At 36.4% G+C, this 107911-nt stretch overlaps 1 protein-coding gene across 7 annotated transcripts; it reads left to right on the forward strand.

The window, feature by feature from the left end:
- Positions 1-1994: 1994 nt before the first annotated feature.
- Positions 1995-107203, forward strand: ADAM29 (ADAM metallopeptidase domain 29). Of its 7 annotated transcripts, none has more exons than XM_054554736.1 (4): positions 2008-2107; positions 5984-6113; positions 14649-14838; positions 63575-66355. In XM_054554736.1, the coding sequence occupies exon 4, from the start codon at positions 63755-63757 to the stop codon at positions 66344-66346; it is 2592 nt and encodes an 863-aa protein (XP_054410711.1). In that variant the 5' UTR covers positions 2008-2107; positions 5984-6113; positions 14649-14838; positions 63575-63754; the 3' UTR covers positions 66347-66355. The 7 variants fall into 7 exon arrangements, 3 of the variants coding, with proteins under 3 accessions (XP_054410710.1, XP_054410711.1, XP_054410712.1); XR_008524880.1 differs by lacking the exon at positions 63575-66355 and adding an exon at positions 106907-107203 and having other exon boundaries at positions 2011-2107; XR_008524881.1 differs by lacking the exon at positions 63575-66355 and adding an exon at positions 42060-42360 and having other exon boundaries at positions 2011-2107.
- The last annotated feature ends 708 nt before the right edge of the window (positions 107204-107911 follow it).

Raw genomic sequence — 107911 nt, forward strand, 5'->3', positions numbered from 1 at the left:
TAAAGGCAGAAAGAACTTTACGTAAGCACTTTATTTTAGCTGGTAATTTTGATCTCACAGGGTAAATTTAGCCATTCTGGAACTACAACTCCTAAAGTTGTACAAGTAAGTAAACAAAATGTGATAGTTCACTACATGGAATGGAATGGGAACCAAATTCTTTATATTGAAAAAGGAAATTACAAATGAGCAAGTGGGAGAGGCTAAAATGACCCCTGTGGTGATGAGTTAGAATTGGAAATAAAAGATTGAGTTCTTGCTTATTTTAATATGCATAAATATAAGTAAATACAGAAATACATATAAACATTTGTGCATACGTACATGTAACTTTCTCTCTCTTTCCAGAAAAAGTAAACAAGCAATGACAGTTCTATAGCAATGAGCACCACTGTTGCTTATATCATGGATTCTAAATATGATTCTGCAATCATATTTAGAGAAATGACTGATTTCTTTGGTCATATTTGGAGAAATGACCGATCCTAGGGCCAGGGCAGGAAAAATACAAATGATTCTGGAACATCCTGTGGTGCTAGAAAGCAAGCAAGGGCTGATAAATAAATAAACATATAGATAAATACCTACGGCATATCAAAATGATCCAAGAGTTAGCCTGAAACCTCAAAAATCTCCTAAAGGCAACCCTGGAACAACTTGTGTAACAAAATAAACAATGTTATTACTGAATTACACCCATTAGATAAAATAAACACATGCCCATACTGATATAAGTAATCAAATAAATTAATCAATGAAGAAAGGAAAAAGCTTCTTTACAAATGGTGAATGTAGAAGAATGGCAGAAATAACAAGTCAACAGGTCTGAAAATACCTCCCCTAAATATTTATTAAGTATTATGGTAGTTTAAACATATGCCTGTAAATTCTTTGATACTCCTCTCTCCATGGTGGAGCCTGAGGGTAGGCTAGACTTATTAAGAAGCTTCTAATGAATAGAGCAGGAAAAGAGACAAAATGCAGCTTTCCAGTGGAGAAATCTGGCAGTCGCTAACTTAACCATGGTGTCAAAGTAAGCCATCTCCAATAATAAATCATGTTGATATCAAGTTTCTTTGACATATTAGAAAAAAGCTTTAAGTGGTATTCTTCACAAAATCTATACCTCAGTTGCGTTATGAGAACCACAGAAACCCACATCAAGGGCCATTCCACAAAATACCTTCTTCCAAAGTATATCGGTAATGAACAACAAGGGAAAACTGACAAACTGTCACAAACTGGAGGAAACTAAGGAGATAAGATGACTTAGTAATGTGATAACCTGGACTGGATCCTAGAAATGAAAAAAAATTAGTGGAAAATACAGGGAAATCCTAATGAAGTCTGTAACTTATTCCATAGTATTAAACAGATGGTAATTTTTTACTTTTAATAAATGTATGATGGTTATTCAAGATGTTAACATTAGGGGAAGCTAGATGAAGCATATATGAAAACTCTACAATCTTTGCAACTCTTCTTTAAAGATTTAATTATTAAAAAATTAAAAATAAAAAAACAGCTGCAACAATGGTCTATATGTTGAGAATTTCTAAAGATGCTGTTTACTTTGGAATTCAAGTAAAAACATTATAGTTGTTAAACCCTAGATTACTCTTGAAAAAGACAGTTTTATACACTTTAAACTGAAAGAGTATAGGAAAAATAATTTCACTCTTACAGCTAGGAAACAAAAGGGAACAAATACAAATAGGAGTAATTAATGAAATTTCTGCAAGGGGAATAAAGCACTCAATGTCCCTTCATTGCATAAAGGCAACATTCTCTAAATGTTAAAAAAAAACTCAACATTTTGATTGATAGGCCCTGTGACATCTGTCATACATCTTGACATTGTTACCCAACTTCTCCCTGGGACTGAATAACTATCAGGTGCCGGGTACCTCTAATAACCCTCAAACACTTTGCATGCCCCGGCGCATAACTGTCACCCTCAGACTCTTAATTGAGAAACATTCTTTCCTCCTTTGTGACATCACATCCACTAACCAAATGGGGTGGTGTGAGTATCTCTTGTAAAATAAAATTTCTCCTGATGGCCTCTTCCTGCACATTTCCTGAGGACGCCCTCGATCACAAGCAGGTTATAGCTATCTAAACCTTGACTTACCTGTACTCTTTACACAAATTGAAGGTCAAAGAAGTAGTCATACTTCTGGGCATAGATTAAACTGATTTTGTAATACTATTTAAGCTGAACCTATCAGTTTCAGACTAAACCCTCCAAATATCTGCCCAAACTTGCCCCATACCCTCTAAAACCAAGGCCTAACAAAGCACTAAAATCAATAGATGAAAACCTAATTGAGAAATGAATAATGAAACTTTGTACTATTCCTTGTAGTACTTCTCTAAATTTAAAAAAAAAGAAAAAGAAAAAAAAAACACAGGGCAGTGATATAAATTTGTTCAGAATCTCAGGAGTATAAATTGAATAATGATCTCCCACTTCTCCGTAGCAACAAATTCAAATATTATTTTATCTTTGGCGCATAATGAAATTGCATATTTTACAGCTGTAAATCTGTTTTCTGTTCCTTTAGCATCTGTTTAATTTAGAGTCATCTGTTTGCTTTCTTCTGAAAAATTCGATAACGTACACTGGTAATTATGACTTAGGGCTTATTGAGACATTGTCTTAATTTTTAAAAGTCTTTAACCAGGGCCTCAAGGAACTTACATTTCCCTATATTCTACCATACTTTGTGGTATTCTAAAGTTTAGCTGAGCTCTAGGACTGACTCCATCCATCTAATTACTTGTTTTATCTCTAATAGTCTATAAACTTTCTGATGGGAACTAAAATTTTTTCTCAAAGTAAAGTGTATCATCTGAAGCATAATATAACCCAAGGAGGTAAATTTCTCTTTTCTGAAAGATCATAACCATTCAGAATTTTTCTAGTTAGTAACCAGGAGATTTTAGAGACGATTCTTTGGGTCTCACTCACTATAGTCAACAATGGGTTTCCAAATGTATTCATTTTCTATGGCTAGATATTAAATTAGCACAGAGTTAGGTGCATAAACAACACACATTTATCACATCACAGTTTCTGTGGATGAGGAGTTTGGGTAAGGCTTAACTAGGTCCTTTGTTCAGGGTCTCACAAGCCGAAATCAAGGTATTAGCCACGTTGCAGTTCTCTTCTGGAGCTCAAAGTTCTCTTCCAAGCTCATTAATGTTGTTGGTAGAATTTAGTTACTTGTGGTTGTAGCATTGAGGTCCTCTCCTTTTAGAGTCTCTCCCTCTTTACTGGCAGCTTTCAATACAGCTGTTTCTCTTTAAGGCTAGTTAGAGATTCTTTTGCTTTTATGGCTTTCACCTGATTAAGTCAGTGCCCATCCAGAATAATGTCCCTTTTGAATCAAAGTCAACTAATTAGAGATCTCAGTTACAGCGGCAAAACCCTTTCACCTTTGCTGTGTTACATAATCCAATCACTCAAGTGACATTTATCATATTCAAAGATCCTACTTATATTCAAGGGAGAGGACTATACAAGAACATGCACATTTGGGCATTTTAGGAGTCATTTTCTTATTCTGTATGCCACGTTGACTTTCAGAAATTGACACAATACTGTATCACTTGACCAAATCTTTGTTAACCAAATCTCTTTATCTGAGAATTTATGCATATATAGGCATTTCATGCTTTAAAAATTAGCCCTTCAACAACCTCTCATTATGAGCCTGCATCATCATGAATCATGTTACCTATTCATACATAAAAGATCCGAACAAGTCAAATATCTCTTCCATCTCAACAAACCAGTATCACGCAACTATTTTTCTACTAACCCAATTTCAAAATCCTACTTTCCTGAGCTGAAAGCGGAAGTTGAAACTTGATGGAAGCTTCTACTAACAGTTTTACTTTCTACCTTAAACTTAATGGTTCCCTATTTTGCCAGTCTTTGCTGCCCTTTAAAAATATGCAATATTTCCTAACAAAGTAGGCTTACTTTCTAAAATTGAATTACTTTCTTCTTTCCATGTTTCTGTTCATCACTGTAATACTTTAAATACTATTAATCTTCTTCCATTAGAAGAGGGAAGCTCATGGCCCCCTAACCACTGCTTGCTAAATATCTAGTAGATTTATTAAAACACCCTAATAAATTGATTAAAGCATGCCCAGAAATCCAGATTTAATCTTGATTTCTTTGTAGGTCATATCCTAAGAATGAAATCAGAAAATATCAGGCAGAATACACTGGAACAAATTTTAACTCACCATTTTGACCCCTTTCCAGAGATGAAAATATTCTTAGATAACAGAATTGTTTCCATTCCCATAGCTTGCTGGATGAATAAAGGGAAGAAGGTTTATATATGCTAATAGTAGAAATGTTTTGGGATAGTTCATGATTTCAAAAAGCTTCAGAGAAAATAAAGATGCTTAATGTAAGTATCTTTGCAGTAAGATAATGTAATTATCTTACATCATCCGTAATTTAGAATGGTTAGCAGATTAAAGGTATTTTAATAACTCTAATGGTTCCTAAGAAGTTGACTATTATCAAGGTGGATATCAGTTCAAAAAGGGACATCATCAAAGCAAAAGAAAATGTCGATTGATCATTACACCAACGGGTAGTTCTCACCAAGATCTCTAACCCACAACACTCAGAGGCCACATCTTTGAAGAATTTCAAAGAGAATATTATACTATGCCAGTCTTTGGTTCCACAGTAAGAAAAATAGCATAATAAGCACAATGGAATTGTCACCAGAAAGTATAAACAAGATGAGTATAAACAAAATTTATTAACAACATGTAAACAAACACGTTTTTAAAAACTGGTATTTATGAAAACAGCCAATCAACGCAAATGTTACATACAATTTTTCAACAAGAGAAATAAAAGCTATAATATGAAAATCACCTCTGGCCCACTTAGAGTGGCTTCTGGTGGCCCCAAGTGAAATCTTTTTAAAAAGGTATGTGACATTACGCACACATGTAGGACAAACTGGCCTCTGTACTCAACGAACATTAGCGAGAAAATGAATTTCATTTCCTGTTGCTGGACTACTCTTGATGCATGGTGCCAAAGAATTATAATATTATCTGACAAACCCATAAGGGCATTTTGGCCAAAACCAGATCATTGAATGGTCCCCAACAACCAATTTCCAGATGGACGCACAAAAGCCCGCTGCCTATTATCCAAAAAGTGAACAGGGATATGTTACCATGTTAAACTGATACCCACCTTAAGGATAGTGGCTAACAATGTCAACTCGCATATATTTTGATCCGTCAGTTTCCCGTCTCAGTAAAAGATTAATATGCTTTCTTTGTATGTTTTACATAAATTGAATCATTTTTAAAAGCTTTACTAAATATGTAATATATGGAAGGTGTATTATTAACTGCTACAGGAAATACCTGTGGGAATAAGTTGCGTGTGTGTGCACATGTGTACACACATACATATGTGGTTAAATTTTAAAATTTCTTCCAAGCTATAGGTACATTTTCAAATGATTTTTATGTTTGTATGTAGTTCAAAATGTGGAATGATAAGATAAAGAAATGATACTTTAGGAAGCCAGACTTATCAGGTAATATAACAATTTAATGTTCAAACTCAATTGAAATCACTCTATTGAGTCTCCAACTACTAAATTAGTTAATGATTCTTTTTAACCTTTGGGATCTTGGTTTGATGGAAGTGAACATAAGTATTAAAATTCCTTAAATATTTCCAATATGAAGACATATTTAAATCATATATAAAATTCAAATAAAGGTCTGTCACCAGGAACATTAATAAGCATAATGTAACTGTCACCATAAAGTCTTAATAAACAAGTTGTAAACAAAATACAATTTTTAAAAACTGTTTTGATGACAATAGCTTATCAACTTGAATGTTACATACACTCTTTCAACAAGAGAAAAAAAAGCTGAACAAACTGAAATCAATGAATTTTCTTGGACCCATTAGAGAACTGAAGTCATAGAGCAAATCATCATCCTGAAATCTGGAGACAGGCAAATATAGAGGGTCATAACTGGAGTCTGCATATTTGGAGCAGAAGTTTCTGAAGCCATAAACTGGTGGTAACATTTATAAGGTAATTCTTCTGAACTGCTGAAGCTTTTTGATGAGGCTGAGTTTCAATCAGCACAAGGATAAGAAACTGAGAGGTGCCATTTATGGCGGCTTCCATACTTTTGTGGGTTTTTACTTCTAGGAACCCCACCAACTTATCATTGTGAAGAGGTAAGAGAGAAACCCTCATGGCTGTGACAGTGGGTAGAGAAAGTTACCATTTGAAATATTTGAAACCATTTTTATTTTATTTTTATAAAATAAATATTTTTATCTTAAAAAATATTGATTCTGTTAGTTATTTTATCCCCCCACTATCACATTCTTGTGACAATCACGTCTTTTAAATCTGTAAGCAATGTTATCTTTTAATATAATCTTTGAAATATAATCTTTGAAATCTCACAAAAACTTATATTTTATAATTCACCCTGAATAGCAAAGCCAAAAGAATAACCCACTATTTCTTATACTCAAATATGTTACAGATCAACCCAAAAGAAAAAAGAAACAAAACCAAAACCAAAAAAACACATATGCTTAGTGAGGAGCTAAAGTTACTCAAGCTCTCCAAATAAAACATACAAATTATTAGCATTAATTAATTATTATTTTTTTTTTTGAGATGGAGTCTTGCTCTGTTGCCTAGGCTGGAGTGCAGTGGTGCGATCTCGGCTCACTGCAACCTCCGCCTCCCGAGTTCAAGTGATTCTCCTGGCTCAGCCTTCCCTTGTAACTGGGATTACAGGTCTGTGCCACCACACCTGGCTAACTTTTGTATTTTTAGTACAGACGGGATTTCACCATGTTGGCCAGGCTGATCGCCAACTCCTGACATCCTGATCCACCCACCTCGGACTCCCAAAGTGCTGGGATTACAGTCATGAGCCACTGTGCTCGGACTAATTTAATATAATTATAACTTAAATGGCCACTTTGTCATTGACGATGATTGCTTGAGCACAGGGTGAGTGCCCCATAAGCTGTTGGGAGCTGTTTCTTCAGATCAATGTCTCCTCTCTGCATTGCCAGCTCCTACCTGTGCATCCCCCCCTATACACTGTGCATGATATATGTATATATCTTTAAAAAATATTTTCCACCACACATACTTCCTTTCATTAATCAGATAACAGGGAAGAACAACAACAAAATCTGGACAAGCCAATCACTCTCTCTTTGGGATATGATTTTTTTCCTTGTGCACGAAGTATTCAGCAACAACATAAGAAAGGGAAAAGAAGAACCATTTCTTGTGTATACTCCCTAAACACACAAGCCTAGTCCACTGGGTCGGACATAACTGTATTTATATGCCTACCTCCAGGCATGGTCTCTTGATGTTTCACTACTACTGGTTTCTGTGTCTAAGTTCTCACACTCTGCTTGACAAGTTCTTCTTCAAGGGGATAACAGGCTAGAACTGCAGCTCTGCAAGAAGTCATTCTTCCCAAGGCCACTTCTTCTCATCTTCTCTGTCTTCACGAGTTCTTTGAGCTCAATCTTCTGTGAGAAGAAGGCAATTTTCTTCATTTTCAGGATAGAAGATACTGTTAAGAGAATGAACAGAGTAGTCACAGACTGAGGGAAATATGCAAAATACAAAATAAATGACTTTGTTGTAAATCATACTTAACACTCAACAATAATAGTACAGACAACTCAATTAAAAAATGAGCGAAAGATCTGACAGACATGTCATCAAAGAACGTATACAGATGACAAATAAGCATAGGAAAATTTTATCAAGATATTTGTCATTAGGAAATTGCAAATTAAGACAAGATGCTACACACTTGTTAAAGAGGTTAAAATTTAAAAAATTGGAGAATACCAGTTATCTGGTAAGGATGCAGTGCAACAGGAACTCTCGTTCATTGCTAGTTTTGGAAGACTGCTTGGGAGTTTCTTACAAAGTTAGACATAGTCTTACCTCAACATCCAGAAATTATACTCTTGGATATTAATGCAACTGATTTGAAAACTTATGTCTACACAAAAACCTGCATGTCGATGTATATAGCAGCTTTATTCATAATTATCAGAAAGTGTAAGTCACAAGATGGCCTTCAGTATGCTAATGAATAAACAAACTACGACATATCAATACAATGGATACTGTTTAGTGATAAAGAGAAATGAACCATTAAGCAATGAAAAGACATGGATGAACCTTAAGTGCATAATTGTAGGTGAAAAAAGCCAGTCTGAAAAGCCTACATGGTATATCATTTCAGTTATATGAGATTTTAGAAAGGCAGTAAAAAGACCATTAAAAGCCTATTGTATGTTAGGAGTCTGGAGAAGCATAATTCTCCACTTCTTCCATGTGGGCTATGCAAGGTGACACCCTTTCAAAGGCTACAGTGTGGAAAACGGGAAGAGTAACTTTACATTAGAGAAATGGACAAATACTACCTAAGCCTGATGATGAAGGCCAGCATTAACTGTCACAAGGAATGTCGATAGCAGTTGCCTTGATATAATAAGAGGCACTTTAGCTTTGTGGCCTTCCAAATATGTATAAATTAGTCTAACCATTAAAAAAACCCCAAAAATCATCAAACGCTAATTGAGGGACATCCTACAAAATACCCTCCCAGTACTCCTCAAGATTGTCAAAGTCATTAAAAACAAGGAAAGGGCAAAACTGCCATAGCCAAAGAAGCTGAAAAAGACATGACTAATTGTAATGTGGTGTCCTGGATGGGACCTTGGAACCACAAACAGACATTAGGAAAAAATTAAGGAAATCTGACAAAAGGCATGGATTTAATAACGAGGTGTTAATATTGGTTCTTTCATTGTGAAACATGTATTATATAATGTAAGATGTTTCTAATAGGAGAAACTGGGTATGGAGATATATGGAAACTGTGCTATCTTTGCATTTTTTTCGGTAAATTAAAAGGGTTTTAAAAAACAAAGTTTATATTAAAAATATTTAAAATGTCATGACCATCTGCCTCTTCTGTCATATAGCCACACCTCCATGGCTAAGACATATAGGAGTAATTAAATGGTTCTTTTATTAAAGAAAGGAAGAAAGGAAATATCTCACAGTGTGATAGAGGAAGTCACTTTAAACTATGCACTTTTCCCTTTCAGAACCGTCCAATTCAAATGTTCTCTGACAGAATTTGTTTACATTATTAATTCTGAGAGTCTTGATAACTCTTATACTTGAGCCAAAATTAAAATGCCAGGAGAAGTATCCATTTCAAAGGAAAAAGGAAGTGGCTACCCACGTCGTTACGTAAAGACTTGTGCTCCTGAGAAAGAAGTGAACCAGACAGAAGATAAAATGCTAGATGAAAATTGATGATAATAATTGCTTGAGAAGGCTTAGAAAATAACTAGAAAATCACAGTGGGTACTTTCTGTTTTCCTTGCTTGCTGAAAGACAAATAGAAACAAAGTATCAGGTACAGATGCTTCTGATATGGGATCACACAATAACAACACTGCTTCAGACACACTCTAATGAAAGTCAGCTTTCTTTCAAATCATTTTTTTTAAAAATTATATCCTTTATTTCCTATTTGGTGTAAAAAAAGGAGTATGGATCTTTATACAGATAGAGTGAAGTGGAGATTTGCAAAACCATTGAAGTATTTTAAAGACTGTAAAATAATCATAATAACAATTATGTATTGAATAAGAATGGTAGTCACTGCCCTAAATATTTAACCTGGTTTATCGTATTTAACTTCCCAAACCACTGTATGAGGTAGACATTACTATTATCATTCCCATTTTACAAAAGAAAAAGCCATATCGATGATGCTTCAGATTGATGCTCAGATCACTTCTCTGCCTTCCGATCATAAGTACACAAGTTTACTTAGCCTAAAGAAACTTCTCCTAGTTGTCAATATGATTAAATTATATGAATATTATTTAATTTTCTCAAATTCTGAAAATAAGATATATTTAACTATGAAGATTTAATAAGGCAAAAGTATAAGGACAGATGAGTTACGTTTTCCATTAAAATACCAGTTTTTAAACTCAGAGTGTTGACACTCTAAAACAGTATTAAAAACAACATTTGGGAGGCTGACCGGGGAGGATTGCTTGAAGCTAGGAGTTCGAGACCAGCTTGGGTAGCATAGTAAGACTCCATCTTAACAAATACATTAAAAACCATTAGCGAGTGTCATGGTGCAAGCCTATAATCCCTGCTACTCAGGAGGCTGAGCTATGATCACACCACTTCTCTCTGGCCTAGGTGACAGAGCAAGACCATGTCCAAAAAAAAAAAAAAAAAAAGGAAACATAACAACAAAAGATAATACTGTTTCCCCAGTTTCAATTTCTATTATGTAAAAATCCTCATTTGCAGTTTTACAGTGCTATCTATATGGCTATCACCTTTTGATTAAATAGTTCTATTGTCTTTATGAACCCTCTCTGACTTGTATTTGGCATATATTGAGAACTCTTAAAATTCAGTAAAATATACAAAAAACAATACAAAATATAATATACAAAAACAGTACAAACTAGGCAAAATATTTCAGCAGACATTCCACCGAAGAATGTACATAAATGTCAAATATGCTTATCGAAGATACTCAGTATCATTAGTCATTAGTGAAATGCAAATTAAACTCAACTGGATACCACAACAAATCTCTTAGAGTGGCTAAAAATACTCAAAATACCAAGTGCTAGCAAGAACGCAGACAAACTGGAACATTCAAACACAGGTGTTAGGAAATAGTACAGCCCATTTGAACTATTTGACAGTTCCTTATACACTCACTATCAACCCAGCCACTCTACTTTTAGGTGTTTGCCCAACTAAAAACTTATGTTTATGCAAAAACCTGCATATCAATATTTATAGTAGCTTACACCTGTTGGCGCAAAAGTAATTGTGTTTTTTTTAAATGGCATTAATTTTAATGGTAAAAACTGCAATTACTTTTGCACCAAACTAATATAAAGCAATTTGGGGAGAATTGGCACCTTTACTATGTTGAATGTTCTATCAGTATTTGATTTAAAAAAATTTCCCTTATTAACATTTTGTAGTTTTCACCATGTCAATTCTGTACATGTTTTGTTATATTACTATCTAAGTAGTAAATTTTCTTTGGAATGATTGCAAATGGTAGTTGAGTTTTAATTTCAATTTCTAAATATTCCTTGTTTGCATACAAATTGTGATTAAGTTTTGTTTGTTGATCTTGTAACCTGCAGCCTTGGTGAACTCACTTACTGGTTCTAGAAGTATTTTATAATATATTTCTTGGGCTAGTCTACACACCCCTTGTTATGGCGAAGTCCCCCTTGCTGGTTGGTGCACAGGTACCTGGGTATTCCTGGATGTGGGAGTGGGGTTTCAGGATGAGCCTGGTGAGAGATTGCTTCTACTGGCCCCTCTATGTTTACTGGGTCTTGATTGATTCCTCTTGCTGGTGGAATCCTGCTTGGTATTATTGGAGGGACATGCACTTGATCCAAGGGAGGCTTAATCCTTTCTGAGCCACCTTCTTTTGCTAGATTATGGGCTGGGAAACACTAGGCCTGTGTGGTCTTCTGTTCGGTGGGGGAATATAAGACAAGCTGCCATTATAATTTGGCTTTCCTCCAGTCCTAGGATTCCAAATCAGTTTGTCTTCCTCTTCCCTGCTTAAAACGTTTCCCCTAAGGGTATACAAAAACCTTCATTTTCTGGATATTACCTGTAAGGGATAATTGGAAGGACAGCCGAGTTCAGGCAGGCTGATTTATTGTCAGTCCTGCTGGGCTACCTCCTGATAAAAGCAGAGGAGGCAGCCCTGCTTACAGACTATTGCAGGGCTTTATAGGGCGAGGAACAGGGTCAGGGTGGGGGAGCTGAGATAGGTGTGCAGGTGTCTTGACCGCATCCTGGAGATGTTTTCTGCGAGATTTGTTATGCGAGGTGAACAGACATGTTAACCGCATCATGTAACTGGACAGTTACTGGAGAAGTCAGTGAAGGGGGGTTTGTCTTTAGCCCTAGGGGAGCTGTGTGGATGTCACCAAGGACTGCATGGTAAGACCCATAGGAAGGGAGGGGGAACAGTCTGGTTGGGGTGACCCTAACATTACCTATCTCTACAAATTCCCTGTCATGTGCTCTAACAACAACAACAAAAAAAAAAAAAGACAACAGCCAGAGTTGACAGGCAAAGACAATTGCAGAGGGAGGCAAGACTATTGCAATAGGGGAGAGACACAAAATTTAACTCCCCTGAAACAAAAGAGGGGACAGTTTTTAATGACAAAGTACTAGAGAACTTTGCAGGGAGGTTGGTAAACATGATTCGGCCATCTGTGTTTGCTAATACGTGCTTATCTAAGTTAAGCTCCTACATTTCTATAGAGACTGGATAAAGGCACTCCATCTTTCTTGGTGAATATTTTCAAAAGGATGACTCTCAGGACCTGGAGAAAGACATTCCTAGTCTGTAAAACTTGCAAGAGAAGATTTACATCTCTAAGCTGCAGAGAAAGAATTTACAATTTTAACTTTTCTAAAGTAACTGCTCTAAGAAACGAGAGATCAAGGGCCTAGAGTCAGGAAGAAACTTGTCTAAACTTTAGTCAAGTTTAGGGGGATTTCTAAGGCTGCCTTGGTCAGTGCCAGATTACTTTAAATTTCCGGAATGCCATCTGCTAATTTGCACTTTCTTGTTTTTGCACATGTTGGTTTCTCGGTAAAATATCCTCTCCTCTTTGTTTTCCTGACAGTTTCCTTATTTTGTTTCAATAATCTGCTCAATCTTTACCTCTTCTGTGAAGTACACTCCTGGTTACTCCATATCAGTTGATAAGGCACATTTTGTACCACCTTTTTGAAGCATAAAGTTGACTTTCTTTAGAAAGCATATTCTGATGCTTTCAAAAAGACCCAGCCACCTCTTTCTGATCACTTTGTAAAACATAAAATGTCTTTTTGTTGCAGGACTTTTCATTAGTTCAGCTCAAGATGAGGTCCTTATCACACAGCTACGAATATTTAGGCTAGCGGACGATTTGAGGAGTGAGAAAAATGGAAAAAGGGGGAAACATAGACTCTCCACAAAGCCAGAGTCCCTGCTGGTGCGCTTCTCGCCTCGCAGTTTGAATCCCAGGTTCCACACAGGAAGAGGAGGGGCTAAGCTCCTCCCTGCTGCAAAACCCACAGGAACTTCCTGAGTTTCCACCCCAGTGCCCGGGAAAGCTGGAGTATTTCTGGGGAGTCCTTCCCACCTGTCTGCCTCATTTTTGTATAGGATTTACATAATTTCATTGTTTATACATCTTTCCTTCACTCTGTCTCTCACATATCTCTCTCTCCCCCTTTTTTTTTTTTTGGTTGAGACAGAGTCTCACCCTGTTGCCCAGGCTGGAGTGCAGTGGCTCGATCTCAGCTCACTGCAATCTCTGTCTCCTGGGTTCAAGCAATTCTTCTGTCTCACCCTCCCAAGGAACTGAAATTACAGGCACATGCTACCACATCTGGCTATTTTTTTTTTGTTTGTTTGTTTGTTTTTGAGACGGAGTCTCGCTCTGTCACCCAGGCTGGAGTGCAGTGGCCCGATCTCTGCTCACTGCAACCTCCGCCTCCCGGGTTCACGCCATTCTCCTGCCTCAGCCTCCCAAGTAGCTGGGACTACAGGCGCCTGCCACCATGCCTGGCTCATTTTTTTGTATTTTTAGTAGAGACGGGGTTTCACCGTGTTAGCCAGGATGGTCTCGATCTCCTGACCTCAAGTAATCTGCCCACTTCGGCCTCCCAAAGTGCTGGGATTATAGGCGTGAGCCACCGCTCCCAGCCTCTCTCATATATATCTATATATGAAACTCTGTCCCTACTCATGATATAAAGCTTGAAGCTAAATAAGCACTCAAAAATACTTTAAATTGAACAATTAAAGCAATTTTCACATTGTGTTAAAATTTTAATAATGTCTCTTCATTCTTGTCTCTGAATAACTTGAGTTCATTCATCTAATGGAAAAGGCCCTAGCACCTTGTCTGGCAGCTGCTTACTGATTATTTAATGAACAAATAGATGAGTAATAATAATTTATAAAGCAAAATTATTTTTCCAAAAAGGTAGCAATTTTGTATCAAAACTTGGAATGTCATATTAAAGTCTTTAAAAATTAAATTTACATAAGAGTTAAAAGCCTCAGTTTTTATGTTTAAAAGGTAACTATGTCTTTTTTCCTTCAACTATTAATTTTGTTTTTCACAAATGGCCAACTCTTTTTTTGAAATGACTCCTTTTCTCCTAGAATCAGAAATTGTACTTTGAAAATGTACTCTAGATTTAACAATTCAAATAGCTCACTAACACTGACAATTTTGATGTAAAAGAATGATTTTCTACTGGGAAATTTTATATTTGTGCATTTAAACTTCTCTTGACTATTTTTCCATGTACTTCAGAAAGCAATGAATTTTTTTTCAGCCTTCCACTTTTGTGTGTAGTTATCAAGTTTTAGCTAATCAAACTGCTGACTTTAAGCTTTATCTGTCTAATTTCCTCTTCCAATCTTCTTCAGCAGTTCACAGTCTTCATTTCTCATTTCAGGTAGAGTACAAAACATGTTCTCCCTGCAGTCTCACGAATTGTGAACAAAAACTGAAGTGAAAACTCCCAGTGCATAACTCGTCAATACTCCTGTGATCGTATAACCATCAGCAAGGAAACAAATTTGATTGAGCCCCCATCCAGTCCTCTTTGCGTGGAATCAGACCTCTTTCGCAGTGGAAAGGAGCAGGTAAAACAAATAAGCAGAGGCACAAAATCATCACCAAACCAGACTCACTGAAATGCTAACACTGGCATGTGCGCAGACATTTTCTATCCTAGACTTACTTCTAAACAGCAATGCCGACAAGCGTGAAAGGTGAAAAAATGTGGATAAATACATGTTTGGTTTATTGAACTAGGTCTTATCACATCCAAATTAAAAACAAAAGGCACATCTCAATTTCAAAATAACGTTCTGAATTTTAATTCTCAGATTCATTGAATTTCTTTTTGATTAAAAATTCAAACTCTCCTATCGAATATATCCTTGAGATAAATGTCTCCCAAACTGAGCACCAGATTCTCCCTTTTTCTTGTAGCCACATGAATCTATATATTTTCCCTACCAGAGTCTCCAAATATATTGTTGACAGAAACATAACTTTCTATTAACAAAAATTGTTTATGCATATCTACTAATTTCTTACATTGTATTTCCACCAACCAAATATAACCAAGATCACACACATATTCAATGTTACACCGAGAATACCTTAAAAGCTAATATTTTAAACTTTGTAATTAATTCTGTTTGTCTATATTTTCATTTAAAAAAAATCTCTCTGGTTAGTACCTACCATAATTTATACCCAGTCTCTCTCTGTCTCTGTCACACACACACACACACGCACACATACACACAGTGAGAGGGAGAGTGGGAGAGACTGTTTTGAATGTTTTGGTTAATTAACTATAATGTATTTTTCTCATTTGTATTTTATTTAAATTTTCATATTTACTTTCATTGAAATGAAATATTTTTCCACATTTATTTTTATTGAAATGACAATATATGAGGCCAGGCATGGTGGCTAACACCTGTAATACCAGCACTTTGGGAGGGCAAGGCAGGTAGATCACTTGAGGTCAGGAGTTCGAGACCAGCCTGATTAACATGGTGAAAACCATCTCTACTAAATATACAAAATTAGCTAGGTGTGATGGCACATACCTCTAATCCCAGCTACTCAAGAGGCTGAGGCAGGAGAATCATTTGAACCTGGGAGGCGGAGGTTGCAGTGAGCCAAGATCATGCCATTGTACTCCAGCCTGGGTGACAAGAGTGAAACTCTGTCTCAAAAAAGAAGAAGAAGAAAAAAAAAGGAATGACAATATATGAAGTTTTCCTGAATGGGGAGAAAGTATAATCAGAGAGTAAAGATGTAACAATTCTTGGTTTATAACTTCCAATATTAGGATCTAGCGGTAAGCTACTTCAGTCTATTTGGGCTGCTGTAACCAAGTCTGTATCCTCACATGGTAGAAAGGAAGGCCTCACAAGCTCCCTCAGGCCTCTTTTACAAAGACATTAATCCCATTCATGGGGCCACAGCCCATAGGACCCAATCACTCCCAAAGGTCACACCTCTTAATATTATCACATTGGGGTTTAAGTTTCAACATATGAATTTTGGGGGACACATACATTCAGACCATAGCATAAGCCAAGTAAGGATTTTGAATGATCTTTTAGGAAGCAGGACTATTTTTTCCCATCCTTCTTTTCCCCTTTGTCCAAACTAAATGAAAATTTTGCAGTGAAAAAAGGGGAAAGTCTGAGGAGGAAACCAAAGGGCTAGACACTAATGAGATCTGGGAAAGCAGTTCTTTCATCTCAAAATTAGCCACAGTATGGAACGATGAAAAGAAAGGATGTCAGGAATCAACGAATAGATAAGACTTATTGTGTGTTCATACCTGATCATCTAGGAAACCTAAAAATCTCCCCAAATCTCCTAGGGCCAAGAATGGATTTGGAACATCCTCACAGATAGGTCCCATGTGATTTGGTCAGATAAGAGGAGCAATCTCACATTTCCTTAACTGGCAGAGAGTGGAAGTTAAGGAACAGAAAGCAAATGGCTCTGAGGATGTTTTGTAATTGTGATTAGAAGAATCTAGAGAATAAATTAGATTGGACCATGAAGCTAGTGAGCAGAAGGGGGTCTGGGATAACAAGAAACTCTCTGCCTGAAAGGGTGGAGAATAGGATCCCAGCAGAGGACAGAGCACATCCACAGGCTGGGACTTTGCTCCTTCCTCACTATATATAGTGGTCATACAAACTTTTAGAAAAGAAAATTCTAGAGAGAAGTGAAAGAGAAGCTTCTTGAGCTCCCTAAATGTAAATTTGAGGTGACAAAAGAATACTGAAATAATTGAGTTTAACTTGAATTGCTTATGACTATCTAACATGAGGTGGAAAAGGAGCTTTTGTGATATGTTAAATCATAGAAAAGTCAAGAAGTTACATGCCTACCAAACTCTATTTAAAAAAAAAAAAAAAACTTTTAGGTGCAGGGGTACACGAGCAGGTTTGCTGTGCAGGTAAACACATGTCACAGGAGTTTGTTTTACAGAATATTTCATCGCCCAGGTATTAAGCCTAGTACCCAGTAGATATTTCTCCTAATCCTCTCCCTCCTCCTTTCCTCCATCCTTAAGGAGGCCCCAATGTCTATTGTTCCCTCTTTGTGTCCATATGTTCTCATCCTTAAGCTCCAACTTATAATTGAGAACATGCGGTATTTGGTTTTCTGTTTTTATGTTAGTTTGCTAAGGATGATGGCCTCCAGCTCCACCCATGCTCCTGCAAAAGACATTATCTCTTTCTTTTTTATGCCTGCACAGTATTCCATGGTGCACATGTACCACATTTTCTTTATCCAGTTTACCATTGATGGCATTTAGGTTAATTCTGTGTCTCTACTATTGTGAATAGCGCTGCAATGAACATAGGTGTGCTGTGTCTTTATAGGAGAATGATTTATATTCCTCTGGGGTATACCCAGTAATGTGATTGCTAGGTTGAACGGTGCTTCTGTTTTTAGCTCTTTGAGGAGTTGCCACATTGCTTTCCACAATAGTTGAACTAATTTACATTCCCACCAACAGTGTTCCCTTTTCTCTGCAACATCACCAGCGTCTGTTTTTTTTTGACTTTTTAATAATAGCCATTCTGACTGATGTGAGACGGTATCTCATTGTGTTTTTGATTTGCATTTCTCTAATGATCAGTCATATTGAGCTTTTTTTCATATGCCAAGTCTATTTTTAAATATCATTAGTGAATTAATTATGAAGTTTATTACCTTATATTTCTCTTTGATATACCAGCATTATTATGATATAATGCATATATCATAAAGTTTGTAGTTTCTCATTTTCTGATAATTTCAGTATCAGAAATCTCAAACAAAGCATTTTAATTTTAATCTCTATTTCTGCCATATTTACCATTTTATTTCTTTGTATTTTTATTTCTATTTTTTAATGCATAATCTTATAGTTCAAAACACTTGGGTTTTTCTAGTGTCGATTGCAATCATAATCTTAACTGATACAAATTTTAACGCTGATATTGCAGTTTAATTTTCTATAACCAAAACTCTTCTTTTTCAATTCATCTTATTATTTTTTCACTATGAGCCACATATCTGTTGTGATATTTATAAGTAATATATCAGAGCTTCATCCGCAGAGATTCTGACTCAGGTCTGGGGTTTCCCATCTTCTGCAGGAGATGCTGATGCACAGATGGAATTGAAAACCGCTGTTGTAGTTAACTTTTCAGGGTCTGTCAGTCTTTTGTCTAGTGAGTCTGTTCATCTGAAATGGGTACTTCAATTTGTCCCACAGCTAACTTTTCTGATATTATAATTAGATGCAAAAAGATGGGTTAAAAGAGATAGAAACAATTCTCTAGTCCCTTAGAAAGCTGTGAACTAAAGCAAAATTAATACTTTTAGTTCATATTACATTACTTGAATGGATAGAGAGAAAGAAAAATGGATACACAGATGATAGATAGATACATAATCAATAGAGATAAAGACATAGTACATATTGTTGTAACTGTGTTCATATATTAGAGGCATCAAAGCTATGAGGAGCGTGAGCTGCCAGTGCTATAAATTTTTTACCGAAATACCCTAGTTTTACAATTGAGGAGCCCTTGTTTGGAAAACCAGTCAACCTCCTTAGATAAGATCTCTCTGTTGTCAGTTCTCAAATAAAATAAAGTTATATAACAATAGAAGGGTCTACATATAATACACGATATGTCATTAGAAATGCATTGAATGCTTATCAAATTTCAAGGTACCTTCCCATGTGAAATTCAGAATTTATTGTTAGATTAAAATATGTAAATAAGAAAAACAACATAAACTCAATAAGCCCATGTATACACAGGACACTTTTGGGACACTATGAGGTTTGGGACCACAGGGAACCATTCTTGGAGATCTTCATCAAGTTAAAATGTTCTATCTTAAAGTAAACCTACTACCCCATTCATAGTGAATGTCTAGTAAGACTTTTTTGTTTGTTTATTTTGTTGTTTTTTGTTTTGCCTTTTGCTGCTTTCTGATACAGTTGAGGCTTAGGTATTTAGGAAGCAATATAAAAATTATCCATATTTACGAAATAGGCAAGTTAATCTGGTTGACTTAATCTATTTAGAAGTTTTGATTCAACAGATTCCCAGTGCTGCAGTCCTACCATTTACTCTTTCCTTCAAATACTTAACACAGTATTTCACTTCATTATTCATTTAGCAATTATTGGAAAGGCTGTGTGCCTCTGTAAATAGAAAGATGTAGACTTCTGAGTCAGCAATTTGGGGTTTGCTCCTGGATTACATGAATTGCTTATTTATGTGAAGGCTTAGTTTATTCATTTGAAAAATGGGCACTTCTCTGACAAGTTTGCTTATGAGAATTATGTTTGCACTGGTAGAAACATAAAAAGTATGCCTCAAATATTAACTAAATAGAGTGACCATACAATTTACTGTCCAATCTGGATACTTTTGAGAACAAAAGGAAGTCAATTTTAATAAGTACACTGGGACAACGGTTACAAATCACAACAGCCCAGGGCAAAATTGGGATTCAGGTCAATCTAATAAATAATGGCATTGTAGACCCTCAATAACAGCAATTCAGTCTCTTTCACTGTATCCCTCTGAGAGTAGATAGTTGAAATCCAGCAATCAACTTTCATTGTGGAAATTCTGTCTCTATAATATTAATGTAATTTCGACTTGAATTCCCAAATAAAAGCAAAAAGTGAAAGAAGTTTTTGAGCAGTTTTCTTTAACATGTAGAACAAAGAAAAGTGACTAAATAAGATTTTGAAATGTCAAAAAATATTATTTTTAATTTATCTTAATTTTTACTTAACGAAGATAAATTTGTTACTTATTTGACATTTTTTTGAAACAACATTTTATGAAGTTTACTACTTTAGCAGAATATACCATTTCCTAAATTTACTTCGTTTATGTTCTATTACCACTGTAAACTTCCCCCCTCACTCCTCCCCTGCCCTGGCAACTCATTATAACTTTAAAACGTTATTTTATTTTATTGACAAAACATTGCAGTAAAAAACTACCTATGTATTTGTTCTAAGTTGCTCCCACTTGTATTTGAATGGCAAGGATAAGATAAAGCCTCCTAAACGGTACTATTTTTTTTCATTGTTATTCCACATTACAACTAAAATTTACCTTCTATTGAAGCATAAAGTTCATGTCATGTCACCAAAAAGACATGGGCATGATATCCTTATATATTTTTTTCAACTATGCTCATATCACTAAGTGCTATCCTAGGAGGAAAAAATGATTTGGAGAGTGATCTTGTTCAGTTTAAAAGAGCATTTTTATGCCAATATAGAACAATGAGAATTTATCATCTATGATAATATTTTAAATATAATGAGTTCCTCTCATTCCAGAAGAATGTGACTTTCCTGAACAACAGGAGCAAGAATCAATGCCAGATTCTCTCCTCTAAAAATAATCAATTTGTTACTACAGGTAAATTAATTTCACTGTTTTTCACTTCTTAGTACAAGGGGGTTTTAATTTCTATTATAAAAAAACACATTTTAAATAGATGTCATGCCGTACACATTGGTACTTACTTGTTGCATTATGTACAGAACCAGTAAAATCTTTTTTTTCTGAGAACCAGTAAAATCTTTACTCACAATTTGCAAATAATTTCCATAGAGCCTTCTTCCTCAATGAAAGAGGTCACTAATTCCTTCACTTCACATCCTAAAGCTAGAATGAACTGTGTCAAGCCGTTAGCCATCTAGGCCACCAAAGAGAGTTATGGAAATGATGATGTATTCATTTATAAACACTCCTAGCTATTTTTGCAGCTATCATCAATTTTCCATTCTATTTTTAAAAATCATATTACTTTGATATATTTCTAAAGATTCTTACTGTTGAATCCTAAGTTATTTTACTCTTTTTTAGTTGTCAAAGTTCAAAAACATCTGACTTTTATATTGTGAAAAATAACCTTTTATAAACCTAAACATCTGTAGTCAAACCAGGCCATCTCTCCCATTTTATCAGGTGATTTCTCAACCAGAATTTCTATACCAAAAACTACAGTATTCTTTAAGGTTTTCAAACAGATCATATTTCCTTTCCTCTGAATGTCTTCGTACATGCTGCTACCTCATTTCTTTACGTACCCTATTCACCTGGCTAGTTCCTAAGCATTTCAAATTTCAGAATATTTTTTTTTTTCTCAGAAAGCATTTTCTGAGCCTCGGATTGAAGCAGTTCCTATTCCTTATCCAAATCACATTTTATACTTTTTCATATAAGAAGGATCTCAGAATAGCAACTAATTAGTGCCTGCCACACCACTTGAATAAGGTATTAAAACATTATGACAAATTGCAATGTTAAAAGCCAGGAGTAAAAGAAGCAAGTGATACAGGTTAGGGCAAGTTTTTCAGAAATTAATGATATTTCATTGTTCGTAGTCCAACAAAAGTGTGGTGGCAGCTGCATGGTCTTGTGCAATAATAGATATTAGAGATGATGAAAGATTTTCATGACTGCAGCTGAAGAATATGAGGAAATATTCTGACTAGCTATATCTGAAAAGACACTGGGGACAATGATTATTTGAAGGATCTCTAAATATAAATGAACATTTCAGCATGTGGATATGGCCACAAGGAAAATTCAAAGTGGAGATAACAAATAAGAAGGAAGATTTAAATATTAAAAAACCAAGAAATTTTGGGGCGGGGCAAGAAGTCTACTAGGTAGAATGAATTATGTGGAAGATATGAAACTAAAGAATTTGGGGAAGTTAACTAAGGATGGAACAGAGAGAAATGGAATGGGAATGTGAAAATACTGTTCCTAAGTCCAGTAATGCCACCCTAAACCAAAATATTAGAGAAGTAGATGAGCAATTAAGAAGACTTGAGAGTGAAGGGATGCATGGTGGATTTCTTAAGGTTTTATTTGTAATATCATTTTTATGAAGGAGGAGGAAAAACTTCTGTATAGACAGAAGTGCTCTACGTTTCTCTCCTTTTTTAAATATTCAGACTTTGCTTAGGTTTCATAAAATAATGTTTTCATAAAATGTACAGCAAAACAAAGATAAACGTATACTACTCAGATGACCTTGTTTTAAGACATGCTTGTACCAAATATGAATTACAAGATGATCATGAGATCATCTGAATACCTTGACTGGGGCTCAGGATAAGAAAACAGGGGATTGTTGGTATAATGTTTTATTAGGGCTGCCATTACAATCACCAGAAACTGGTGGCTTAAAACAACAGAATTTCATTCTCCCAAAATGTTGGAGTTGAAGAGTCCAAAATCCAGGTGTCGGCAGGGAAAAGCTCCCTCTGAAGAGACTCTGGGGCAGAATTCTTCCTTGAATCTTTGAGTTTTTGGTGGCTCAAGGAATTCCTTGGCTTGTGGCAGCATTACTGCAGTCTTTGTCTCCATCATTATGTGGGTCTCCACATGGCCTTCTCTGTGACTGTGTCTTCTCGCCTTCTCCTTTCTGATAAAGGCACTTGTCATTAGATTTAGGGCACACCATAATCCAGGAAGATCTCATATCAAGGTCCTCAACTTATTTATCAGCAAAGAGTCTTTCTTCCAAATAAGAGTACATTCACAGGTTCCTGGGGTTAGGACATGGGACATATCTTTTTGGGAGCCACCATCCAATCCACCACAGATAGTAGCACTTCTTTTTTTGATCATAGTACTTATAAATATATACTTTCTTTTCCACTTCCTTTTCTAACAGCCCACCTCAAAACACTGTCTAATTCATGAAGTACTGATGTTGGCTAAGAAGAGACTTTAATTACCTCCTTCAGAAATCATCTAGAATAAGGAATAGTCAAAGTTTTATTATTATGGTTTGAATATTCTGAAAATAGGACAGAAAAATGAATCATCAAACAACTGGATATTTTCCCCTTTAATATTTCAAGTATAGATTTCCCTCCAAGCCAGCATTTGCAAATAAATGCCATTTTTATTTTTAAACAAGTCAGAAAATATTTTATCACATACCTTTGAATGAAAATAATAAAATAAATGGGTTTTGGCAATTGTTCATTAGAATTGAGAGATGTAAAATAATTTATAATATTTCATTTTGAGTTACGTTCATCAATTGTTCACATTTCCTAAAATCAGGACATCATGGAAAAAATAAAGTTTACCTACAAAAGCTTGAAAGGCAGATCAGATTTCACGAGGATGGATTATCCAAATAAAAGACACAATACATATTTAGATGGAAAGAAACAAACAAGCCTGAGGCTACCAAGTTTATAGTTAACTGGTGGAAAAATAGCCATTTTCTCACATGATTATCAGAAACACAAGACTGATCACAAGTCAGTGTTGCAAATTTTATGAATACAATCTTTCCTTTTTCTCCCTCTCTTCCTTCTATCCTCCCTCCTTTCCTCTCTCCTTCCTTCCTTTCCTCCCTACTTCCCTACCTTGCTCCCTCTTTTCTTTCTTCCTTCCCCCCTTCTTTCCCTTTTATTGAGGGGTCAGAAACATATATAAAGGGTAGATTTTACATAGTTACGGGTATATTTCAAGGTACACTGTTTTTGCTATTGTTTTTAATATCTCAGGGTAAAGTGGTTAGTTTTCTTCCAGGGCTGTGGGAAGTGAAGTAAGTGCATGATCACACCTCATGGTGGCAGAACAAGATATTAGTTTTGCTTTCTCAGTACCTCCTCTGGTCAAAGACTTGTTCACATCAGCTTATTTAGCTACTTTTAGATTTGGTATCATTAACATGAAGGTTTGCTTATTTAGAGTTATTTACGCAGATATAATGAGATATTAATAGACAAAACCACAATGTTACCATGATGACAGCCATATGATATTAAAACTTGAGGGTTAACATATGCCTGTAGGGTCCATAAAGTCCTTAATGTTATAATTAAAACTACTAGTGTGAGTCAGAATTATTTTTACAGCCTTTATCTGCTTTTTTATAAAGATCAGAAAAAAGAGCCATACAAAGTATTTTTCTCAGATTTCTTTGAAGCCTCTCTGACTTTTTTCATACTAGGATCTTCTATTTTGCCAACATTCCTTGCCTGTTTAAAAGTGATATTAATTATTTAGTGACATTAATTACATATTCTAGAAGCACTTAATAGACATCACTTCACATGTGAAGTGGGATCTTTTTGCCTAAAACAGGGCTTATAAGACCTATTTAAGTAATATTTGACTTTAAATGTGACATTTTCAGCATGGTCATGATTATACATTCCATTTATCCAAGCAAAGCCAAATAAACAAAGACAAATCTATTGACCTATGAAAATGATTATGCATTCATAACTAGTAAAGGGAATCAGTCAAGCCTTTTAGCATGGTGTATAACCATTGTTTTAAGTGGTATCATACTCAAGAATGATAAATATATACCATTAGTTAGAAAATCATCATTAAGTTTTTATGAATAAATTTCTATGTTTTAATCTGCAGTACAAACTTTCATATGGTTATTATTATTTTTATATGGTTATTATTATTATTTTATATGGTTATTATTATAAATTCAGAGGGTCAATTGAGATAAGATTCTATTTACCATGAATTTAATTTCCATTTGTACAAATACAGCCTGTTAAATTAAGGATTATAGATGGTATAAGAAAAAAGAAATTTCAAATTATTTAATTTCATTCTGGTCTACCTAATAATTCTTGTTATCTTGGTCTTGGGGTAAAGGTAGCAGTGTTTTTAAAAACTGACCTGCTTCTGGATTAAAAGAATCATGGAAATCCTGATGCAATCACCTGATGTGTCTGATAAATGTCAGGTTATTGTGGTGATGTTGCCTAATACAGTGAAGCCTGTCCCCATGGGTTGGTTCCCTATATCAAATTTAAAAATACTGTATTAATCTGTTTTTACACTGCTATACAGAAGTATGTGAGACTGGCTAATTTATAAAGAAACAGGTTTAATTGACTCACAGCTTCACATAGCTGGGGAGGCCTCAGGAAACTTACAATGATGATGGAAGGGGAAGCAAGGCACGTCTCACATAGCAGCAGGGAGCAGGGAGAGTGCCACACTTTTAACCATCAGACCTCCTGAGAACTCACTCGCTGTCATGGGAACAGCATGGGAGAAGTTCACCCTCATGATCAAATCACCACCAGGTCCCTCTCCTGACAAATAAGGATTGCAATTTGAGATGAGACTGGGGGGAGACAGAGCCAAACCATATCACTCTACCCCTGGCCCCTCACAAATCTCATGTCCTTCTTACATTTCAAAACCAATTATACCTTCCCAACAGTCCCTGAAAGTCTGCACTCATTCCAGCGTAACTCAAAAGTCCAAGTTCAAATACTCACCTGTGACCAAAAAAAAGTCCCTTTTGCATATGAGCCTGCAAAGTAAAAAAGTTAGTTACTTTCAAGATACAAAGGGGGTAAAGGAATTGGGTATATTTCTCCATTCCGAAAGGGAGAAATTGGCCAAAACAAAGAGGCTACAGGCCCCATGCAATTCCAAAACCCATAAGGGCAGTCATTAAATCTTAAACCTTTGAAATGATCTCCTTTGACTTCATGTCTCACATCAAGGGCATGCTGATGCAAGGGGTGGGATCCCATGGCCTTGGGAAGATCCACCCCTGTGGCTCTGTAGGGTAGAGTCCCCACGACTGCTTTCATGAGCTGGCATTGAGTGCCTGCAGCTTTTCCAAGCACATGGTGAAAGCTGTTGGGAGATCTACCATTCTGGGGTCTGGAGGATGGTGGCCCTCTTCTTACTGCTTCGCTAGGCATTGCTCCAGTGGGGACTCTTTGTGGGGGCTCCAACCCCACATGTCCCCTGTGCACTGCCTTAATAGAGATTCTCCATGCAGGCTTCACTCCTGCAGCAGACTTCTGCCTGGACATCGGGGTATTTCCATACATCATTTGAAATCTACGCAGAGGCTCCTAAAGTTCAACTCTTGTCTTCTGCACACCCACAGGCCCAATACCACATAGAAGCTGCCAAGGCTTAGGGCTCGTCCCCTCTGAAGCAATGGTCAGAGCTGTATCTTGACCCCTTTTAGCCACAGCTGGAGCTGGAGTGGCTGGGATGCAGGGTACCATCTCCTGAGGTTTCACAGAGCAGTTGGGCCCTGAGTCTGGCCCACACAACCATTTTTCCCTCCTAGGCTTCCAGGACTGTGATGGGAGGGGCTGCTGTGAGGATCTCTGAAATGCCCTGGAGACATTTCCCCCATTGCCTTGGCTATTAACATTCAGCTTCTCTTTGCTTATGCAAATTTCTGCAGTGAGCGGCTTGAATTTCTCCCCAGAAAATGGGTTTTTCTTTCTACCAAATGGTCCGGCTGCAAATTTTCCAAACTTTTACACTCTGCTTCCCTTTTAAAAATATGTTCCAATTTCAGACCATCTCTTTATGAGTGCATGACTTTGCACTTTCAGAAAAAGCCAGGTCACATCTTGAGTACTTTGCTGCTTAGAAATTTCTTCTGTCAGATACTTTAAACCATCTCTCTCAAGTTCAAAGTTCCACAGATCTCTAGGCCGGAGGAAAAATGTTGCCAGTCGCTTTGCTAAAGTATAGCAAGAGTGACCTTTGCTCCAGCTCCCAATCAATTCCTCACCTCCATCTGAAACCACCTCAGCTGGGACTTCATTGTCCATACCACTATTAGCATGTTGATCAAACGCATTCAGCAAGTATTTTGGAAGTTCCAAACTTTCCCACATCTTCCTGTCTTTTTCTAAGACCTCCAAACTCTTCTAACCTCTCCCCATTACCCAGTTCCAAAGTCACTTTCACATTTTCAAGTATCTTTATATCAGCACCTCACTTCTAGTACCAATTCTCTGTATTGGTCCATTTTCACACTGCTACAAAGAACTACCTGAGACTGAGTAATTTATTTTTAAAAGAGGCTTAACCGATTTATAGTTCCACATAGCTTTGGAGGCTTCAGGAAAATGACAACTGTGGTGGAAGGCAAAGGGGAAGCAAGTAACATCTTACATAGCAGCAGGAAAGAGAGTGAGCAAGGGAGGATCATCACTCAACCATCAGGTCTCGTGAGAACCCACTATCATGAGAACAGTATGGGGGAAATCCACCCCCATGATCCAACCACCTTCCACCAGGTCCCTCCCCTGACACATGGGGATTACAATTCAAGATGTGGTTTGGGTGGGGACACAAGAGTCAAACCATATTAAGGACCTTCTATGGTCCTGAATTGGTATGTTATTCTTTTGATATTTTACCAGAAGAGTCAACTTCTGATCTTTGACTTGTAGCATGAGCCTTACCACAAATGTACAGAAAAAAAAAAAGAAGTCATTCAGTGGTTATAAAACCGAATAGTTTTATTATAATAATCCACACTGATTTTATGAGAAACTATTCAATGATTACATTAAAAGTAAGCATGTCAATTTATTGTCCGTAATTGCCCCCATCTTTGTACAAGAACACGAAGGTGCTTTTACTTATACTGAAAGGTATACCACTGAAACACACTTACATAGTAATGTTTTATTGTCTATAAATAATTATAAATACAATTATAAATTATATATTGTTAAATATAAAATTATAATTAACTTAGTTATAAATAATGCGGAATCAAAAAGTAATAGCAAAACTTTGAAAGATTTTGAAATATAAAATACCACATAGAAATCATGAGATACAGCTAAAGTTGAACTTAGAATGAAATGTGTATAATGGCATACATTAGAAAAAAAAGAAATCACCCATCTCAAGAAGTAAACACATTCATTTCAAGAAATAAAAACTAAGAACAAAAATCTGCATTGGAAGAAAGGAAAGATAGTTTAAAAAAATTAAATTGTTTTTGTAAACTAATAAAATCAGCACTCTGCCATCTCGCTCCCCAAGCTGTTGATGTCCTTTCATTTCTTTCCATGCATGGGTGGAATATTATTTTTTTCTTTTTGTTTTATTTTCATTTCATATTCAAAACATGGTTAGGAAATGTCAGCATTCTGATCTTCTTATTTCTATTTTTTTTAATTAAACTTTTCTTTAGCTTCAGGGATCCACATGTAAGTTTGTTGCATAGGCAAACTGTGTGTTATGGGGGTTTGATGTACCGATTATTTTGTCACCCAGGTAGTAAGCATACTACCTTATAGGTAGTTTTTCAATCCTTATCCTTCTCCCACCTTCCACCCTCAAGTAGGCCCTCATGTCTGTTGTTCTATCCTTTGTCTCCATGTGTACTCAATGTTTAGCTCCCACTTATAAGTGAGAACATGCAGTATTTGGTTTTCTGTTTCTGTGTTAATTTGCTAAGGATAATAGCTTCCAGCTCTGCCTATGTGATCTCAAAGGACATAATCTCATTCTTTTTAATGGCTGCATAGTATTTCATGGTGTATATGTACCACATTTTCTTTATCCAGTCTGTCATTGATGGGTACTTGAGTTGATTCTTTCCTATTGTGAGCAGTGCTGTGATGAACATACATGTACATGTGTTTTTATGGTGGAACAATTTATATTCCTATGAGTATATACCCAATAGGATTGCTGGATTAAGTGGTAGTTTTGCAAAACTGCTTTCCGCAATGCCAGAATTAATTTACAATCCTATGAAATGTGTATAAGCATCCCCTTTTCTTTACAACCTTACCAGCATCTGTTATTATTATTATTTTACTTTTTAATAATAGCCATTCTGAACATAGTATCTCATTGTGGTTTTGATTTGCATTTTTCTAATTAGTATTGTTGAACTGTGTTTCATATGCTTGTTTATCCACATGTACGTTTTCTTTTGAAAGGTGTCTGCTCATGTCATTTGAACACTTTTAAATGGGTTGTTTGTTTTTACTTGCTAATTTGCTTAATTTTCATATAGATTCTGGATATTAGAGCTTTGTCAGATGCATAGTTTGCAAATATTTTCTCCCCTTCTGTAGGTTGTCTTAAAAATTTACTTTGTTCATAGTTTCTTTTGCTGTGCAGAAGTCTTTTGTTTACATAGGTCCCAGCTGTCAATTTTTGTTGCAATTGCTTTTGGCATCTTCATCATGAAACCTTTGTCCATTCTTATGTCTAGAATTGTGTTTTCTAGGTTATCTTCCAGGGTTTTTGTAGTTTTAGGTTTTACATTTAAGTATTTAGTCTATCTTGAGTTGATTTTTGTATATGGTGTAAGGAAGGGGACCAGTTTCAATATTATGCATATGACTAGCCAGAATTCCAGCACCATTTATTGAATAGGGAGTTATTTACCTAATGCTTGTTTTTGCCAGCTTTGTTGAAGATCAGTTGGTTCTACATGTTTGGCTTTATTTCTGAGCGCTCTGTTCCATTTCTTTAATCTATGTGTCTGTTTTTGCACCAGTACCATGCCATTTTGGTTACTGTAGTCTTGTAGTATATTTGGAAGTCAGATAATATGATGCCTCAGCTTTGTTCTTTTTGCTTAGAATTGCCTTGACTATTTGAGCCTTTTTCGATTCCATATGAATTTTTCAAAACTTTTTTTCTAATTATGTAAAGAATGTCATTGGTAATTTGATTGGAATAGCACTGAATCTGAACATTGCTTTGGGTAGTATGACCATTTTAAGAATATTGATTCTTTCTCTCCATGAGCACAGAAAGTTTTTCCATCTGTTCGTGTCATTTTTTACTTCTTTCAGCAGTGTTATGTAATTCTTATGGAAGAAATCTTTTACCTCCCTCATTAGCTGTATTACTAGGTATTTTATACTTTATACTTTTTGTGGCTATTATGAATGGGATTATGTTCTTGATTTGGCTCTCAGCTAGGACACTGTTGTTGTATAGAAATGCTGTAGATTTTTGTACTCTGTTTTGTATCCTGAAACTTTGCTGAAGTACTGTATTAGATCTAGGAGCTTTGGGGCAGAGACTATGAGGCTTTCTAGTTATAGAATTATATTTTCTGTAAAGTGAGATAATTTCACTTCCTTTTTTCCTATTTAGATGCCCTTTATTTCTTTCACTTGCCTGATTGCTCTAGCTAGGACTTCCAGTACCTTGTTGAATGAAATTGGTGAGAGAGGGTATCCTTGTCTTTTTCTCATTTTCAAGGGGAATGCTTCCAGGTTTTTACCATTCACTGTGATACTGGCTATGGGTTTCTAAAGATGGCTCTTAGTATTTTGTTGAGGATTTTTGCATCTATGTTTATCAAGGATATTGGCCTGAAGTTTTCTTTTTTTGTGGTATATCTTCCAGGTTTTGGTATCAGGAAGATGCTGGCCTCATAGAATGAGTTAGGGTGGAGTCCCTCCTTAATTTTTTGGAATAGTTTCATTAGAAATGGTACCAGCTCTTCATTATACATCTGGTAGAATTTGTCTATAATTCTTTCTGGTCCTGAGCTTTTTCTGGTTGGTAGGCTTTTTATTACTGATTCAATTTTGGAACTCATTATTGGTCTGTTCAGGGATTCCATTTCTTCTTGGTTCAGTCTTGGGATGTTGAACGTTTTCAGCAGTTTATCCATTTCTTCTAGGTTTTCTAGCTTGTGTTCATAGAGATGTTTTTAACAGTCTCTGAGGGTTTTTTGTATTTCTATGGGGTCAATGGTAATCTCCTTTTTGTCATTTCTCATTGGGCTTATTTGGATCTTTCTCTCTCTCTCTCTTTTATTTATCTAGCAGTCTATTAATCTTATTTATTTTTTCAAAAAGCCAACTCCTGCTGGATTTGTATCTTTTTATGGTTTTATGAATGTGTCAGTTTCACTCAGTTCAGCTCTGATTATTATTTCTTGTCTTCTGCTAGCTTTGGGGTTGGTTTGCTATTATTTTCCTAGTTCCTCTAGATAACATGTTCGTTGTTAATTTGAGATCTTTCTAACTTTTAGGTGTGCATGTAGCACTAAAAACTTTTCCCTTAACACTGCTTTAGCTGTGTCCAGAGATTCTGGTATGTTGTATCATAGTTTTCATTAGTTTCAAGTAATTTCTTAATTCCTGCCTTAATTTCATTGTTTACCCAAAAGCCATTCAGAAACAGGTTGTTTAAATCCCTCGTAATTGTATGGTTTTGAGCAATCTTCTTACTATTGATTTCTATTTTTATTGTGTTGTGATACGAGAGTATAGTTGGTATGATTTAGTTGTTTAATTTTCTGAGAATTATTTTATGGCTGATTGTATGGTCGATATTAGAGTGTGTGCCATGTGCAGATGAGAATAATGTACACCGTGTTGTACTTGGGTAGAGGTTTCTCTAGATGTCTGTTCGGTCCATTTGGTCACGTGCCAAGATCATGTCCTGAATAACTTTGTTAGTTTTCTGCTGCTATGGTCTGTTTAATACTGTCAATTGGAGGTGAAGTTTCCCACTGTTATTGTGTAGTTGTCTAAGCCTCTTCATAGTTTTGTCTGACAGAGCTAATTTGGAGAACTAGTCTTTGAACTCTGGGATTCTTTTCTCAGTTTATCTATCTTGCTATTAATACATATGACTATATTATGACATTCTTGAAGTGAGTTTTCCAGCTGTATCAGATCAGTTTAGTTATCTCTTAAGATGGACGTTTCATCTTTTACCTCCTGTATAGTTTGTTTGTTTTCCTTAGATTCCTTGTCTTGGGCTTGCACTTTCTCCTAAATCTTGATGATCCATCTACCTTCTGAATTCTCTGTCATTTCAGCCATTTCAGCTTGGTTAAGAACCATTGCTGGGAAACTACTGCAATCATCTGAAGGTAAGAAGACAATCTGGCTTTTTGAGTTGACAGAGTTCTCATGCTGGTTCTTTCTTATCTGTCTGGGCTGATGATCCTTCCATCTTTGAAGCTGCTGGCCTTTGGATGGGGTATTTTGCTTTTATCTTCTTTGTTGCTCTTGGGAGTCTGATTGTGGCAGAAGGTGAGTTCAGTCCACTGACTTCACTTCCGGAGGATTTTGGGAGTCCAAAGCTCAGCTCGGCACTCCTGGGATGGGTGCTCTAACTCTGGTCAGCTGGTACTGAGCCCCCCAGCTCGTTTTTTGGTTCCTTGAGATTATGAACCTGGTGTGCTGGAAGGGCTGAGGTTTTCCTGGTACACTAGCCACAACACTCCAATTTCCAGGGGCTGCCAACCAAAGTGCTTTTTTGGGACAGAGGCAGTGGGATCTGTGCTTGCTTACATGTGCCAGCAGCTGCAGCAGCATGGTGGGGTGCATGCATGTTGGCTGGGCAAGGGCATCTAGAGGGGGTAGGGTTGTCAGCCTCTCTACTAGCACTTGTGCTGATGGTGGCAGTGGTGATGGGGGCACTGGCAGAGCTGAGGTTGTTGGCACCTGTGCACAAGTTTGTACCAGCAGTGGTAATGGCACTGTGGGGGTGAGTTTCCTGGCATCTGTGCATGAGTTCACATCGGCGGTGGCAAAGCAGCATCACAAGGAGAGGGTGGCTGAGTGAGCTTGTGCTGGCAAAGTGGTAAGGGGGCCATGAGTGAGTGCATGCTGGAAAAGCTGCATGGGGAGTCTTCAGCGAGGGGAAACTGGGTGGGCTGGTGTGCATTGGTAAGAGTTAGTCTGCTGGAGCTTTCCAACAGTCAGGCATGGTCTTCTGGAAAAGGAGCTATAATGTGAGCCCCCAGGAACTGCCCTGGTTGGGCAACCGAGGCTGCACTGCAAGTGGATGTGGTCAGGCTGGGGCCCCAGGAGATGCCAGTAGATGGAGGGGCCCTCATCCCATGGGCATGACTGCTCTGCTCTGTCCAGGTCCTATAGTCACCCTGAGGCTAAAGTCTCCTAGAGTTCCTAGAGGAGCATGGCAAGCTTTGGGGGATGAGCATCACTGGCCATGCTCCACTGAAGCCATTCCCATGCCAAATCCTCTGAACTACACAGGCTAGAGCCCTGCCATGTCATTTCTCTAAGCAGCTCTTTCTGCCAGCTCAAGTGTCTGTGGGGGTCCGGAGGTTGTCTTCTGCTAGGATTCCAGAGGTCCATTGTAAGTGTAGGTCACTCCTCACCTGTGTGAATTACCCCTTCGCCAGGAGTCACTGGGGGCCAGGAATGAGTCTTGGTGCTTATCCACCCTGTGCAGGGTTCTCAGCTTTCTCCCCATTCAGCCCAGCATTTGTGTCCTCCCCCTGTCCACTCTCAATTCCTTCCCTCTGAAGATCTACTTGTAGGATGCCAGTCTGCCCCATATCACAGTCCCTTGGTGGGAGATGTTCCTCCTGGCTGCAGCTAGTCAGCCATCTTGAATCCCTTCCTATTTCTGTTTCTGAACCACCATTATCCTTGCACCTCACGTAAAAATCCATCCATCCGCATTTAAAATAATTGAATTAAAGCTATTAATCCTTTTCCCCTCACTTTCCTGTCCTTTTCCCTCAATTTCTCATCTTTATTATGGTCCTTTATATCACTCCCCATATTTGTTAAAATCCTTGTCTATGGATTATTAACATTTCCTATATATAAACCCCAAATTTTTCTTGAGAGTTTAAAAAAACACAGAATAACTGTGGATGACTTAACCAATAACCTATCTTGGATCTATTCAACTTCAGAACTTAAAAACTTCAGTATCTAATTCTGTAGCCTTTAATAAGTAACAAATAAGCAAACAAATAAAATAAGTAAAAGTATTGATTTTATCAGGATTCTCTTTTCAAACCTCTTCCTTTCTTTACATATCCCTCCATTGATTTCCCCACTCCATGCCCGTGATTTAAATATCACTTATATGTTCATGTCTCTCAAGCCCATTCTTTATAGGTAAGAACCAGAATAGAATGTTTCACAACTTAGTGGAAGTCTCCAGTATGATAAACTCATAGGACTTCCAACTAAAGCATTCAACACTAATCTTTTCATCTCCCTGGCAAGGTTCCCTTCAGACCTGGAATCCTATATATTGTTAGTGGCATAACTAACAACCTGGTCTCCCAGTATAAGCCTAGGAACTTTTGCATTCTCTGACTTCTCTATTGGACATAAGTAAATTCATTTTTACCCTATATTGACTATCCTTTCTCTTTTCCATTCTCCTAACTATTGCTATATTTAACTTCTAATGTGAATTTCTGAAAAAACTTCCGTACACATTGCTTACAAGCAATGATTTAAAGTGTATAACTTAAAAGACTATAAACATAGATTTCATAAGCTATAAAAAGTCCTTCTAGAATTATAAATCATACACACACGCATGTGTATATATACATACTTGATGTGGTTTATCTCTGTTCCCACCCAAATCTGATGCTGAATTGCGATCTTCAGTGTTGAAGGAGGGGCCTGGTAGGAAGTGAGTAGATACATCGTGGGGGCAGATGTCCCTCTTCTGTTCATGTGATAGAGTTCTCATGAGATCTGATTGTTGGAAAGTGTGTAGCACTTCCCCCTTCTCTCTCTCTTTGTCTCTCTCTCCTGCCCCCCCATGGTAAGACATGCTTGCTTCCCCTTTGCCTTCCACCATGATTGTAAGTAAGTTTCCTGAGGCCTCCCAGCCATGCTTCCTCTATAGCATGAAGAACTGTGAGTTGATTAAACTTCTTTTCTTCATAATTTACCCAGTCTCAGGTAGTTCTTTATAGTAGTGTGAAAATGGAGTAATACAATACTCCACACAAAAACATATGTACCTGTGGTGGTAAATGCTTTACAGATTTCTTTAGAGTTTTGAAAAATGCCTGATACCCAAAATGTTTCTATCCACTGGCCAATGTCTCCACTCAAGTCATTTTGTATGAACACATGGGCTGTCTTGACTCTCATCTATTTCATAGACAGTATCTCCTACCATTCCTTGCTTCAAAACATATGCCAGTTCTAAATAACATTGATTATTTTTCTTTAAAGATAATTATTATTATTTCACACTTCTTTCCATTTGAGCATTTTGTTATCTCTCCCTTAGAAATAAACTTCTCTGGTTATTTAACTAGGAAATTCCTATGTATATTTCAAAACAAAGAATAAATATGTTCTTTCTCAGGAAGCCTTTTGTATAATGGTTTATTTGTTTGAAATGATGTTTTACAACTTGAGGTGAGTTGTACATTATTCCTATTTAGGTATGAAATTGTATTTGCAGTTACGTTTCAAATCTATCTTCAATAGTATGTGTTAATGTCATTTACTTTATATATCAAGAATGCAGGATAATGCCTGGCACACAGTAAGCTTTGAATGAGCAGAGAAAATGGATGATTAGCTGAGGGGTTCCGAAACAGGCAGTATCATATTGTTGAGTGGCCCTGTGCTCTCAACCATCAGCAGTGATTTCAGTGGTGTTCATGCCTTTTGAGTAGCCTTTTCCCTGCTTATAGAATCCCAGAAGTCTGACAGTCTTTCTTCATTTCATCCCACATTTGTCCCCTTTATTTCAAGGGGATTGGGGAGATGTTGGTTAAAGGATGCAAAATTTCAGATAGATAAGAGCAATTAGTTCAAGAAATCTATTGTGCATCACGGTGACTATAATTAACAACAATATATTGTATACTTGAAAATTTCCAAGAGAGTAGATTTTAAGTGTTTTTACCACACAAATATGATAAGTATGTGAGGTAATGCATATGCTAATTAGCTTGATTTAGCCATTCCATGATATATACATGTATCAAAACATCATATTGTATAACCAAAATATATGCATTTTAATTTATTAATTAAAAAGAAAACAACCTTGTTGACTTTTTTTGGAACGTCAAGGGAATCAACATTTGACATGAGGGCTCTCCGCAGATTCTTCCTGGATAACTTTATCTCTACTCCTAGCTTCTGCGATGATGGCTGTTGTGATCCACAAGTCACACATGTCTCTCCCCTCATGAAGGTCAAAATTTAGTATTACAGTGCAACAACCACACGCGCACACACACACACTCACCTTAATTACAGCAGTTTAAAATGGATGACTGAGATCTTCCCAAAAGTAAAGAGAATATCAGTACATACTAACACATGAGAATATGTTTGAAACAGCACTATTGGTCAGGACCAAAAGATTTCAGATATCCAGTTAATATATTTTTTAAAGAACACCTTTAGAATTATATTACAACCAGATCTTCCACAGGAATAGTCTAAATGGGCAATGGAAACTATACTTCACTCAGAGATTCAGAAAATTTTAGAGAGAAAAAACGTGGGAGGTGAGATGAAAATGATGAAAGTATGTAAACTGAGTATCTGTACATGGGTTTCTGGTATTCTGTCATTCACCTCTAGTGTGAATGGGAAATAAAAGCTTCAGATTAGAACTAAGGAGCAGTGTGCAAAGACTGTCTGCAGATGGAGTCAGGACAACTACCCTGGGCATAGTACCCGTGGGCATAGTACCCGTGGGCAAAATATTAATATAATCTTAATATAATCTGAGTGACAAGCAGAACATTTTCTGGTTCTGTTAAACATATGATTCAAAAACTTCACTTGAATGCTATTTTAAGGAGGGAAAACTAGTTTCAGTGCTAAATTTGTAACAGTAATTGAAAATAACTGAACAATTTTATCGTTAAGAATGCTAGGCCGGGTGTGGTGGCTCACGCCTGTAATCCCAGCACTTTGGGAGGCCAAGGCAGGTGGATCACAAGGTCAGGAGATCGAGACCATCCTGGCTAACACGGTGAAATCCCGTCTCTATTAAAAATACAAAAAATTAGCCGGACGTGGTGGCCGGTGCCTGTAGTCCCAGCTACTGGGGAGGCCGAGGCAGGAGAATGGCATGAACCCAGGCAGTGGGGCTTGCAGTGAGCTGAGATTGAGCCACTGCACTCCAGCCTGGGCAACAGAGTGAGACTCTATCTAAAAAAAAAAAAAAAAAAAAGAATGCTAATTATGTTAATTGATATCTTAGTGAATAGATGTTTACTCTTACTTATTTTTCAATAAATTATTCTTTACTATAATATACTGTTTTCTTTAATACTCACTGGGTTCATTGAACAAAAGGGCCTGGAATAAAATAAGCAAAAATAGCAGATATTTGTTCAATTTTCACATCCTACAGATTTAAAAAGATTTTCTAACAGCACACAGCATGAAACTCACATAATAAAAAGACACAAAACTGGCCCAGATATACAGCATTCAAAGGACAAAACTTTAGACCTATCCCCTACTACATTATTGTTTTGGAAGATTACTTCTAATATATTTTAAAACCCACAATACAAATATTTATTTTAATAAAGTTTATATGCAGGAAAAATTGGTACATTATGACCCATGCTTTTTTTTGTTATTATTTTTTTCTGAGATGGGGTCTTGCTCTGTTGCCCAGGCTGGAGTGCCATGGTGTGGTCTCGGCTGACTGCAACCTCCACTCCCAGGTTCAAGCTATTCTCCTCCCTCAGCCTCCTGAGTAGCTGGGTCTATAGGCATGCACCACCATGCCCAGCTAATTTTATTGTATGTTTAGTAGAGACGGGGTTTCACCATGGTTTTCAGGCCAGACTTGAACTTCTGACCTCCAGTGATCCTCCTGTCTCGGCATCCCAAAGTGTTGGGATTACAGGCGTGAGCCACCATGCCTGGACCCCATCTTTATTATATCACGTCATTTCAGCTGTCATTTCCGTTCTGCCATTATATAACTTTCCCTCATTTTCAAAATCCACCTTAAAATATAAAATTCTCGCCATGGATTTCAAAATATGCCCCCAATTTACCCTTAAATGCATTATTTGAAATACCTCTGTATTTATCCTGAGATGATCATTGTTTCTTCATTTCTATTAGATCTTGCCATTCCCTAAATTCTTATCATCAGTCCCTTTCCCTCTCATTTCCTGTATTGTCTCAAATCCCATATCTTTGCCATTTATATTTTGAAGATGTCAAATGATTTTTATCTTCAAACCGGACACATGTTCAAATCCAATAATTTTATTTTTGACACTGTGGTCTCTCTCTACTGAAGTTTTCCAGGTATACTTTGTTCTCATTAAGGCTAAAATTAGTTCTTATTTTTTTCTCAATATTTCTCCAATCTTTCAATATTCTATTCCAGCAAATGACCACCGAATCTGTTTAATTACCCATAAGCCAGAAACATGGGCTTATACATATTTACAATTCCTTTTGCCTTCATGTTGAAACAGTTATTGAAATTGTAAGGATTCATGTTCCCTTTATTTTATCAAGCTTGTTCTGCCTTTCATTTAACACCTGAGTCACTGCATTAGCCTTTTACACACATCTCTGTTCCAGGCTTAGTATCCCCCAATCTGTTCTTTACTACGGCTAGAATCATACATTGTAAAAGTATAAATCTGCTCATGTAACCTTTCTCCCCTTAAAATCCCTCAACTTTTCCTCATAGGCTTTAAAATAAAATGTAAACCTTCTAACAAACACAAGCCACATTCTGGCTTTATATTTTCCCACTTCTTTACAAACACAAACATAGAGTCAGTGCAGAATGTGGAAGCATGAATGTGGCACATTTTCGTATCTCTCTTTGATTTTCTACACCACGCTATCTCTGCATGGCTCAACCTTCCTTCTATTTCTCCCTCACCCATCAAACCAATCAGCATATAATGGTGGCCCTCCAAGTGCCAAGCCCATTGAGGCACCATGGTTCTTGTGATTCACTTCTACACATACTTTAAGACACAAGTCACCTTTACATCTTCTGAAGTTCTCTATAACTCTCTCTGATAAAGTTTATTTTCATGATGGTATGTTTCCTATTTTGATGCTGAATTGTGGCTTGTTGATGGTCGGGCAGTCTGTGAATCTTAATAAATTCTCTCGGCATCCAAAAATATTCCAAAGTCAATACAATCTACATAAAACGAGCAAAATGACTAGGGAAATGCAGCTTAAAACGAGTCTCCTAGCCCCCCACCACCACCTCTTTCCAACCTAGGTTTCTCCTATATAGAAAATCTGGGCCAGGCCCAGCACCTTGGTGAGAGGATTGTTTAAGGTCAAGAGGTCAAGACCAGCATGGGCAACATAGTGAAACCCCATCTTTACAAAAAAAAAAAAATTAGCTGGGACATGCAAGTGTAGTTCAAGCTACTCAGGAGGCTGAGGCAGGAGGATCCCTTGAGCTCAGGAGACTGAGGCTTCAGTGAGCTATGACCATGCCACTGTATTCCAGCCTGAGTGACAGAGAGAGACCCTGAATTTAAACAAATAGTAACAAAGTAAAATAAAATACATAATTTAGGGAAAAAATCGGGAGGCACCACATCACTAATAACATTGCATTTCGATTGTTAGTTTACTTTTTAGACCCATTATCACTTGTGTTCTTAAAAGACACGGATCGTGGAGCTCTTTTCTATCTCTAGAATATAGTTCACTATCTGACCTATAGTTAATACTATATTTTGCATTTACTAAGTTCTTCAGGCATCTGTAAGCTTCTTGACTACAGTGACCATATATGTCTATATATGACAATAAATATAAAGTTGTGTGAAAATTGAAGAACATCTAGTCCAATACCCTAATTATATGAGAGAGAAGTTCTGTAATTTGCACAAAACAACAACAACAAAAACACCCAAAAGCCCCCACAAAAATCTCTGTGGATTTGGATTATAAAATTTAAAAATACTTCTTGGGCCAGGCGCGGTGGCTCACGCCTGTAATCCCAACACTTTGGGAGGTCGAGGTGAGCAGATCACGAGGTCAGGAGATCAAGACCATCCTGGCTAACACGGTGAAACCCCGTCTCTACTAAAAATACAAAAAATTAGCCAGGCGTGGTGGCAGGCGCCTGTAATCCCAGCTACTCGGGAGGCTGAGGCAGGAGAATGGTGTGAACCCTGGAGGCAGAGCTTGCAGTGAGCCGAGATCGCGCCACCGCACTCCAGCCTGGGCAACAGAACGAGACTCCGTCAAAAAAAAAAAATTCTTATACACACTTTTTACATGTAGAAGAGTGTTTTAATTTGGAGAACAGGCACAAAACTGCTGTGAATTCATTTTTATCTGAGTAACCACATGTAGAATAGACACCGGATTTTAAAAAATCTGTATATTAAAAAGTTTTAAAATATAATACCTAATTTAAAAAAAATTTCCAAAAAATGCATTTTCTGAACATCATACACTAACTTATCATGAGTAAAATTAGAAATACACTAGACATTTTCTTATTGGTAAACCTTATCTATGTCTGAATTTCATGTAATCAAATCAAAAGTTATTAGTACATAACATGTTTAAAGCACAGTCTACTTATTCAGTTTCTTTAACATACATATGTCCTTCTAGAATACACATAGTTAATTAGACTTTTTCTTTTCTGCACTCCCTGTTATACTTCTAAATTCACACGCTTGGCATTACTGGAGTGATTACTAAGTGCCAGGCACTGTGCTTCACATTTTGCATATACTATTGGTCTTATTTCAATTTTTACTGGCCGGCGAAAGCACTGGGAGTGCTATGGACTGAATTATTGTGTCCCCCTAAATTCATATGTTTTAGCCCTAATTCTCCATATGACGGTATTTAGAGGTGGGATCTTTAGAAGGCAAATAGAATTAAATAAAGTCACAGATGTGATACCCCCACCATGGAATTCATGCCCTTATAATGAAATGAAGAAACCAGGGGTCACTTTATCTGCCATGTGACCAGACAATGAATGGGAAACTGTCTGCAAACTAAGAAGAGGGTCCCCACCAGGATCCATATCTATTTGTGCTTTTGCTTTCTCTCTGTGCCATGTGAGGACACAGCAAGAAAGGGGCCATCTATAAACCAGCAAGAGAGAACTCACCAGAACCCAACCATGCTGATATCCTGATCTTGGACTTTCTATTTACACAGCTAGGAGAAGTATGTTTTTGTTGTTAACCAATCCATTCAATGGTATTTTGTTATGGCAGCCCAAGATGACTAATATAGCTGTTTAAAATTACTTTGGTTGAAGATTAAAATTAATTTGGGAAAATAACACTCCAGTATCAAGAGAAACAAATTTCCCCATTAAAAATAATTTGGGAAAATAACACTCCAGTATCAAGAGAAACAAATTTCCCCATTTACAAATAAAATTGTAAAAACTCTTACTGGAGTATAACACACATACAGATATGTTCATATATGTGTTCAACTGAATACATTTTCACAAACTGAATACATTTTCACCAACTGAATACATTTTCACAAATGGAATATATCATGGTAGCCAGTACTCCCATCAAGGAACTGAACTTTACCAGAATCCTAGAAGTCTCTGTCCCTCATTCTAGTTACTACTCAACTATGAGTAACCACTTTCCTGACATTTAACAGCATAGATAGTTGTGTCTAGTTTGTATTTTATGTAAATATAATCTTACAGTATGCACTCTTTTGTGTCTGGCTTCTTTCGATATTTAATGTATTATTCTACATAGTAGCAAATGATTTTCATTTTTGTATAGTATTAATTACATTTTGTGACTATACCACAGTTTATTGTTATTAATTCTACCATTGATGGACGTTTAAGCAATTTTCTTTTGTGGCGTTATTAAGAATAGTGCAGCTCTGAGCATATTAGTACACTGGTGAACATATATGCTTATTTCTGTTGGATATATATCTAGGAATGCAACTGATTATTCATGCTTTTACTTAGCTTTATTAGATATTGCCAGTTTTCCAAAGTGAATGTAGCAATTAAAGAAGAATCAAGCTTTTATGAAAATTTTAAAATTATAAATTTAAAAACGTGTACTTTATAGCTCACCGGTATCTACAAGAAAATGGAGCTCATTTGAAGAATATAATGGTGAAATTTCAGATATTCTGTAACAATTAAATACATAATCATAGGCATTTTTCTCATTTGTGTAGGGTTAAATTAGTAAAGTTCTGCATGTCAGAATGTCAGAACTTCTGTTTTTTTTTTTTTTTTTTCAGACGGAGTCTCACTCTGTTGCCCAGATTGGAGTGCAGTGGTGTGATCTCGGCTCACCGCAACCTCTGCCTCCTGGGTTCAAGCGATTGATTCTCTTGCCTCACCCTCCCAAGTAGCTGGGATTACAGGCATGCACCACCACACTCAGCTAATTTTTGTATTTTTAATACACAGGGTTTCACCATGTTCACCAGGGTGGTCTCAATCTCCTGACCTCATGATCCACTGCTTTGGCCTCCCAAAGTGCTGGGATTACAGGTGTGAGCCACCGTGCCTGGCCAGGATTTCTTTTAGAAACAGGTGTTTATCCTTGACAATTCAATCCAAATGTCAAACGTAAATTATCCAGTAAACCTGACACTGTTTTGTACTGGCGGCTTAGATTGCTATGTTTGTTCATTGTTTGGAAAAGCACACTGTACATTTGGATAACTATTTTCTTTCACTAGGATGTTAGAAAGTGGTCCTTAGTTCAGAGAATAACTGTCAAGGCAAGTTGTAGAGTCTGTCATTGAAAACATTTACTTAGGACATGCTGAAAACACATAATATTAAAACAAATACCCATTTATTGTATATCATTATGGATATGTTACATACTTAATGTGTCCACACAAAATATTAAATAACTGGGTGGGGGGAAGATGCTATTAGTAGGCCCAATTTAAATTTAAAAAAATTCCTTCAGAGAAGAAAGTTTATTGAAAAAGATCAATGGTTAAAAAAGAAAAGTTAAAGAACCAGTGCTCATAGTAGGTAGAAGAAAGTATTGCAATATAAGAGCAGTTATCCCTAAGAATAACACATACATACATACATACATGTATGTCCAATTGACTCTGAACTCAGAGTATACTAATTTGTAGAACAAGTTGAAACCTCAGGCAGTCAGAAGGGTAAGTAATTAAGATTGGATCTGTAGTGGCTGTAAAAACTGAGATGATCATCCATCTCAGGTAGGTTACGTATTTATATTTATGAATGAATGAATGGGCTTGGATTGAATGTAATCATTTTGCTCCTATGTCTGTTTATTTTTAAATGCTCTATTTCTAGTATATTCTGAAATTTTCCTCTTATTTGAAAACTTAAAGTAAAAATAAGTCATTTTTATAATCACTTAATATATGACAGTAGCATTTTCTGTTTCATTCGTGTATGTTTTAGATTTCTATCATAAAGAAGATTTTAAACGAAAAAATAAAAGGCAGCAAATAAAACTAATAAAATGTTAGTATTAGTATTAAATGCATTTTTTTCAAAATGTAATATCAGGGATATCTTAAATAACATAGCTATGTTGTCTTGCTTATCTGGCAAACAACTGCTGTTGTAAACATGAATCCAAGAACAAGGTATGAAATCGTATGACATATTTTTGAGCTGAATGTGTCAAATATCTGGCTCATTGAATCATGAATTGTCTGATCAGGAAAGGAGAAGAAAAGAACCCCTACTCCTGACCTAGAATAATTCATATCCTGTGGTATTAGGAAGATTTAAAAAAGAAGAAGAAGACATGGATAAAAAAAAAACAAAAACCACTAGACTCTTTTAATATTTGAATATAAGAGGATACTCTGACACACAGTTATTATATAGCTGGAAAGAGGATTTTGGGAGGTCAATATTGTAGCTTTCATCAGCTTATTATTGCTATCAACAAACAACTGTTCTGCTTTATCGTGATGTTTAAGGATTCTTAAATTATTAGGGGCAATAAAGACAAGCAAACATAAAGCTAAACAGAAAAATAAATACTCAAAATTTCAGCTGTATAAGATCTCAACATTTGTTATGCATTGTAAATTGTCCTATTGGTAATTACACTTATTTTAAGATCCCAGATCAATTTTATTCTGCATGTACTTTATGAAAAGAGAAAAGATCAAATATGTATATTAAGTATAAAGTTGCAAAAGCTAAAGGTTAAACTGAGTTCATTATAAGCCTTTACTAACCCTTTATTTTCTACCCTTCCATATACAATTTCCTTGGAAATTACCAAAAGGAGGAAGCTTTGACTTCAGGAATTCTTTATTCTACCATAATCTTTATTGGTTTCCTTGCTTCAATTTTCAAATCTGCAATTGAAATTAGATATAATTGCCTAGCTGAACTTCAGTAAGATGCATTTTGATTATGATACCCTCTGCTTAGAAACATTATGTTCTTTCCTATTGTGCTCAGGACAGACTATATGTTTTAGACTAGGTGTTAAGACACATAATAATCTAGCCTCATGCTATATGGCCAGTTACCTCTAAAATAGCCTTAGCATTCTCTTCATTATCCCTTTGGTACTTGAAGTCATATCTCTTAATGAGACACTTTCTTCCATCTCCTCCTCATTGATATTTGGTATCTCATTCCTTAAAATGTGTTCCATCTGTCAACTTAAGCCCATACCTTTCCCATTCCATGAAATTCTTTGCAGCTACATCGATTGATTGTTCCTTCCTCAACATCTATACAAATTCCATTCAATAATCAATTTAATTTCATTAATGTATACATACTTGTGTTTCAGTGTAATTTTTTAGTAAATATTCATTCAAAATTTCTAGAGATAATTTTATTCATTGTGGCTGTGGTATATAAGCCCTAACTATGAAAAATGTTCATATCTATATCTTCAAATACCTGTTTTAAAAAAAGTGTGTGTGTGTGTGTGTGTGTGTATGTGTGAGAGAGAGAGAGAGAGAGAAAAAATAGAGAGAATAATGAATAAGAGCTATAGAATCACTCCCCTTATACTATGGCTTTGTGCTCAGTATAGTCAGTGCTTTGTATATAATCATTGCGGTGGTAATAGTAGTTTTGTCAACAGAAAACACTTATTTTTTCTGGCCATTGTACTGAGCATGCTTCATGTGTTAACTCTGAATTCTCCTACTGTCCCTGTAAACACAGATGGAAACTCTGCTGCATACAGGTCCTATGTAATTAGCCTAGGATATCAGGCCGTAGATGACATACTTATCACAGTATGCACTCTCCATAAATAGTTGATTTTATTAATTACTTAGTTAAGCTTATATAAGCAAGTTTTTCAGGAAATAAACTGTATGATTCCTAAAAGTCATTGTTCCATACATGTAACATAATACTTTGTAAATCAGCATAGTCAAATATGAAAGACTGATCCACTTTTCAGTGTTGGCTGAAGTTATTTTTGCCTTTCTTTGTGTGCATCCAAACATGCAAGCCATTTTCTTTTATAAATCAATAACAATGAAACATACAGGTAACAATTGCTTCATATATGACAGTTAAATTAGCACCTGATTAGTTGCATTTATGCGATAGGAAAGGCAAGGACCCTCTCAACATCTGGACAAACAGTTTGATGAAAGAACTTTCCTCAGTTCAGTTCTGTGTATTCTTTTGTGTTATGAATATCTTCAAAATATAGGTTAATCAACATTTATTGAGTACTCACTCTGTAATGAGATTAATACTAAGGATTATATTATTGCCAATGATATTGTTTTATTTCACTGCCTCCTGTTACTCTTATCTGGGTACCTTAGCTTTTATCTCTTCATCCACTGACCTGTACCCAGTTGGATAAAATATCACACAATTTTTAATGGCCAAATTGATTCCTCCTTCTGCTTTAAGATGTGGTTTTCATCTGCCCTAAAACTTACCATTTCAGGGACAAACTGTTAATAACTTAGTTGTTGCACCAGTTTCTGTGTATCTAGGAATAAGAAATAAAGCAACCCTAATAAGTTCCTACTCTGGGTCTGCTCTCTGCTTTATCTAAACTGAAACTCAGAGAAAAGAATACCTACACTGAAGATTCAGGCAGCTAATTAATATTTTTAATAGATAGAAGGCTGTTTGGGTACCCACAACACTTACTTTCTTACACTCCTTTTGAGTTATTTTTGGAATTTTTCAGTCTATGTATTATAATTAATATAAATCTATCTTTCTAAAAATATAAGTATAATTAGATCAGAATGAATTTAAATTGACAAGATTTAAAATGTGAGATATTTGTTTCTGTATAATATTTTGAAAAGACATTTGGTGATGATGCCTGGATCTGATTTTATGAGCTTTTGATCTTACAAGATTCACTGCTCATGGATCACAGCTTTGCCAGTATTCTGAGTATTTGGAGATTTTATAGTTATCTTTCTGTTTTAGTTTAATTGTATTGTAGTATGAGAAAATATTTTGTATGATTTATATTCTTTTAAATTTGTTAAGCTAGATCCAGGATGTGATCTACCTTAGTAAATATTCCATGTAAGCTTAAATATGTGTTTTGCTGTTTTTAAATAGAGTGCTCTATAAATGTCAATTTGATAAAATTGATCAATACTGCTCTTCATTTCAACCATATCCTTGTTGATTTTTTGCCTGCTCCATGTCAATTATTGATGAGGGGGGTGGGGAATTATCCAACTATAATAGCAAATTTGTCTCTTTCTCTTTTCAGTTCTATCAGGTTTTCCCTCAAATATTTTGATATTGTGTTGTTAGGTACATACCAGTTAGGGTTGTGTTCTTCTTGGAGAATTGACCTTTTTTATCATTATGTAGTTACCTTTTTTATCCCTGACAATTTCCCCTTTCCTGACATCTTCTTGTCTGAAATATACTTTGGCTTTCTTTCGATTAATGATAGTATACTATCTTCCTTCATCCTTTTAATTTGTCATAATCTTTACATTTAAAATGAATTTCTTGCAGACAGCATATAGCTGGGGCTTGCTTGTAATTTATCTAGGCTAATAATTATTGCTATTTTACCAATGTCATTAGACATATTTAAAGTGATTACTCATATATTTATGTTAAAATGAAATATATTTGTAACTGTTTTCTTTCATTACGTTTGTTCTTTGTTACTAGTCTCTACCTCTTGTTCTACCTTTTTTGTTTTAATTATTTTATATTATTCCATTTTATTTGGCACAGTAGTTACACTTCGTTTTTACATATCTGTAGGTGAACTAGGTTTTATAATATGCATTGTTAAATAAAGTTAGTTCAGCTCCAAATAACACTATATTTTATTTGTAGCATCGGTACCTTGTAACACAGTGTTCCACATTCTCCCTACTGTTGCTTCTGATGTTGCTGTCATCATTATTTTACTTACTTATATTCTTGAATTACCTAAATGTATTGTTATTACTATTGCTTTAAATAATTAACCGTTAGATCAATTAAAAATAAGACAAATAAAATATTTCACTTTATTCTTTTTTTGATGCCCCTTTAAAAATGTAGATTCAAGATTCTGACTTATATCATTCTTCTTCTTCCAGAAAAACTTTTTTTTTAACGTTTCCTGTATGACAGTTCTGCTGTCAGTGTCATTAGTTTTGGTTTGAGAATATTACTTCTCCTTTATTTTTGAAGAATTATTTTTCTGGATATAGAATTCTAAGTTGGCAGGGATTTTTTTTTTCTCCCTCAGTACATTAGAGATTTGATAATCTTGTTTTCATTATTTTAGGGGAGAAGTCAGCTGTAATTCTAAACCTAATTCTTCTGTAAGTAAGGTGCCCCTTACCAGCTTCTTTCAAGACCTTTTTTTTTTGTTTTGTTTTACTGCAATTGAAATAAAATATTCCTACTGTGGTTTGTGTGTATGAGAAAGACTGTGTGTGTGTGTGTGTGTGTGTGTTTGTGTGTGTCTGAATGTAATATTTACCCTGCTTGGTGTTTTCTGAGCTTCTTGGTTTGTGGATTAGTAGCTGTTATTAATTTTGTAAAGTTCATGGCCATTTTAGTTCTCGTTTATTTTTTTCTCTAATGTTTTCTTATAAATTTTTAATATTTCTCCACAGTTCCTGAATATTTTGTTTTTAAAATCTTTTTTCTTCTCTTTGTACTTCAATCGGTAAATTTCTATCTTCAAGATTGCCCCTAGCTTCGTTTATTATTTCCTGAATAGTGTTGAGTCTACTGATAAGTTCATTAAACACATTCATTTCTGTTACTTTAAGAAAGTTTTCTGCATTTTATTTTTTACTTTTTCTTAATGTATCCATGTCAATGTGTCCTGAAGTAGTTGGTGTAAGATTCAGTTTATACATTTCTTATGAGATTTTACAGAATTCAGTGTGAAAACTACCTGGGGCTGAGTTTTCTTTGTAACAATGATTTTTACAATGAATCCAATAAAAGACTACTCACATTTTGTTTTTTCTTTTGTGAGTTTGATGATGTGTTATCATTTCACCTAAGTATTCATAAAGGTATTATGAAGTTGTTTATAATATTTTCTTATTAACATTCAAGTGTCTATATGATTTATAGTGATAATCCTTCTATCCTTGATATTGATAATTTTTTGTTCACTTAGTGTTTTCTTGAATAATATACCTAGGCTACTATCAATTTTCCTGGTGTTGGAAATAATAAACTTTGGTCTGTTAATTTTTTTCATCACTTTTTAGTATGAAATATTTACTAATTTTCTTTGTGATTCTTCCTATCATTATGGATTATTTAGAAGTTGTTTAATCTCCAAATTTTAAGTATCATATCTTATTACTTATGACAAATTTAATTTAATTATTATCAAAATATATTCACTGTATAATTTCATTTTTTTAAAAAGTATTTAGATTTGTTTGATTTTTTATGAGGACTTTGTGTATGTATCATCTGCATTGAGTTTTCTGTATTTTTTAGGTATATTGTTCTATAATTCTCAATTAAATCATTCTGGATGAGAAGGGACCTAAGAATATCTACATCTTTAGTAGTTTTTTCTCTAATTGCTCTGTCAAATGCTTTGTGAGAAGTGCTAAAATTTCCACGCTTGCTGTTTTGGGCTGCCTCTTTGATTCTATCAATATCTTTCTCGTGCATTTTGAAGCTCTGTTATTAAGTGTAAACATATTTGTTAAACAAGGTTTACAGGAGGGCATTGTTTTGCACTAACTTCCTGAACTAGGTCCCATCAAACCAGACCAAACCAAAATACTATAACTTATACTATGTGCAAGGAAGTAGGTAGATCCCCAAATAGACCAGCTTTCCCTGAAGACAGGAGATTCATAGCAACCAGTCAAAAAGAACCTAGTCTACCTGAGTCAGTGTGATAAGAAATGTCTCCTTTGCTTCAACCTTACAAGAAAAGTGACCTGTAGTAACTTTATGTTAACCAATCTGCTTTTTAAAATTGTTCTGCCTTCTAGCTCCTCCCTTACAAAAACCAACCATTCTGGCATGGCCTGTGGAATATTCATTCTATTTTATAAAATGAGGTGTTTCCTGATTCCAGAATTAAAAATAAAAAATGTATATCTTTATGTTAAATTTGTTGTAATTTTGTCTTTTGACACATTTATGATGGTTATTTTTTATAAACTTCTCATTATATTGCTAGAAAATATCCCTTTTTACATATAGTAATACATTTTACTCTGAAGCTCATCTTATTTGATATTATGATATATTTATCTATAATAAATATTATACATTACATAGTTGATATATTATTGATAATACTAAATATGAGAGTTCTCTCATATTTCACCTTTAGGCAGTGAAACTTTATGCTGCAGGTTTAGTTAATGACTCGTTATAAGGAAGTAAGAAGTAAGTCTAAAATTATAACGACCCACATTAGTTACAATGACTATCTTGTGATTCTAATGCTTTTAGTAATCATTTCGTGCTCATTAGTACAAATGAGAAAGATTCCATACCAAGCTAAAAATTTAAAAACTAAGTTTTAGTTTAAAAGAAATATTTAAAAATCATTTTTCATTATTACCACATTAGATACATTCCAAATTTAAAACAAACATACCTAAGAAGAAAAGATCTAAACCATTTCATAATAAGAAATAAAACAAAAATTAGAAAAACATTTTTTATCACTGGCTTTCAAATAAGTTATATGCTAACAGCAATTCTCTCTTGTTTTAATTATCATGATGAATTTGGGGTTACTGTATTACCATACAGCCTATCCAGTCAGAGCACACACTTTGCTTAAACCTTATCAACTCTATAAAGATTTCACTGGCTTCTTCATCTTTCCTTCGGACACTTTCTGTCTTTAAAAATTATGGTGACCTTCTCCAATTAAGAATTATATAGTGTTCTGTATTTTTTCTTTCTATTAACTATTATATTTTAGGTGGTGCCATTTTTATAGAAACATTCATAGCAAGTAGTATGTATGTTGTAATAGAAAGACAAGGAAATAAAATAAAAATAATTAATAATTTGATACGTAAACTTTTAAAGTAAATACTGATTAACTTCATGTGTAAAATTTGCATAAACTTTTAAAGTAAATACTGATTATTAACTTCATATGTAAAGTTTGCATCTGAAATTATCAACTCATGTTTTCTATAGCTATCATGTTAAAAAGATTTACAGTTAGAGGGGCCTGGCGCAGTGTCTCACGCCTGTAATCCCAGCACTTTGGGATGCCGGGGTGGGCAGATCATGAGGTCAGGAGATCGAGACCATCCTGGCTAACACGGTGAAACCCCGTCTCTACTAAAAATACAAAAAAATTAGCCGGGCGTGGTGGAGGGCGCCTGTAGTCCCGGCTACTCGGGAGGCTGAGGCAGGAGAATGGCGTGAACCCGGGAGGCAGAGCTTGCAGTGAGCCGAGATCGCGCCACTGCACTCCAGCCTGGGCGACAGAGCAAGACTCCGTCACACACAAAAAAAGAAGATTTACAGTTAGAAAGTAGGAGTACTTTCAGGATATTGTGCATCAGAGTGACTATAATTAATGACAATATATTGTATTCTTGGAAAATGCTAGAGTGGATTTTAAGTGTTTTTACCACAAAAATGATAACTATGTTAGGTTATAGATTTGTTAAATAGCTAGATTTAACCATCCCACAATGTATATATACTTCAAAACATCATGCTGTACACAGTAAATACATACAATTGCATATGTCAATGAAAAAAATAAATTTGAAAGAAAAGGAAAAACTTTGAATTACTTGATTCAACATGTTTGTATTAATCATGATTTCCTAGTATAGTGAAGAGCAATTTAGTGTTGATAATTGAATCAAGCATGAATTATCAATGACATAATATGAAAAATTATTAGAATGCTCTACAAATGAAAAAATGAAGCTGTTACCACCTGAATCCACTGAAAAGCTTTACCATCTCAAAAAGTAAGACAATTAGTGTTTTGTGCCTCCTCATGAAATTCAGTATGAAGTACATGGGACAATCTATGAGATAGTCTCATTAAAATACTTGGCCTGAATCTAATCAAAATTCTAGAATTAACATTTACGTGGGAATTTACATGGGAAATAATTTCCATTTACATGGGAAAACACATAATAAAGGAAAAAATATAAATGCAACTAAAAAATAGACAGACATATTAGGATATGGTACATTCAAATGGACCGCTAACAGGGTGAGGGGGACAAATCTAGACTGTAAGAAACTTAAGAGACACATCGAATACAAATGCAATAGGTGGTCTTTATGGATCCTGATTCACGTAAACAAATGGTGTAATTTTTACGATATCAGACAAATTTGATTCTTGATTAGGTGCAAATTTATATAAAGGAAACACTTGATAATTTTGCTTGAAAAATACTGGCTTTACCTTTAAGTAAGACTGTGTCCTCTGTTCAGAGATTCAGTGGTAAAATGACATGTGGAATTTTCTTTAAAGGCCTTAGCAAAAAAAAGATGAAGGGATGCATATAAACCACATGTAGCAAAATCCTGATAAGTTGGGAAATGAAGAGATTCACTGTACTTTCCTCACTACTTTAAATATATATTTTAAGTTTTGTTAACATTTTGTAAAGTATAATATTTTCACTGACAGAAACAGAATGAAAAACTTGAAGGACAAATAGTAAAGGTTTTTTATTTTTATTTTTTTTCTGAGATGGAATCTTGCTCCATCACCCAGGCTGGAGTGCAGTAGCACGATCTCGGCTCACTGCAACCTCTGCCTCCCAGGTTCAAGTGATTCTTCTGCCTCAGCCTTTGAGTAGCTGGGATTACAGGTGCCCACCATGGTGCCCAGCTAAGTTTTGCATTTTTAGTAGAGACAGGGTTTCCTGGCTGGTCTCGAATTCCTGACCTCATGATCTGCCTGCCTCAGCCTCCCAAAGTGCTGGGATTACAGGCGTGAGTCACTGTGCCTGGCCTAGTAAATGTTAATTTAAACATAGTTTGATCTTATTTATACTTCCTCTTAAGCTATCTTTTGTGACTCAATTAATGGGTCATTTGTTGATTAAATACAGTATCATCTAGCATAATAAAATGTTTTTTTCTATAAATTATGTATGTTTTGAAGGCCCAGCCCCCCAGTACTTGAGAATGTGACTGCATTCGGAGATAGGTTCTATAAACAGGTGATTAAGATTAAATGAAGTAATTAGGGTGGGCTCGAATCCAATTTGAGCAGCGTCCTTATAAGAAGAGAAAATTAGTACACACAAGAGGCATCAAAGATTATATGTACAGAGAAAAAATCATGTAAGGCCCCAGTCAGAAGACAGCCATCTACAAGCCAAGTGGGAAGGTTCCAAGATAAACCAAACCTGACAACATTTTGATCTCAGACTTCTGGATACCATAACTGAGAAAATAAATTGTTTAAGCCACTCAGTCTGTGATACTATACTTTTGTTTTGGCAGCCCTACTAAACTAATACAGCGTTGCAGAGAATACAGAAGTGTAAAGATAAGAAACCCCAAAATAATTAAGAAAATATGAAACATGAAGGAAATTAGTGCAGATTCTTAGGAGACCATAATCTATCTATTTTGCTAAAAATGTTTTACTAGGTAACTAATATTTTTGGACTAGATCTTACATTCTCAAGGACAAATTTTAAATGCATTAATACAGTATTGAGTTTACGGAATGCAGTGGGCCAGATAAATTAAGAAATTTAATTAAAAATTAAATATAAACATGTAAGAGTAAAACTCTTAACATAGAAAGTTGAATTTAACCACAAGATTATGGGTACCTTATTTTTTAAAAGATGATTTATGAAATCTTTCTTGTATTTGCAAAATGATTTATGTATATGTTCATAAGTGTTTGGCCAGGTGAGTAGGCAAAAAAAAAATAAAAAATAAAAAGCACAGAAAATCAATGAAGAGGAGATGGTGGTTTATGGAAGTCAAAGAGAACTGGATTCTAGAGACAACTCCAACAATGATTAGCTACTGACTCACACTACCAAAATCTTTAGTTATCATTTCACAGAGAAAAAGAGGACTATATATATATATTAGTCTTTTTAGTGTTGCTATAACAGAATACTTGAGGCTGAATAATTTGTAAAGAAAAGAGGTTTATTTGGCTCATGATTCTAGGTCTTGTGAGGGACTCCCTCATGCTGCTTCCTCTCGTGGCAGAAAGCAGAAGAGTGCAAAAAGATTAGAGGGTAAGGGAGGAAGCAAGAGAGAGAGAAACCAAGGAAGCCAGACTCTTTTTGAACAACCAGTTCTCATGAGAAACAACCGATTCTCTCAACAGTGAGAACTCACTCCCCCAAATAAGTGCATTAATGTATTCATAAAAGGTCTACCCCCATGACCTAAACATCACATACCAGGCCTCACTTCCCAATACTACTACATCGGGGATCAAATTTTAGCATGAGTTTTCATGGGGAGAAACCACATCAAGCTCTATCTATCTACCTATCATCTATCTATCTGTCTGTCTGTCTGTCTATCTATCTATCTATTTACCTACCTACATACCTATATATGATTATAAGAAACATGAGGTTAATTATAAGAAACTGGCTCATGTGATTATGGAGCCTTGAAATACGAAGATAGAGGCAGCAGCAGATTTGATGTCTGATGAGAGCCCTCTTTTGCTCTTAAAAAAATGGTTTGCCTACCACTGCCTTCTTTCTGTGTCTGTATTTCAGAGGAAGAGAGTTGTGGTGTCCTCATCCTCTTATAAAGGCATGAATCTCATCATGGGGTCCTTGCTCTCATGACCTCATTTAAACCTAATTAGCATCCACAGGCTCCACTTCCAAATAACATTACACTGAAGATTAGGGCTTCAACATATAAATTAGTGGGTACACAATTCGGTCCATAGCATTGGGCACTGGTACAACAAATTCATGTCTTTCTCAAAAGCAAAATACAGTCATCCCTTGATATCCAAGGAGGATTGGTCCCAGGACCTCTCACAGATACCAAAACCCAGATGTTCAAGTTTCTAAAATGGTGTAATATTTGCATATAACTTGTGCATGTCCTTTCATATACTTTAAATCATCTCTAGATTACTTATAATACCTAACACAATGTAAGTGCTGTGTAAATATTTGCTATACTCTATTGTTTAAGGAGTAAATGACAAGAAAATTGAATCTGCACATGTTCAGTACAGATGCAATTTTTTTTCAAATGTGTTTGATTCACAGTTGGTTGAATCTATGGATGTGGAACCCACAGATACAGAAGGCTGACTATATATTCATTCCATTTTAACAGCCCCAAGAGCCTTAATTCATTTCAGCATCAACTCTGAAGTCTAAAATTCAAAGCCTCTTCTAAGCATTTTTAAAATCAGATATGGATGAGACTCCAAGTAAAAATCCATCCTGAAACTAAATATCCCTCCAGCTATGAAACTGTGAAACTAGATAAGGTATGCAATTTCAAAATACAGATATGGGACAGGAGTAGGATAGACATCCTATTCCAAGGTAAAAATCTGAAGAAAGAAATGGATAATTTATCTCAAGATAGTCCAAAACCTAGCAAGGCAAATATCATTAAATATTAACATGTTAATCCTGTCTGGTTTGATGCTCTGCCTTTCAGAACCACTGGGGCAGCACTGCTGCCTCCATGGCTCTGCTGGTCATGGGCCATACCCCCAAGGATTTATGGGGACTGGTACCTGGCCTGGCTTAGTCAAGGTCATGTCCCTTACTCTTTGAGACCAAAGAGGCATCCCCAGTGATCTCTGAATTGCCTTTGGGAGAATTCTTCCATTCTCTTGAAGAATAGCATATATTTGTAGCAGAATAGCAAAATAATTCAGTCCTAAAAAATAGAAATCCAAGAGCCTTCCTTCATTTCATCCCATCACTTTCCCTTTCAGTTCAAACCGGCAGTGTGCCTGCTCATATAATCCTGTGTGTATGTTTTCCTGTATATATCACCCATCTAAACACTTTGTGTACATACTTGTATAGAAAATTTAATTGTGCTAGTTTTCATTTGTATCAGTTTGCTAGAGCCTCCCTTATTAAAACTTATTGCAGCTTCACCTCTTTCTAAGATAATTCAATAAAGCCATGGAACTTCTAAGATTTTTGAGTTTGTTTTAAATCAGAAGCACACCTCTGAAATTTTGAAATAGTGAATCAAAGGGTCTTCAGACTGATAATTTATTTTTCTTATTTTATTCTCTCAACATTCTAATTAAATGTATATGTAAACTTGTTCATCTCAATCATTGTGGTAACAAGATTTTTCTTCTATTATCTCTTCTTTTCATTTTATTATTATTATTACTTTAAAAGTAGTAGTAGGGGTTACCTGAATTAGCTTTGGTACTTGGAGTTTCTAAGAAACATATCTGAATACTTCATTCATATCCTGTATACCCTCTTTCGCTATTTTCCAAAATTTGTTAAGTTGCTCACAAAGTGGCTCTCATATATTACTTCATTTAATTCAGATCCTTTAAAGATCTGTAATATTTCAAAATGTGCTAATTTCCTTCAAAAGCTTTTGACCAACCTTAATGGATTTGATGATGAAAGGGGAAACACTGCCTACAGCAAGAAATGGTGTGAAAGGAAAAGCACTGGATATTTCCTGAGTTTGGTAACGACTAGTGCAATTTATTTGCAATCCCTATGTATAAAAACAGTTTGGCTCATCCAAGAAGGTACTGCAGTTCTCTAGAATTAAGTCCTGTCATGAAATCGCTTGGACTCATTTAATGCTTATTGATTTTCATAAACAAACACTGAATTGTTGGGTGGTTAAGATGAAACAATCGCATAAACTGATATGCTTTCTCCAGTACAGATATGGTTTCTCCAATACAGACACCCATTACTTGGAATGTCTTCCTTTCATGGCCTTTTCTTCTGATTTAATACTCACAAGTTATTTCTTCCCGGAATAATTTTGCCATCAAATACCTAAAATCTGAACAGAAACTGAATTATTTTGTTCATTATACTCTCTTTATTATTTATTTGTCAATTCCTCTATAAAACCGTGATTTTTCCTTCATGTTTCTAAGTACATTGCAGATGTCAGTACACTTGCCTTTAAATACTTCGTCATGAACGCCATGAGCTAGATCTGAATTTTGTTTAGCTTTTCTTTTGAGTTAAAATATACATACAATGAATTACACTAGACAAAGTGCGCATTCACTGTCATTTGACAATTGCACACACCTTTATAATCCAAAGACCTATCAAGCAGGAGGGCTTAAGCAAGTGCATCAGTGGCCCTCTGGAACAGCTCTAGCTTACTGTGTTTCAGACTACATCGGGGAAGGATTAAGGCTCTTCCAATGCAGCAGGAAGTTAAATGTCTGCAGTCACACTGCCCATGCCAACTGTGGATCAGATCCTCTGGCCGTGGGGACAAATGCATTGCAAAGGACTGGATCTTGTGTACAGTGTCTCTCTCCACTTTTTGTACTTAACCACTTTAGACTTGACCTTAGTGTGCATGTTGTTTGTTTTCAGCAATCTTGAATCATGTGCTGGTTTCTTCTGTGGGTGGCAATTATCTGCTTTTAACTTTGGCCACATTCATGTCATGTTCTATTCCGCAGCACATTCTGACTATCCAGTGAATAGGGAAATAGGTAGTATAAATAATCAACTTTGTACTTCTTTATAAAGATTATTGTGGATATTCCTAGGTACTTTGAACATTCATATAAACTTTAAAATCAGTTTGCCACTTTCCACCAACACACACACACATACACACACACAGCTTAATGTAATTTGGATTGTGTTTGTCTTAAATCTGTAAGTCAATTAGGAAAACAAAATTGCCACTCTCAATTGTCTTCAAGTATTAGTACCTTGAATTTTATGAAATTCATTTCCTACAATTAAACTCACATAAATCCTCTCTACATCATTGTTGCTATTTGTATTTTTGCAGAAGGGGATTAGTTCTAGAAAAAAAAAGAAAGAGAGATGAGAGCAACTTCACTCTAGAAGATTCAACGTTCACAAAGACTTTCCATCATGTAGTCAGATCTGTCGTTAGAAAACTTAGTCTCTTATTTTCCAGTACTGGAAAAATTAACATCATCATCTTCTTCATTTTTCTTTTCTTTATTTATTTAAAAAATTTTTTATTATTATTATACTTTAAGTTCTAGGGTACATGTGCACATTGTTGAAGACAGTGTGGCAATTCATCCTCTTCATTTTTCTTCATCATCATCATTATCATTGTCTTCTTTATACCATCATATATTTTAAATAAAATTACAGAACCAAAAACAAAGTAAAAGTTAAAAAAAATTTCTACATAGGATGTCAGAATCCTACTAAAATGAATTAGAATTGAACCTATTTTCAATGTCTTCACTTTAAAAATATCTTTTTTTTCTGATTATAAATTGAATTTATATGTATTTGAAAAAAATGTTTAGAGAAAGGCCTTAGAAAGAAAACACAAGTAACAATTAAACTCACAATTCCAGGGAAAACCAATGTTAATATTTGTGTGTACTTCACAGTAAACTACATAAAATAAATGAATAAAAATATAGGAATATTTATAGTAATGTACATACATAAAAGAATGCTATACAAACATCATTTTTTAAAGTTAAAATTAGGTTAGTTATTTTTATCATGCTTTCACATATCAAAATAAACACGAAGTATTTTGATGTGTCAGTTAATATCCTTTGAAAATATAATTTATACTAATTACTATATAAAAATGAAATATCATTAATTTATTTACCCAAAGTTGAGAATTCTTTACATATTTTTACTATTATAAGTAATGCTATGATATTTTTTCCCATAAATATTTGATTAAATTACTTAATATTACTCTGGAATAATTTCTTAAAAGGAAACTCTGGATCTTGGCCATATTGCCACATTTTCTCTGCAGTGTGGGGCTTTATCATTCTATATTCTGTACTAGAAGGCACCTGTCTCCTCACATCCTCACTGACTGTAAGTGATACCATGTTTATATTACAACACCTTGATAGGTACAAGAGAAAAATATATGGACCCTACATTCCTGGAAGAAAAATTCACAAAAAGAGAATATACACAGATTAAAAGACAGTAGGATTAGTTATTAGGAAGATGAATACAATAAAGAGGATGAAGTGGGTGGAATAATTGTGTCCCAGAAATATCCCTGTCCTAATCCCTGAAACCGACAAAGATTCCAATTTACATGGTAAAGGGAATTAAGGTTGCAGATGGAATCAAGGTTGCTAATCCGATGACCTTAAAATAGGGAGATTTCCCTGCATTATACCGTGAGTCCAATGCAATTCCAAAGGTCCTTATAAGTGAAGGAGGGAAGCAGAAGAGGCAGAGTCAAAATGAAGTGATATGAGAATGATTTGACCTGCTGCTTCACCACCCTTGAAAATTGAAGGAATAAGTCTATGAGCCATTAATGTGGGTGACTTCCAGAAGCTGGAAAGGAGTGAGAAACAGATTTTTCCCTTTTAACCTCCAAAAAGAAACTCAGTCCTGCTGACACTTTCGTTTTGGCCAATGAAACTCATTTTAGCCTTCAGAACTACAGAACTATAGGGTAATACATTTGTGTTGCTTTAAGACACTGAGAGTGTGGTAATTTGTTACAGCAGCCATAGGAAACTAATAGAAAACCTAAAAGAAAAGTAAACATGCTGTGGTAGTATTAAAATCTATATTGTTGCCAAAACATTCCATGAAAATCCCTTTCATAGTGTTATCTTATGATCCATTTTATTTCTGTGGCATCTGTAGTAATGTTGCCTCTTTCATTTCTGATATTGAGTCTTCTTTTTTTCTTTGTCTAGCTAACATTTATGAATTTTGTTTGTCTTTATTTTAAAAACTGCTTAATAGTCTATTTTAAGCTGATAAGTTCAATAGCACACAGAAACTCTACAATAATCTCTGCAGTCACACACAGGAGCTCTAACACCCTACCCCACACTTCATTTTATTGTTGCTGCAATTTACATCTATTCATATTGTGTATCTTTTAACATATTTTATTTAGTTTTTTTAATACTTTTGTCTTTTGACTTTCATACTAGAATTAAGTCATTATTACTGTAGTAATCATTTCACTATGTATATCTATATGAAAACATCACGTTGTATACCTTAAATATATGCAATAACATATTTGTAATGAATAAAAAATAATAGTTATTTATACACCACTATTGCAGTTACAATATCTGTATCTGTCCCTATACTTACCTTTATTATCAAGTTTCATACTTTCTTATGCCATGGTGTTGCTGTTTAGTATCCCATCATTTCAACTTGAAGAACTCCTTTTAGCATTTTTTCTAAGATAGGTAATATACTATTGGTGATGATCTCTCTCAGCTTTTGTTTATTTTAAGTAGTCGTTATCTCTTCTCCACTATTAAAGGCCGGGTGTAGTGTTCTTGGTTGGCAGTTTCTTTTCTTTTAGAACTTTGAATGTATCATCCCACTCCCTCTGGCCTGCAAGGTTTCTGCTGAAAAATTCACAGATAGTTTCATGGACATTTTCTTTTATGTGACAAGTTACTTTTCTCTTTATCTCAAAATACACTTTGTTTTTGACTTTTTACAATGTGTCTCAATGTTGATTTATTTGCGTTCATCTTATTTGGGAACTTTTGGACTTCATGGATCTGAATGTCTATTGCCTTCCTCAGATTTGGGAAGTGTTCAGCCATTATTTCTTTAAGTAGGCTCTTTGGCCCCTTCTCTCTTCTCCTCTGACACTTCCTTAATGCTTATACTGGTGTCCTTGAAGAGGTCCTATCAGTTTCTTAAGTTTTCTCCATTCATTTTTGTTCTTTTTACTCTACTGACTGAATCATTTCCAATGATATGTTTTCAAGTTCACTGATTGTTTCTTCTGCTTCGCCTAGTCCATTGTTGAAGCTGTCTATTAAATAATTTAATTCAGTTATTGTGTTCCTCAGCTTCAAGATTTCTGTTTTGGTACTTTAAAAATATTTTCTATGGCTTTGTTGAAATTCTAACTTTTTTCCTGCATTGTTCTCTTGACCTCCATAAACATCTTTATATCATATTTTGCATTCTAAATGAAGTAAATCATATAATGATGTTTCATTAGGGTTGGTTTCTGAAGATTTATCTCTTATTTCTTTGTTTGGAACATCTTTGCCTGTTTCTACATTTTCCTTAGTTATCTGTGTTGATATTTGCACATTAGACACAGAAGGTCATCTCTCAGTCTTTACAGACTAGCCTTGTATAGGTGGAAACCTCCACCAACCAGCAAAGCCAGAGATTCTAGTCCTTCTAATAACTCTGTCTCTCTCCATGAACAGAAACAGGTGTGATTTTTGTCTACTCCTCTGTGCTGACCTGGGGTGGGAAACTATTGTATCAACCAGTCCAAACTACCATTTCTATTAATCTTTTATCTCAGGTGTCTAGACTGTACCAGACCCATCAGAGATCCAAGAGTGGCAAGTCTCATACCAGTTCCTTGTGTAGTCCTGGAGAGGTTGGGTGCTGGGCACAAGATCAATTCTTTTCTTCTCTAGAAGAAAGCTGACACTTGGGATATTTTCTCTGCTTGCTCTGTGCTGAGTAGGAGGGAGGATCTATGGTGTCCACCAGCACTAGCCTCCATCTATTTTCCTTCCTGGTGGCTAGACTGTGATAGGCCTCTCAGAGCTCTAAGACTGGTTAGTAAGATGCCAGTTCTTTGGAGAGCCCTGGAGAAATTTGGGTGTTGGATGCACCAATCAAGTCTTCCACACCCTTCCCAATCCCAGGAGAAAGCTGAGAGCTGGAATTTTTTGCCTGCTCTCTATGTACTGAGAAGTAGGGAGGATCTACGCTGTCTACTGGCTCAAGCCCCATCTCCATTCTCCCACAGGTGTCTAGACTGCACCAGACCCATTCGAGCTCTAAAACTAGTTAGATAGATGCTAGATCTTCAGGCAGCCATTGAAAAGTTGGAGTGTCAGATACACAAATCAGCACTCTTCCTCCATAGCAGGAAGCTGAAAGCTGAGATTTCTTATCTGCTTACTCTATGTCAGGAAGTTGGGTTGTGAGGGGGCGGGGTCTGTGGCATCCACCAGAAGAAGCTACCATCTCCGTCCTCTGCAGAAAGCTAGATTGTGGTAGACCAGTCAGAGCTCCAACTGACAGAAGTAATTCATGTATAAAGCCCCTTTAAAAATTTTGGAGTACTGGATACAAATCAATCTCTTCCAATGACTGGGTGAAGCTGGGAACTAGGGGTTCTCTTTCTGATTGTATGGCAGTACACTGGGGACAGGGACTCCACTGAGAGGATGTTCTGAATCTCCCTACCAACTTTGGTAACTCTGATTTTTCATTTTCCCGGGACGTGGTAGTCATTCAATTAGCTTCAGAATTTCTTACAAAGATAATTTGTTCAAATTGTTGTTGAAATATGTTCTGGGGAGTAGGATGGTGCAGAACTTCCCACTCTGCCATTTTGCTGATGTCACTCTGTAGGAGACTCTTGATCCTATTTAAATTTTCTATTTTAGAAGATAGTTGCCTTTCTATGTTTAGAGTATGTATATATTCTGGTGTGCTTTTGTGGGCTGAGTTCCAAAAATGTTTAATTTTGATAGCTCTTTCAATATTATTATACTTTACTTTGCTTTTTTAATTCTGAAGTGGTTTCAGCTCAATCATTGTTGGTGCCATCTGGGGCAGAAGGCCCTCTCTAGGCCATTCATGTCATTGGGCCACTTTCACGCCTGAAGATGGAAGAAACAAAAACAACCAGGCTTTGGTCTTCCTATGTCATTTGATAGAGGGCTAGGAAATATCAGGTTTTATGGATAATACTTTTGTGGCTCATTCAGGCTCCATTTCACTGGCCTTATTCTACAGCAGGGTTGTATCAGCTAGGTAGGGCTTCACTGATGCCTCTGAAGGCAGATCAGTTAGCTGGTTACCTGGTTATCGAATGAGGGTTAGGTTAGTCATCCAGTGCTGTGATGTTGCCAATATGGGTGGAATGGACAGCCCACCAGTGCACTGAATGTGGAGTGTGTTTTTTGGTGGGCCTGCCAAGTCTGAAATGGCCACTGTGGGTGAATCAACACACACATGTGTCCTGACTCCCTGACTCTAAAGAAGGGGCTGGAGCACCTCCCCATGTCTTTGCTGAGCTATTCCATTCTTAGTCGTTTGGCCAGAAAGTGAAAGCTTTTATTTATTTATTTATTTATTTATTTATTTATTTATTTATATATTTGTGTATGCCTGTTGGAGGTTTGGGGTTAACGATGTGTCCAGCACCCAGTTTGGGATATACATGAAAGATAAGAAGAAACTCAGATAACTGACCTTCCTCAAGTCCAAAGGTCACTAGTCAGAATTTTTATTTTTATTAACCATCCTTCTATTCTGTATGTCTATGGGTTTTCAGTCTTTTTGTTGTTGTCCATTGACTTGTTTCAGAGTATTAAATTGTATTTAGGAGGAAGGATAAGGAAAAACTGAAACTACAAAACTTTGTTCCAGAGCATGCATTTATCATAGATGTTGAATAATGTTCTTCTTTAAAAACATAATAAAGTGTAAACATATTTTGAGTAATATTTATTTCACTCCAAGAACAATCAGCTTCAAGTGAAACATTATTTATTACATAAAGAATTAAACCAGGCATTATACGAGATACTAATATTTGTGAAAGATGCAAATGATGCTCTTGAGGATCTTCCTGCTGACACGGTTAGTGAGAAGAGGAAGTTAGGGAAGAAACAGAAATTAAATAAATATTGTGCCACAGAAAGGTATATGGTAAGTACCAAAAATTTAAAATAGCATAAGAATGGTTTTTAAAAATGTCTCTTAGATAGTGTTTTCAATTAATTTATCATCTGAAATGGAATAGATAACCTATTAATGCTTATGACAATTTAACATGTGTAAATTGAAACTGTCTCAGAAATTTAAGATATAAGTTCAGCTTATCCTTAAAAAATTTTGTTTTAATTATTGTGGAAATATTTGCAAATAATTACGTATTTAAAGAACTGTATAGTGAATCAATTTCCCATCATTTATATTCAATAACTATCTGTGTATGGTCAAGTTTTATTTTCTGTACACTCCATATTCCCTTTTCCCTATCAATATTTCAGAGCAAATTCTAGGCAATTTCTTGAGTCATTCCTTGATGAGAGCACTAATCACTTTTATCTCAAGTTTTATTCTCTTTCTCCTCTTCCCCACTGGATTCTCTTATAAGAAGAATTTCTGTACACTCATCCACATGCTGCTTTTTGTTTTACATATAGTGCTGCAGCTCTGATGATTCAACTCTGCCAGAAGATGGATCTTTAATGATTAGCACTACACACTGACCAACTCAGAAGAAGGAGCCACACCACCTGTGACTCCAGCCCTGACTTCTGCTCTGGACTAGTGTTTCCATAACAGTGACTTCAAAATCACTGTGATTTGAAGCCTTGTTGAACATGAAGATGTTACTCCTGCTGCATTGGCTTGGGGTGTTTCTGTCCTGTTCTGGACACATCCAGGATGAGCACCCCCAATATCACAGCCCTCCAGATGTGGTGATTCCTGTGAGGATAACTGGCACCACCAGAGGCGTGAAACCTCCAGGCTGGCTCTCCTATATCCTGCCCTTTGGAGGCCAGAAACACATTATCCACATAAAGGTCAAGAAGTTTTTGTTTTCCAAACACCTCCCTGTGTTCACCTACACAGACCAGGGTGCTATCCTTGAGGACCAGCCTTTTGTCCAGAATAACTGCTACTATCATGGTTATGTGGAAGGGGACCCAGAATCCTTGGTTTCCCTCAGTACCTGTTTTGGGGGTTTTCAAGGAATATTACAGATAAATGACTTTGCTTATGAAATCAAGCCCCTAGCATTTTCTACCACGTTTGAACATCTGGTATATAAGATGGACAATGAGGAGAAACAATTTTCAACCATGAGATCCGGATTTATGCAAAATGAAATAACATGCCAAATGGAATTTGAAGAAATTGATAATTCGACTCAGAAGCAAAGTTCTTATGTGGGCTGGTGGATCCATTTTAGGATTGTTGAAATTGTAGTCGTCATTGATAATTATCTATACATTCGTTATGAAAGGAATGACTCAAAGTTGCTGGAGGATCTATATGTTATTGTTAATATAGTGGATTCCATTTTGGATGTCATTGGTGTTAAGGTGTTATTATTCGGTTTGGAGATCTGGACCAATAAAAACCTCATTGTAGTAGATGATGTAAGGAAATCTGTGCACCTGTATTGCAAGTGGAAGTCGGAGAACATTACTCCCCGGATGCAACATGACACCTCACATCTTTTCACAACTCTAGGATTAAGAGGGTTAAGTGGCATAGGAGCTTTTAGAGGAATGTGTACACCACACCGTAGTTGTGCAATTGTTACTTTCATGAACAAAACTTTGGGCACTTTTTCAATTGCAGTGGCTCATCATCTAGGTCATAATTTGGGCATGAACCATGATGAAGATACATGTCGTTGTTCACAACCTAGATGCATAATGCATGAAGGCAACCCACCAATAACTAAATTTAGCAATTGTAGTTATGGTGATTTTTGGGAATATACTGTAGAGAGGACAAAGTGTTTGCTTGAAACTCTACACACAAAGGACATCTTTAATGTGAAGCGCTGTGGGAATGGTGTTGTTGAAGAAGGAGAAGAGTGTGACTGTGGACCTTTAAAGCATTGTGCAAAAGATCCCTGCTGTCTGTCAAACTGCACTCTGACTGATGGTTCTACTTGTGCTTTTGGGCTTTGTTGCAAAGACTGCAAGTTCCTACCATCAGGGAAAGTGTGTAGAAAGGAGGTCAATGAATGTGATCTTCCAGAGTGGTGCAATGGTACTTCCCATCAGTGCCCAGATGACTTTTATGTGGAAGATGGAATTCCCTGTAAGGAGAGGGGCTACTGCTATGAAAAGAAGTGTCATGACCGCAATGAACAGTGTAGGAGGATTTTTGGTGCAGGGGCAAATACTGCAAGTGAGACTTGCTACAAACAACTGAACACCTTAGGTGACCGTGTTGGTCACTGTGGTATCAAAAATGCTACATATATAAAATGTAATATCTCAGATGTCCAGTGTGGAAGAATTCAGTGTGAGAATGTGACAGAAATTCCCAGTTTGAGTGATCATACTACTGTGCATTGGGCTCGCTTCAATGACATAATGTGCTGGAGTACTGATTACCATTTGGGGATGAAGGGACCTGATATTGGTGAAGTGAAAGATGGAACAGAGTGTGGGATAGATCATATATGCATCCACAGGCACTGTGTCCATATAACCGTCTTGAATAGTAATTGCTCTCCTGCATTTTGTAACAAGAGGGGCATCTGCAACAATAAACATCACTGCCATTGCAATTATCTGTGGGACCCTCCCAACTGCCTGATAGAAGGCTATGGAGGTAGTGTTGACAGTGGCCCACCCCCTAAGAGAAAGAAGAAAAAGAAGTTTTGTTATCTGTGTGTATTGTTGCTTATTGTTTTGTTTATTTTATTATGTTGTCTTTATCGACTTTGTAAAAAATGTAAGCCAATAAAAAAGCAGCAAGATGTTCAAACTCCATCTGCAAAAGAAGAGGAAAAAATTCAGCATCAACCTCATGAGTTACCTCCCCAGAGTCAACCTTGGGTGATGCCTTCCCAGAGTCAACCTCCTGTGATGCCTTCCCAGAGTCAACCTCAGGTGACGCCTTCCCAGAGTCAACCTCCTGTGACACCCTCCCAGAGTCAACCTCGGGTGATGCCTTCTCAGAGTCAACCTCCTGTGATGCCCTCCCAGAGGCAACCTCAGTTGATGCCTTCCCAGAGTCAACCTCCTGTGACGCCCTCCCAGAGCAAACCTCCTGTGACGCCCTCCCAGAGCAAACCTCAGGTGACGCCCTCCCAGAGCCAACCTCGGGTGACGCCCTCCCAGAGTCAACCTCATGTGACACCTTACCGGAGTCAAAGTGGGAAACAAAAGCAATCAGTACCAATTCCAAAAACTGTATCCAGAAAAGGTACATTAAAAAAATAATTCCTAGTATGTTTCTACTTACTCTTCATTGTTTTAAATAATTTGAAAGTTTATTTTTCTGAAAAACTTGCCACTTTATATTTCCCAAAAAAGCCATGGCATATGTGTGGTGTACCAATTTTTAACTTGTTGTCTTTCAGCTTCCAAATCCTTTCTTCTTTTTCACTCTACTTTATAGGAATCGTATTTCTGCTAAATCAGCCCTCATCCTATAGGGTTTTGCAACAGGGAGAAAGAATAGGAAATTAGAAATCTGGGAGATCTGTTTTCTTCCTGTTTATCAGTATTTCCTGAATAATAGGTTTTACACTGCTAACAATACTTGATTTTAATCTCCTCCTACTTTTTAAAACTCACTCCAGAAAAACTTCATTGTCTGCTGTCTGGTGTGTTACACTCAGGGTTCTGGATTCCAGTTCTTTGAGCTCTATGCAAATGTCTCAAACTTCTAGCACTAGCTGAGCAATATCTATTGTTAGAAATCTGAGTGTGAGATCCGGGGGGCCAGTCCTACCATCTTCTAGGTTCAGCTAACTCCAATCATTTCCACTTGCTACTTAGCTTCATGAATGGAATCATTTTTTTGCAATTAGTAGTTCATATTTAGTAACCAATTAGTAGTGTGGTGTCTACCTTAACTTGTTCTGTTCTTCAATTGCTGTTTACCCAATTACTAATATTTAATTATATCCCTCCAAAATCACTCATGTGGTTTCCCTTTTTCTGACTAAGCTCTGTTATAGTACTAATCTTGATATACTGGATGAAGCAGGAGTGAGAAGGCATCATATGCTTTATTTTTTAAAATTTACTTTTAATTTTCAGGGTTTTTTTTTATCATTGCCCTTCACTGTCTCTGGAAAATTACTTAAACTTATAGACAGTTTACTTCAAAATAAGGTGGGATAATAATAACAGTTCTCTTTCAACTTCTGGGTTCCTCTGGTTATAAAATGAGATGAAGCACAGCACTATTCACAGCAGCAAAGACATGGAATCAACCTAGGTGCCCATCAATGGTGAAATGGTGTATTAGGGTTCTCTAGAGGGACAGAACTAATGGAATACACACACACACATACAGAGAGACAGAGAGAGAGAGAAAGGGGAGTTTATTAAGTATTAACTCACACAATAACAAGGTTCTGCAATAGGCCATCTACAGGTTGTGGAGCAAAGAAAGCCCGTCTGAGTTCCAAAACTGAAGGAGTTGGAGTCTGATATTTGAAGGCAGGAAGCATCCAGCATAGGAGAAAGATGTAGGCTGGGAGGCTAGGCCAGTCTCTCTTTTCACATTTTTCTGCCTGCATATATTCTAGCTGTGCTGGCAGCTGATTAGATTGTGGCAACCCAGATTAAGGGTGGGTCTGCCTTTCTCAGCCCACTGACTCAAATGTTAATCTCTTTTGGCAACACCCACACAGACACACCCAGGATCAATACTTTGTATCCTTCAATCCAATCAAATTGACACTCAGTACTAACCATCGCAAGTCCACCCCTTGTCAACTTGAACCCATACACGTCTCTTGAGATCATGCATAATCTTCAAATAAAGACAATAATATGGTCATAATTATGCCTAAAATAATACAACTATCCTTCATACAACTGGAAACGCACCAATCTCCAATCCAAATACTATTACATAAAATTAACAATACTTAAATGCTGATATGAAGTCAATAAATCTTGTCTCATGATAAATGAGAAAGGAAATAAAATGAAGATATTTTCTTAGTACAAGTGTATACATGCACAGAAATGTTTTCAACAAAAGAAGGAGGAAAATACTCATGACAATTTCAGTCCTCGTTTCTGCAGCTGGTCACATGGTCATGGCTGGTATTGATGACTACCTTCTACTACCCATTCTGTATTCCCTTTGCCTTTGGCAAGCACCTCAGCAGGTCCTTTTTTTTTTTTTTAAATTTCCCTGGTGGAGTGACCCAAACCTTCATTCCTGTGGGATCTGGTCATTTGTAGTCTTGCCTGGATTAGGCTGTTGTAGTTTCCCATTTACCTTAATCACAGAGCATGGTAATACTAAAAGACGCCCTAATGGATCTCCCATATTCCATGCATACTCTTCCTTACCTCCATTGTGGAGTAATAGACTGATTTCCTCTTAATAGTCTGGGTAAATCACCCCAGCCAACACTGTAACTCCCTTCTTAGCCTGTTGACTTAAAGTAGGAGGAGCTCAAAGTGTCCAGGTGGCAATCTTAACTTCCAGTTTAATGGAATCATTGTTGTGTATCCTGGTGGCAGCATTCCTCCCTCTGGAACTAAGACCTCTAGGCCAGCAGAACGTAATGTCATGGAAACAGGAAGCAAAAATTTTGCTAGCAGATCACTGTGGGTAATGGTGAGTGGTGTCACTTCCACCCCTTGATTCCTGGAGCCATGAATCCTGGCTATGGGAGAAACAGTACCATATATCGGATGCTGATTCAGAGCATATACAACCTTGTGGAGAACTTTGCCCCAGTCACGGAAAGTATAGTCACCTAGTTGGCATTGTAATTGTGACTTCAAAAGGCCATTCTACCATTGTATCAATCCAGCTGCCTCAGGATGATGGGGAACATGGTAAGACCAGTGAATTCCATGAGCATGAGCCCACTGCTGCACTTCTTTAGTTGTAAAGTAAGTGCCTTGGTCTGAGGCAATGCTGTGTGGAATACCATGATGGTGGAGAAGGCATTCTGTGAGTCCACAGATGGTAGTCTGGCAGAAGCGTTGCATGCAGGATAGGCAAACCCATATCCGGAGTAAGTGTCTATTCCAATGAGGGCAGACCTCTACCCTTCCCATGATGGAAGAGGTCCAATATAATCAACATGCCACCAGGGAGCTGGCTGATTACCCTGAAGAATGGTGCCAAATAGAGGGCTCAGTTTTGGTCTCTGCTGCTGCCAAATTGGGCACCCAGCAGTGGCCTTAGCCAAACCAGCCTTGGTGAGTGGAAGTCCATGTTGCTGAGCCCAGGCATAACCTCTGTCCCTACCACCATGGCCATTTTGTCCGTGGGCTCATTGGGTGATGATGGGGTGGCTGGGGAAAGAGGCTGAGTGGTGTCCACAGAAAGGGTCATCTTATCCACTTGATTATTAAAATCCTCGTCTGCTGAGGTCACCTGTTGGTGAACACTCACATGGAATACAAATATCTTCACAGTTTTTGACCACTCAGTGAGTTCCATCCACATACCTCTTCCCAAATTTCTTTGTCACCGACTTTTCAATCATGCTTCTCCCAAGTCCCAGACCATCCAGCCAAACCATTGGCTACAGCGCGTGGATTAGTATATAATTTCACATCTGGCCATTCCTCCTTCTATGCAGAGTCCACAACCAGGTGCGTTGCTTGAATTTCTGTGCACTGGGAATATTTCCCTTCATGTCTATCCTTCAGAGGTGTCCTAGAATGGGTCTGTAGTGCTAGAGCTGTCCACTTTCGGGTGATGCCTGCATATCATGAAGAACCATCTGTGAATCAGGCCCTAGTCTTCTCTTCCTCTGTCAACTGATCATAGATAACTCCCCATGAGGCCATTGGTGCAGGCCGGGGAATAGAAGACAGAGTGGCAGGAGTGGAGACCATGGGCATTTGAGCCACTTCCTTTTGTAACTTACTTGCGCCTTCAGGACCTGCTCGAGCCCGATCACATACATACCACTTCCATTGATAATGGAATGCTGCTGTGCATGACCTAATTTATGGCTAAATGGGTCAGAAAGCACCCAGTTCATGAAAGGCAGTTCAGGTCACATGGTGACTTGATGACCCATAGTCAAACATTCAATTTCCACCAAAGCCCAGTAACAGGCCAAGAGCTGTCTCTCAAAAGAAGAGTAGTTATCTGCAGAAGATGGCAGGGCCTTGTTCCAAAATCCTAGGGGCCTCTGCTCTGATTCACCTATGGGGGCCTGCCAAAGGCTGCGAACAGCATTCCTATCAGCCACTGACACCTCAAGCACCACTGGATCTGTGGGGTCATATGGCCCAAGTGGCAGAGCAGCTTGCACAGCAGCTTGGATCTCTTGCAGAACCTTCTTGTGTTCTGGATCCCGCTCAAAACTTACAGCTTTTCGGGTCACTTGATAAATGGGCTGGAGTAACACACCCAACTGAGGAATGTGATGCCTCCAAAATCCAGATAGGCCCACAAGGTGTGGTGCCTCTCTTTTGATTGTAGGAGGGGCCAAATGCAGCAACCTAGCCTTCACCCTGGAAGGATTATCTCGACAGTCCCAACACCATTGGACCCCTAGAAATTTTACTGAGGTAGAAGGTCCCTGAATTTTAGTCAGATTAATTTCCCATCCTCTGTCATGCAAATATCTCACCAATAAGTCCAGTGTGTTTGCTACTTCTTGTTCACTGGCTCCGATCAGCATAATGTCACCAATGTGATGGATCACTGCAATATCTTGTGGAAGTAAAAAGTGATCAAGGTATCTCTAAACAAGATTATGACACAAAGCTGTAGAGTTGACATACCCCTTAGGTAGAAGAGTAAAGATATATTGTGAGCCTCGCCAACTGAAGGCAAATTACTTCTGGTGGGGCTTTGGACAGGAATAGAGAAAACAAATTTGCCAATTCAATGGCTGTATATCAGGTACCAGGAGATACCGAGACCAGCTTGGCTGTGGAGACCCCAACCCAGCAGCACTAGAGGAATTGAAGACAAAGACACAGAAATAGAGTGCAAAGTGAGAATCAGGGGGCTAACAGCCTTCAAAGCTGAGAGCCATGAACAGAGTTTGACCCACATATTTATTGACAGCAAGGCAGTGATAGGCATTGCTTCTATAGATTATAGATTAACTGAAAGCATTCCTTACGGGAAACAAAGCTTTCTTAGTGAGGAGCAGAGAATAAGCTCTGGCTGATTATCTGTAGCAAAAATATATTGTTAAGGTACAGGCCACTCCTGCTATTGTTTGTGGTTGAGCAGTTTTCCACTCCAGGCAGGCCAGGTGTTCCTTGCCCTCCTCCAGTAAACCAATAACTTCTAGCAGTGTGTGTGATAGCCATCAAGAGCATGTGACATTGCTACAGAAATCCTGTTTAGGACCAGTTTCTTTAAGGCCTGTTTATGACAGGCTTAGGGATTGTTCCCTGCATGTCTCCCTTTCTGTTTTTGCAAAGCAATAAAGGCAAAGGCAGCTTTTTCACAGTGGGCTACTTCTCGCAGAATTTAGGATCCACATCTGCAGACTACACAAAGACAACAGCAATTAAAAGCACAATCATCATTGAAATCACAGAGCCTCCAAGTGTCTTGATCCATTTTAACCAGTTAATAGCTGCTAATCCATCTGCAGCTCCTTCAAACACTTCAGTTCCTGGCATTAGTGTCAGATGTGCCTGAGAGGCTTGAAATACTTGTTCCTTCAGTTCTGCAATATCCAAAGATAAATTTCCAGTATGACCTTTTAAATGTCTCTTAATTATTTCCCACTCATGCTCTGTTTCACTACACAAATGAGGAGTAATGCAAAAATCAGAAGTATTCCAGTCACGTTGTAACTGTATTCTATATTCTAAACTAGTTACTTGATCTCCTAGCCACATTACAATTTATCGGAGATCATTGATTTGATTAGCTAGTTTCTGGTCTATATTAGTTTGGGAATTCCACAGCAGAGTAGAATTTTTCTGCCAATTACTTACATAGTCTGCTGTTTGTACTGTGGAATGCAAAGAAACTCTGGCTACAATGGCAGTAGCTGTGACAGCAATCAATCACATAATGATTAAAATTAAAGTAGCAATGAAACACCGAGAGTGCCTCAAAATCTTTTGAAGAATTTCAGTAATAATATGCATAGAAGGAAAGGCTTCCCAAGGGTGGGAAATCTTTACAGGTATTCATACTCCTTCTCAGGCTCTTACCACTAAAATAGAATGATCAGTATTATATAAGGAAGAATTCACACAAGAAGACGATATACATTATTGACAAGTCACATGATGATTAGTGAGATCAAGTTTTAAATCACCCACTACAAGCAGGAAAGAGGCCTCATTATCAGTCTCGACATGGTTGCAACTGGGGAGTCTTCGGGTGCCTCCCAAATCTCTTCCTCAGCATCTGGCTCATGATAAGGTTTCAGGTGTCTTGATGGTATCCAAAGTGGCTGCTAGTTTTGGCCTGGAGAAACACAAGCATAACCTCTACCCCATGTTATTATTTTACTTATTTCCCAACTTTTTATTATTGGTTCTCTCCACCAAACCAGTTGTTTTGCTTCTGTCTTTGCCGCTGGTTTCTGTAGGTGCTGTTCAGCTGCTGATAGCATCTGGCCTTTAGGCAGGCTCAAAAAATTTAAAGTCAATAATGCTAGATTCAATTGTATATACAGAGTCCCATATTCACTGTTTCCCCCTTTTTGTTTTTGTAACTGCTGTTTTAGAGAGAGATTCATTCTTTCCCAATGGCTTGTCCTTGTGAATTATATGGGATGCCAGTAATGTGTTTAATATTCCTTACAGAGAAAAATGTAGCTAGAGCATGGCTAGCTAGTATAGCCTGGGGCATTGTCCGTTTTAACTGAATCTGGAATGCCCATGACTGTGAAGCATTGCAGAAGATGCCATTTAACATAGGCAGAAGATTCCCATTTGACAGGAGCCCAAACAAAGTGAGAAAATGTATCTACACATATATGTACATAAGCCAATTTACCAAAGGAAGGAACATAAGTGATATCCATTTGCCAAAGAGAATTAAGTTTCAATCCTCGAGGATTAATTCTTCTTATAAAAGATGAGGAATACACCATTTGGCAAGTTGGGCATCATTGGATAATAGCTTTAGCTCATTTCCGGGTTATGCTGTATCTGTGTTTGAGACCAGAGGTGTTAACGTGACTTAAATTGTGAAAGTGTTTAGCATTAGATAATGCAGTAGCAACTAGATGATCAGCCACTTGAATACCTGTAGTCAAAGGTCCTGGAAGAGATGTATGAGCCCTAATGTGAGTGATGTAAATAGGGTGCATTGTACTCCTAACTGCTGTTTGCAATTGGGTAAATAAAGTCATCAGTTGCTCATCTGTGTAGAATCATAGCTGAGGATTTTCAACTAACTGTGTAGAATGAACCACATATGAAGAATCAGAAATTACATCGACAGACATCTCAAAAGCAGTCAGCACCTCAATTACAGCTACAAGCTCCGCTTTTTGAGTTGAAGTATAGGGCATCTGGAAAACTTTGCTTTTTGATCCAGAATAAGAAGCTTTACCATTATTACATTCATCTGTAAAAACATTTTCAGCACCTTCAATTGGTTTAAATTTAGTTATTCTAGGGAGAATCGAATTAGTTAATTTCAAAAATTGAACTAATTTTGTTTTCAGAAAGTGATTATCAAGAACACCTATGAAATCAGCTAAATGGGCTTGCCAAGTAAGATTATTTATAAAGGCCTGTTGTATTTGTGCCTTCGTAAGAGGGACAATAATTTTTCCATGGTCATATTCATGTAATTTAACAATTCAAGTTCTCCCATTTCCTATCAGAGCAGCAATTTGATCCAAATAAGAAGTTAGAATCTGTGAATTAGTATGTGGATGAAAGCGCCATTCTACCAAGCCCTGCTCTTGAACAATAACACCAGTAGGTGAATGCTGAGTTGGAAAAATCAATAAGTCTAAAGTCTTTTCTGAATCTATTCTAATTATTTGAGCTTTATGCACTTGCTTCTCAATCTGTAACTCTGCCTGAGCCTCTTTTAATTGCTGAGGGCTAGTGAGACTAGGATCTCCCATAAGGATAGAAAATAGATTACTCATGGCATAGGTAGGAATGCCTAGAGCAGGTTGTATCCAATTAATGTCCCCTAGTAATTTTTGAAAGTCACTTAATGTTTTCAGTTGATCCCTATGTATGGTTACTTTCTGTGGCACAATGGTAGTGCCATTTACTAAGGTCCCCAAGTAGGAGTAAGGGGTAGTAGTCTGAATTTTGTCAAGAGCTATAATTAAACTGGCATGAGAAATCAAGTTTTGCAAGTGATCATAATATTAGAGTAATATTTCCCAAGTGGGGGCAGCACAAAGATTATTATCTATATAATGAATAATGTAACAATGTGAAAATTTTTTATGAGTAGGTTCAATTGCTTGTCCTACATAAGTCTGACAAATTATTGGACTGTTTAACATGCCTTGTGGCAACATTTTCCAATGAAAATGCTTATCAGATTGCAGGTTGTTTACTGCAAGAATTGTAAATGCAAACCATTCATAGTCTTGCTCAGCTAAGGGATAGTAAAGAAACAGTCTTTTAAATGTATGACTATTAAAGGCCAATTTTTTGGAATCATAGCAGGAGAAGGCAATTCTGGCTGCAAAGCACCCATAGATTGTATAACTGAATTAATGGCTCTAAGATCTCTCAACAGTCTCCATTTACCTGATTTTTTTTTTTTTTTAATAACAAAGACTGGAGAATTCCGGGGGGAAAATGTTGGAGCTATGTGTCCTTTTTCTAATTGTTCAGTAACTAAGTCCTCTAAAGCCTCTAGTTTCTCTTTACTCAGCGGCCATTGTTCTGTCCAAATTGGCTTATCTGTTAACCATTTTAAAGGTATAGGTTCTGGGGGCTTAACAATGGCTGCCATCAAAAATGATATCCTACACCTTGATGAGAATTCTGTCCTTCTGCTTGAAGTGGTTTCTTTAACCCTTGTAAATTTTTTCCTAATCCCATACCAGGGACATACCCCATTTCATGCGTCATATGTTGACTTTGAGGGCTATACAGTTGTTCTGGAATTAACACTTGTGCTCCCCATTGCTGTAATAAATCTCTCCCCCATAAATTTATAGGTACAGAAGTTATGATTGGTTGAATAGTCCCAGGTTGTCCATCGGGCCCTTCACAATGCAAAATATAACTGCTTTGATATACTTCAGGGGGTTTACCAACTCCAACTATGTTAAATCGAGCTGGTTGAATTGGCCACGTGGACGGCCAGTGCTGTAGAGAAATGATTGAAATGTCCACTCCTGTATCTACCAATGCTTTAATTTTTTTTCCCTGAATAGTTATTTCACAGGTAGGACGTTTATCAGTAATTTGATTCACCCAATAAGCTGCTTTTCCCTGTTTATTAGTGCTTCCAAATCCTCCTGTTCGTTTAGTTGCACTTTTCCCCATTTCCACATACGGCACAATCAGGAGCTGTGCTATGTGCTCTCCTGGCTCTGCTTTCCAGGGAACAGAAGTAGATAAAACAATTTGAATTTCCCCATTGTAATCTGAATCAATGAATCCTGTTTGCGCTTGTACCCCTTTTAAATTTAAACTAGACATACTTAGAAGTAATCCTACTGTCCCTGCTGGCAAGGGTCCACAGACTCCTGTTGGCACTTTTTGAGGAGGTTCCCCAGGCAGAAGGCTCACAGCTTTTGTGCAGCATAAATCTACTGCAGCACTACCAGTGGTGGTGGGGGACAGGCATTGTACAGGGATGAGGGAATGGCCTGAGCTGGGAATGCCCCAGTTTGAACCGGGGCCCTGGACAGGCCTCTCATGGCATTTCCTGAAATTGGGTTCCCATCTTTATCAAACTTAGAGTGACACTGATTAGCCTAGTGTTTTCCTTTTCTACATTTTAGACATATTTCAGACTCAGCAGTTTTCTTTTTTCCCCCAACTGGCGGCCTGACTTGCTGATTTTTTCTGCATTCTTTTTTAGTATGACCATGCTTCCCACAGTTAAAACAAGCTCGAGGAAATGGGGTATTTCCTTTACTCACTCTCAGTCCTGCCATTGCCTGGGCTAGCAGAGTAGCCTTAATGCAGATTACCTCCAATACCATCACAAGCTTTAATATAGTCAACTAAATGTGCTTTTCCTCTAATAGGTCACAGAGTGGCTTGGCACTCAGGATTGGTATTGTCGAAAGCTAATAACCGCAACACTATATCCTGAGCAGCTGAATCTGCAATCACCTTTTTAAGAGACTCCTGTAACCTGGTTATAAAATCTGCATATGTTTCTTTTGGTCCCTGTTTGACAGCACTAAAGGAAGGGTATAGTTCTCCTCCTGAAGTGATTTTTTTCCCAAGCTCTAATGCACACTGCTCTAAGCTGCTCTATGACATCATCCTGCATGACCACTTGTGAATCTAAACCAGCCCAGCTGCTGACCCCCAAAAGTTGGTCTGCAGTTATATTAATTTGAGGTTGGGCCTGGACATTGTGAGCAGCCTGAGTGGAAGCTTCATCTGACCACCAAGTTTTAAATTGTAAGAACTGAGCAGGAGTTAGACAAGCTCAAGTAAGAGCACCCCGGTCAGTAGGAATCATCTGACTGAAGACAGCAACATTCTTTAACAGTCTCATTACAAAAGGAGAACCTGGTCCATATTGATTAATAGCTTGTTTAAATTACTTAAGTATTTTAAAAGGAAAAGGTTCAAATGTAGCTATAATATTCCCCTGTTGATCAGGTCTATGTATTCTAACAGGGAACTGTCAAGCATCTATATCACCCTCTCATCTAGCTTGTTGGATTCCTGCCTGAATAGAACTGAGAGCAGTCGCTTGAGGCACTGCTTGAACAGTCACTAGGGCAACTACTTGTTGCCCAGTGTCCTCTGGAAAAGAAAGATCTGGAGGGTCAAGCCACTCCTTTTCTTCAAGATAATGGGGGTGTGCAGAGGAGTAGGGACAAACCTCTCCCTCCTTTACCACTTTAGCTGGCAAGAAAACCTGCTCTGGTACTTCATTATACACTCCTTCTTCCTCTGATTCCTTCTCCTCATCATCTGTGTGGAAAGGCTCCAAGGTGGAACGAACCAGAAAACCAGACAGTTATAGGAATATCCTCAGCACACTGACCAGACAGTTATAGGAATATCCTCAGCACCATCCTTATATGCCTTTTTCAGTGTGCTGCCTACATTTTCCCAGACCTCTACATTCATAGTTCCTCAGTCCGGAAACCAGGGGCAATATTTCTCTATCGCACTAAAAAGCTGTATAAGTCAGCTAGTGCTAACCTTCACTCCCCCTTTTCTGAGAAGCTGCCAAAGCAGACTCAAATAAGCCTTGTGCCTGCTCAACCCTTGTCCCATTGTTACCTTGATGCTTCTGAGTTCCTCTTCTTACATACCACAGAGATCGCTTAAGAGTAGTCGGGTGTCCTCCAGCATAGTTCCACGTTCTCCAACCATCACTCTGGCGATGCTTCGACCCGGGTTCAAGCCCCTATGTTGGACGCCACTTACCGAGACAAGCTCGGTTGTGGACACCCCAACCCAGCAGCACTAGAGGAATTGAAGACAAAGACACAGAAATAGAGTGCAAAGTGAGAATCAGGGCTAATAGCCTTCAGAGCTGAGAGCCATGAACAGAGTTTGACCCACATATTTATTGACAGCAAGGCAGTGATAAGCATTGCTTCTATTGATTATAGATTAACTAAAGGTATTCCTTATGGGAAACAAAACATTCTTAGTGAGGAGTAGAGAAACAGGCTCTGGCTGATTATCTGTAGCAAAAATACATTGTTAAGGTACAGGCTGCTCCTGCCACTGTTTGTAGTTTGAGCAGTTTTCCGCTCCAGGTGGGCCAGGTGTTCCTTGCCTTGCTGCAGTAAACCAACAACTTCTAGCAGTATGCGTGATAGCCACCACGAGCTTGTCACATTGCTGCAGAAATCCTGTTTATGGCCAGTTTCTTTAAGGCCTGCTTATGACAGGCTTAGGGCTTGTTCCCAGCAAGGAGATGTTTTAATTTTCTCAAGCAATGAAACCACATTTGGTATAGCAGCTGCAGTTGGAATCACCACTTGGTTAAGCTTACCATAATCCACTCTCATTCTCCAAGATCCATCTGTCTTCTGTACAGGCCAAATAGGAGAGTTGAATGGGGATGTGTTGGGAATCACCACCCCTGCGACTTTCAAGTCCTTGATGGTGGCACTAATCTCCACAATCCCTACAGGGATGCATTACTGTTTTTGATTTACTATTTTTCTAGGTAGAAGCTCTAAAGGCTTCCATTTGGCCTTTCCAACTATAACAGAACTTACCCTACCAGTCAGGGAGTCAATGTGGGGGTTCTGCCAGCTGCTAAGTATGTCTATGTCAATTGTGCATTCTGGCACTGGGGAAATGACCACAGGATGAGTCTGGGGACCCACTGGACCCACTGTAAGTTGGACCTGAGCTAAAACTCCATTAACTACCTGACTTCCAAGAGCCCTTACTTTAACTGGAGGACCACAGTGAGGTTTGTGGACCCCTTAGAATCAACATCAACTCACAGCCAGTGTCCAGTAGTCCTCAAAATGTCTGAACACTTCCCATTCTACAATGCACAGTTACCCTGGTAAAGGGCTGAAGGTCTCCTTGGGAAATGATTGGAGAAAGATTCACTGCAATAATTGTCAGTAATGTAGTGGGATCTTTCCTCAAGGGGACCTAGACTCCCCTTCATTCAAGGAGTTCTGGGTCTGTAAACAGGAACCCCAAGTCTGGAAATTGATTGAGGCCATGATTCTCTGTTTTTATAATTCAAATTACTCTTTCATCCCTTCCACCTAGAAGTTTTCTGCTTATATAAATTAAGTAGGAATGCAGTAAGCTTCCTATCAATTTCACTTCTAGGAACACCGCTGTTAATTAGCCAATGCTAGAGCTCTACACAAGTCAGGCTATTCTGATTGCCATTTTGTCTCTGCTGCCCATTATGGTAACTATGCCCACATTGCCTATGATGGTTGAGTGCCACCTTTTGGTCCCTGGCACCTCGGGATCCATTTATTCCCATTGTATTTAAATTTTGTAGTTGAGTGACTGCAGTTCCCACTGTTAGATCTGACATACAGAAAAGAGCAATTACAGGGCACTTCAAAGATGCAGGTGCTGTCCTCACAAATCTATTTCACAAGGCATCGGTCAAGGGTATATCTCCTGGATCCTCCCAGCTGGGATGAGTAGATCTAAAGTGACTAATCCACTCCACCATCTCAATCTCCCTAAGCTTTTGGATCCCTTCCTCCACATTAAACCAAGGCAGATCAGGCATTTCCAGCTTGCTCACAGTGGGTGATCTTTTAATCCATATTTCAGCTAACCAAGCAAATAAACCATTAGAATTTTTTTAACTCCCCAAGCTGCAACATTAAATGCAGAGTCCCAACTTAGTGGGCCCAAATTAATAAATTTAGCCTGATCCAACTCTATGTTCCTTCCAACATTATTTCACACCCTTAATATCCATTCCCATGCCTATTCTCCAGGTTTCTGTTTATATAAATTAGAGAACTCAAGTGGGTCTTTTCAAGTATAGCACACCTCCTCATGGGTCACACTCTAACCTCACCTCTAGGTGTCCTTCAGGACTTTAGTCTAGTTATAGGTCTACAAGCAAACAGGAGTGTTGGGAGTGGCTCCTGAGGAGAATCAACATTATCTTGCCTGGCAACTGCCCCAGAGGAGGCCACCACTGTTGCCTCAGACAGCACAGGGTTTATCTCCTCATACAAAGGTGAAAAAGCTGATGCCAGCACAGGTTGGAGAGGGAATGTTGCCACTACTGAGGATGGGGAAGCTGTTTCTTATGACAAAAAGGGTTCATCAGAGTTTACACTTTGTGTCCTCAGCTTCAACAGGGTCCTCCTACACATTCTTATTCCAAGTTGCGAGGTCCCATTCTTTTCTAATCAATGCCCTCACTTTAACAGTAGACACCTGGTGAGGCTGTGCATGCACCTTTCATTGCAGCTCAGCCACTTGCATGATAAGAACTTGTGTCTGTTGTTCCACAATTGCAGCTCTTTCCCTACTGAAGCTGGGAGACAGAATCTCTGAGTTCATCATTTTCTTTCATCACTTTGTCCACTGAACTTAGGAGCAACCAACGTCATTATGTTCCTTGGTTCTCCACATATGGTCAAAGTTATTGTGTCACTAAATTCCTTGCCTCTCATGAGTGATGAATCAGGAGGGCCACATGCATTTATTTTGCGTAACTCTCTAAACAGTTCATGCCAAGGACTATCAGTGTTCTCCCTACTATTAGAAGTAGAGTCCTTAGCATTTTTGGGTCTAATCGTATTAAGCAGCCAAGTCCAGAAACCTCCAAACCAATGAAAGAACTTCATCCTTAATATTATGTTCCTCTAGAACCACTTCTGGTACCAAAATCTATATTAGTCAGGGTTCTCTAGAGGAACAGAACTAATGGAATATATATTCCACTTTATATATATATATGTACATTCCTATATATATCTCATATATATGTATCCCATATATATGGGAGTTTATTAAGTATTAAAGCGTACACTCACAAGGTCCCACAATAGGCAGTCTGGAAGTTGAGGAACAAGGAGAGCCAGTCTGAATTCCAAAACTGAAGAACCTGGGAGTCCAGTGTTCAAGGGCAGAAAGCATTCAGCATGGGAGAAAGATGTAGGCTAGGAGGCTAAACCAGTCTCTCTTTTCACATTTTTCTGCTTGCTTATATTCCAGCCATGCTGCCAACTGATTAGATTGTGCCCACCCAGATTAAGGGTGCTTCTGCCTTTCCCAACCCGATTCAAATGTTAATCTCCTTTGGCAACACTCTTACAGACACACCCAGGATCAATACTTTGTATCCTTCAATCTAATCAAGTTGACACTCGGTATTAACCATCACAAACGGATAAAGAAAATGTTTTGAATATGCCCCATGGAATAACATGCAGCCATATAAAATAACGAGGTCATGTCATTTGCAGCCACACGGAAGCAGTTGAAGGCCATTATTCTATGTGAATTTATACAAAAAAAGAAAACCAAATACTGCATGTTATCACTTATAAGTGGGAGCTAAACACTGGGTACACACAGACACAAAGTGGAGAACAAGACATGGGACTAGAAGGGGAAGGAGGGAGGAAGAAAGGCAGGAGTTGAAAAACTACCTATTGGGTATTATACTCACTACCTGTGTGACAGGATCAACCATATCCCAAATTTCAGCATCATGCAATGTACCCACATCATAAACCTGCACATGTACCCCTTGAATCTAAAATGAAAGATATACATAAATAAATAAATAAGGTACTTATATTTTAGGTAGACTGTAGTAACTCTAGAAAAGCAAATGATTCTTCTAGGGGAAAAACTATACCATGCCAAATCAATTAAAAAATTATTGTAAATGGATGAGGGAGCATTTAAATGAAAAGTAGAAGGCGTCATAATTGCAGAGAAGGGAAAACAATTCTGAACTGTCAGCACTTTCTTTCCTTGGAACACCTGATGTTTCTGAATACAAGTTAAATATCAGTCTTGGCCAACCCAGTTAGAGTTCCTCTATTGAGAAAAGAGAAACCTGAAGACCCCTTAGTGCCTAGAAAAGATTAGATTGATAAATTTTAAATTAAGGGATATCAAACTCAGTATCAGTTTTTCTTATGCCACATTTGTTGAGTTTACATCCTTTGAGGGAGGCTGAGGAGGCAGGGTGAAGCTCTTAAGGCAGAAATTTCTGTAATCCTGTTGTACTTGGGAAACAAAGATCGAATGGAAAGAAGGCTTGTCTCAAGCACATGTGCTGCCTCCCCTTTAAAACATTTACCTGGTTTTGAAGAAGCTTGGGACATAGGCTAGAGGACTGAGATTTGAAGCTCTGAGTATCAGAAATCAATCATTTACTGTATTTCAAAGCTGAGAAAATAGAGGTATTCTGGCTCTTGAGAGAAATTCTGTAGAGTATCTGAGTCTTACTAAAACTACACTTTTTGGCCTAATTTAATTTAAAATGTACTGAAGTTGTCAGTTACTCAGCCCATTTTCAAAACAGAAGATGGAACCTTCCTAAGTCGAAAGCAATACCACCTAAAGCTTCTACTGCTTTATTAAATAGAACATAAAGCATACAATAAAAACTGCACATAGCAAAAGCAAAAAGTTATGGACAATAACACAAAGAAAAAACAACAAAGACAGGAAAAAGAAGCCAGAAGCTAAGAGATGATCTATAGAGTCAAAAAGGTGATAACACACACACAAAAATCCCACTGTTAGAGAAAATGAAAGAAAAATGAACAAACTACATGAGGGAAGATAGATTCATTTCTCCAGAAAATTTGATTCTATAGATGTCACTTGCTATGTATATATTTGATAACAAAATATGTAAAGAAATCAGTAAAATGTTTGAATTACAGGCCTCATAGTTAAAAATACCGGATTAGTTAACTAGAAGAAGAGATAATGATAAACATCTCAACTGACATAGAGAACAAAACATTTAAAAAATAGTATAAGTAATAATTACACCATATTAAAAAGCCTAAAACCCATAAAATAGGGACCTATTTGTGGAAAAGAAAGAGAATTGAATAAAAGTTATGTAAAAACATACAATGCCTGAGAATTTTCTAAAAGTATGGAATGCTATCCTCCCATTCAGCAGCTCACTGAATTCCAGCAGGATAAACACAAAGAAAACACACCTGGTCATAGTAAGACTGTTGAAAACCAGAGACACCGAGAAATCTTAAAAACAGCCGTAGAAAGAAGGCCCATATTTTAAAAGAAAGCACAATAAGATTGAGGGTGGCCTCAAAAAACGAAGTGCAGAAGACAACGGAATAAAAATTGTATGCCATAAATATAAACTATTGACCTAGTTACTTGTTCTTCAGGTAGAGTAAGTAACTAGGTCAGCAGTTATATTTAAGAGCTACACATCATCAAGAAATGTGAATGTGAAGGTGGCAATGAAGTACACAAGGTAGAGTAAATGTGTGGGTATATATAATAAAAATTAACTGCAAAAATCAATATTAATAATATCTTACAGATTCTAAAACATATGCAAAACGAAAATGCAAAATACCACAAAAGTTGGGAGGCATGTAAGTAGACAAAAGGTTCTAAGTTTCCAGTAGTAATAAGAAATGGTGAATTAATGATATATATTATATTGTATTATATTAATGTGAGGATGCATGATTCGATTTCTAGTGTGACCATTAAAATAATAAAAAATATAAATATAAGACACAGAAAAATCATAATAAATATTTGATGACTATAAATACAGGCAAGAAAGAAGGGAAGCAAACAATACATTTGTAAAAATAAGCAAACATAACTGGTAGATATAAGATCTATGTAAAATAGACTAAATAAAGCAAACAATTATGAGATATTTCACAATGAAATAAGTGTGCTAGCATTTTGCTGCTTATAAGAGATGTAATTTAAAAATAATGACACAGAGCATGTAGAATATGGAAATTTTTATGCCTTGCAAATTTTAACCATAAGAAGATGGAGTTCTACTAATATTAGATAATGAAGGATTTATGGAAAGAAGCAAGAATAGAAATAAGAAAATATGTTGCAACATGTCATCCCCGCTCATCCACAGTTTCACTTTCTGTGGTTTTGCTTTCTGTGATTTCAGTTACCCGCCATTAACCAAGTGAAGAAAGATGAGTACATTGTAAGAAGATATTTTGAGAGAGAGAGGGAAAGAGACCACAGTCACATAATTTTTATTACAGCATATTGTTAAAATGTTCTATTTTATTATTAGTTGTTATTGTTAATCTGTTAGTATGATAACTTATAAATTAAAACTATCATACATACAGGGAAAAAACAGTATATACAGGGGTCCATACTTTCCCCAATTCAGGCACCCACTGGGGCTTTTGGAACATATCCCATGTGGACAAACTGGGTCTACTGTATTTATCTACAAACATAACTTTAATATATATAGGGAAAATTTGAAAATAGACAAATTCACAATCATAAAGAGGAAGACTTTTAACCCACTTCCTCAACAGTGGTTGAAGAAGCAGAGAAAAATCTCTTAAGAAGAGAAGATCTTCAATATGTAATTGTAAACTTGATCATCTTAGATATAGTACAAAAAGACTTCAAAATGTTCATGAAAAATGGAATAAAAAGATAAAAAGTATAAACTTCATTTCTCAACAAAACCTCTATCAAGGTCAAGACAGTTTTGTAAGTAATGATAGCAGCCATGTAGTCCATCCCTAAAGAATAGAAGGTCCTGAGATTTTAACCATGTCAATGCAATCTTTTTTACATTATTAACTGAAGGAAAAATGGGTGTCCTTTAAATATTTTGTTAAGATTAGGAAACAAAAACAAGTCAGAAGAAGTCATATCAGGACTATAAGGTAGATGCCTAACTTTATTATTGAAACTGTCAGAAAATTGCTCCTGTTTGATGAGAATGAGTAAAAGCACTGTCATGGCAGAGAAGGACTCTCTGGTGAAGTTCTTCTGGATGTTTTCTGCTAAAGTCTTGGCTAACTTTATTAAAACACTCTCATAATAAGCAGATGCAATTGTTCTTTGGCCCTACAGAAGGTCAACAAGGAAAATGACTTGAGTAACCCAAAAAAACTGTTGCCATGGCCTTTGCTCTTGACTAATCTGCTTTTGCTTTGACAGGATCACTTCCACTTCTTGGTAGCCAGTGATTTGTGCTTTGTCTTCAGGATCACACTGGTAAAACTGTTCATCTTCTGCTACAATTCTTCAAAAAAAAAAAAATGCTTCAGGTTCTTCATTCCTTTTGCTTAAAATTTCCATTTGAAGTTCTGCTATTGTCTGCAGCTCATCTGGGTGCAATGGTTTTGGCAGCCATTGACGAGTGTAAAATTTCCTCAGTTTTAATGTTTGAGTCAGATTTGCATAAGCTGCACTAAATGAGACATCTATAGTGCTCGCCATTTTTTTCTGCTGTTAAACATTGGTACTTTTCAATTAGGGCATGGACAAGATGAGTTTTTTTTTTTTTTTCCGTGCAAACTGATGTGGATGGTCTGCTGCTGAGGGCTTCATCTTCAATATCATCTTTACCCTTCGTAAAATACATTTGTCCACTTGTAAACTGCTGATTTATTTGAGACATCATCCCCATAAACTTTTCACAAAGCATCAATTATTTCACCGTTTTTACACTCAAGCTTCACAATAAATTGGAAGTTTGTTCTTGCTTTAATTTTATCAGAATTCATGTTGCTCTGATAGAGGCTCTTTTCATACTGATGCCTTAGTGCTTGAAACTAGATCCTGTTAAGGCATGTTCTAACAAGTTAATATGAGTGTATTTTGGTGCAAAAAATCTTGAAATCCATGCGTAGTTTTTTCAAAATACACATTTTAATGAACTTTTTGAAGAACCTTCACGTGTGTGTGTGTTCACAGTTGTGAACTTGATTATATATAGCATATCAGTGTGCCCCAAACTGACAAAACTCACTTTAGTTCAACTTCATATGGTCTGTTTAATGCAATAAACAATGTATTGAGCCAAAATATATCTCAATAAATTTTGTAAGCTTGAAATGATGAATAATGTTTTTTCTATCTACAATAAGATTAAGTAGTAAGTCAACAGCATTAAAGATAATGCTTCCAATTCCTTGGAAATGACAGATTCCATTTCTAATTAATATATAGGTAAAGAAGAAATCAAAATGGAAACCATAATATTTTAACTAAGGTATAAGTATGCACAACATATGTAAACACCATAGGATTAAACTAAAGCAGTGGTTTAAGGAAAATGTATAGCCATATAAATACTTCAAAAAAAATACTGAAAAAAAACCGATTTAACTTTTGTTGTCAAGAAATCAGGAAAATAACATATTAAGTCTGAGAAAATTAGAAATATAGCCGTAATAAAACTAGTAGAAGAAACAATAAAATATGAAACAAATGCAAAATATTGAAAATAAATGAAAGCAAAATTTAATTAATCAAATACACTTTGAAACATAAAAGTTTAAAAACTTATGAAACCATGAGCTAAAACAATAGCAAAAATGAAAAGAGAACACCATAACACAGACTATACAATTTTTGGAAGGAACAACATTTAGCAAATACATTTGACAATTTTGATAAAGAAGTTTATTGAACAAACCAAGATACTAGCTGAGACTAACAATAAACGTTAAAGACACTAAAGAATCAGCATCACAAAGAATTAGCCAGTCTCAGGTAAGTTTACCAGTGAATTTTTCCAAAAATAAAGAAATGTACATCATTTTTAAAAACTTTTATTTTAATGTCAAGGGCAAAAATGCAGATTTGTTACACAGGTAAACTTGTGTCATGGGGGTTTGTTGTACAGATTATTTCATCACCCAGGTATTAAGCCTAGTACCCATTAGTTATTTTTCCTGATCTTCTCTCTCTTCCCTCCCTTCATCCTCAAGTCATCCCCAGTGTCTGTTGTTCCCCTTGTTGTGTCCATGTGTCTTCATTATTTTGCTCCCACTTATAAATGAGAACATGCAGTATTTGATTTTCTGTTCCTGTGTTAGTTGCAAAGGATAATGGCCTCCAGCTCCATCCATGGCCCTGCAAAGGACATGATCTCATTTTTTTAAATGGCTTCATAGTATTCCATAATGTATATGCACCGCATTTTCTTTATCCAATCTATCATTGATGGGCATTTGGGTTGATTCCATGTCTTGCTATTGTGAATATTGCTGCAATGAGGATACATGTGCGTGTATCTTTGTAATAGGATAATTATATTCCTTTGGGAATATACCCAGTAAAGGGACTGCTGGGTCAAATGGTATTTCTGTCTTTAGGTCTTTCAAGAATCGCCACACTGCCTTCCACAATAGCTGAACTAACTTACACTCCCACCAACAGTGTATAAGCATTCCTTTTCCTCCATAACCTTGTCAGTATCTGTTATTTTCTGACCTTTCAAATAATAGCCATTCTGACTGGCATGAGATGGTGACTCATTGTAGTTTTAACTTGTATTTCTGTAATGATCAGTGACGTTGAGCTTTTTTTCATATGCTTGTTGGCCACATGTATGTCATCTTCTGAAGTGTTGGTTCATGTCCTTTGCCCACTTTTTGTGTTTATTTTTTCTTGTAAATTTATTTAAGTTCCTTATAGGTGCTGTATAGCAGACCTTCATCAGGTGCATAGTTTGCAAAACATTTCTCACATTCTGTAGGCTGTCTGTTTGTTCTGTTGATTCTTTTTGTTTGTTGTTTCTTTTTGATTCTTTTGTTTTTTGTTTTGTTTTTTGTTTTTTGTTTTGTTGTTTCTGTTGATTCTTTTTTGTTTTGTTTGTTGTTTCTTTTTGCTGTGCAGAAGCTCTTTAGTTTAATTAGATTCCATTTGTCAATTTTTACTTTTGTTGCAATTGCTTTTGGCATCTTCATCATGAAATCTTTGCCTGTGTCTATGTGCTGAATGGTATTGATTAAGCTGTCTTCCGAGGTTTTTATAGTTTTGGGTCTTACATTTAAGTACTTAATCCATCTTGAGTTAATTTTTGTATATGGTGTAAGGAAGGGATACAGTTTCAATCTTCTGCATATGGCTAGCCAGTTTCTCCCAGCACCATTTATTGAATTGGGAATCCTGTCAAAGATCGAATAGTTGTAGGTGCATGGTCTTATTACTGAGTTCTCTATTCTGTTCCATTGGTCTATGTGTCTGTTTTTATACTAGTTCCATGCTGTTTTGGTTACTGTAGTACAGTTTGTGGTCAGGTAGTGTGATGCCTCCAGGTTTGTTCTTTTTGCTTAGGATTGCCTTGACTATTTGGGCTCTTTTTTTTTGGTTCTATATGAATTTTAAAATAGTTTTCTCTAGTTTTGTGACAAATGTCAATAGTAGTTTAACAGGAATAATACTATTTTTAAAAGCACCCCAAACCCAAAGTACTTAGGTAGAAATCTAAAAAATATAAATATATTCAGAAACTATATGCAGAAATAAACCAAATGCTGATTACTGAAATCAAATATCTAAGCACATAGAGATATAGTTCATATTCATGGATCATAAGGTTCAGTATTGTTAAAATGTCAGTTCTTCCCAACATGATCTACAGATTCATTGTTTTCTCAGCCAAAAATCACATCAAGGTTTCTAGAGATACAAACTGATCCTAAGGAGTACTCAGAAAATAAAAAACCTAAACAACCACCCAATATACTTGTATTACTGAAGTCAGAATTACTTATTTTAATATTATATATCATTAATAAATTTTGTGTTATAGTTATTAATATTTTGTCTAACTTTTATATTAGAGTTAACATTAATTTATGCACCAACATTAGTGTCACTATTGTGTGTCTATATATTATATTTACTGGTAAAATACCCTTTTATATGTAAAATCATTAGCATAATTTTGTTCCCATTTTAAAAACTCTCAAGTTTTTCTCATAAGGAAGGTCTGGTAATGATTCTGTCAGTGTTTGTTTGACAGAAGATTTTACCTCTCCTTCATTTTAAAAGATAGTTTTGCTGGGTATAGTGTTAATGACTGGCAATTTGTTTCTTTTCATTAAGTACTTTGTATAGATTATCCCACTCTCTCTTGAACTGCAAGATTTCTCCTGAGAAATCAGCTGATAATCTTATAGATGTTTGCATATTACAAATTGCTTTTCTCTTGCTACTTTCAAAATTCTGTCTGCTTTTGACTTTTGCCAACTTAATTGTAATGTGTCTTGGTGTAAACATTTTTATGTTCAACATATGTGGAATCATTTGCGCTTCTTGGATCTTTGATCTTCTTAGATGTCCATTTTCTTCTCCAGATTAGGTAAGTTTTCAGTCATTATTTATTTTAATAAACTTCCTGCCCCTTTGTATTCTCTGGGTGAACTTCTATTATGCATATATTACTTCACTTAATAATGTCAAATAATTCCACTTCCTGCTCCTTTCTATTCTCTGGGGAAACTTCTATTATGCATATATTGCTTCACTTGATAATGGCACATAACTCCCATAGGCTTTCTTCACTATTTTTCATTCTTTTCTTCTCTTTTCTTTTCTGACTATATAATATCAAATGATGTTGCTTTTAGTTCACTATTTTTTTCTTCTCCTTGACTGAGTCTACTGTTGAAACTCTTCATTGCACTTTCTATTACAGTACGTGTGTGTGTGTGTGTGTGTGTGTGTGTGTGTGTGTGTTGAGAAAGGGTCTTTCTCTGTTACCCAGGCTGGAATGCAGTGGTATAATCATGGCTCATTGCAGCCATGACCTCCTGGATTCAAGCGATCCTCCAACCTCAGCCTCCTGAGTAGCTGGAAACACAGGTATGCACCGCCATACCCACCTAATTTTTAAAAAAAATTTGGTAGAGACAGGATCTCACTATGTTTCCCAGGCTATTAACTGTATTAACTCCAAAAACTGGCTCTTTTATGATTTTTAACTCTTTTTTAAACCTTTAATTTTGTTTATGTGTTGTTGTGTTGAAATTGTTGATTTGTCTTTTTGTGTTATAGCTTGCTGAGCTTCTTTAAATCAACAATTTTGAATTATTTTTGGCAACTCAGATCTCCATTTCTTTATGGTTTATTAGCAGAAATTTGTGTTCCTTTGGTATTGTATGAATACTTTTTCGTGTTCCTTGTAGCCTTGTCTTAGTGTTTGATCATCTGGAGAAGGTGGCTCCTCTTCCAGACTTTACAGACTAGCTTTAGTAGAAAAAAGCCTTAACCTGTAAAAAGGCTTGAGGGCAACAACTTTATGGGTTTTGTGATGGTTCCAGGTGCAGAGGTGCATGACAATGCTGGTCCTGTGGGAGAACATGGGAGCTATTTCCAGAGGTTGTACAGAGATGTCAGTTGGCAGGGTTGGGTTAAGGCCCAGGGCTATGAAAACAGGGAGGTATTATGGCATAGGCTCCACATGGCTCCAGCACAATCTAGTTGGAGACAGTCTCAGATGGAGATGAAGAACTTTTTGGGAAATGGAGCAAAGGTGACCCTTTTTATGTTTTAGCAAAGAGACTGGTGGCATTTTATTCCTACCCTTCAGAATTGTGGAACTTTGAACTTGGGAAAGATCATTTAGGGTGTCCAGCAGAAGAAATTTCTTAGCAGCAAAGTGTTCAAGAGCTGACTTGGGTGCTGTTAAAGGCATTCAGTTTTAAAAGGGAGGCAGAGCATAAAAGTTTGGAGAGTTTGCACCCTGACAATGTGATAAAAAAGGAAATCCCATTTTCTGAGGAAAACTTCAAACTGACTGCAGAAATCTGCATAACAAGGAGCTGAATCTTAATAACCAAAACAACAAGAAAAATGTCTCCAGGGCATGTTAGAGACCTATGCAGCAGCCCCTCCCATCACAGGCCTAGAGGACTAAGAGAAAAAAATGGCGTCATTGGTTGGGCCTAGAATCCCTCTGCTGTTTGCAGTATAAGCATTTGGTGCTCTGCTTCCCATCTGCTCCAGCCATGGCTAAAAGGGGCGAACGTAGAGCTCAGGCCATGGCTTACAGGCAACAAAATGAAGAAAAGATAGCCTTTCCAACACATGGTGCTGAAAAAAAATATACATGCCAAAAATCAATCTAGATGTAGACCATACACTTTTCACAGAAATAAACTCAAAATTGATCATATATCTAAATGTAAAATAAAAAATTATACAACCAATACATAAGGTAGGAGAAAATCTAGATAAATTTGAGCTTGATTATAACTTTTTAGATATGACACCAAGGACACAATTCTTGAAAGAAAGAATTGATAGCTGGACTTCATTAAAAGTAAAAATTTCTTCTTTTATAAATGCACTGTCAAGAGAATGAAAAGAGAAGACAGAATGGGAGAAAATATTTTCAAAAGATGTTTCTGACAAAGTATTGTTATTAAAAAATAGAGAAATAACTCTTAAAACTCAAAAATAAGAAAACAATTGATTAAAAATATGCCAAAGACTTTTGCAGACAACTGATGAAGAAGATATACAGATGGCAAATAAACATGTATGAAAAGATGTTCCACATACTATATCATCAGTGAAATGTAAATTAATACAACAGTAACATACCATATTACATATTACAATGGCCAAAATCTGAAATGCTGATGACATCAAATGTTAGTGATGGTGTAGAGCATGATAGACTCTCATTGATTTTTGGTCAAATTCATAATATTAAAAAATTGTTGCAATACATTTGTCAGTCTCTTAAAAATGTAAGCTTATTCTTCCATATGATCAGCAAGTGCACTCCTTAGCATTTATTCAAAGGAGGTGAAAGTTTATGTCCAAACAAACATCTGCATGTGGATATTATATCAGTTTTATTCATAATTGCCAAAACTTAGAAGATGTCCCTAAGTAGGTGAACAGCTAAATAAGGTGTAGCATATTCAGTCAATGTAGTATTATTCAGCTATTAAAAGGATGAAATATCAAGCTACACAAAAAGACATGAAGGAAACTTAAATGCCTAAGTTTTTTATGAAACTTAAATGCATAATCCTTTGCTAAGTAAAGGAACCAATTTTGAAAAGATCACATACTGTTTTAATGCAAATACAACAGCTAAAATTGAAAAAAAACTATGGAGACATTGAAAAGGTCAGTGGTTTTCAGGTGTTAGTGGGGAAGGAGGAATAAACAGAACAGCGCAGAGGATTTTTAGAGCTGCAAAAGGACTTTCTGTAATACTACAATGTTGGATATATGTCATTATGTATTTGTCCAAACCCATAGAATGTACATCAAGAGTGAACCCTAATATAAACGATGATTTTGGGGTGATAATATGTCAATATAGATTCATCAATTGTAACAAATATACCACTTTGGAGAGAAATGTTGATAAGATGTGTGCATGTATGCGAGAAGGAGCTATTTGGGTTATCTCTCTACTTCCCCTCAGTTGTGCTGAGAACCTAAAACTGCTCCAAATATTATAGTCTATTAAAAAAATTCAACACCAAATTTGAATTGTTGAAGCCAGAGTATGGACTTAAGTAGTTTGTGTTTATGACATATGTCATCTATATATTCCTTATACAAACATACATGCCACTTTCTCATGTGAAACAGTATATCTTCCTCCTCTTCATCACCTTCTCAACCACACTTGGATCTGACCTGGGTTTCCTCCTTGCTTGAGTAATATAACTTGGCAAATTTGACATTCTGGTACTTCTGAAGCTAAATCATAAGAAGACTTTCAAGTGTCTGGCTAGACCAACCAGAATGTTTGCTCCTCGAACACTGTAATGTAAGGAGAAACTGTGCTACAGAGGTATTATGTAGCCTTTCTAATACACAGACCCAACCAAACCCAGACTTCTGGCCATCTTGCTCAAGTCATAGACTGAATAAAAGTACCTCAGACCCTCAACATCAGCCAAACTACCAGCTGAATACCACCAGATGAACATTGGTTGACATCACATATGAAAAACTTGCCCAGCCAAACTCTGCCTGAATTCCTGGCCTATAAATTTGTGAGAAATCGTAATATAAATTTTGTTGTAAGTCACTAACTTAGACTAATTTTTTATAGGAAAATAAGTAACCTGTAACATATTGTGTTCAGTAATCTTTCCTCTGGGCAAACTTCTCTTTGTTTACCCCCATCCAGAGACAGAGGAGTCTCCAGTTCTACTTTAATATATAAACATTTCAAGAAAAGGAGCCTCTGTGGCATATCTTGGAGGTAATCAATATGAATTTTATCTGAGTATTAACAAAAATTGAAAGCTTTGTTGAAAATGCTTCTGCTTGGTAGTGATGTCTTAGGGATTGGAATCTTCCTGTTGCAAAAATAAACAAACAAAAAAACCCCAACACTGTAAGCTATTTTGTGTCTAAGCATGGAGGTATAATCCCTTGATTGTTGGCCAAAATATCCCTAAGATTCACTCCACCAAAGTATACTCTCAGTTTCTGACTAGACAATTATATATGTCTTTGAGTTATTTTTGATATGTATCAGGAGGTTTCACTGAGACACTGAAAATAAAAGGTGCTGTTGAAACATATACTTGACACTCCTAGAACATTTAAGCATTTAGCTCATTATCCGTAATTCCTTCTAAAAGTGCTAAGTGTTTCTTATAAAATAATATTTTTGGTCTGATTTTGATTTACACACTGACAATTATGTCCTCCTTAATCAGCATGTGTTCTGGTTTTTAATTTCATGGTATATTCATTTAAAGATTTCTGTTAGGTGACAGTCTATTTTCTTTCAAGTGGCAGATGACTACAAATTTGGATTTTTCTTATTTACTTTATTAGTTGGATTCCAACGTTTAATGATATCCAAAGTTTTAGAATTGATTAGTTTATTCACTTTCCAATTATAGAGCCATCTGTCTTTGGTGTTACATGAAACTATGATTTTTTTGATTCCCAAAATGGGTGTTTTCTTCATACCTCTCAAATCCATTCATTTTGTCTTTAATAATTATGGCGCCAGATAGTTAACAACATCCACAAAATTGGAATTCCTATACCAAAGATGATGTTTGTATAAAAATGGCCCCATATGTGAAATTTTGAATCTCTTATAATGATATTCTTTTGAATTGTGTATCAGAAGAAACAAAATTCCAGCAGAAGGTGTTCAGCTTTTTTTTAAATTAACATGCTAAGCAACTATTGAGTAGCACTATTATCTCTTCAAAGCTCTTTAAATAATACTATAGAAAGCAGAGAAAAGGAACCTATTTTCTAAAATGGACAATAGTTATTGATGTATAAAAAAATTATCCCAAAGCTAGTGACTTAAAATAACACACATTTATCTCAGAATTTCAGTGAATCAGGCATCTGACCACAGCTTAGTTAGATCTTTTACTCAGGGATCTCACAAGTCTGTAATGAAGAGGTTGGCCAGACTGTGTTCTCATCTGGAGGCTCAACTGAGTTTGAATCCACTTCCAGGCTCATTCAGTCTTAGAACAATATATTTTCTTGCAACTTTATGTCTGACAGTCCTGGCTTATTACCGTCTGTTGGCTGGGAGCCTCTCACTGTTCTCTGCCAACTGGAAAAATAACTATCCTCGCTGGATTCATAAGGACTTTTATGGAACTTTCATATTTTACCAGTAACACTCCTCTGAAGGATCCAGTAGTGTTAATTATATTGTTATTTTGTTCTTTAGTCAATATTCTAAATAAAAAACAGTATTTTTTGTTCCACTTTTAAGGCTTGCTACTTTATAAACAACTTGCCCAAGGTTAATTAAAAATTTTGTTTGGGGAGTACAAGCTAATTTTTTTGAAAAATGTATTTGCATAACTTTTCTATTTCTGGAGTAAATTAATACATTTAACTATGTGATTTCCTGTAATTTCAGGAAGATAACTGTTTTGCCTGGCTTGTAGAAACTATAAGCCCTACATTTATAGATTTAAATAAAAGAAACTCAAGGATTTCTAGGAAAAATCTTCCAGTTATATTTTATGCTACTCCTATTACTCCAGCAGAGAAAGCTGCTTAAGCTTTCATAATGCTACTGGCCTTTGTTACTGAATTATAAAATAAGAAGCAAATAAACTAATGGGAAGTTTACTTATTCTAAGTAACATAAAATAAAATATTTCAGAGGTAATTTTACTTTATGAGTTAATGCAACCTTCCTAATCAAGATAATAAATGGAAAAATTGTACCTGTTAAATAGCTGGATTATAAAACTATATTCACTCTCTCTCTCATAGTATCTACATATAGAAATAAAATTAACATGATATTCTAGCTGATTCAAATTTTGTTTTTCTCTTCACTTTAACATCTAATAAATTTAGTTATCTTATTCACATAAGGATTTTTTTTCATTTTTTCCTTATTGTGATAATACTTAATCTGAGATCAACCTATGCTCTTCACGAGTTAAGGGCACAATACAGTATTTACCATAGGCATAATGTTGTATACCTAATCTCTGGAATTTATGCACCTTGCATAACTGAAACAATGAACAGCGAGTCTCCATTTCCTTCTCCCCCTACTTCCTAACAACTACCAATCTACCCTGTGTGTCTGAGTTTGACTAATTTAAATAACTCAAATATCATGCAATATTTGTCATTCTGAGACTGGCTAATTTTGCCTAGCATGATGTTCACACGTTTTGTCCATGTTGTTACATATTATGGAATGTCCAATTTAAGGCTGAATAATATTCCATTGTAGGTACATGACACATTTTACTTATTCATTCATCTATTAATGGATATTTAGGTTGTTGATTCCCCGTATTGGTTATTGTGAATAGTGCTGCAGTGACAGAGTGCTAACATCTCTTTGAGACCCTGATTTCAATTATTTTGAACAACCAGAAGTGAGATTGCTGGATCATATGATAGTTGCATGTTTAATGTTTTGAATAACCTCCATACTATTTTCCATAGTTGCTGCACAATTTTACATTTGCAACAACACTATACAAGCATTCCAGTTTCTCCACACCCTTGGCAACATTTATATAATTATAGTTTTATTTTATAATAGCCATCCTAACACATGTGAAGTAATACTTCATTATGGTTTTGATTTGCTTTTCCCTGATGACTTGTGATGTTTAAAATATTTTCATGTGTCTGTTGACCTTCTGTATGTCTTTTTTGAAAAAATGTCTATGGAATTCCTTTGTGCATTTTTTAATTGGGTTGCTTTTCTATTGAGTTTTGTGATTTCTTTGTATAGTTTAAATATTAACCCTTTATCAGGTCTGTGGCTTGCAAATATTCATTCCCATTCCTTAGGCTGCCTTTAAACTCTGTTGTTTCCTTTGCTGTGCAGAAGCTTTTTAGGTTGATGTAGTCTCTCTTCCTATTTTTGCTTGTGTTTCCTGTGCTTTTTGTGTCATATCCAAGAAATCATTGTAACAAGCACTTTCAAGAAGCTTTCCCTCTGTTTTGTTCTAAAAGTTTTACAGTTTCTGGTCTTACCCATTTGTCTTTCATCTGTGCTGAGTTGATTTTGTGTATAGTGTAAGAAAAGGATCCATAGTATTCCATGGTGTATATGTGCCACATTTCCTTTGTAGGGACATGGATGAAATTGGAAATCATCATTCTCAGTAAACTATCGCAAGAACAAAAAACCAAACACCGCATATTCTCACTCATAGGTGGGAACTGAACAATGAAAACACATGGACACAGGAAGGGGAACATCAGACTTCAGGGACTGTTGTGGGGTGGGGGGAGGGGGGAGGGATAGCATTGGGAGATATACCTAATGCTAGATGACGAGTTGGTGGGTGCAGCGCACCAGCATGGCACATGTATACATATGTAACTTACCTGCACGTTGCGCACATGTACCATAGAGCCTAAAGTATAATAATAATAATAGTAATAATAATAAAAAATAAAAAAAAAGAAAAAAAAAAGAAAAAAAAAAAAAGGATCCAAATTCATCTTTTTGCATATAAATATAGTTTTTGTAACACCATTTGTTGAAAAACCCCAACGCGTTCCTCATTGTGTAGTATTGGTGCCCTTGTCAAAGATCAGTTGACTGTACATGTGTGGGCTTATTTCTGGACTCTCCACTCTATTTCATTGGTGAATATGTCTATCTTATGCCACTACCAAATTGACTTAATTGCTGTAATTTGTGTTATATTTTGAAATCAGAAAATGTAATGCCTCTGGCTTTGTTGTTCTTGCTCAAGATTACTTTGGCTATTTGGAATCTTTTGTAGGTCCCTATGATTTCTTGGATTTTTTCTCTATTTCTGTAAAAATGCCACTGGGATTTTGATGAGGATCACATGAAATCACTAGATTGCTTTGGGTATTATGGCCATTTTAACAACACTAAATCTTCTAATACATGAACACAAGATGTCTTTCCATTTATGTGTCTTCTTTAATATCTTTTATCAATGTTTTCTATTAGCAGTACAGAAGACTCATCTCCTTCATTAAATGTATTCCTAAGTACTTTACTCATTTTCATACCATCATAAATGGGATGTTTCTTAATTATTTTCAGATAGTTATTTGTTAATACAGGCAAATATCAGTGATATGTGAATGTTAATTTTCCATCTTGTAACATTACTGAATTTATGTATTAGTTTTAAAAATGTTTGGTTGTTTTGAGTCTTCAGATTTTCTGCATATATGATCATGCCATCTGCAAAAAGAGATATTTATTCCTGTCTGATATGGATACCTTTTATTTCTTTTGTTTATCTGCTCTGACTAGAACTTATACTACTCTGTGGAATGAAATTGACAAGAGTGAACGTCCTTTTCTAGTACCTGTTCTTAAAGGAAAAGGTTCAGTTTTTCATCATTGAGTATATTAGCTTTGGACTTTTCATAGATGGTTCTTATTATGTTGAGGTAAATTCCTTCCACATATACTTTCTTGAGAGATTTTGTCATGAAAGAGTGTTGAATTCTGTCAAATGTTTTTTCCGTATAGGTTGAGATGATCATGCGTTTTTTATCCTTCAGTCTGTGAATGTGATGTACCACATTGATTGATTTGCATATACTGAACCATTCTTACATTCCAGAGGTAATTCCTGCTGGTTCATGATGTATGATCCTTTTAATATGCTATTGAGCTTGGTTTGATAGTATTTTGTCTTTTTTTCCCTTTCATGAAGATTGGGGTCTCACTATGTTGCCCAGGCAGGACTTGAACTCCTGAGCTCATGCTGTCCTCCTTCCTCTGCCTCCCAAAATGCTGGGATTACAGGCATGAGCCACTGCACCCAGGAGTTTACTAATATTTTGTTGAGGATTTTTGTATCTAGGTTCATCACGGATATTGACCTATAGTTATTTTTTTTTGTAGTGTCTTCATTTAGCTTTGGTATAAGGTTAATGTTGGCCTTATTAAATGAGTTAGAAAGTATTTTCTTCAATGTTTTGGAAGAGCTGGAGAATGACTGGTGTTCATTCTTTAAATGTTTGATAGAATTCACTAGAAAAGCCATCTGGTCCTGGGTATTTCTTTGTTGTGAAGATTTTGATTACTTATTAAATCTCCTTATCTGTTTTAGTATGTTCAAAAACCTATTTTCTGCTTTATGATTCAGCTATAGTAGATAGGTGATATGTGTCTAGGAATTTATGTATTCCTTCTAGTTTTTCCACTTTGTTGGCATCTAATTGTTCATATTAGTCCCTTTTTATTTTTATGATGTCAGTTATAATGTTTTTTCTTTCACTTCTGGTTTTATTTGAGTTTTCCCTTTATTTGTTAGTTTAATTAAGGGATTACCATTTTTGTTATTTTTTAAAAATATCAAACTCAAGTAATTATTTTCCTGTTGATTTTTTCTTCTACTTATTACTGCTCTAATTTTTGTCATTTTCTTTTTCTGCTCAGTTATGACAGAGTTGTTTTTTCTTTTTCTAGTTCCTTCGGGTATACTAAGTTAAGTCGTTTTGGGGGGATTCTTCTTCTGTTTTATAATAGGTATTTGTCACTATAAACTTTCCTCTTGGTAATGCTTTTGATGCAACTCATAAGTTGTGAGATGTTCTGTTTTCCCTTTTGTCTCAAAATATTTTTAAATTTTCCTTTTAATTTATTTTTTGACCCATTTGTTGTGCACTATATTGTTTAATTTGCACATATTTATACATTGTTCTAGTTATCTTTTGTTATTGATTTCTAGTTTCCTTCCTTTAACATTGAAAAAGACATTAGGCATGATTTCAATCTTTTCAAATTTAAAATTTCTTTTTTGATGTAACATATGATCTATACTCAAAGATGTTCTGTGTGTGCTTGAGAAGAAGATGTATTCTGTTGCTGCTGGGTGGCTTGTTCTTTGTATATCTGTTAAATCCACTTGTTCTACAGTGTTACTCAAAGCTGTTTACTTACTGATTTTCTATCTGGATTTCTATCCATCATTGAAAGTGAGGTATTGAAGCCTCCTACTAGTAAAGTACTGCTGCGTATTGTTCCCTTAAGTTATGTCAATGTTTGTTTCACATATTTAGGTGCTCTGATGATGGGTGCATATATATTTATCATTGTTATACATCTTCCTGATGAACTGACCCTGTCTATCATTACACAATGACCTTCTTTGTCTCCTGTAACAGTATTTGGCTTAATTTTATTTTATTTTATTTTTTTTGACAGAGTCTCGCTCAGTCGCCCAGGCTGGAGTGCAGTGGCTCAATCTCCACTCACTGCAAGCTCCGCCTCCCGGGTTCACGCCATTCTCCTGCCTCAGCCTCCAGAGTAGCTGGGACTACAGGCGCCCGCTACCACGCCCAGCTAATTTTTTTTTGGATTTTTTTAGTAAAGACGGGGTTTCACCGTGTTAGCCAGGCTGGTCGCGATCTCCTGACCTCGTGATCCGTCCGCCTGGGCCTCCCAAAGTGCTGGGATTACAGGCATGAGCCACCGCGCCCGGCCGGCTTAATATTTTTATTGTCTAATGTAAGTATGCGTCCCTGTAGAAGAGGAAAATTATAGACACAAGGAAATCAGCAGATGAATTTGAAGTTATGCTGCCAGAAACCAAGAAACTAACAGAAGGTACGAGAAAAGCCTGAAAGAGATCTTTTCCTAGCACCTTCTGAGGCAGTATGACCCTGACAATGCCGTGATATTGTGATTCTAGTCTTCAGAATTGTCAGACAATTGATAATTATTGTTTAAGCCATGCATTTTATGTTACATTGTTATGGAAGCCTTAGCAAACTAACACAGACATTAAAATCATAATGTGTAACTGTGGTCCTTTAAAAAATAACTGCAATAAAATATAGAGTAAAAGTAAAAAGTTCAGTGAAGGAAAATGTGTAGAGCTTAACTTACTAAGATGAAGGGGCAATGGAAACGCACTAGCAGATATCACACTTGTAGATGTTACCAACCTCTCTGCCCCACAAGTAAACTCTCAAGGATAATAGAGACTGAACTTGTTTCCGTGATTTCCCTAAGCCAACATGCGGAATGCAGTCTTCTCAGACTGGTACTTAAAATCCACCAGCTAACCAACTTACCGAATCAAATATATTCCCACATTATTACTTTATTCATCTCTCTCTTCTTCAAATTTTGTTTTGTCTTTTCTTACTGACAACAGTCCTCCATAAGAAATGAAGCATATGTATGTACAGATGTGAAATGTCTCTGAGTTATTCAATGACCTTAGACAAAAAGATAAAGATGATTACTGATAGTTGAATTCCTTAAAAATTGTTTTAAATGAGGTTGAATTTTTTTCTAGAATTTAAAATACCTGAAGTATTCCATTATATGGTTCAATTTTGAGGAAATAATCTGTGACCAGGTAATAGTATAAGCTAAAGTACAGAAGGTAAAAAGATTATATATCAGGTATATAAACGGAGGAAGGAAATCAGATTTCTTAATACTGAAGAGTTACTGGAGCACACAGAATGAGGACAAAGAAACTATATTTATTAATGTTAAAGAGTAATTATAAAATTTGGTAGAGATAATGCAGCTAGAGTAGGGATAAATCTTACCCAACTGGTATATTCTATAGAACTGAGAGACTCTTGTTGCTAGGCAATTAATCTAAAACTTAAATGAGAGACAATTGGAGAGAATTTATGATTTTCTTCATCATGTGAGGCCTCAAATAAAAATATTCACAAAGATGAGTGTATAAACAATCCCAATCCACGAATAGGGCTACAACTAGATAAGATCTGACGATTGGAGCTGACAATTCATCTGTTGGTAAGTCATTCAAAAGTTTAGCTCTAGAAGAGAGAAGCACCAGTACTTACGCATGCATGAATACACACAGATACACATACACGCACAATGTAATTCTTTACCAAGTGTTCAGATATTCAGGAGGATTTACACTCAATTATTTGGTAGTCTACTTACTTGCTTCAGAATCTTTAACATGTTTTTAAGGATTTTTTTAAATTTTACTCATAGTTTATAAAAAGTGAATTAGGCTATAAATGAAAGCGAGAGGGATGTGGTAATTAGGGTACAGAGAATGATGAATTCAATGAGTGTGGAGAGAAAAAACCCAAAATTTGTAAAGGGTAATGTATGACCAACTACTTTGAAGTCTCTACTATTATAGCACTATACCACATTATTAATGAAAATGTTATATTTTCTCAGGAGGTGTAGTCTCTGGAGTCATTGTATAAGATAACGTAATAAGTGCAAAGGCAGTCTGGCTCAAATATTTTTTTCAATTTGTTTCCAACTGCTTGCAAGATAAGTTCTTATAAACAAATTCTGAAAGATGTATACCGGTTAAGTTCACTTTCAATGGGGCTACATTAATGAAAAATAATCCTTTTCCATCACAACAAAAATCCACACTCCATAATAATTAACAAATATATATCAAGAGAGATATGGAGAGAAAATCAGTGTAACAAAATTTTACTCACAATGTATAGATGTTGTCCTCAAAGATTTCTTCTACTGATCTGGCTTTCTTCTTGTGGCCTCTCGGCATTTTGTGAAGTAAACCTCCCTTTTATATCACTTGATTACTTTACCCAAGCAATCAAGCCACTCTTTTCACTTTAGTGAGAAGGATAACATATTCAGCCTGCAAAAAATCCACTGCTACATACATACAATGACAAACCAAATACTAAATATCTAATCCTATATTAAACAAACATGAAATGAAAATTTTTTGGTTTTATAACTTAAAATCACTGATATGCAATAACAATAGTAACTCATAAAAACGAAGACAAGGTTGATTTTCACTTAGGGTCCTATGCATTAATGAGGAAACTTAGAAAAACAGCTAGTTAAGAAAAAATGTGAACAGAATAAAAATTATTAAGAGCATAGGAGTGTTTAAAATATCTGTCCATGATTTCATCGTTTAAGGGTGAAATGTCAGGCTATTTGATTTTAATTTTATGTTTCCCCTTTTTAAGCACCCCTAAATATATTCTGTGATTTATTATCCCAGAAGTGTTGGCAGTGAGCTGTAGGAGTGGCCAAAGCAGACAAAGGATTAATCTAGATTCACTTGAGGATTGTGGTCAACAGTGGTTGAACTGAAGAAGTCCAGAGCTAGGCTATGGGGATGGAAGGCACAGGAGGGGAATTTGGAAAGGGGGAAAAAAGAAAAGAAAGTTATTTTAATCCTCTATGAATTTGATATGTAAGTTTCAATTAAGAATAAAAGTTGTGGTTAATATATCCAAATTAGGATGGTCAAGGATGGTAACACCGTAGAGATGATGGTCATAGGTCAACAGCGAAAGCTTATTGAAGATGAGATGTAAAGGTAAAAACAAACAAACAAACAAACAAAGAAACTGGGTGCTGTATGGGTTTTCTATGCTTGGCAAACACAGTAAATATTATTGGCATAATTGGATAAGATGATTGGCAGAGAAGAAAGTAATATCTGACACCCATTTATTTGTGGTTTGTGCAGGACAGATTTGGGAAGTTGGTGTAATAGTAAGGAAGAAAAATAGACAATAATATAATGAGATGGCTGCCAGTTAAGTGGTTTGTAAGGGCCTCTGGCAATCAAAGCAAATTATGGCCAAACATCTGGTTTATAGGGAATATGAGAATGCTGAGAATAGAAAACTCGCTCTCTGCTGGGCTTCACATCGTTGAGATATAAGTTTTGTAAACTTCAGTAGCAATAAGGAGCTCTCCATAAAGAGATATGAGTAGAGAAGAGATTATTGTGGCTTTTCATGAAAGAAAGTTTCTGTAAGTGACAGGAAAATGATTCCAGAGAAAAGAGGCCAAACATCAAGATGAAACATAATTAAGGAGAAAAGAATCCAGGTATAGAAGATGACAGGTGCTGAAACTAGCATTTTTGATTTTTGTATTACCTACCATTGAAAGTGGTATTTAATCAGTGTGTTTTAGATTCCTCATAGCAGATTTCACTTTCTCCTGTGATTTTTTTCAATTAAGCCAGTAGTTCTTAATCTCATTACTTTGATAATCTCATCATTAATAGCCTGATAATCACTGTGAATACTCTCACTAGCTAAATAAAACTAGGCATTTTCTACGTAAAATATGGAATGGAATTTCACAAATTTCTAAAGTGTATCTTCGCCCCAAACACTCTGCCTGAATTTATGCTATGTATCATTAACTTATTTTGGCCTGTGTCATTCATTTTTGTTTCTAAGTATGCAGCTTAGTGTCTACATATTATATGGTTTAATTAATATGTTATTCAAGAGCAAAGCAACAAATCAGTATTGCCAGCCAGACATACTAGATTTCTCATTTGCACAAATATGTAGTAGTAAATTTGTACTATTGGGTAAAACTTTTTATTGTATTTTTATATAAGCTATGTAAATGTGTTTTCATATATGACATAAATACTTTTGGAGGACAATCTCAGGAGCTGGTGACTTTATCGTCTTAAAACTGCAAGGGACATTGATGACTTTGTCCCAGCATAATATTGCCTTCCCCAAAGCTTTCCTCCCCCTTTTTGGGGTTCATTGATTTCCTTTTCATTTCTGAAGGCAGTTTGTTTTGTCTTCAGCATTTTCACATCTCTGACTGTTACTTTCCTGGCTTGTTTTATTTCCTTTTCATTTTTCATAGCCAAAGGCTTTGAAAACAGTTATTTTTATTAAGGGTATAACTAAATATATACATCTTTGAGTAATAGCTATCTATGGACACATGGTACCACCTCATTTAATTCCACTATTTTTTATTGTGTTATTCCACAAAGGTATCCATTACAGTAAATATTACTATTTTTGAAGAGCAACTGATGCTTTGTAATTTGACAGGAAGAGGTGAAGATAGGACAAGTAATGATTTGTTGCAAGGAAGTATATATGAAGAAAGATGAAAAAAGATATGAAAGTATTTCTTATATACATACATCTCCAGAGTAATATAACTAAATAATGTATCACTTGAAACTGAAAGGAAGAATATTGATATTTATTCCAATTCAATATGTATAAATCAAGATTCCCTTATCAAAACAAGATATACGTTCAGCTTTTAAGAGCCTTTCCTTTTAAATATTTGTGAAAATGTGCACACATATACATATATTTTGATAACAGCATAATGAATCCATGTGTTCTTTATCTGGGTTCGGGATTTATCAACTGGCAGGCAATTGTCATTTTTTAGTATACAGTCTGAGTTTGCGTCACCAATGTTTAAGAGCCAGTCCAATGTAGTATTATATATTGAGTCATATGTTAAGCCAAACACTAATCCATTTTCACCCATACATTCCTGTTTCTTCTTCACCCTGGCCTATTCATAACACCACCTGTGTGTCTGCCCTTCTTTTTATTTTATCTTTTAATTTGGCTGCTCTGATAGATTGACTGCCAGAAAACAGACCACTAAGGGTCAGCATTGCATAAAATCAACCCAAGGGAGAAAGACAGACGAATCTTGCCTCCTGCCTTCCCCTCTTTTGTTCTCACTCATAGCTCCATCATGGTGGCTCCATAATGGCTGCAGGTGAGGCCCTGCTGCATATGAGGATCACACTCCTGCTGCTCTCACTGAGGATATTTCTGTTCCTTTTTTGATGAGCCCATATTGGGCACAAGACCACAGCCCCCCAGAAGTGGTGATAACCCTGAGGGTAACTTGCACTGGTAGTGGTATGAATCTTCTAAGCTGGCTCTCCTGTAGCTTGTGATTTGGAAGAGAGAGACATATTGTCCACATCAGAAGTTTTGATTTCCAAACACCTCCCAGTGTTCACCTACACAGACCAAAGTGCTCTCCTGGAAGATCACCCTATTGTCTGGAATGACTGCTGCTATCATGGTTTTGTGGAAAGGGATCCAGAATCCCTGGTTGCTATTAGCAACTGTTTTTGGGGTTTTCAAGGAATGCTACAGATAAATTACATTGCTTATGAAATGACACCCAAAAGGCCTTCTGCCACATTTGAGCATCTGGTATAAAAAGCTGGGTAGTGAGGAGACAAAATTCCCAACCATGAAATGTGGATTAACAGAAGATATAGTAAGAGAATTAAAGTTTCAAGAATGTGATAATTCCACTCTGATGCAAAGTGGTTATGAGGGCTGGAGGGAGAACCCACACATTTTTTCTTGAACTGGCAATAACGGTAGACTATACTCTATTCGTTATTTGGAAAGTAATACCTCCCTTGGGCAGGAGGAAATAATAGTTGTTGCCAACAAATTAAATGTTGTTTAATAGTGCCATAGGACTTAATGTGATTTTAACTGTACTTGAGATCTGGAATGAAGAAAACCAAGTTACAGCAGGTGACCTATGTATTCTTATATAACTTTTGCAAATGGAAATAAATAGCTATAATTTCTACATATCTGATGATGGTGTAGAACTTGCAGTAAAGGATAAATATGGTAGATTATTATCCTATACCATTATTGGTTCAACCTGTAATATTGGTTTTAATTATAGAGTTATACAGTTCCAGGGTTCTGAATTTATATCATTTGCGTTGCTGTTGGTACACAAGTTAGGTCATAGGTTTGGTGTGCAGAACGATGGTAAAGATTGTTCTTGTGGTCATGAAACATGCACGATGTCTTCAAGAATATAAAGGGCAACAAGGTGAAACATCGTCTCCACAAAAAATACAAAAATTATCCAGATGTGGTGGTCCCAGCAACTCAGGAGGCTGAGATGGGCAGATCCATTGAGCCACTGAGCCAGGAAAATTGAGGCTGGCAATGAGCCGTGATTGTGCCACTGTATTCCAGCCTGAGACAGAGTGAGACCCCGTCTTAAAAAACATATATATATATCAAAGACAAGTCATCTATTCAGACACAGAAATTATTCTATATTGGTCAGCCTTTTATCTAAGCACTATTTGTGTACTGAAATCCAGAGAACATCATTGCAGAGAAGTGCTGTGGCAATGGTGTGGTTGAAGAAGGAGAGAAGCATGACTGTGGATCCTTACAATTATGTGCAAAATACCCATGTTGTTTGGCAAGCTACACTCTGAAATCTGGGGCTGCCCGTGCTTTTGGGCTTTGATGCAAAGCCTACTAATTCATGCTGTCAGGCAATATGTGCAGAGAAGAGAACAACGAATGCGTTATCTCATAGTGTTTCAATAGAAATTCACATAATTGTCCAGAAGATATGAATGTGCACAACAGGATCCATTGCATGGGCAGTGTCTACTGCTATGAAAAGGGATGTATTAACTACGAACAGTGTAGACAAATTTTTGGCAAAGAAGCAAACAGTGCAAACCAGAGTTGCTACAGAGAAATTAATACCTGTGATTACCATTTTGGTCACTGTGGTATCTGAGGCTGGACATGTAAGATATAATATCTCAGATATCTTGTGTGGGAGAGTTCAGTGTGAGAATGTGAAAGAAATTACCCATTTGAGAGATCACACTACTGTGCACTGAACTCACATCAGTGGTGTTACTTGCTACAGTACTGACTTTCATCTGGGGATGACAATAACTGATATTGGTGAAGTGAAAAATAGCACAGAGTATGGTCCAAAACAAGCGTACATTGACAGGAAGTGTGTTCATTATCATTTTGGAAAAGTACTTCTTCTAAGACCGGCAATATGAGAGGACTCTGCAACCATAAATATTAGTGCCACTGCAACCAAAGGTGGAAAATACTCATTGCCTGATACAGGGCACTGGAAATAGTGTTGATAGTGGCCTATACCCTGCCCACCCCAAAAAGATGAAAGAGTTGTTCAAAAGGATTTTCTTGATAGTAATTTTTTGATTCCTTTTTCTCTTTTGTTTTACTGTTTGTTAATTTTGCTTTCAGTGATACACACAAGAAAGAAGAAAGAAAGAAAGAAAGAAAGAAGGAAAGAAAGAAAGGAAAGAAAGAAAAGGAAAGAAAAGAACGAAAAAAAGAAAGAGAAAAACATCATCTAAGAAAGAAGTGCAAATTGTTCAAACTTCACCTGAGATAGAAAAGCAAACTGTTCAAACTTCACCTAATAAAGAAATGCAAAATGTTCAACTTTCAATTATGAACAAAGAGCAAAATGTTTAAACTTTATTTCAGAAAAAAATAGTAAAAATTTACTATTTCAGAAAATAAACCCAATTCTTAATGAAATTTTTCATCTGTTAATTTTTAATGACCTGGCAGTAGAAATGTTGTTGTGTATGTCAGAGATCATTGAAAGAAAATCCCGGAGATCTATTATATTTAAGAATCACAAATATTAGCCATTAAATGAAAAAGTTAGTACTAGAATATTAATACTTTTCATTATTTTAAGTAATTTTAGTGGTTTATTTTTCATGAAATTAGTCACATGTTTCCTGAGCAAAGGCAGGGCTCATGGATGATGTATGTGCATTTTAATGTGCTGTCTCTCAATTTCAAAACTCCTTCCCTTTTCCAATCTGCTTTGTCACAAGAAGGATGGGTGCCTACACAATATAGCTTTTCTTTGCCAGTCCTCTCTCTATTAGTGTCTTCCAATGGGGCAGCTAGAGGCAGACTAGAAACCTGAGATAACCGTTTAATAGCTGTTCATGTCAGCATTGGCTCAGTAAAAGCTTTTACCTTGGCAGCAGCAGTAGCTCTCAGTCTGTACATGATTTTTATTGTTAAATCAAAAACTTCAGACAAATAAAATTTGGCAGAGTTTACTTGAGGAAAGAATCATTCATGAATTAGTAGCACTCAGAACCAGGAGAGATTCAGAGAACTCCACTAGGCAACATGGCCATTCAGTATTTGTAGACAAAAATAGTAACTGATGTATAGAAGTACATTGATTGGTTACAGCTGGGCATTGGCCTTATTTGGGCA

The sequence above is a fragment of the Pongo abelii genome, chromosome 3, assembly GCF_028885655.2.
Source record: "Pongo abelii isolate AG06213 chromosome 3, NHGRI_mPonAbe1-v2.0_pri, whole genome shotgun sequence".
Classification (NCBI taxonomy): domain Eukaryota; kingdom Metazoa; phylum Chordata; class Mammalia; order Primates; family Hominidae; genus Pongo; species Pongo abelii.

Coding starts and splice junctions, on each gene's coding strand:
- ADAM29 (XM_054554735.1), top strand. CDS start 63,755: ATGAAGATGTTACTCCTGCTGCATTGGCTTGGGGTGTTTCTGTCCTGT.